General features: G+C 54.5%; 6 protein-coding genes across 10 annotated transcripts; 3 read left to right on the forward strand and 3 right to left on the reverse strand.

The window, feature by feature from the left end:
• Positions 1-22,990: 22,990 nt before the first annotated feature.
• Positions 22,991-26,882, forward strand: LOC137160053 (proline-rich transmembrane protein 1-like). Its single transcript, XM_067558505.1, has 2 exons — positions 22,991-23,782; positions 24,822-26,882. The coding sequence occupies exons 1-2, from the start codon at positions 23,435-23,437 to the stop codon at positions 24,978-24,980; spliced, it is 507 nt and encodes a 168-aa protein (XP_067414606.1). The 5' UTR covers positions 22,991-23,434; the 3' UTR covers positions 24,981-26,882.
• Positions 26,883-29,972: 3,090 nt separating this feature from the next.
• On the forward strand, positions 29,973-44,352 carry ATP4A (ATPase H+/K+ transporting subunit alpha). The gene is made up of 23 exons (XM_067558507.1): positions 29,973-29,984; positions 31,086-31,220; positions 31,528-31,587; positions 32,336-32,539; positions 32,878-32,991; positions 33,264-33,398; positions 33,826-33,943; positions 34,331-34,599; positions 35,569-35,767; positions 36,060-36,169; positions 36,620-36,754; positions 37,023-37,215; positions 37,542-37,717; positions 38,001-38,137; positions 38,471-38,621; positions 39,339-39,507; positions 39,725-39,879; positions 39,989-40,112; positions 40,684-40,829; positions 41,137-41,270; positions 41,895-41,996; positions 42,337-42,428; positions 44,324-44,352. Exons 1-23 carry the CDS (start codon positions 29,973-29,975, stop codon positions 44,350-44,352), a joined length of 3,099 nt encoding a protein of 1,032 aa, XP_067414608.1.
• A 3,095-nt stretch (positions 44,353-47,447) lies between these two features.
• TMEM147 (transmembrane protein 147) lies at positions 47,448-51,129 on the reverse strand. The gene is made up of 7 exons (XM_067558508.1): positions 50,883-51,129; positions 50,304-50,373; positions 50,047-50,112; positions 49,829-49,965; positions 49,407-49,491; positions 48,860-48,981; positions 47,448-47,758 (listed from the first exon to the last, which is right to left on the reverse strand). The coding sequence occupies exons 1-7, from the start codon at positions 50,957-50,959 to the stop codon at positions 47,638-47,640; spliced, it is 678 nt and encodes a 225-aa protein (XP_067414609.1). The 5' UTR covers positions 50,960-51,129; the 3' UTR covers positions 47,448-47,637.
• Positions 51,130-56,048: 4,919 nt separating this feature from the next.
• GAPDHS (glyceraldehyde-3-phosphate dehydrogenase, spermatogenic) lies at positions 56,049-70,446 on the reverse strand. Of its 2 annotated transcripts, none has more exons than XM_067558516.1 (11): positions 70,324-70,446; positions 63,162-63,287; positions 62,236-62,332; positions 61,418-61,524; positions 59,943-60,033; positions 59,511-59,629; positions 58,917-58,998; positions 58,627-58,778; positions 58,099-58,261; positions 57,378-57,475; positions 56,049-56,727 (listed from the first exon to the last, which is right to left on the reverse strand). In XM_067558516.1, the coding sequence occupies exons 2-11, from the start codon at positions 63,188-63,190 to the stop codon at positions 56,655-56,657; spliced, it is 1,011 nt and encodes a 336-aa protein (XP_067414617.1). In that variant the 5' UTR covers positions 63,191-63,287; positions 70,324-70,446; the 3' UTR covers positions 56,049-56,654. The 2 variants fall into 2 exon arrangements, with proteins under 2 accessions (XP_067414617.1, XP_067414616.1); XM_067558515.1 differs by lacking the exon at positions 70,324-70,446 and adding an exon at positions 65,100-65,185.
• Positions 70,447-79,524: 9,078 nt separating this feature from the next.
• LSR (lipolysis stimulated lipoprotein receptor) lies at positions 79,525-97,269 on the reverse strand. 2 transcript variants are annotated; one of them, XM_067558517.1, is made up of 10 exons: positions 96,879-97,269; positions 94,715-95,056; positions 90,329-90,448; positions 87,356-87,412; positions 84,146-84,292; positions 83,712-83,897; positions 83,122-83,181; positions 82,338-82,469; positions 81,450-82,039; positions 79,525-80,446 (listed from the first exon to the last, which is right to left on the reverse strand). In XM_067558517.1, exons 1-10 carry the CDS (start codon positions 96,946-96,948, stop codon positions 80,411-80,413), a joined length of 1,740 nt encoding a protein of 579 aa, XP_067414618.1. In that variant the 5' UTR covers positions 96,949-97,269; the 3' UTR covers positions 79,525-80,410. The 2 variants fall into 2 exon arrangements, with proteins under 2 accessions (XP_067414618.1, XP_067414619.1); XM_067558518.1 differs by lacking the exon at positions 87,356-87,412 and having other exon boundaries at positions 96,879-97,266.
• A 10,047-nt stretch (positions 97,270-107,316) lies between these two features.
• Positions 107,317-126,391, forward strand: MAG (myelin associated glycoprotein). Of its 3 annotated transcripts, none has more exons than XM_067558520.1 (11): positions 107,317-107,474; positions 112,599-112,793; positions 115,625-115,697; positions 117,323-117,691; positions 118,147-118,443; positions 118,832-119,089; positions 119,373-119,633; positions 119,988-120,275; positions 120,772-120,868; positions 121,866-121,965; positions 123,461-126,391. In XM_067558520.1, the coding sequence occupies exons 3-11, from the start codon at positions 115,652-115,654 to the stop codon at positions 123,623-123,625; spliced, it is 1,881 nt and encodes a 626-aa protein (XP_067414621.1). In that variant the 5' UTR covers positions 107,317-107,474; positions 112,599-112,793; positions 115,625-115,651; the 3' UTR covers positions 123,626-126,391. The 3 variants fall into 3 exon arrangements, with proteins under 3 accessions (XP_067414621.1, XP_067414623.1, XP_067414620.1); XM_067558522.1 differs by having other exon boundaries at positions 112,726-112,793; XM_067558519.1 differs by lacking the exon at positions 112,599-112,793.
• The last annotated feature ends 12,601 nt before the right edge of the window (positions 126,392-138,992 follow it).

Here is a 138,992-nt window from a genome sequence, read left to right on the forward strand (position 1 = left end):
CGTGACGCCTTCCTGCTGCCCTTTCTGAGTCATGCCTCTTTTCACCCATAACACCCTCCACCGCCGGTGCCTTGTATTTAACTATCCCCTCCTACAGTCACGCAGGCCAGTGCTTCTCAACGCCCAGTCTGCGGCCAGCCCTGGTCCCTGAGATCTCCCTGACACAGCTTAGGAAGGCAGCAAGCCGGTCCCTGGTATCAAAAAGGTTGAGAACCACTGAAACTCCACCAACAGAACGGCAGCTTCATTTACAGACCTTTCAACTCCTTTCCCCGATGCACACACACCACCATCTACCTCGCCTGTCTCTTCCCCTTCGTTAAACCCACAGACCACGCTCATCACCACAGCTGACAATGCTCACAGCAGGATGACACACGCTACACAACTGCGAAGGATTCGGTTTTCATCCGGCGTTTGTCAGTGTGGATTCAGCGTCCCCGACCCAGCCACCCGCCCACAAACCAACATTGCCAGCCGTGAGCCTGAAAACTGACCGATAGGCAAAGTCAGAAAAACGCTGCCACAGGAAGGACTGGAGTGTGAGTTGAGGGCGTTTGCTGGGTGTCTTTTGACATGCGAAGCTGACCCTTGTGTTTTAAGGGTGGGGAAGCTTTCACTTTGTGAACCGCAGCATCTACCGTCATAAGAACATAACAGCTGCCATCCGGGGGCAGACAATGGTCCATGTGGCCTGGTGTCCTGTCTCCAACAGTGGCCAGCACCAGGGCTTCAGGAGGAGTGTACAGAAGAGAGCAATTTTGGAGCGATCCACCCTGTCTTCTGGCTTCCTCCTGGCTTCTGGCAATCAAAGGTTTAGAGTCGCCCCCAGTACAGGGTTTCATCCCTGACTATCTTGGCTAACAGCCATCGATGGACCTATCCTCCATGAACTTATCCAGTTCTTTTTTTTAAACTCAGTTTACTTGGCAACATCCCCTGGCAAGGAGTTCCACAGGTTAATGGTGCCTTGTTGTGTGAAAAACAGCACTTCCCCTTGTTTGTATTGAACCTGCTGCCTGTTCATTTCACCGGGTGACCCTGGCTTTTTGTATCCATGGAAGGGGTAAATAATGCTTCTCTAGTCACTTTCTCCACACCCTTCATCAGTTTATAGCCCTCAATCACTTCCCCCTCTCAGCTGCCTCTTTTCTAAACTGAACAGCCCTAACCTTTTTAGTCTCTCCTCATGTGGAAACTGTTCCCTGCCCTTGATCATCTTTGTCGTCCTTTTCTGAACCTTTTCCAGGTCCCACTATCTCCTCTTTGAGATGGGGCGACCAGGACTGGAATGATATAGTGTAACTGGAATTACATAGCGATTGTCCGACCCTCCCCGATCGGCTGACCTGCTCTCTGCATCACCTCCTCCCTCGAAGGGTTAACTCCAGCCCAGTGCTGCTCCCTCACTGAGCCCCTGGTGCAAATGGGGGCTCTGGAGCAAGTGTCCCATTATGCGCACGTGCTCCCCGCTCTCTCCACCCTGTTTTATTTCCTTCTCACGGCCCATGATTCCCCCACGCCCCAGCCACCCCACCCTTCCGCCAGCTCCAGCGCAGCTGATCCAGAGAAACTGCTTGGTCATTGAACCCAGGAGTCCTGACTCCCTCCCAGCCCCCACTGCTCTAACCCACTACACCAGCGGTCCCCAAACTTTTTCCGTCATGGCCTCCCCCCTTACCCATAATGGAATGGGTCCATGTCCGCCCCCCCCGAACCGCGATCCGGAGCCATGGTTGGGAACTGGGTGCTGCCAGCCGGGGGCAGGGCCGAAGCCGGGGCCAGGGCTGGAGAGAAGCTGGGGGCAGAGCGGGGCTGGGTGTCGTTCCCTCCCTGCCCCTCGTGGGGGCTCCAGGCACTGCTGTGCCCCCCCCCAGTGTTCCTCCCACAGCTTGGAGACCAGTTCACTAGATCTCCCCTCTCCTCCCAGAGCCAGGGAGAGAACCCAGGGAGAGAGCCCCAGCTGCTGTAACCCACTAGACCCCCCTCCCCTCCCAGGGCTGGTGATACAACCCGAGTGTCCTGACTGCCAGCTCACTTTGCATTAAACCCCATACACATATTTCAGAGAGGCCGGGAGTCTGGATCTGGAGACACCCAGAGAAGGAGAATTCACTGTGGCCCTGGGGGGGGTGTCACCCGCACGGTTAAAAACCAGTGCCAGATTTCTAACTGGCATGGCCCTGCCTTGTACCCCCAGCCGCTGGCTCTGGTTTCTGCCAATCTCCACAAGTCTCGAGAACTCTTGATGACCAGGGGTTTCCTGCCCGGGAAGGTCCTTATCCACCCTGCTCAAGTGACCGCTCGCTAGGCTCTTTGAGCTCAGTCTGCCTCTCCCTGTCAGGCCCTTTCCATGGCTCTTCTCTGCCCCCCTGTGGCCGTTCAACGTCCTTTTTAAGATGTGCACCCCAGAGCTGGGCGCATCACCCCAACTTTGCTCTCACTGGTGCCTTCTACGGCGGCAAAAATAGCGTCCTCGCTTCTACTCAGGACACCCCTGCTTACGCATCCGAGGGTCGCCCGGCCCCTTTCTTGCCAGACCGTCACACCTGGGGCCGGTGTAAAGCTGCTCGGCCGTGAGTAGTGACTTGGAAGAAGATATTAAGGAGTCAGGGGGAGAGAAACGGATTGCTGCTGGGGGAGCGTTGCTTTTTGAGGCTGCATTTCATCCCAGCAGCTGAGAGAGACGCCTGTAAGCGCCGGGGGAAACGGAGGCAGAAGACAAGGGAAGCTGCCCAGATGGGGAGATCTGCAAACAGCAGCCCTTACCTGGGCCGGTGGCCGGGTGTGTTCCCACTGCTGACACTCGCCTAGGAGGTACTGGCAGATAAACGATAAAGACGCACTCATGCCATTCTGCAGCCGCAGCCTGAGCACACAGCTGGGCTCAGGGAGGAGACGGCGGCAGGAGAAACTTCCTGCTGATTAGAGATGACACACCTGCTGCTCAGAGCGGGGGAAAGTCCAGTGATAAGAAAGTTAGACCGGAAGCTGGGAGTCAGGACTCCTAGATTCTATCCCTGTCTCTAGGAGGGGAGTGGGGTCTAGTGGTTAGAGCAGCGAGCCAGGATTCCTGGGTTCTATCCCAGCTCTGGGAGGAGAGTGGAGGTTAGAGCAGAGGGGCCATTGAGCTTGGACCCCTGGGTACTAGCCTGACCTCAGGGAGTGCAGGGGGGTCTAGTGGTTAGAGCAGAGAGCCAGGACTCCTGGGTTCTATTCTTGGCTGTACCCAAAGCTTATACCACTGGAACCTTCCACTTTCTTCTCTGACCACAGCAGAGAAACTTCCACTTTCCATGGAAAACAGAAAGGCAGCTGGTGCTTGTTTATATCAACCCCTTCACCAGCGGAAACTTCCCAGCCATGGGCCAAATGGGCCTCCTGGGTCATAGTTAGAAGAACGACAACACCCGTGACTCTGAGATCCTGGTGAAGGGATGAGGCTTGTCCTGTTCTAAAGCCAGCCAGCTGGGATCTCGAAGCATCTGAGGAGTCTCCCAGCCTTGGAGAGTGGGGAGGGTCCCTATCCCCATGGCGCTGATGGGCAAAGGGGCAGAACAAAGAAAACAGACCCCAGGTATCCTGGCTCCCACCCTGCTCTAACCCACCAGACCCCACTCATCTCCTGCAGCTGGGGAGAGAACCCAGGCGTCCTGACTCCGAATCACTCTAACCACTGGATCTCACTGCCACCTCTATAGCAAATGTGTTGCCTTTAAGAGCCAGGAAGTTTCTGTCAGTTTCTTTTTCTCCTCTGAACCATCTGCCATTCACAGTGTCTGGGGCTAGTGCCACAGCCGGAGATGAATATGGTTCGTTAGCTGCCTTCTCTGGCTAGAGGGGCCTGGTGCTTGCAGAGTACAAACCCCTCCTTATTTGCTGGGCACTTTTGTTAGTGGATTTGGGGGGGCGGCTAACCCCCATACGCCCACTTCTCCAGGGGCTGCAGTGATTGAGATTCAGGAGCGGCTGCAAGACCCCTGTGGGCTGTAACGCCCGGTTTCCCAGAGCACTGGCTTGCTGCAGAGCAGGACAGAGCTGCCTTGGAAAATCGACCTTTTGGGGCTTTTCCGGTGATTTCGGGGGGTCCTACTTTCCCCCTGTGTTTCAGGGCAATCACTGCACTGGAGCAGGGCACTCTCTGAGGGCAGGGCAGAGAGGAGGGTGGCTAATTTTGGTTGGATGTATTCCTGAAGGTTGCATCACATGACATAATATTTAATTAAAGATTAATCTTTAATTCCTTTAGACCGTCTCTTACTCAGTGCCCGGGCAGCACCCAGCACACGGCGGCCTGGATCTTTAACCCGGCTAGTACCCAGTGGTGGGGAGTCCCATGGGTTAATTATTCGCTGTGCGGCACATCTATTTCCTTTGATCCGCCGTAAGCATGCGCATGCTGTGTAAACCCAGGCAGCTTTTCTGCCCCAGGTTCCAGCTCTTCAAAGCTCCGAGGCCTTGTTTACACTACTAAGGCTTGGTCTGCGCTGCCGGCGAAATACAGCGGCAGTCGACGGGAGACAGGCAAGCTACGTAGAGCTGCCCGGGGCTTCTTGCCCGCTCCGAGCTGGGAACTGGGTCCAGCCGCTCAGCTCTGCAGGGGCGGATTGGGGAGACAGAACCCTTTATTGCCGGCTCGTTCCACCTCAACGCCGTGAGTGAGCAACGAGGGGGTTACTTTACAATTCTTTTATCAATACCGGTCTGTAAATGTATACGTTTCCAGCAACTCCCCATAGACCCTGATTTGGTTACATTGACCCTATAAAACGAATATTAACAACATAATGAATAGAATTATACCCGCCCCTGTTTGTTGTTTGCAGGATTACCATACAGAGGGCAGGCACATCACCTTAAAACCTGTACATTTTACACTCACATTCTTTGAAGTAAAGGCATGCCGGGGGGAGAAGGAAGATAACGCTTTCTTCCCACCAAGGCCTTGCGCAGGAGTGGTGATAGACTCATCCCCTGAGGGACAAAGAACTAAACGAGATGAAACACAGCTGGATGTCAGGGATGTGTCCATGTGTAACGGGGGATCCACCCCAAACCCCAGAGAGAAATGTGGAGGTGGGAGCCAGGACTCCTGGGTTCTATCCCTCACGCTGGATGGGGAGGGCTGGGAGCCAGGATTCCTGAGTTCTATCCCGGCTCTGGGCGGGGAGTGGGGTCTAGGGGTTAGAGCAGAGGGGCCATTGAGTCAGGACCCCTGGGTTCTCTCCCTACCTCAGGGAGTGCAGGGTGGTCTAGTGGTTAGAGCAGGGAGTGAGGACTCCTGGGTTCTATTCTTGGCTGTAGCCAAAGCTTATACCACTGGAGCCTTCTGTGACCCTTCCGTGCCCAGGGCAGCCACCTGAAAATGCCAAGGTCAGGGCCGGCTGTAAAAAGAGAGCAGATTCTCCCAGGATTGGTGGGTGACATTGAAGTCAGACTTCCCAACCAGCCACAAACAGTGCTTCTGATTCCCCACACTGGTCATCAAGAAGTCAAAATAAAATACACACAGCCCCCTTTACTGCATTTCAGTCTCCGGCCCCCAGTCAGCCACTAGGTAAGTAAAGAGACCAGTTATTTAAACTCTCTGCTCTTTACCAAAAAGGTTCCCCCTGACCCCAAAGGGTCAGCCACAGCACCAGAGCAATGTAAGTTTGGATCTTACCCAAAATCCCACGCTGCCGGCCAATCCTTTAGTAACTAAAACTGAAGGTTTATTATACAAAGAAAGAAGCAAACAATAAGAGAAATGTTACAGGATTAAATCAATCAGACACATACAAATGATTTGAAAGTCCATAGATATCAGGTTTCTAGGAGAATTGTGGAGTTTGCAGGCTGGTACAGTCCCTCTGGTGTACATCCAGTACCCGGATGGGTCTCAGTCCTTTGTTTCACAGCTTCAGTTGCAGATGACTTGATCCAGAGGTAGGAGGTGGCTGAAGGCTGAACCCGACTGAAGACAAAATGGATCCCAGGCACCTGCCTTTTATGTCCTCTGGCCCTGGCCATGCTGCTTGTGGAATGTCACAGGAACCAAAATGGAGTCCAGAGTCACATGAGCCAGGCCTGGTGACTTGTCAGGTGTACCCCTGGCTTCTCCCCCTGGGCCCCTTGCACCTGGGAATGTCTCAATCGGCCATTAAGCAGGCCATCCCTGCAGCCATCCTGTCTCGGGCATTACCCAGACACAGCACAATTTGAAATACAGAGATAGCAACCGTATCCATAACTTCCATCACACACATAACACATAAACATCGTCATCTTACCTAGCACATTACAGCCTTTCTACCAGTCCCTGGCATGGCGTATCTCACGTGCGTTACTCTGATTTTGACATACTGATGTCAGACAATATACTAAATGTCCCCCGCCAGTCCAGCCAGCGTGACACCCCAACACGAGGCTGGTGTAGAAGGGAGTCATCAGAGCTCCTGAATATACCTCGAGGGCCCCCCTTATCCAGCCAGCACGACACCTTCCACTTTCGTTTCTGACCACAGCAGAGAAACTTCCACTTTCCATGGAAACCAGGGAGTCAGGTGGTGCCTGTTTTCATTAACCCCTTCGCCAGTGGAAACTTCCCAGTCACGGGCCAAACGGGCCGGCTGGGGAGGGCTGGGAGCCAGGACTCCTGGGTTCTATCCCAGCATGGGGAGGAAAGGGAAGTGGAGTGGCAGAGCTGGCACTACGCATAAGCAGACGAAGCAATCGCTTAGGGCCCGAGCAGATCAAAAGATTCCTGCTTAGGGCCCTCGATGGACTAGCACCGGCGCTGTCTAGTGCAGAGGTCCCCTCCCTGTGGGGCGCGCCTCCGCTGAGGAGGACATGGAGGAACATGCAGGGGGGTACAGCAGGGCTGGGCCAGCCCCCTAGGGGGAGGGGAGGGAGCACCACCCAGCCCCTCTCTGCTCCGGCCCCAGCCCCCAACCCCCGGCCTCAGCACCCAATGTCGACACCTGGCCCCCGCCTCGGCTGCCATGGCCCTGCTCCCAGACTCAACCCCCAGCCCCAACCACAGCCCCCTGATCATGGCCCAACCATAGACCCGCTCCCTACCCAGCCCCAGCTGGGCACGGACAGAGGTAAGGACGGGCGTGGGGTAAAAAGTTTGGGTACCACTGATCTAGTGGCTAGAGCAGGAGCGGGGGGAGGCGGGAGCCAGGACTCCTGGGTTCTCTGTGTGCACAGCACCGCCTAGTGGGCAAGACAAGGAACGTTCTCATTAACCCTCCCAGTCCCTGCTATTTGAGGGCTTGGTTTACTTCCTTCTGCAAAGTCTCCAGCTGTTTCAGGTCTTATTTTGCTTCCTTTCAGCTGTCTGTAATTTCTGCAGTGCCTTCGTTATTCGCTCCATCGTGGCGCAACAGGAATCCCAGCTCACAATTTTCGCTTCTTTAAAAGTGGATTCCCTGCTCACACCAACATTATTCTCTTTTGACCTGCGTGGTCACCGCTATTCAGGGTCTAGCTTATCCTGTTTATGCATGAGGAGGGCCTGTTTCCCTGAATACAGCAGGAATTAAATAGCTGGAGATAGTTTCTTTGCTTGTAATCCCAAGCCATCTTCCAGCCAGCACTGTGCCCAATAGCTCTCTCTCTCTCTCTGTCTCTCTTTCTCTCTCAGCATTTCGGAGGGCTGCATTCCCAGTGCTTGTTCCCCCAACCTGAAGCAAACCCTCACCAGCAACCGTACACCCTACAAGAAGACCAATCTAGGAACCTACCCCTGCAACAAACCTCGTTGCCAGCTCTGCCCTCACATCGACTCTAGTGACACCATCACTGGTCCTAACCACATCAATCACACCGTAAGGAGCTCATTCACCTGCACATCGACCAATGTGATATATGCCATCATGTGCCAGCAATGCCCCTCTGCCATGTACATTGGCCAAACCGGACTGTCACTACACAAAAGAATAAATGGACACAAATCAGACACAAAAAATGGTAACATCCATAAACCAGTCGGAGAACATTTCAATCTCCCAGGACACTCTGTAGCTGACTTGAAAGTTGCTGTACTTCTACAAAAAAAACTTCAAAAACAGACTTCAAAGAGAAACTGCGGAGCTGGAACTGATCTGCAAACTTGACACAATCAGACTGGGTCTGAACAGAGACTTGGAATGGTTCTCTCATTACAAGAAGTAATTGTCACTGGTCACACATTCTCACCTCCTAATCCATGGTTGTGAATAGGCCTCATCTACTCTAACTGAATGGACTTTGCTAATCCCTCCCCTCCCCATTGTTGTTCCTTACTCTTGGATGTATATATTTATACCCCCTCTCTGATTTCTATTCCTTACTTCTGACGAAGTGGGTTACAGCCCACGAAAGCTTTTGCCTGCAGAAATTAAATGTGTTAGTCTTGAAAGTGCTACAGGACTCTCGTTGTTGGTGCTTGTTCTGGATGCCTCCCTGGCTTTCTGCTGCTTGTCTCTTCAGTCCACACACACACACACACACACACACCACTCCAACAGACAATACTCAGTGAAACCCTTCTGCCCAGGTGTGCCCTAGTTCTGAGTGGAGGTTGCAATTGTTTCGGCTACCTGGTTCTATATAGGAGTTTAATTGTTCCTTATGTGGTGTCAATAATGAAAGCGGCTCTCTCCACCACCAGGTTCAGCCAAGTTTATGCCAACCCATAGGCATAGGTCTGAGGAGGGGGAGATCAGGGAGAGATCCTGGCAGCCGGGGAGGAGGGCAGTGTGGGGAAGACAGGGTGAGGGCCGAGTCTTTGCCGGCTAGGTTTATTCTGCAGCCTGTTCATCTGCTTCCTGGTAGCAACAAACAAGCTGTGACAAGCCGCGGATCTTCCTGTCCTAACTTCTTGTCCCCCAGTCCATCAGCAGGGCGCCTGGGTTCTATCTTCACCTCTGCAAGGGGAGTGGGGTGTAGTGGTTAGAGAAGGGGGGGGGGGCAGGAAGCCAGGACTCCTGGGTTCTATTTCTAGCTCTTGGCGCTAGACTGTGCCCTCCCCCAGTAGTGGACACAGGAGGGAGGGGAGCTCAGGAGGCCCATGCCATGCCAGCTGACCGGTCCTTCTGGGTCAGACTCCCTGCGCCGCTGCCTCTCCGCCCACGGTGACGGACTTGCTGCATGCCAGTGTTTTGCCAGGTGCGGGCGCAGTGCGACATTCAAGCCCACCTCCCGCCTCGGGTTTCACCAGCCCAGGCGAGGGTTGGGGGGGGGGGGGGGCAAGAGAGAGAAAAGTAAGCAAAGCAGCCACCTCTGGGGAAGTGCAGCTGGGGAACAACTACACATAACACCACATAGGGACAGATCACCTGGCACTGAGATGCAGCCACCTCTGGGGTCGGGGGAGGCAGCTGGAAGATGCCTGCCAGGGAACAGCTCCCCTTGACCTTTCAGAGGGTGGTAGCTGGAGTATGTGGTTTCCAGATACAGAGGGAGCCACCCAGAGCAAACTGGAAAGTTGCTTATTTACACTGAACAAGGAAGTATTGCAACCGGTCCAAAACCACACTGACACTCCCCTGGCAGTCAGAGCCGGCGCCCATGCCCCAGCGTGGCACTAGGGGGCGCTGTGCTGCAGGGAGTGGGGTGCAGACTGCCAAAGGAGTGAACACGAGAGTGGGGCTGAGAATTTGAAGCCAGCATGAAAAATATCTCCTCCAAAGAGGGTGTTTTCCCAGGGGGGTGAAAACAGGCCGGAGCGACCAGCCCAGATGCTTCGTTCGTATTCAGCTGAAATGGAAAAGAGGAGGCAGAGGGGTCACGTGACTACAGCGCAGCAATGGGTGCCAGGACTCCTGGGTTCTATCCCCAGCTCTGGGAGGGAAGTGGGGTGTAGTGGTTAGAGCAGGGGGGGCTGGGAGTTAGGATCCCTGGGGTCTAGCCCCAGGCCTGGGAGGGGAGCAGGGTCTAGTGGGTTAGAGCGGGGGCTGGGAATCAGGACGCCTGGGTTCTATCTCCAGCTCTGTAGCACTTGTTTGTTTAAACTCATGTGAAAATATAAAACAAACAGCCACGGCCCCAGTGACGCTGCGGGTCCCGCCCCGATGCCTGTGACCGGAGTGCACCAGGGAGTGTGAACAATTTCTGCCTGACCAGCTGGAATTCCTCGCCTGCCCAATATTTCCCACAGGCAGGGCTATATTTAGCTCGAAGCTCCCAGCGGGAAAAGCTCCAGCAATGGTCAACCTATGGGCCCATCTACTCTGGCATCCCTCCTGCACCCCTCATCGCTGATATAGAGCCACGGGTCCACCTAGCCCAGTTCCCACCCTGTTCCTACAGCTCTGGATCTGACCTAGGGGCCCATTTAGCCTGGTATCCTGCCTCCTCCCTGCTGCCGCAGATCAGACCCAAGGGCCCACCTAGCCTGGTACCCAGCCCCGCTCCCGGCTCACCCCCCTTGGCACACAATGGCCCTGGCGGTTTCCCTGGCTGCGTCTGCACATCTCCTGCGGACAAGTGACAGGGGTACAGCTGCCAGGGCTGCACGGTGTATCTCTGCCAGGGCCCATCTCCACGGCTGGACAGAGACTCACCCAGCACAAGACCTGGCCATATATGAACTGGGAGGGGAGGGATGTCCTGGCGCCTGAGATGGATGAACCTGAGACTGCAAGAAACTGGGCCGACAATCCCCAGAGCCGCTGCTTTACTCCGTGCTTAGACTCACCGCCCTGGGTAACCAGACGCCAAACGCAGTCCCCTTCGCCAGCCTTTGGCAACCCAATCCAATACAGCGAGAGGTGACTGAAACCCCATTTCACCATACGTGGGGTTCGTTCTAATCCCAAAGGATCAGAGGCCTAGCCCCAGGTCTATGTGCATCTCAGACCTTGCCCAAATACCCGGCTGTCAGCCAATCCTTAGACAACTAGCTAGAGATTGAATAATGAAAGAGAAGGGGAGAGTTATAAACAGTTAATGGATCCCACACATACAAGAGATTGCAAAGTTTGTGGCCAGGATGGAACGAACCGGGGGCTTGTCAAGTCTCTCCGGTAACTTCCTCTCAGTCCCGAACGCAAGATGCTCCTTTTAGTTGTAAATCCACAGTCCAGAGAATTAGGGCAGGAAAGAGGCGACCTGGAGGTGTCTCAGGGGTCGTTTTATATCCACTGCCATGTGCGTGGAAATGGACTGTCTCAAAGAAAGCCCACAGCCCCGGTGCCTGGAAAATCGCTGACCCAAGAAGGAGTCCAGGGCTACATCCCCTCCCATGGTTTGCTGAACCCCGGGGGGGGGGGCATTGGCCCCTCGCTGGCTGAGGCATCCTCAGGAATTGTTACCTGCGCAGGATGAGTTTCTTCAATGGCCCGTTGTGGGAGTGGAGCCTCCTTGCTAGACCAGCAACGCACAGCTGGCGAGCCCTGGTGTAAATCCGTGGCTGGGGGAGGGCTGTCCCCCAGGAACGCAAGACACGTTGAGGATGCAAGTGCAGAGGCAGTGTTCCCAATTTCCGATAGGAAGAAGATACATGGATTTCACCAGGATAATCCTACGCGATAGACAGTAACTTTCCATCGACACCTGACATGATACACTCCGTGCAGGCGTTATGGTAATTGTAGACCAGTGGTAATATGGGTGATATAAGCCGTCATCTCTGATCAGATAGACGCAGGAGGAGTGTCAAGTGAGTGGCGGGCAGAGAGTCAGGACTCCTGGGTTCTCTCCCCTGCTTTGGAAGGGGAGTGGGGTCTAGTGGTTAGACCCAGGGTAGCAGGGAGCCAGGATGCCTGGGTTCTATCCCTAACTCTCGGAGGGGAGTGAGATCTCATGATTAGAAAGGGCAACCCCACACCTTGGGCAAACTTTCCATTCCCTGCAGCCAAGATGGGAGTGTCCCCCTGATTTTTAACGTGTCACTAGGCATAGGGCTGGGGCACAGGTGGGGCAGGATGCAGGGCGGTTTCTTGAGGGAGACTTTCCCGCAGCTCACATTTGCTTCCCCAGCTACTGGGTGTGACTGCACCTGGCTGGGTTGGTTCTAGCCCAATTCGTCTTTGAAGGCTGGGGGCGGGCGCTGGGGCCGGCTCTGTCCAGTGCATAAAGGGGACTGGATCTGGGAGGAAAGAAGAAAGGAAAGGCAGAGCAGATGAGTGAAGGATCCCGGAGCGGCTCTTTCTGATGAGAGGAAGAAGGCGAAAGGCAGAAAGGAAAGCGGGACCCTTGCAGTTTGCTCAGCCGCTCACACAGGAGCGAGACAGTGGCTGAGGGAGGGAAGAACGGGAAAGGCAGCGCGGAGGAGAGCAAACGAACACCCTGACTTTGCTCAGCGGACCCCAGCGCCCTGAGCCCGTCAGAGCGAAAAAGGAAAGCGTGAAAGGCAGAGCGGAGCGGAGGGGAGAAGTCCCCACGTCAGCTGGAGAATACAGCAGGCAGCTGCCGGAGGAGCCTGAGAGCGGGAACGGCCCGAAGGCGGAGAGGAGAGGCCTGGAAATCAGGGCGCTGGGAGACACGCCTCGAGGGAACGACAGAACGGAAAAGGCTGCCAGGAGAAGTGCGGCGCCATGAGCTCCCCAGGCTACGATAAAGCCTCCGAGTCTGCCGCCCCCACTGAGCCACCCCCATACTCCAACATGCCGCCCTATGGGACACCCCCCCCACTGCTATCCCCTGGTGGGCAATTGCCCCCCCCGAGCTATGGGGCAGCTCCCGGAATGTACCCCAACCCACAGGGCTATTACCCCCCTTATAATGGGGACCCCAACCGGGGCCCGATCATCTACCCCCCCCAGCAGGTTATTCTGGTCTCCCCGACCTCCACAAACGAGCCTGACTACCTGGGCTACTCCATCTTCACCCTCCTCTGCTGCTGCCTGCCCCTGGGCATCGTGGCGCTGGTGTTTTCCATCCAGGTGAGTCTCGAGGGGGCGCTCTTCCCTGGCCGCAATGCCCCAGTGCGGCGCTACGTGGTCCTGTGCTACAGGGAGCGGGGCACAGCTCTCCCCTGGCAGTCGGTGCTGATCCCCGTGCAGCACCAGAGGGCGCTGTGCTGCAGGGTGTAGCAGGCTCTCTTGTGGCAATGAGTTCCACAGTCCACACCCAATCCTCAGTTCGCTCTTCTGGGGTCCTGTCGCTGGAGCAGGGCTGCACCATTCCCCAGGGATCAGTAGGAGGACAACAAAGCAGGCTCTCTACTGAGTGTGGAGCCAGTGCAGGGATAGGAGGTTCTGGGGGTGGGTGCCCATGTGGCAGGTGACATGGGCTGCTCCGTTCTGTGTCAGCCAGGGCATTCCTTGTCCCTTCGGTTGTTATTAGGTGCAGCGGGTAGCAATAGCCTGGATCAGCGTGTCAGGATATGTGTGTGGCGTGGAGCCATGGTCTAAGGGGAGGGCAGGGGTTGGCATCTGAGTCCCTGAGTTTGATTCTAGCCAGCCACTTTTCATCCACAGAAAGGAGCCCTTGGGAATACAGGGTGGGGGCAAGAGCTGGGGACTGTTTAGAGAGGCTTTAGATGTTTACATTGGCTTGTCTGGCATTGTGATGCATGGAGGAACACACACAGAGAGAATAAAAGAGGATGTGATAGAAGTGTTGTGTGCAGATGTTACACAACAGCCACACCCCAGTGGTGGCTGCATCTCAGCCCCGGGTGAGACATCACCATGCAGCGTCGTTGTGCAGCTCCCCAGTTGCCCCACCCCAAAGGCAGTTGCATCTCAGCATCAGGAGACTGATACCTATGCGGTGTCATAGGTGGTTGTTCCTCAGCTGCCCCACTCCGGAGGCGGCTGCATCTCAGTGCCAAACAAGCTGTCCTCATGCAGCATCACAGTCTGGTTAATTGTTCCCATCTCTCTGTCTCTCCGCAGACACGGGACGCCAATCGTGCCGGGGACATTGTCCAGGCAAAGCAGAAATCCCAACTGGCTCGGAATTTCAGCCACGCTGCCCTGGGGGTGGGCATTGTGGTGATGATCGCGTGGATCGTCATCGTGGTGACCATCAACCTCTCACTCTGGTAACGTCCACTCTCCCGGAGGGGCTGATACTTCCGCAAAGCGTCCAGATCCCCCACCAGTTCGGAGCCGATCTCTCTAGTAGGGGGCAGCAGTTTTCAATACCTCCCTGTACGCACACACAGCAGGAAGTCCACACACCACACATCCACACACACATCCGCACCACCATCTCCTCAGCCTGCCCACACGCTCACAAAACAGCCAGTCCACGTCCCCAAACACATCCGCCCCTTGCCTGCCCCCCCCCCCACCCCACGTCATGATATGCAGGGAGAGTGAGTCCCTCTGCCAGCCGTCAGGATTCACACACCCCGGCCACCCGGCTAGGCCATTGCACGCCCCCCAGATATTCCCCACGCCGGGGACATGGTCCAAAGGCAGGTGCATGGACTCTGGGAGACACTGGGACCGCACAGGGCTTCAGACAGTGTCTGAGATGATGCAGGCACTGCCGGGGGGGCAGGGGAAGAGACATAGGGGGTATGGTCACAAATGTCCTGCTGCCCTCCTCCCTTTCCGCCCTCCCAATCTGGCCGTACCCCTGCCTCTCCCCACCCCACACAACCCAGTGGGGGTCCGTTCCGGGCCATGCCATTGCCTTCTGGGAAAGATGGGACTGTCCAGCCCACTGGCTAAGATTTTCTCGTTCCCCCGTTTGTCATGTTAGAGGATAACAGCCCTACTACTGCTGCCAGCTAATGGAGTGACTCCTTTACTGTCAGCTAGAGGATAATATCCCTACTACCACCACTGGCTAATGGAGAGACTCCTTTAACACCCTAGAGGATAATAGTTTTACTACCTTAATGGAGTGACTCCTTTAGTGCTGTCTGGATGATAACAGCCCTACTACCGCTGCTGGTTAATGGATGAGGGAGCTGTGAGTAGGAAGGAAGCAGTTTTGAATGGGCTCGTCGATGTTAGCGCTAGCTGAGATCTTCCGGGGTTATGTGGTGACACAAGCCCAGTCCATAAGAACCTACTTGGGGACCAGGTATTTGATCACGGGTTTGTCAATCCAACCGACTAAGGTCTAGGAAGATCCAAAGGCTGGAAGGTGAAGCTAGACGCATCCAGGCTGGAAACCAGGGGTCCGTTTCCAACAGGGAGCGGAATTCGCCCTGCAACAACTTCCCAAAGGCTGCAGTAGATTCGCTATCACTGGCAAGCCGGGGTGTTTTTCGAAACAAGCTGCTCCAGTGCGAACGGGCGTTAATCCAGGGCAGCTTTCTGGCCATGTCATAGCGGAGGTCCTGATCGCCGTGCTCCCGTCCGACCCGCAGTTGACAAAGCTACTGACAAAGCACTGCCGAGAGCGAGGCAGGATTATTATTTGACTCTTTGGTTGAGGTGGCATCAGATCCTCCAGCACTGGGGCTTGCTGGAGGAATGAGGATGGGTTCAAAATGATCCCCTGTGGATTATCTCTGGGCACTGAGTCGTGCCTGGCACCGCTTTGCTATCGAATATTACCCAGGCGAGGCCCCATTTGGGTTGAGTTGCTGTTCTTTGATGATTCAGTAACTTGTTTCCATTCCTGAATCCCACGTGAGAAACGTTTGCTGGACTTTGGAAGCAAGATCCCTAATTTCACTGACAGCCACGCTCGACTGCCTCCAGTGTTTAGATTTAGTTTTAATCTAGTGGGTTTTGGGCGGGGGGAGGGTTGGAGCCAGGATTCCTGAATTCTATCCCCAGATCTGGGAGGAGAGTGGGGTCCAGTGGTTAGAGCAGGGGTGGGCTAGGAGCCAGGATTCCTGAATTCTGTCCCCAGATCTGGGAGGAGAGTGGGGTCCAGTGGTTAGAGCAGGGGTGGGCTAGGAGCCAGGTTTCCTGAATTCTGTCCCCAGATCTGGGAGGAGAGTGGGGTCCAGTGGTTAGAGCAGGGGTGAGCGATGAGACTTCAGACTGTTCCTACAAAGAAGTCCAGGACTCGCCCTCCCAGCTCTTACCGTCATGTTCACACTGATCTCAGTCATCTACTTCTGCTTCTCTGCCCTGGGGTCAAAGGCCATCAGTCTCAGCCCGTATATGCTCTTCTCACTGGCCTGGAGGTCAGACACCTGCAGGCTGCAATCTCTCTCCCGCTCCCCCTGGAACTTCACGCGCCCATTGAAGGCCGGGCTGGTGAAGCCCAGGCCAGGGTGTCGATGGGAGGCTTGGATGAGCTTCTGGGGTACACGAGGTATGAAATGCACAGACAGGCCCCCGTCCAAGCCATCAGAGAGCCAGGGATCTTGAGGGAAGGTTTCCACTGACACAGGATGCCTGGAAGGTGGAAGCAGCGAGTGACAGAGGTGACTATTATCACAAGGAGCAACGGTCTCAAGTTGCAGGGCGGGAGGTCTAAGTTGGACATTAGGAAAAAGTTTTTTACTAGGAGGGTGGTGAAGCATTGGAATGGGTTACCTAGGGAGGTGGTGGAATCTCCATCCTTACAGGTTTTTAAGCTGAGGCTTGACAAAGCCCTGGTTGGGATGATATAGCTGAGGTTAGTCCTGCTTTGAGCAGGGGGTTGGACTAGATGACCTCCTGAGGTCCCTTCCAACTCTAATATTCTATGATTCTATGATTCTATGACAGCGAGGGGCAGGCCAATGGGGCGCTGCCAGTACCGAGCTATGACTCAGGAGTTCGGGGTTTGTTTCCCAGCACTAAACTGCCTGTTCAACTCATGGCATAGCTCTGTGCCTCAGTTTCCCCCATCTGTGCAATGGCGAGAATGCAGAACTCCTGGCTACCAACGGCCCCTGCTCTAACCACTAGACCCCACTCCCCTCCCAGAGCTGGGTATAAACCCAGTAGTCCTGACTCCCAGCCCTGCCTGCTCTAGTCGACTAGACCCCACTCCCCTCCCCCCGCACGCTCTACCCACTACACCCCACTCCACTGTCAGAGCCAGAGACAGAACCCAGGAGTCCTGCCTGTCTTTGATACACGAGAGTGGGGGATGGGGATCTCTGTGGGTGGGGGTTTGAGGGGCCAGAAATTGCCAGACTGGAGTCTTTGAGGATAGGCCCTTTAATCTCCTTGGAAGAAGTGGGGTTTCGCAGGAGGCCCGGGGAAGAGGGAAGGATGGGGTCAGTGCAGGGGGGGCAACTCCTTCCCCTTCCCCTTCCCCGCACACACAACACCACCTAACTCGCCTTTCTCTTCCCCTTCATTAAACTCACAGACCACACTCAACACTCACCCCACAGCTGACAATATGCCCAGCAGGATGAGCCCTGCGCCCCGCTACAGACATACCTACGCAATACAGGATATTTGTTTCACTGGGGGTCGATTTCGCTGTACCCGCAGTGACGCTTTGTACCTCAAAGTAGCCCCCTGGACCGCCCCCCATTCACCCCTGTGATGTGATTCTGAGACCTTTCGTACAAAGGTTGCCTTTGGCGGTATTGTTTGAGAAGTCGTGATCTGCTGAACAATAAAATCCTGTTGAATTACGTGGCTTACCTTTGTGTCCGGAGTTAGGCAAGTTTGCTCTGGGTGTGTCACTGAAATATGTTGTGAGGCTGGGACACGCCTTTCAGTGGCAACAAAGGAGCAACTATCACTGGCCAGACAAGCGTTGATGGCCCATCCTGGGGAATCTACGCTCCTCAGACGGGGTTGGGACATAGGCAAGGGGGCTGCCTTAACCCCATGTTGCACCAAGGATCTTTGTGGTACTGGGAGAGAAAGAACGAATGAGGGTTTCTAACATCACCCCCGGGCATCTCTCCCCCTTATCTCAACATCTGGAAGATCATCTGGAAGAAATAGATTGGTCCCAGGCTGAGAAGGAAATCCAGCCTGTGTAATAAGAACTGCGAGCTGCCTGAGACATCCAGTAGGGTGAGAAACTGCTTGATTAAATCTCGCTTAGTCTGTAGAATTTAGACTGTGATTTGAATTTTATTTCTTCTGTAACCAGCTTTGATCTCTTCGCCTGTGACTTATAATCCCTTCAAATCTCTCTTTCTGGTGTTAATAAATCTCTTCGATGTTGTATCTGAAACAGAGTGCTTTTGGAATCTCAGCTCATCTTGACAAGGGCTGTTGCACGTCCACCAGCCTTCGTTAGGTGACCAACCGCTTAATGAGCTTGCACTGTCCAAGGGAGTCTTGAGCTGTGTCAGATGGTATATTTCTGCGGTGCAAAGCTGGGGCCTGGGGTGATTGGGCTGGGGCCTCTCTCTATACACTTCATGACTGGTTCAGGGAGCCTTCATTCACTTTAGCTGGGTGTGGGTCTCCACATGCTGATGGCTGAGTAATCACAACGCCTGGAGGGGTTGGCAGCTCGTCACTGGCGTAGCTTTGTGAAAAACAGCTCAGGATGGAGAGTTAAGGGGTCCTCCAGTTCCAGGTTGCACCCTGGGGATCCCGTCACACCCCCCACCCACCCACAAACCGATATTTCCATCCACGAGCATCGCAATTGACCAGTAGGCAAAGTAAGAAGAACGCTGCCCTGGGAACAGTTGCTGTTCCATCGAAGGACATTTGCTGTGTGTTTTTGACATGCGAAGCTGACTGTTGGTGTTTGAAGGGTGGGAAAGCTTTCACTTTTTGAACCGCAGCATCTACCATCAAAAGAACATAACAGCTGCCATCCGGGGGCAGACCAGTGGTCCATCTGGCCCGGTGTCCTATCTCTGAGAATGACCCGCACCAGGGCTTCAGGGGGAGTGAACAGAACACGGCATTTTGGAGCGATTCACCCCATCTTCCCTTCCCAGCTTCTGGCAGTCAGAGGTTTAGAGGCTGCAGCCCTGACCCTCTTGGTTAATAGCCATCAATGGACATTATCCAGTTCTTCTTATGAACTCAGTTATACTTCACAACGTTCCCTGGCAAGGAGTTCCACAGGTTAACGGAGCCTTGTTGTGTGAAAAAGCACTTCCTCTTGTTTGTCTTCAGCCTGCTGCCTGTCCATTTCACCAGGTGACCCCTGCTTTTGGTATCGTGCAAAGGGATAAATAACGCTTCTATAGTCACTTTCTCCACACCCTTCATCAGTTTATAGCCCTCAGTTACCTCCCCACTCAGTCGCCTCTTTTCTAAACTGAACAGCCCTAAACATTTTTAGTTTCTCCTCTTGTGGAAACTTTTCCATATTCTTGATCATCTTTGTTGCCCTTGAAAGAGCCTTTTGCAGGTCCCACTATCTCCTTTTTGAGATGGGGCGACCAGAAATGGAAGGATATAGTGGAACTGGAATTAAATAATTATTATCCAACCATCCCGTATCGTCTGACCCACCTATAATGTCCCACAATTGTGAACGTTTAAGTTGATAAAAATTAGGGGGAAATGTTTAAACTCCATAATTGTGTGCAATAGGGAACATTTAAATTGATAAAAAATAGGGGGAAATGCTTGGAAATAAACATCAATGTTATCTATCAAAATAATTTTAAAAAGAGAAATTTAATTCTGCCAAAACTGGACATACTGGGTCTCTCAAAGTACGCAGGTCCCTCTTTCCTAGGATCACGCACATGGGGAGCAGGGAGAGGGGCCCATATACCCCTCCAGAAGGGCAGAGACCCCACAGATCACAACCACAGCTCTGTTAAGCTGCTCTGACTGGTCCCTCCGCCCTCTAATGCAGCCACAGGGAATGCACTGGAGTGCATGCCGATAATTCCCAGTGGCGACTGTTAGCCTCCGGGGGAAAGATAAGGTGGTCTGCTAAAGTTAACGCCAGCTTTCTGGTTTCAGGCCACTCCTTCTAAGCGCTCTGAAATCCGCACCCTCGCTCCGATTGCCCTAGAAAGTGCCATGCTTCATGGAGGAGAGTTAGTGACCTACCTTTGGGGTCATTTGAGCTGGTTTGCTGAGATGCAGCCTCTGCCCCTCCCCAACCAACAGCTCTTCTTCAAGTTCAGAGATTCCCCCAATGCTTTTTGTGTGCATACTTGACTCCTAAAAATTCGATGAATTAATGGAAGGGGGGGAAAGGGAACTGGACATGGTGGCGGGAAGGGGGCTACATGTTACAGGGGATGGGGGACCGAGAGGGACGCACCAGCCTTTTCTCACACGCGTCAAGTTCCTGTAACCATCATGTAATAAAAGTGCCCCATTTCTGGGGCCAGATTTCTCTCTCCAGCCCTGCTAGCAACGACACGCGGCAGGAGGTTCAAAACACAGCCATTCTCGCCATTCCACTGCCACGAAGCATCCAGTGCAGGGAGTGTTTAGGAATGACAAAGCAGCCCTGTGGTCGGGCGGAGAGAACAGCGGACCGGAAACCTGCGCTACGTTCTGGACGGCTGCAGGCTACCTGGGTGACCCAGGCCACATCACTGCCCAGGTGGTATAGGGAAGGGGGTCACACTCGTGCCGTTCTCTAGCTGCAGCCCACATGCAGACCAGGGTTCAGAGAAGAAAAGAAGCCGAGAGAAACTTCCTCCTAATTAGAGACAACAAATCTTCTGTACGGAACGGGAGGAAAGTCCAGTGATAGGAAGTTCAGAGTGGGTGTCAGGACTCCTGGGTTCTATTCCTGGCCCTGTCCACAGTTTATACCACGGGGCCTTCCACTTTATTTTCTTTTCTGCCCACAGCAGAGAAACATGCTCGTTCCCTGGAAAACAGGAGCAGGGATGGTGCCCGTTCTCATTAACCCCTTCAGCACTGGAAACTCTCCAGACACAGGCCGAATGGGCTTCCTGGGTCACAGTTAGAAGGACCACGAAACCTGTGGCTGTGAGACCCTGGTAAAGGGATGAGGCTTGTCCTGTTCTAAAGCCGGCCAGCTGGGATCTCGAAGCATCTGAGGAGCCTCTCAGCCTTTGGAGAGAGAGGAGAGTCACTATCCCCATGGTGCCGTTGGGCAAAGGGGCAGAACCAAGAACAGAACCCAGGAGTCCTGACTCCCAGCCCCTCCCGCTCTAATCACTAGACCCCACTCCCTTCACACAAATAAGGATAGAACCCAGGAGGCCTGACCCCCAGTCCTTCTGCTCCAACCCACCAGACCCCACTCACCTCCTACAGCTGGGGAGAGAACCCAGGAGCCCTGACTCCGAGTCACTCTAACCACTGGATCTCACTGCCACTTAAATAGCAAATGTTTTGCCTTTCAGAGCCAGGAATCCTCTATCATAGTTTCTTTTGCTCCTCTGAGCCACCTGCCGTTCCAGGCACCTGGGGCTATTGTCACAGCCGGAGATGAATATGGTTCCTCGTTAGCTGCCTTCTCTGGCTAAACGGGCCTCCTGCTTGTAGAGTACGAAGCCCTTGGTCTTCACTGGGCACTTCTGTTAGTGGAGTTTGAGGCCAGCTCGCCCTTCTACGGCCACTTCTCCAGGGGCTGTAGCAACTGAGATTCGGGAGCAGCTGCAAGACCCATTTGGGCTGTAACGCCAGGCTTCCCAGAGCACTGGTTTGCTGCAGATTGAGACAGAGCCGCCTTAGAAAATCAACCTATTGGGGCTTTTTAGGTGATTTCAGGGGGTTCTATTTTTCCCATTTCAGGGCAACCACAGTACCAGGGCAGGGGCCGGGCTCTGGAGTGGGCTGAGACACTCTCCAAGGGCATGGCAGAGACATACAGAAGTATCAGTCATTTCAGGGCTTCGCAGTCTTGACCATTTCCGTACTGACCCACTGCAAGGGTGTCTGGCCAGCTCGTCTTTTTCAGCAGCGCTGAGGTCCTGGCGTTCATTGTCTCTCAGGTGTGCAGGCGATTAACGTAGGCAGGAAACCCCGTCACTCCCCTTACTGTCCGGGTTGTGTTTAGCTAGGGATTGTGTAATCAGTTGGCTCGTATTCTCGCGGGGATTATTTACGGTCCTTAACTGCGACTGATTAGTGAGAATAGGCCCGGAGGTTAAGGAGTCTGTAGCTGAGTCATTCCAACGCGAGGTCGGCACAGGGGCCCCGGATCCCAGCTGGGCAGCCTCCCCAGATTCCGACTCTCCACAGCTCTCAGGGGGCGGATGTTTATTATATTTTTCTGTGCATTGGCCCGTAGCTGCCGTTGGATCCATTCCTGGAAAGTGGGACGTGCTGTTCGGCTTTAACATCACACAGCCAGGAGATTGGCCGTCCCTGGACCATTAGCGCCGGCCACGGGCAGAGTCACTGGGTGACTGGGGAGCCACGAAGAACCATATGAGATGAAACCACCTGGATGCTAGCGAGGCCTGAGTACAATGAAGCCCCACCCCGAGCCCACCGAGAGAAATGTGGAGCTGGAAGCCAGGACGCCTGGGTTCTATCCCCAGCTCTGAAAGGGGAGTGGGATCTAGTGGGTTAGAGTGGGGGTGCTGGGAATCAGGATGCCTGGGTTCGAGCCCCAGGTCTGTATCAGGTGTTTCTTTAAACTTGTGTGAATGTATCTAACAAACAGCCACGCCCCTGTGACGCTGCGGGTCCCTCCCCGCCTGTGACCTTCCTGCATCAGGAAATGAGAACAATTTCTGCCTGACAGGCTGGAATTCCCCCGCCCAATATTTACAGCAGGGCAGGTTATAGCAGAGCTCCCAGAGGCAACGCTCCAGCAATGGTCAGCTTACGGGCCCATCTAGCCTGGCGTCCTGCCCCCTGGATCAGACCCACAAGGCCCATCTAGCCCCTTATCCCGATATTACTGACAATAAAACTCCTCGAAGCTGGAAACTGACTTACCGTTCGTGAGATCAAGACATACGTGAGCTGGGAGGGGAGGGGAGGGGAGGCTAGTGATGAGGTAGGGCTGGGCGCCAGCACTCCTGGGTTCTATCCTGCCCGGAGAGGGCAGTGGTGTTTAGTGGTTAGAGATTTAAAAGCCAGCCCTGGAGCGAAGTCCCTTTTCCCCGTAGCCCAGATGGGAGTGTCATCCAGACTTTGAACAGGCCAGGAGTGTGGGGGTACCTGGGGCGGTTTATTGCGACAGCCTTTCTCATGGCTCACATTTGCTCTCCACGCTCGTGGGTTGATTGCACCAGGCTGGGTTGGTTCTTGCCCAATTCCTCTTTCAGGCTGGGGGGCGGGCGCTGGGGCTGGCCCTGTCGTTAGATAAAAGGGATTGGATCTGAGAGGAAGAAGAGACTGGGAAAGGCAGAGCGGACGAGTGAAGGATCCAGAGATCCACAGGGCTTCTGATTCTCAGCGAGGAAAGGAAGGCGAAAGGCAGAAAGGAAAGCGGGACCCTTGCAGTTTGCTCAGCCGCTCACACAGGAGCGAGGCAGTGGCTGAGGGAGGGAAGAACGGGAAAGGCAGCGCGGAGGAGAGCAAACGAACACCCTGACTTTGCTCGGCAGACCCCAGCGCCCTGAGGCCGTCAGAGCGGAAAAGGCAAACGGGAAAGGCAGAGCGGAGGGGAGGGGAGAAGTCCCCACGTCGGCTGGGGAATACAGCAGGCAGCTGCCGGAGGAGCCTGAGAGCGGGAACGGCCCGAAGGCGGAGAGGAGAGGCCTGGAAATCAGGGCGCTGGGAGACACGCCTCGAGGGAACGACAGAAGGGAAAAGGCTGCCAGGAGAAGTGCGGCGCCATGAGCTCCCCAGGCTTCGATAAAGCCTCCGAGTCTGCCGCCCCCACTGAGCCACCCCCATACTCCAACATGCCGCCCTACGGCATGCCCCTCCCACTGCTATCCCCTGGCGGGAAATTGCCCCCCCCGAGCTATGTGGCAGCTCCCGGAATGCCCCCCAACCCACAGGGCTATTACCCCCCTTACAATGGGGACCCCAACCAGGGCCCGATCATCTACCCCCCCCAGCAGGTTATTCTGGTCTCCCCAAACTCCACAAACGAACCTGACTACCTGGGCTACTCCATCTTCACCCTCCTCTGCTGCTGCCTGCCCCTGGGCATCGTGGCGCTGGTGTTTTCCATCCAGGTGAGTCCCGAGGGGGCGCTCTCCCCTGGCTGCAATGCCCCAGTGCGGAGTTAGGTGGTGCTGAGCTGCAGGGAGCGGGGTGGGGGCTCTCCCCTGGCAGTCAGGGATGGCCCTGATGCCTCAGCGTGACACTAGGGGGCGCTGCACTGCAGGGAGTGGAGTGGGGGCTCTCCCCTGGCAGTCGGTGCTGATCCCCGTGCAGCACCAGAGGGCGCTGTGCTGCAGGGTGTAGCAGACTCTCTTGTGGCAATGAGTTCCACAGTCTACACCCAATCCTCAGTTCGCTCTTCTGGGGTCCTGTCGCTGGAGCAGGGTTGCACCATTCCCCAGGGATCAGTAGGAGGACAACAAAGCAGGCTCTCTACTGAGTGTGGAGCCACTGCAGGGATAGGAGGTTCTGGGGGTGGGTGCCCATGTGGCAGGTGACATGGGCTGCTCCGTTCTGTGTCAGCCAGGGCATTCCTTGTCCCTTCGGTTGTTATTAAGTGTAGCAGGTAGCAATAGCCTGGATCAGCGTGTCAGGATATGTGTGTGGCGTGGAGCCATGGTCTAAGGGGAGGGCAGGGGTTGGCATCTGAGTCCCTGAGTTTGATTCTAGCCAGCCGCTTTTCATCCACAGAAAGGAGCCCTTGGGAATACAGGGTGGGGGCAAGAGCTGGGGACTGTTTAGAGAGGCTTTAGATGTTTACATTGGCTTGTCTGGCGTTGTGATGCATGGAGGAACACACACAGAGAGAATAAGAGAGGATGTGATAGAAGTGTTGTGTGCGGATGTTACACAACAGCCACACCCCAGAGCTGGCTGCATCCCAGCCCTGGGTGAGACATCACCATGCAGCGTCGTTGTGCAGCTCCCCAGCTGCCTCACCTCAGAGGCAGTTGCATCTCAGCATCAGGAGACTGATATCTATGCGGTGTTATAGATGGTTGTTGCTCAGCTGCCCCACCCCAGAGGCGGCTGCATCTCAGTGCCAAACAAGCTGTCCTCATGCAGCATCACGGTCTGGTTAATTGTTCCCATCTCTCTGTCTCTCCGCAGACACGGGACGCCAACCATGCTGGGAACGCTGTCCAGGCAAAGCAGAAATCCCAACTGGCTCGGAATTTCAGCCACGCAGCCCTGGGGGTGGGCATTGTGGTGACGATCGTGTGGATCGCCATCATAATCACCATCAACCTCTCAGCCCTGGGGGACTGATACTTCCACACAGCTTCCAGCTCCTCCGCCAGCTCTGAACCGACACCACACACACATCCATCTCCTCTGCCTACCCACACGCTCACAAAACAGCCAGTCCACATCCCCGCCCCCACTTCTCCGAACACATCAGCCCCTTGCCTGTCCCCCCACCCCATGTCATGATATGCAGAGAGATATGATATGCCAGCCGTCAGGACTCACACATCCCAGCCCCCCAGCTAGGCCATTGCGTGCCCCCCAGATATTCCTCCATGCCAGGGGACGTGGTCCGAAGGTGGGTGCAAGGACTCTGGGAGACACTGGGACCGGACAGAGCTTCAACCCGTGTCTGAGATGATGCAGGCACTGCCGGGGGGGCAGGAGAAGAGACAGAGGGGGTATGGTCACAAATGTCCTGCTGCCCTCTCTCTCCCTGCCCCCCCAATCTGGCCCTACCCCTGCCTCTCCCCACCTCACACAACCCAGTGGGGGTCCATTCCGGGCCATGCCATTGCCTTCTGGGAAAGATGGGACTGTCCAGCCCACTGGCTAAGACTTTCTCGTGCCCCCATTTGTCATGGTAGAGGATAACAGCCCTACTACTGCTGCCAGCTAATGGAGTGACTCCTTTACTGTCAGCTAGAGGATAATGTCCCTACTACCACCACTGGCTAATGGAGAGACTCCTTTAACACCCTAGAGGATAATAGCTCCACTACCATAGCTGGCTAAAGGAGCGCTCCTTTAGTGCTGTCTGGAAGGTAACAGCCCTACTACCGCTGCTGGTTAACGGATGAGTTTGCTGTGAGCGGGGCCATCATGCTCTGACAGCGAGAGCACTCACTGCTGGGTTACCCTGGAAGTCTGGTGCCCGATCAGCATTCTATTCACCCTTGTGTTTTAACGTCCAGTGAGGCCCCAGCATGAACCCGGCTGTCTCGAGAAACCAGCCGCTGATGCCCAGCTGGGAAAGCTGCCCACCGCCGGCGGCACCCGATGAGCAGCAAAATGCCACTTGCGCACCCCTGCTGTTTCCCCAGGCGTTGCTGTGCTTCCAACGCCGCCCGCGCCTCCCAAACGACCTCTCTGGGTTCCTCCAAACCGACGGCCCCTGAAGGCCGCAAAGCACATGTGATTGGGCTGATATTGCACCCACCAGACTTCTGCTGGCTGTCCAGAAATCGCCCTCCGTCAGCTGAGAGCACTGAGGCCGCACACACTCGTGACACTAATGAGGCCCAGCACTTGTGTGAGAGGAGACTCTGCTTCCCCACGGCCTGCAAGGAAACCCCGAGTTGGTCAGAGAGGCTGAAAGATTTTGTGCTCAAGAGCATCTGGCTGTTTCACAGCCAAAAAAAAAAAAAGAAGTGGTTTTGAACGGGCTGGTCGATGTTAGTGCTAGCTGAGATCTTCTGGGGTTATGTGGTGACACAGGCCCAGTCCATAGGCGCCTACTTGGGGACCAAGTATTTGATCACGGACTCACCAATCCAGCTGACTACGGTCTAACAACATCCAAAGGCTGGAAGCTGAAACTAGACGCATCCAGGCTGGAAACCAGGGGTCCGTTTCCAACAGGGAGCGGAATTCGCCCTGCAACAATTTCTCAAAGGCCGCAGTGGATTCCCCATCACCGACAAGCTGGGGTGTTTTTTTAAACAGTCTGCTCCAGTGTGAACAGGCGTTTATTCAGGGCAGCTTTCTAGCCTTGTCAGAGCGGAGGTCCTGGATCACCGTCAGGGCCCCACTTGGGGGGGTGGGAAAGGTACACTTTACAGGGACCCTGCAACCCCCATTACCATGAGTTAAAAACAGGCTAAATTGTAGATCATGCCTGAGGATATTTCTAGAAACTTATTTCTCTGTATCTATTGTCCAGATCGTGTGAGATTTGCGTATTAAATGAGATTTACGAAAAACAACTGCAACTCATTTTCAGTGACGTGTGTGTAGCCCTATGGTTTTTTTTTGCACCCTGCCAGTGACTGTGGCAGAAGCTGAAAGACGTTTCCACAAGCTAGAACTCATCAAAAACTGCAGCTGGTCCCGTGTCTCCAGGAGCTGTGCAGACATAGCCAGGGAACCAGCCAGAGCCAGCGTGTGCCCAGGGATTTGATCCAGGAGACTGGGCTGGATGGGCCCCTGGATCTGATGTGGGGCAGTGGGGGCAGAATGCCAGGCTAGTTGGGCCTGTAGGCCAGCCATTGCCAGAGCTTTCCCAGTGGGCAGCTCTGAGTTAATATAGCCCAGTCTGCGGGAAATGTTGGGCTAGCCGGTCAGGAGAAATTGTTCTCGTTTCCTGGTGCGTTCAGGTCATAGACATGGGGCGGGACCAGCAGCGTCACGTATATATTCACATGAGTTTAATAAAATGGGTTACAAAACTGGGGATAGAACCCAGGACTTCCAGCTCTCCTGCTTTAACCACTAGACTCCACTTCCTTCCCAGAGCTGGGGAGAGAACCCTGGAGTCCTGGCACCATCTAGTTACATAATCACCAGCAGCACCCAGGATTTCTCAGGGCAGCAAACTGCAGAAGGGAGGAGGGAGCCCGAGAGCAGCACAGAAGCATTGCCAGCAGGGGGCAGCACCGCTTCCACCCCAACGCCCTGGGTTGCCAGGCCTCTGAGAACTGCCCTTGCTTGGTGCACCTGTGTTTAAAGGGACAGTGTCTTAAAATAATGACCTCAGCATGAGACTGGATTCACCCTTAGCCAGCAGAGTCGGTGCCTCTGGGCCTCATTATGGGCCAAGCAGCGACATCCATTTTTACAGGGTTCTTGTGTGTGACTGTGACGACAGATTCTGGAATGTGTGTGTGTGTGTGTGTGTGTGTGTTAGTATGTGTCAGCATGCATGTGTGTCAGTGCATGTGCGTGGCATCACACATGTAAGTGCAGTGTGTGTGCAGCCATGTGTGCGTGAATGTATGCATGTGTCGGTGCGAGTGTGTATCAGTGAGTGTGTCTGTGTGTATGTCAGTGTGAGTGTGTATGCATGTATCAGTGTGTCCGTGTGTGTCAGTGCGTGTGCGTGCCGGTCTGTGAGGCGCTTGTAGCCCCAGGCCTCCACCCGCCCCCCCCCGGCCCACGATCTCCCCGCCAGCCCGATAACCCAGCCGTGATAAGAGTCGGGGGATATCGCTGGCTCCGGCGTGTGCTGCACCCGGGACAATCACACGCAGCTGGGACAAAGCAGCCAAGGGCCCCGCAAGGTCAGAGATGGAACCTGCCAAGCCAGCGCCACCCTGGAGCCACAGGGCGGAGTCGGAACCAGTGGAGAATAATGGTCCCTGGCTCCAGGAGAGGAGTGGTGTCTAGTGGTTAGAGTGGCAGGGGAGCCAGGACTCCTGGGTTCTAGCCCAGCTCTGGGAGCGGGGGGTCTGGTGGTTAGAGCAGGGGGCAGGACTGGGCATCATGGCTCCTAGGTTGTATCCCCGCTGCCCTTGAGACAATCACTTGCCATGCCTCAGTTTCCCCCATTTGGACAGCAGGGGGCTGTTTTCTCGTCTTTTCTCTGCAAAGCGTTTCAGGACTTACAGCGGTAGGGCTCCGCCGTACCCTCATGCTCTCCCCGAAGCTGGCACAATGCCCAATCTGCCCACCTCAGCACCTGCGCCAGATCTCGCCCTGGAGGACCGTGCCCCTCGAGGCTACTGATCCAGCCCCATGCAGCCCCACCCGTCTTCACAGGTGGCAAACACAAAGGCAGTGGAACAGAAACACTCACCTTGTGCGTACGCACTGCACGAGGGAGAGAGAGAGAGACCTGTTTGTCTTTATAGCACAGGACTCGTACCAGCCCCCACTGTGCCAGGCGCTGCACAGACGCAGCAAGAGGCAGTCCCCGCCCCCGCTGGGCTCACGCTCTCTATACACGGGCAGGATTATTTCTCCTCACTTTATAGGTGGGGAAACAGAGGCACCGCGCTCCACAGTGACTTGTCAAAGGTCACACAGTGAGTCTGTGGCAACCCTGGGAAGCGAGCCCAGGTTTCCTGACTCGCCAGCCACCACCTTAACCACTAGGCCAGCTTGTCTCTGGGGGGCAGGTGCTAAGGTCAGAGACCCAGAGAAAACTGAAAAGTCACGTGCCAGCCGCCTCGGTGATGGCCGAGCCGGAGCCCCAGCCGCATAAACCAGGAGTGACCCAGTGCTACCAGTGACCCCAGCTGGGGGTCTGGCCCCATTGACTCCAATGGAGCTACCGCCGACTGACGCCAGCTGGGGGTCTGGGCCCCTGATCTCTTGTCACCTGTTCATGAGCTGAACTTGAGTGCGATTTCTGAAGTCTCCTGACTCTTATCTACCCCCAGAACTAGCTGCCTCCCCCATGCTCTCTGCTCCACGGTCAGCGTGGAAGGAGTCTTGGCTCGCAGCTTCTCCTGCTCCAACCACTGGCTCCCACTCCCCTCCTACAGCCATGGCTAGAACCCAGCAGATCTGACTCCCAGCCCCTCCCCGCACCTCCACACTAACCACTAGACCCCACTCCCCTCCCATAGCCATGGCTAGAACTCAGCAGTTCTGACTCCCAGCACCCCCCGCTCTAACCCACTGGATCCCACTTCCCACCCAGAGCCGTTGATAGAACCCAGGAGTCCGGAATCCCAGCCCTCTCCCTGCTATAACCACTAGACCCCACTCCCCTAGGAGTCCTGGCTCCCAGCCCCCATTGCTGGAGGGCTGTGGCCCTCTCTCCCAGGGTAAGGGGGGTGTCACCTTGCTGGTCCTTGCCAGCGCCAGGCGTCTCGGTTCCCTGTGGGGGTCATTCCAAGGGAATCGAGGTGTTTTGTTCTCCACCCGCCAAGGTTATCAGCCCCTGGGCTGTGACTTCGAGGCTCACGCAAAGGGGGGGGGGCCCAGCCGTCAGCGATGGGTGGGGAAGGTCCCTGGGGACAGTATAAAAGGGCTCTGTGACGGACAGAGGTGTTTGCCCGGGCTGGACTGCCTAGCCCTGCGCCAGCGTCCCCAGCGTGTCTCACCCGGCTGGGTGCCCAGAGAGCCAGGATGGGGAAAGCGGTAAGGGCCGGCTCTGATTCTCTGCAGTGGGAGGGGGGCCAGATGCCAGGGGGATGGGCCACCTTATGGCTAGCTAGCGAAATAGAGTGTGTCTATGGAGCTAAGACAGATCGATAGCTAGAGGAGGGTGTCTGGGTATGGATGGAGGGGTGAAGGGATGGAGAAGGGTGTGGATATGGGGGCTGAGGGCTGGCTAGAAGGGGTGTATAGGGATGGATGGACAGAGGGGACTTTGAAATCTCACCGTGTTAATTTCATGGCGAGCAGCTGGCTGTGTCACTATTTGACTTTCCAAGCGGAGGGCGCCAGGGGTGAAGCCGTGTTGGATCAGCGGCGCCTCCCGGAGGCCATGCATGGGACAAATGGCCCAGCTGTGACGCCCTCACACGGCTTAGCATTTCACAGCAAGAGGATCCACAGCAGAGGAATCCATGGACCCCTGGCTGGCAGTCAGGGCTGGCCCCAATGCCCTCACGTGGCACTAGGGGGCGCTGTGCTGCAGAGGGCGGGGTGGGGGCTCTCCCCTGGCCAGCAGGGCTGGGCCCCATGCCCGAGTGCAGTGCAATGGGGTGCTCTGCTATAGATCATGGTTCAACAGGGGGCACGCTGCCTTCTACACCAGCCTTTTGATGGCTTAGAGAGCTGCTGTCCATGAGCGTGCAAAGCGTGTTGCACCACTGCTCACACTTGGGCACGAGCTAAGATCTCCAGCAAACCTCGTGGGTGGAGTGCTCGAAGAGGACCCAGGGAGGTGAAGTTATCTGAATCAGTGCTATAGGGCCCCAGAGTCCTGACTCCTTCCCGCCCCACCCCAGCCCTAACCACTAGACTCCACTCCCCTGCCAGAGCTGGGGATAGAACCCAGGAGTCCTGGCTACCACTACACCCCACTCCCCTCCCAGAGCCAGGGATAGACCCCAGAGGTTGCTGAACTGAATAACTAGGCACTGAGATTCCTTATCACCTGCTGGCAGCAGTAGTAGGGCTGTTAACTTGCACAGACACCTACATGGGTCCCTGCAGCACAGCCTTCTACCTCTTGAGCTGAGGGACTGACTCCCGCAAAGACCAGCGGCAGTAGAGCTGTTCTCCTCTCCGCAGGACCAGTACGACATGTACTCGGTGGAGATGGAGAAGCAGGGCAACGGCGCCATGGATGTGAAGATCAAGAAGAAGACAACCAAGGCGGCGAAGAAGAAAGAGAAGCTGGAGAGTATGAAGAAAGAGATGGATGTGGTGAGTGGGGGCAGTGGGGCTGGTGTCAGCCGTGGGACTTGAACCTGGGCCCTGTACAAAGCTCTGTCACTCAAGCAGCTAGACCTGTTAGCTTCCGGGGGGGAGCTAAAGACAACCACAGGCAGCCCCCATCTCAGAGCCATAGGTTCAGGCTCTCAGCAGACTCAGGCAGTGTCGCTGCATCAATCACACTGGGGGCAGCTCCCCCTCTCCCAGCGACGGGCTCAGGCTCTCTGCAGACCCAGAGAGCATCAGCCAGACTCGGGGCAGCCCGTTCACCCGCTCTGGGCTCCCTTCTCTCCTCCAGGATGATCATCAGCTCTCCGTGGAAGACCTGGAGCTGAAGTACCAAACCAACGTGACCAAGGTAAGGGCCCCCGGGACGGAGGCTGGGAGGGTCTGTACTTCTCAACCCAGCCCCGGGTGCCATTTACTTCACCGCTAGATTAAGACACACCTTTTCTGGCCATGCTCCCACCCGTCGGTGGCCATGCCCCCTGCATGGTAGCCCATCCCAATCATGGGGCTTTGGGAACCACTTCTTTTTGGGTAAGGGGCTCCCTCCTTTAAACACCGCTCCATGTTTCAGACAGTCTGTGGTCTGTCCCCAGCGCTGTGAGCTTCCTCAAGGCAGTGCCCCAGCCAGGGGAGGGAAGACTACCATAAATGATGCTGTTTTCAGCTCTCTCTGAGCAATCGGCACAGGCTCTCTGCAAACTCAGGCAGGCGCCGGGCACATCTCAGAGCTTTTCTCCTCCATCGCAAGGGCTAGAACCTGGCTTAATTTTTTAAATGAAAGCTGAGCTCGTGCCGCATTCACCTGACTCCAGGAGCTGGGCCTTTGGGCCTCTGTCCACCCCTGGGTGCGGATCTTCAGAGAGGAAACTGAGGAAAGATGGAAAAACTAGGGACAGCGATGTGGGGAGAGCACAGGGGGGACAAAGGTGATTCTGGAGATCCTAGACATACTCATGACCCCACACCTATATTGAAGCCGCGCCCCCAACTAACAGACCAACTGCTACACTGTAGCTCCACCCCTACATTATAGCCACGCCCCCACAGCATAGGCATGGCCCCAGCTAACATGGGATGCCTTGTCTATCTGTATCCAGGGCATGAACAGCACGGTGGCAGCGGAGATCCTACTCCGAGATGGCCCCAATGAACTCAAACCCCCCAAGGGGACCCCCGAATACGTCAAGTTTGCCCGCCAGCTGGCCGGGGGGCTGCAGTGCCTGATGTGGGTGGCTGCTGCCATCTGCCTCATCGCCTTCGGCATCCAGTGCGGCCAAGGAGACCTGACCAGCGCGGATAACGTGAGTACCCAACGGGGGTCAGGACGCCTGGGTTCCATCCCTGGCGCTGGGAGGGGAGTGAGGTCTAGTGGTTAGAGCAGGGGGGGGCTGGGAGCCAAGACTTCTAGGCTCTCTCCCCAGCTCAGGGAGGGGAGTGGGTTGTCCCAGGCTCTCTACGACTCAGACAGGCGATGAACCCTCTCCTGCTGTTACTGGAGGGGTGTCATTCCAGCCGAGGTGCATGGCTCCTTGGTGCCTCTCACGTCAAGAAGGGCGCTAGGCCATGAGAGCCGTTAGCATTTGCAGCTTGGCCTGGGGAGGATTAATAACCTTTCTCTCCGTGCCGTCTCCCCGGGCAGCTGTACCTGGCTATTGCCCTCATCGCGGTGGTGGTCGTGACCGGCTGTTTTGGCTACTACCAGGAGTTCAAGAGCACCAACATCATTGCCAGCTTCAAGAATCTTGTACCACAGGTAAGGATGGGACGGGAACCCAGGCCACGGATACCCGGGCCACTACACTGGGGGGAGGGTCTAGTGGTTAGTGCGGGGGTGAGGGGCCGGGCGCCAGGACTTCTGGGTTCTCTCCCCCGTTCAGGGAGGGGAGTGCTTAAAGCACAGCCATACCTATGTGCATCGGTTCCCCAGCTACCCCACCCCAGAGGTGGCTGCATCTCAGCGCCGGACAAGCCATCGCTGGGCAGCTGCAGGTCTAAGGTTAACGCTGACTCTTCTCACTCTCCTAGCAAGCCACGGTGATTCGGGATGGGGACAAATTCCAGATCAACGCCAACCAGCTGGTGGTGGGCGACCTGGTGGAGATCAAGGGTGGGGACAGGGTCCCGGCCGACATCCGGATCATCACAGCACAGGGATGCAAGGTGCGAGGGGGCTGCGTTAGTTGGAGGGGGGGCAACAAACTGTATCGCACAGGGTGCACTCTGTGTGTGTGTGTGTGTGTGTGTGTGTGTGTGTTTCACTGCCCCCTGCTGGACGGGGTGCCTATCCATCTGCCCAGCTGATCACTTGGGCACCCATTGACTCTAAGATCTAGCCCCTCACCCCCACCCCACAGCCTGCCATCCATGCCAGAGCAGATCTAGGGCATCTCTGCTTCCTTGGGCAACCTCTGCACCCCCAGAGCCGCCCCATGGCTTGTGAGACCCCAGCCTTGGCCCCTCCGAGCGCTAGTGCAGACAGAGGGATCTGGGCTCTCCAAGCCAGGACAAAGCATCTCACGGGGCTGGGGGTGCTGTGCCGTGACAGGGGGTGCAGGGTGGCGCTGACCCACTGGGGTCTCTCCTGCAGGTGGATAACTCCTCTCTGACGGGGGAATCCGAGCCCCAGACCAGAAGCCCCGAATGTACTAATGAGAGCCCCCTGGAGACCCGGAACATCGCCTTCTTCTCCACCATGTGCCTGGAAGGTACCAACCGATGGGGTTCCAAGCAGGGAAGGGCCCAGTCGGCGCGTGGAGAGGAGACCCGAATGGGGGTCGCTCAAAAGGGGGCAATTTCCCCTGGCAATCAGGGCTGGCCCCAATGCCCCAGCGTGGTGCTCATGAGTGGAGGGTGGGGTGGCTCAGTGGCGGGAAGTCTCTCTAAATTCCTTCCTGTGGTTTCAATTGGATACAAGGTTCTCCTTCACTTCCTGTCCTAAATCATGGTGCAATGTTGCTGTGTGGCTGTTCCCCAGCTGCCTCACCCCAGAGGTGGCTGCATCTCAGCGCCGGGAGAGCCCTCTTCAGGGTCTTTTGTGGCCAAGGCCACGCCGGTCATCCTGCAGTCATGTCAGCTCCATCCCCCCCATCCAGGCACCGCCACCGCCATCATCGTCAACACCGGAGACCGCACCATCATCGGGCGCATCGCCAGCCTGGCCTCGGGGGTGGAGAACGAGAAGACGCCCATCGCCATCGAGATCGAGCACTTTGTGGATATCATCGCCGGCCTGGCTATCTTCTTCGGGGGCACCTTCTTCGTGGTCGCCATGGTGATCGGCTACCCCTTCCTGAAGGCCATGGTCTTCTTCATGGCCATCGTGGTGGCCTACGTGCCGGAGGGGCTGCTGGCCACCGTCACGGTGAGTCCGCCTTGCCCAGTCATCGCGGGCCGCGACTCCGATCCAGTCCCACACTCGATCCAGTCCAGGTTCTGTGCACAGATTGCGTCAGACCTCACTAAATGCCTTTCATGGTGTTTTCACATTGACGCCAATCCAGCCTCACACCGAATCCAGACCAGATTTAGTGCAGTGGTTAGACTGACTCTGATCCAGTTTTGTCCTGGATCCAGTCCAGGTTTTGTGCAGTATTTAGGCTGATTCCCATCCAATCTCAGTCATGATCCAGTCCAGATTTTCATTCTCACTCTAGATCCGGTTCAGATTTTGTTTAGACTGACTCTGATCTGGTGTAACGCTCGATTCTGTGTTATATAAAGTGCTAGGTCTTAGACTGGCTCTGATCCAGTCTTATATGGAATCCAGTCCAGATTTTATAAATAGTCCAACGAGTCCAAGATCATTTCACATTGAATCCAGTCTATGTTTCAGACAGTATGCAGGGACTCCAATCTGGTCTCATACAAGATCCAGTCCAGTTTTCACAGTGTTTTGACCAACTCCCAATCCAATTTCACACTAGATCCGGTCCAGATTTGTGCAGCATTCGATGTGGAGTTACCCTGATTCCATTCCAGGTTTCAAGGCTGTGTTTAGATGGGCTCCAATCCAGTCTCAGTCTAGATCCAATTCGAGATTTCTACAGTGCTCAGATTAGGTCAGAGCTAGTCTCGCACTGCATCTAGTAAAGATTTTGCACAATGTTTACACTAACTCTGATTTGGTTTCAAATTGAATCCAGTCCAGATTGTGTGCAGTGTTTAGACTGACTCTGATCTGGTGTCATACTAGATTCAGTCCAGATTTTCTACAGCATTCCAACGGACTGATCTGGATTCTGGTCTCACACTGGATTCACTCCAGAGATGATGTACACTGTTTATGCTGACCCTGATCTTTCTTCCTTTCCCTCCCTCGCTCCCCTGGTAGGTGTGTCTCTCCCTCACAGCCAAACGTCTGGCCCGAAAGAACTGCGTGGTGAAGAATCTAGAGGCAGTGGAAACCCTGGGCTCCACCTCTGTTATCTGCTCTGACAAAACCGGTACTCTGACCCAGAACCGCATGACCGTCTCCCACCTCTGGTTTGACAACCAGATTCACACGGCTGACACCACAGAGGACCAGTCAGGTATGGGACACCATTCAACCAGCTGAGCTGCATTTCAGTGCCATCTGTTCCCATGTGACGTTATGTGTGGCTGTTCTCCAGATGCCCCACCCCAGAGATGGCTGCATCTTGGCACCAGACAAGCCATCCCCATGCAGCATGTGTAGCTGTTTCCTAGTTGCCCATTCACAGAATTGGTTGCATCTCTGCACCAGGCAAGCCATCCCTGCCTCTCTGGTGCCTTGGAGTATTTCAGGTTGGAAGCAGGAGAGGGAATTCACCAGCTGTTATTATCAATGTCTCTCTCTTTCAGGGCAGAGCTTTGATCAGTCATCAGAGACATGGAGAGCTCTGTGCAAGATTGTGTCTCTCTGTAATCGGGCCTTCTTCAAATCAGGCCAGGATAATGTGCCGGTGCCCAAGGTATGCAGGAGAGACGAGATAAGAAATACATACAGCTTGGCCACGTATCTTTCAATGGGAAACTAAATCTGAGACACAAAGGGGGGCTCAGCAGGGGGCACTCTGCCCAGGCAGTCAGGGCTGTCCCTGAGGCCCCAGCGTGGTGCCAGGGGGTGCTGTGCTGCAGGGAGCGGGGTGAGGAAGGGGCTCACTAGGGGACACCCTCACGTTGTATTGTGGCCGGTCATTAAAAGATCTCACAGTGTTTAGCTCTTGCTACTTCAACTCAGGATAATTCCACCATGCCTCCTTCCTGAGCTTTCATTTAGCCGTAGCATTATTTTCCCTGCCATAAACTGTTCAGCAGCATGGCAATCTAGCTGTTCCCCAGCTGCCCCACCCCAGAGGTGGCTGCATCTCAGCACTGCTTGGGGAGTCCAGATTCCACCTCACCTGTTCTCCCTTCTGCAGAGGATCGTCATTGGAGATGCCTCCGAGACGGCGCTGCTGAAGTTCTCCGAGATCACAATGGGGAATGTCATGGAGTACCGGGAGCGCTACAAGAAAGCCTGCGAAATCCCCTTCAACTCCACCAACAAATTCCAGGTCAGAAGGGGGCTGCATTCTGGTGCTGGATAAGAGCCTTCTACTGCTACCAGCTAATGCAGTGACTCCCAGAGAGGGCAACTGAACCCAGCTGTCCTGACTCTGCCTTTTTCTCTAACCCCTAGCCCCCGCTCCCCTCCCACAGCTGGGGATAGAACCCAGGAGTCCTGGCTCTCAGTCCCCCCCCTCGCAACCCACTAGGCCCCACTCCCCTCCCGGAGGACAGGGATAGAACCCAGGCATCCTGACCGCCCTGCTTTCCGCACAGCTGTCTATCCATGAGCTGGAGGATCCCCGGGACCCCCGGTACCTGATGGTGATGAAGGGGGCTCCGGAGCGGATCCTGGAGCGTTGCACCACCATCATGATCAAAGGGCAGGAGCTTTCCCTGGATGAGCAGTGGAAGGAGGCGTTCCAGACGGCGTACATGGACCTGGGGGGACTGGGGGAGCGTGTGCTGGGTAAGGGGGCATGGATGGGGGGCTGAGGGAGGGCATGCTGGGTGAAGGGGCAGCATGGACTTGTGGGGTCACTACAGAGGTGTTGGGTGCCCTGGGTATGAGACACATGGGACTGAGATGGGGGGGTCTGTGTGGGGAGCCCATGGGGCCAGGACAGGAGGGACCCCACTGGTGTGGGGCACAGGGGGCTGAGTGGAGAGAATCCCTGGGCCTAAGGTGGGTGGGGGATCCCTGGTCATGGGGGGGCCATGGTACTGTGGGGGGACCCCGGTGCTCCACCCTCACAGGCCCTGCCCCACTGTCCCTCTTCCCCTCCCCCCCCCCAGGGTTCTGCCATCTGTACCTGGACCCGGTGCAGTTCCCACGCGGCTTCTCCTTCGACACGGAGGAGATGAACTTCCCCACCAGCGGGCTGTGCTTCGCCGGCCTCATCTCCATGATCGACCCGCCCCGCGCCACCGTGCCCGACGCCGTCATGAAGTGCCGCACCGCCGGCATCCGGGTACGGCGCCACTGTCTCGGGGAAGTTCACAGCTCCAGCGTTGCCCCCGCCCCGGCGGGGGCACTGCCCCGGGGATGCTCACAGCACCGGAGTCCCCTCCCCCACCCCGGCTGGGATATCGCCTCAGGGAAACTCACAGCTCCGGAGATGCCCCACGCTGCCTGGGGCACTGCCCCGCGGAAGCTCACAGCACCAGAATCCCCTCCCCCGCCCCAGCTGGGCACTGCCCCCAGGGAAGTTCACACGGCCAGCTGGAGTGCTGACGCCCTGCCCCCACCCCCAGGTTATCATGGTGACTGGAGATCACCCCATCACCGCCAAGGCGATTGCGGCCAGCGTGGGCATCATCTCGGAGGGCAGCGAGACGGTGGAGGACATCGCTGCCAGGATGCGCATCCCCGTGGAGCAGGTCAACAAGCGGTGAGATCCCCGCCCAGAGCCAGGGGAGAACCCAGGAGTCCTGGCTCTCAGCCCCTGCCCTGCTCTTACCCACTAGACCCCCGCCCCCCACTGGCCTCCCAGACCTGGGGCTAGAACCCAGGAGTCCTGGCTCCCAGCCCTCTCAGCCGCTCTTACCTGCCAACCCCACACCTCCCGGAGCTGGGGGTAGAACCCAGGAGTCCTGCAGAGTGGTTCAGCAGGGGGCGCTGTGCTGCAGGGGGCGCTGTGCGGGGTGGTTCAGTAGGGGGCGCTGTGCTGCAGGGGGCGCTGGGCGGGGTGGCTCAGCAGGGGGCGCTCTCTCTCCCCCCGCAGGGAGGCCCGGGCCTGCGTGGTGAACGGGGGGCAGCTGAAGGACATGGAGACTGAGGAGCTGGTCGAGATCCTGAAGATGCACCCGGAGATGGTCTTTGCCCGGACCTCCCCGCAGCAGAAACTCATCATCGTGGAGAGCTGCCAGAAGCTGGTGAGGCCCCAGAGAGCGAATCTGCCCCCTGCCCCTGCCCTGCGCTCGCTTTCACGTGTGTGTTTTCTTTCCTTTAGTGGCTTTCCCGTTCTTTCCAGTCCTTCTCCCTCCAGTCCTTTTCTTTTCTTTCACATTCTTTTCTTTCTTTCCTGTTCATTTCTTCCTTTCACTTGTTTCCTTTTTTTCACCTTGTTTTTTAATTATGGCTCTTTCTTTCTTTCTTTCTTTCTTTCTTTCTTTGGCTTCCACATTCTTTCTTCTTCCTTTAATTCATTTCTTTGTCAGGTTTTTACATGCATTTTTTCTTTTCGTTCGTGACTTTCTGCTTCTTTCTTTCCTTTTCTTCCCAGTTTTTTCTTTTCTTTCATGTTCTCTCTTTCGTTGGCTTCCGCATTCTTTCTTCCATATGCCCTTCCTTTCGTTATTTTCTTTGTCAGGTTTTTTACATTCATTTTTTCTTTTCTTTCGTGACTTTCCATTTCTCTTTTCTTTCTTTCTTTTCATTTTTCCATTTGTCTTTTCTTCTTTTCTGTTCATTATTTTCTTTCGCTGGCTTACACATATTTTCTTTTTCATCTTGTTTTTCCCTATGGCTTCTTTCTTTCTTTCTTTCTTTCTTTCTTTCTTTCTTTCTTTTGTCACCCTCCCCCAATGCTCTCCCTCCCTTCCGCCTTGTTCCCCACCCACCATGACCTGCCTGTCCCCCCCCACACCCAGGGTGCCATCGTGGCGGTGACGGGCGATGGGGTGAACGATTCCCCAGCTCTGAAGAAGGCTGATATCGGGGTGGCCATGGGCATCGCCGGCTCCGACGCCGCCAAGAACGCAGCCGACATGATCCTGCTGGATGACAACTTCGCCTCCATCGTCACAGGCGTGGAGCAAGGTGCCCTGGGAGCGGAGGGGCTGGTATCCCAAATGGGCCTGGCAGCCTGGGGGCCAGCAGGGGGCGCTCTGACAGCTCCGCGACCTCGAGAGGGGCTGGGAGCATCTCCCAAGCAGGGGGTGCTGTCCCCAGGGCAGGGGTGGAAGGTAGTTGGGGGAGGAGGGGGTTCAGACGTCTCCCCAGCAGGAGGCGCTCTGACGGCAGCCTCCCTACCCAGGCCGCCTGATTTTCGACAACCTGAAGAAATCCATCGCGTACACCCTGACCAAGAACATCCCGGAGCTGACCCCGTATCTGATCTACATCACGGTCAGCGTCCCCCTGCCCCTGGGCTGCATCACCATCCTCTTCATCGAGCTCTGCACCGACATCGTGAGTGCGGGGCGCTGGGCCGCAGGCGGCAGGGCGGGGGTGCTGTCCCGGATGCCTGGGTTCCCTCCGCTCAGCCCTACGAGTCTCTCTCTCTCTCTCTCCCCACTAGTTCCCCTCGGTGTCCCTGGCCTACGAGAAAGCTGAGAGCGACATCATGCACCTGAAGCCGCGAAACCCCCGACGTGACCGGCTGGTGAACGAAGCCCTGGCTGTGTACTCCTACTTCCAGATTGGTGCGTGCCCCGCAGGGCCCCTGGGTTCTAGCCCCGGCTCCAGGAGGGGAGTGATGTTTAGTGGTTAGAGCAGGGGGGGCGGGAAGGCTGGGAGTCAGGACTCCTGGACTCTAGCCCCAGCTCCGGGAGAGGAGCAGGGTCTAGTGGCTAGAGTGTGGGAGCTGGGAGCCAGAGGAGGGTGTATCTCAGCTACAGACCCTGTAGCCCTCTTTTTTCATAGCGCACCCTTTATTAACCCCTCGGGTGCTGGTGACTTCTCCACATTAATTACCCCTCCGAGGGAGTGCTGTTGCGTTAGACTGGGGGGCAAGGGGTGGCACTGACAGATGGGAGACAGGGCTGGGCCACAGGGGTGGACTAGAACTCTTGGGTGGAGCCAAACCTTTCTGGCCCCGCCTCCCCACTAGAATTCATGGGCGGAGCCAAGCACTGCTGGCTCTCTCCCCCATCCACCCTGTCCCTTGTGCTGAGCAGCCTCCCCTGGGAACCAGCAGGGGGCAGCGCCGAGTCCCCAGAGTGTAGGGGGCATCCCACCATCACGGCTTTTCCTCCCCTCACCCCTCCTGCCCAGGCGCCATCCAGTCCTTCGCTGGCTTCACGGACTACTTCACGGCCATGGCCCAGGAGGGCTGGTTCCCCCTGCTCTGTGTGGGGCTGCGGGCCCAGTGGGAAAACGACCACCTCCAGGACCTGCAGGACAGCTATGGGCAGGAGTGGGTGAGTGACGGGCCAGATTGGGGATAACAGCCCTACTGCTGCTGCTGGGGAATGGAGCGACTCCTTTAGCCCCACCTAGAGGATAACAGAGTGTGAAGGTTGTTAGCAGGGTCTGGGCTACCAGGGCTGGGGACTGGCTGTCTCAGAGACATGGGGCCTTTCCCCTCTACAGGGCGCCGGCTCCGATCCAGCCCCAGGGCTCCGGGGGACTGGCTGGCACAGGGTGGTGGGGAAAGAGACAAGGGGCCTTTCCCCACGTGGAGGGCACTGAGGGCTGGCTCTAACCGGTGCCCCTCCCTCCCCTCAGACATTTGGGCAGCGCCTGTACCAGGAATACACCTGCTACACCGTCTTCTTCATCAGCATCGAGATGTGTCAGATCTCAGATGTCCTCATCCGCAAGACTCGCCGTCTCTCCGTCTTCCAGCAGGGCTTCTTCAGGTATAGAGGGAGCCTGCAGGCCTCTGGGGAGAGAACCCAGGAGTCCGGGAGAGCCATTGTTCTGAGGCTGTTCCCCAGATGCTTCCCCTCCTCCCACAGCCAGCTGCACCTCAGCACTGGGGGGTGGAGGGGCCCCATCCACATGCAGCATTATATGTGGCTGTTCCCCAGCTGCCCCATCCCAGAATCAGCTGCAGCTCAGTGCTGGGCGAGCTGTCCCCAGGGGGTGTTATGTGTGGCTGTTCCCCCAGCTGTCCTGCCCCAGAGATGGCTGTAGTTCAGAGCCAGGTGAGCCATCTCCATGCAGCATTACATGAGGCTGTTCCCCAGCTGCCCCATCCCAGAATCAGCTCAGCTCAGCTCCAGGCGAGCTGTCCCTGGGTGGCGTTATGTGTAGCTGTTCCCCAGCTGTCTTGCCCCAGAAGTGGCTGCATCTCAGCACCAAGAAGTCATTCTCTAGCATCCTTCCAGATGTAAAACACCATAAAATGAAGGTTTAATCTCAAGTGTCCCTGTATCGTTGGCGGCTGGGTGGCCCTGCTAATTCTGCTGCACGAGTGTATTAGCCACGGGCAGCTGCTGTTCACTGGCCTCATCCAATCTCGTGGTCTTCTTCTCCGGCAGGAATAAAATCCTGGTGATCGCCATCGTGTTCCAGCTCTGTCTGGGCTGCTTCCTCTGCTACTGCCCCGGCATGCCCAACATCTTCAACTTCATGCCCATACGGTGAGAGCTGGGAGACGTCCCGCTGGTTCAGACCAGTGCAGCGCTAGGGGGCGCTGTGCTGCAGGGTGGGAGTTCTCCCCTGGGGGCACTAGGGGGCGCTGTGCTGCAGGGTGGGAGTTCTCCCCTGGGGGCACTAGGGGGCGCTGTGCTGCAGGGGGTGGAGCGGAGGCTCTCCCCTGGCAGTCGGGGCCGGCCCCAGGGTGGCCCAGAGCTGCAGATGAATCCGGGGTTGGTTCTCCAGCCTGGCTTAGCAGCTGCCAAGGGCTCAGCCATGTGGCTGAGCAGACACTGCCCTACCTCGATCTCCGTGGTTAAGGTCTCTCTCCTGGCTCCTATCCAGATTCCAGTGGTGGCTGGTGCCGTTGCCTTATGGCATCCTCATCTTCGTCTATGATGAAATCCGAAAGCTCGGGGTCCGCAGGCATCCAGGAAGTGAGTAACCGAGAGATCACACGAGCAGCTGTCACCCAGGGGTCCCACCCCAGAGGTGGCTGCATCTCAGGGCCAGGCAAACCACCCCCATGTGGCATTATGTGAGGCTGTTCCCTCGCTGCTCTGCCCCAGAGGTGGCTGCATCTCAGCTGTGGGCAAATGTGACATGCCAGCGCACAACCCAGACCAATGAGCAGCTGTGTTACCCCTGCCCGGCAACCTCGGTCTCCTCACAATCCCTTGCTGAAGTAGCTCCCGGCAAAGCACACCCGGCGTGTCTGCGTGTAACTGCAGCTTGCCAGCCGCACCCTGGCTCTCATCAGCCTGCGTTATACAACCGGGTGAACCAACACTTCTCAAGCCCTGATTCCCCCCCCAGAAATGTCTGTCCTGTACAGCCCAGCCCTCCCCTGGACACTACAAACTCTTTTAAGTTCATCATTCTTTTAAGGCAGTGGTTGAAAACTGTGGGCGGGGCCACAGACCACGTCTAAGGGTTCCGATGGGAAATCTAAGATTTCCATTTGGTGTTTTTTGGGTTTCCAAACCCCAGCTTTAAGGGAACAACGTGCCGGCTTCTTACTTCACGTAGTGATTCTGCCCCTTCCACGCACGCTCCCGGGATTAGAGAAAACCAGTGGATTCGGGAGAGAGAGAGAGCCCGATCTGAAGCGAACCCACGTTAGCCGGGCGTAAAAGTCAGAAATGGCCCTAAGGAAACCAGAGAGAGGAGGCTGCCAAATGCCTCGGCGAAAGAACAAGAGCTGATTCATGTCCAGCTTCTCCCCATCGGCTCTAGCGCCGTGACACCCAGACCTCAGTGATTCGGGAGCCAAAGTACCAATCGACGGAGCCCCTAGTAGCGTGACGGCATTGATTGATTTGCTGTGCTGTTCTCGACGGGGACTATTTCGTTTCTGTAGCTAGATAGCTCTAAAACAGATGCAGCTTGTTCTCACAGCAAATAAGTGAATGGCCTGCTCCAAGCTGCTAACTGAACTGGTTAATGGCCCAGTAAAAGCAGCCTGCCTGGCTACTCCCTTCAGCTGGTTAATCATTCAATCCAGCTGGGTTTTAATACCTTGTACTGGGCAGAGCCACAGGCACCGCATCGCCCTGCTGCATGCATTGCACGCCTGCACTGCCCGCCCCAGCTGGTTGTTGGCCAGCTCTGAGGTCAGGACCCCTCACCCACCGCGGATTTGCTCCGGGGGCAGGGAATGCAATGGGCAGGGAAGAGAGGGATGTCTTGGGAGGGCTGCCCCTTCCAGTCCCTGCTTGGAGAAGCGACAGGCCAGCTGGGGAAGGAAGGAAACTTCCCCCCCCTGCTTTGCTAAAAATGTAGATTATTTTTTTTTGCACAGGCCTCTCTCCTAAGCCCCAGGTAAAGGCCCATCAGCCTTATTTACACCCGGCTCAGGTGTCTGCTTGTCCTTTGTCTCTGAGGAACTGGTTTGGCCGCTTCCTAAAGACATCTGGAAATCTAAGGTCCCTTCAGACATGAGCTCAGCGTGTGTTTGTAACAGTCACCGCTAGGGCTGTTGGGTGCCTTCCGTATGGTGTAATTGCTCAGCAAATCATGCGGTTTTAAATGCTACCCCGCAAGGCCTTGTACAGTCTTACAATAGGGTGTAGGGTGTGAACATAGGGGTGTATTCTGCCACAGTGAGTCATCCCCTCCAGTGTTATGTGTGGCTGTTCCCCAGCTGCTCTGCCCCAGAGGTGGCTGCATCTCAGCACTGCGAGAGCCCTCCCCATGCTGCGTTATGCGTGGCTGTTTGCCAGCTGCCCCACCCCAGAGGTGGCTGCATCTCTGCCCTGGTGATGTGCTCTAACGCTGGGATCCTCCCCAGCGCCAGCAATCTCACCGCATTGTTCAATCTTCTTTTCCACAGGCTGGTGGGACAAGGAACTTTATTACTAAAGGCAAAGCTCCGGCCCACGGCTGCCGCCATCCCTCGGCCTCCAGCATCATCTGACACCTCAGACCCCTCAATGCAGCCAAAAAGTTACAGACGTCCCCCACGTGCTCCCAGTCCCTGCTTCTGCTGCCCCTAGGAACCACTGGAGAAAGCAAACTCCTGTTCCAGCCCCTGAGAGGCCAGGGACGCCGGTGATGGATGGAGAATGACCATCCACTTTGCTTCTGTTCATAGCTATTCCTTGCTGGCTCTTTTTGTGTAGCTCGCAGCAGGACGGCTGGGTTCTCTCCTGGGCTCAGGGAGCGGAGTGGGGTCTAGTGGTCAGACTGGGGGGGACTGGGAGCTAGGACTCCTGGGTTCTGTTGCCAGCTCTGGGAGGGGAGTGGGGTTGAAGGGTTAGCAGGGAGGCAGGGCTCCTGGGTTCTATGCACATCGCTCACGCTTTCCCCGTTGGTCAGGCATCGCTGGGGTTGGGGAGGCATAGATTGTGCCCGGTTCCCGCGGCATACGCAGGACAGCGGTGGCTTTCATCTGGACAATCACTGCAGCCCTACGGCGCAGGAGGCTGGACAGACACATCAGGCCATTGGCTTCCATTCCTGGCTCAGCCAGACCCGGGATGCCGGCCCTCACATGGGAATAGGAGGGGAAAATACCCCCAAGAGGCTGACAGACGGGGGGTCCTGCCTCTGTGCGTTCCTGGGGGGACTGGCCCAATGGAGTTCAGGCCCTGGCCCTATGGTCCTCCTAACTGGGCCAGGAATTTGGAGGACAAGCCCCTGGGGGTGGGGGGGGAACAGAACTGAACTGCTCCCCTCCCCCCGTATCTGCCCATCTAGCCCGGTATCCCGTCAGTAGCAACTGCCGCTCCAGGTTGGGCCCATCTAACCTGGTATCCTGCCCCCTTTTTGCTCCCCCAGATCAAACCCATGGGCCCATCTGACATAGTATCCCACCTCCACCTGCGTCAGATCCTTGGGCCCATCTCCTCCCCCACTGATCAGTGCTGGATTCTTCTGGTGAAGGAGCACAGATCCCACAATGCATCTCGCTGCCCCATGGCAGGGGCACTCATTCCATCCTGACCTCCCACTGGAGATCAGCCCCCCCCAAAAACCAGGGGCCCCTATTCACCCAGCTACTCCCACCACGACCACTCCAGCGACCCCAGGCCCAGGAATCCCAGACACCAGGGGCAGGTCAGACTGCTTCAACCGGATAAAAGTCAACCTAAACTGCCTCGCATCCACTCAAATAATAGCCCGGCTGTCTACATTTGCTGCCACCGTTTTAAAGAAAATTAAGCCACGGAGTAGGTGGAAGTAATCACCGGCTCAGCGGCTGGCACCGGTGTGCTGAAAGTCTAACCCAGTTTTCAACAGCTGCGGCCTCTTCTGCAGCTGCAGAGAGAAAGTTTTCTTTAGTTTCAGCTTTATTCAACTACTCTAAAGCAAAGAGAAGAACGTGATTGTGAGCTGAACAAGCAGGAAAGCTTATTTTTCTCTTCCACTCTACGTGCCAAATCTACTAGTGCTAAAATCTTGAAGAACTTGGGGACCAGAAAGAATTACTTCAAGCCACTAACTCCAGATAACATTTCCTTTGTCTGCTCAATCAATCTAGTTTTAAATGCAAAAACTATGTTTTGATGAACTTACTTTCCTTCTTATGTATCCAGCCCATGGAAGATCATTTTATTTAACTAATAAAACCAAATTCTAAAATACGGGTTTTATGCCTTTTTAAATGAATTCCCACTTGTAAGCGCAAACCCTATTTTGATAAGAAGTCTAAGTTAGTTTATGGAACCAGCACATTGAAGGGAATTTTGTGTAACTAATAAAAAACGATTTTAAAACGTTGGTTTTGTGCAATTTTAATTGAGTTCCAATTTGCATTCAGTTGCAGCTTGACACAAATGAGTAAAACACATCGTCAAGTAAATAAGGAATACGTCATTTGCTATTTTTAACACTCCTAAAAATTAAGCACCTGAATAAATGGCTGTTAAGTGACAGAATTGCTTAAGTATTTATAGATATAGCGATTTAAGCAATTTTACAACATAAGAGCCATTCAGTGGCTTGGTTTTTACATTTTTTGGATTGTTAGAAAACAGCAAATGACGCATTCCTCATTCAGCAAACACTTTTTTTTTTTTTGGCTTTTGCTCCTGGTTAGCAAATAGCAGCAGCAAATTTAGTGTAAAGGTTGGATTTAGTTGTGAAATCAACATGTGAGGTCTCAGAGGCAGAACTGGGTCCAATCCGGTGTGCTACGATTTAGGAAAGATGGGGATAAATTAGACAGAATCCAGGACAGAGCAACAAAAATAATCAAAGGTTTAGAAAACCTGAGCTGTGAGGGAGGGATAAAAACACCCGGATATGTTTAGTCTTCAAAGAAGATTGAGGGGGAAAGCTGAACACTGTCTTCAAAGGGGCCGTTATAAAGAGGACAGTGATCCATCAATCAATCGTTCTCCAGGGGAGGTAGGACAACCAGTAATGGACTTAATCTGCAGCAAGGGAGTTTGAGGTTGGATGTTGGGAAAAACCGTCTACCTCTGAGTGCCATGAAGCTCTGGACTCTGCATCCCAGGGAGGTCATGGGATCCCCTTCCCTGGAGGTTTTAAAGACCAGGTGGGACAAACCCCTAAGCGCTGATTTCAGCCACAGATTCCAGCGCTTGCTGATTTCAGTCGATTCTCCCCCAGCCTGTTTCCCATCTGTTCTTCCCAGGAGGGGAGTGGGATCATCCCCGTGCATCCCCCGCCATGCTGGGCTCCCACATTCCCTGGGGTTGGCTCCCTAAGCCTCAAGAGCCATCAGCATTGGGACTGTGCCCACCGAGATCTGCCTCAACCATTGCCCCCTCCATCTTCTCCCCCAATTACCCCTTCTTTGGCATTTGCCACCCCACACTGGATCCTGCCCCTCTGCTGAGCTCCCATCCTGAGAGACAGGGGGTGTGCCTCAAACCCCCCACCACACACACAGCAGGGCTCAGCCCCTCCCGTGGGGGGACGGATGGACGGACACACAGGACTCCAGCTGGGGGAGCAACAGCAACACAAACACAGCCCCACACCAGGAATACCAAAAAAAAATGTTTAAAAAAAAATAATAAATCGACAGCTGGGGTTTATTCTGACCCGTTTCCTGGTGGCTCAGACACAGATCGGATCCGGCACTGCGGCAGGCGCACAACCGAGAATTTAGCCATCCAGGGACCCCTCCTGCACCCCGGAGAAGAGCCGAGAGAATCCCAGCAGGGTGGAGGGCGATTAATTTCCATGGACCAAGGTAACGAAGAGAGCGAGGGAGCTGAGCGCCAGGAAACCGGTGATGACGGCTTTGACCAGCAGCGCTGTCCAGCTACTCAACAGGAAGACATGAAAGAAGGATCTGGAGGAAGGAGGGAGAGAGATAGGGAAGGATGCGAGTTAGAGGGAAGTAAATGGCTGGGACACCGCCCTGAGGAAGCTCACAGCACCAGAGCACCCCCGCAGCCTTGGCTGGGGCACTGTCATGGAGAAGCTCACAGCACCGAAGTGTCCACTCCACCAAATCCCATCAGCAAAAGGGAACATAGGGGAGTCCTCTGTAAATGTACAGCGCCTGACACGGTGGGATGCCGGGCCATGACTGCTGCAGCCACCACGACGGAGACCCTGAGGACTAGGAAGTTTTTGGACAGGCAGTTCACTGCCGTCTGCAGGAAATCAAAATGTTCAGGGCCAAAAAGGGGGCGGGGGAAAGGAAAGTGATTGCCCCAGGGTCCAAAGATCGGGGGGCCCCAAAACACCTGTAACTGGTGAACAGGGAGGGGGTGGGACCCTTGCAAACATGATGTCAGGGGCCTCATACATCTCTTGACGGGCCTGAAACGTTTCCCGGGAACGAGCCGATTTCGAAGCGCCAGGCAGGGCTCTGCCCCCAAGTCCCTCACGGGTTTTTGACGGCTCGTTAGTCTGCATCGTTTATTTTTACAACTTAACTGAACGGGGACATTGTATTAAATTTGTCCATTCTCCCGGCGAGCATTGCACTACTGTAATAAACACTCACAGCAGCTAAGAGAACAGGAATATTAGAGAGACTCTATGGAAAACATTAGGAATGTATAGAATATTCAATCCACCCCTGTCCAGCCTGGCCCCTAAATCCTCTCCCCCACTCTCCCCTCAAAGGCCCCAGCCCGCCTGGCCCCTCTGGGGGGAAAGGGAAGATCTAGGGGCTGGGACCTAGATCCACACCCCTAAACCCCTGGGCTCCAGCCAGCCTGGTCCCTAGATCCTCCCCCCCGACCCTAGTCAGCCCAGACCCTAGATCCTCTCCTTGGGCCCAGCTAGGTCCAGCTGGAACCTGGGCCCACTTGCCTGCACCCAGCCCAGGTCCCTGTCCCCACTCCAGCTGGGATCCTCACCTCCCAGTCTGACCAGCCCTGCCACCCTCCCCAGCCCCCCAACTGCCCTGGAGCCCCATGCCCCGCCCCCCTGTGCTCACTCCATGAAGAAGGCCTTGTAGATGCTCAGGCCCAGCAGCAGAGTGAGGGGCAGGCGGTAGCGCTTTGGCAGGTCGTAGCGGGTGAACATCCACACCAGGGCAGCCATGGCGATGTAGTGAACCTGGGGAGGAGGTGGAGAGTGGGGGGGGTGTCAGAGAGAGCAGGGCACTGCCCTGGGAAGATCGCACCACCAGTGTCCCACTCCACCACCCCCACTGCTGTGGTACTGATTGGGGGGAAATCACAACACCGATTTACCCACTCCCCGCCATCCTGTCTGGGGCACTGTCCCTGGGAAACTCACAGCGCCGGAGCGTCCCCTTCCACGGGGCTGGGGCACTGTCCCGGGGAAGCTCACAGCGCCGGAGCATCCCCTTCCACGGGGCTTGGGGCACTGTCCCGGGGAAGCTCACAGCGCCGGAGCATCCCCTTCCACGGGGCTTGGGGCACTGTCCCGGGGAAGCTCACAGCGCCGGAGCATCCCCTTCCACGGGGCTTGGGGCACTGTCCCGGGGAAGCTCACAGCAGCAGCAAAGGGGCTCTCACCAGGCTGATGTTGGAGTCGATGCTCATCTGGATATACTTCCAGTCGAATTCGATGCCGCGGGCTCCCACCCAGAGAGGGATGCACCTGGCAGACACAGAGGGAGGGTTAGAGGCTGCTCACACCAGACACATCCCTGGGGGCCCTTGCACGGCACTGGACTGGTAGGGAGGACTTGCCCGACACGGAGATGCAGCCAGCTCTGGGGTGGGGCAGCTAGGGAACGGCCGCATGGAAGATCAGCACAGGAAGGGAAGGAGAATCCCCTTGTCCCAAGGACATTTCCTAGAACTCTGGGTCAGCAACTGTTCTCTGCAGCACGGCGCCCCCTAGTGCCGCACCAGGACATGACCGGACAGCCAGGGGAGGTCTCCCATCCGACCTCTGACCCCCCCACCCCGCTTCGTGGGAATCCGGGGCCCACCTGGACATCACGAGCTCGGCTGTGGCCCATCCCATGGCTGCCACCATGATCTTGTATTCGCCCTTCCCCGCGTTCCTCGACATCACCAGGTGCAGCCCCACCAGGTCAGCCAGGTCCACGGTGGCCTTCATGAACTCCTGGGGGAGACAGAGAGTTAAACGCGGCCCCGCAGCCCCTCCCTCGCCCAGCCCTGGACTCCCCCCCCAAGTCAAACTTACCCCCACAAAATCGTAAGCGCCAGCTCCACCCTCCCAGGTGGGAAAGAAAGTGGCCAAGAACAGCATCTGGAACGAAAAGGGAGATGTCACGGCGACGGGCCCACCCGGCGTGGTACCCAGCCCCCCCCCAGAGCAGGCCAATAGCCCACGTAGACGCTCATCCTGCTTCCTGCCCATTCCCCCCCCGGAGCCAGGCAGAAGAGAACCCAGGAGGCCTGGCTCCCGGCCCCGGGGTCAGCGACAGAGGCGCCCCTCACCTTGCACAGCTGGACGAAGAGGTAGGTGGCCCCCGCTTGGACGCATCTCCAGAAAGCGTTATACTCCGACCTGCGGGGGAGGAGAGAGAGAGCGGGGGGGGGGCACCCCAATGATTCTCCCGACCCGGGACAATCCAGCCCCTCCCCACAGCGCAACCCACCGGGGCCCAAGAGCACAGGCAGGTTCACTGTGAGGGAGGGACCCGCTAGCCCAAACCTTGGGGTACCCCGGTATCCCGCCCCCTCCCTGCCCCCCAGGACCAGCCCACGGGCCCATCCAGCCCGGCGTCCCGCCCCCCTCCCTGCCCCCCAGGACCAGCCCACGGGCCCATCCAGCCCGGCGTCCCGCCCCCTCCCTGCCCCCAGGACCAGCCCACGGGCCCATCCAGCCCGGCGTCCCGCCCCCCTCCCTGCCCCCCAGGACCAACCCCACGGGCCCATCCAGCCCGGCGTCCCGCCCCCTCCCTGCCCCCCAGGACCAGCCCCACGGGCCCATCCAGCCCGGCGTCCCGCCCCTCAGGCAGGGTCCCCGCCCAGCCCCCCCGGGGTGTCTCTGCCCCCCGCCCCCCCGGCACTCACAGGCCGCTGCACTTGTAGGCGATGAGGTAGGGGAAATAGGCCAGCGCGAAGCAGTTCCCGAAGTGGAAGAGGGTCATGGCTGCGCGGGCGCCACGATCGGGGCCGGGGGCCGGATCCTGCCCGCGGAGGATGACAGGGAGGGAACCCAGGCGTCCGGGCTCCCAGCCCCCACTTCACCCTCCCCGGGATGGAACCCAGGCGTCCGGGCTCCCACCCCCCGACACTCCCTGGACCCCCCCGTCCCGTGCAGCGGGAACACGCACTGTGACCGAGCGGGTTCACGAGCGAGGCGGGCGGACGGACGGACGCCCTGCCCCAGTGCACTCTGGGAGCTGTAGTTTCCCCCGCGCTTACCCATCTATAACTTAACCGGTTAGTTGGACTACAACTCCCATGATGCAATGCGCACACAGCTGCTCTGGGAGCAAAGCAGTGTGGGAGTCAGCCGCTGATACTCACTGTGCCATCGGACTCCGCCTCCCATGAGGCTTTGCACCCAGGGTGGCGAGAGGGGCACCATGGGAGTTGTAGTTCACCTCAGTCACTTTATTACTGGACTACATTTCCCGTGATGCAGCAGGCGCGGGCAGCCGTGCACGATGGGAACTGTAGTCTTCTATCCAGACTCCCCAGATAAAAAGACTACAGATCCCCCCATGCACTGGAAGAATCTGAGAAGGGGAAAAGAAGTCAGGACCCCTGGGTTCTAGCCCCAGCTCTGGGAGGGTAGTGGGGTCTAAGGGTTAGAGCAGGGGGCTGGCAGCCAGGACCCTTTCCATCCCTGGCCCTGGAAGCAGCGTGGAACGCTGCCACATCCTGAACCTACGGTGGTTTGTGGACGCTAGATCCAGGGGACACGAGCTCAGTGGCAAATAATCCAGCCATGAATGGGTTAAACAACAATTTCCCGCCCCCTCCGAAGTAGCTAAATCTAGGGCAGCATGGCCAGATGTTCCTGCCTCCCGCCCCTCTAAGGGTGTCCCTGCCTTTGCACCTCATCCCATTGCGTAAGGGGGAGGGATTATCTCTGAGCCCTTTAGCGGGAGCTGGGATTTAAGGGTGGCAGAGGCACCATCCCTGTCCCTTGCCACCGCCCCTTAGACCCACGCCCTGGCTCTTTGCAGTTAGATCCCTCCCAGCCCAGCACGCTGACATGGCTTCCCTGCTGCAGTCAGGGCTGTCCCAGCGTGGTGCTAGGGGGGGCTGTGCTACAAAGAGCGGGGTGGGGGCTCGCCCCAGGCAGTGAGGCTACCCCAATACCCCAGCGTGGTGCTAGGAGGCGCTGTGCTGCAGGGAGCGGGGCTCTCCCCTGGCGGTCATGCTGGCCCCGATGCACCAGAGCAGCACTGGGCTCGGACCCCGAGGATCAATATCCCGTTCTGCCACCAGCTGCTCTCGTGACCTTGGGAGAGTCACTGCATCTCTTGGGGCCCTAGTTTGCCCGTCCGTACGACGGGCCCAATAATCATCCCATTCTGTGGAGACTGGGACACGTAGGGGCAGGGCCTGTCTCTGGCTGTGTCTGGCCAGCGCCTGGCCCAATGGGGCCCTGATCTCAGCTGGGCCAGGGCCTGTCTCTGGTTGTGGGTCTGGCCAGTGCACAGCACAGTAGGGCCCTTGATCTCAGCCAGGACCGGGCCCCTCTCTCGCTGTGGGTCTGAGAACAGGGCCCTGGCTGCTGCCATCTCATCTGCAGCCTCTGGCTGCTCCCAGAACCCAAATCCCCAGCACGCTGATGACCCAGCCCGGTCACCCCACTTGTCTGCTGCAGGACCATCCCTGCTGCAGACTCACAGAGGCACTATAGGGGGCGGGTATCAGACCATCCCCATCAGCTCAGAGATCTGAGGGTAGGCCCCACACCGCCATCGCTGCATGCCAACATCCCGCCTGCTGGCTGGGGGTGCTGCTGCTCCAGACGCCCCGGCTCGCTTCCCTCAGCCTCGCTTCTCGCTGACGTCAGTGCCTAGGTGGATCAGACGCAGCCCCGGGAGCCGAAGGCTCATGATGCAGGGTGACCTTGCTGAAGAAGAGGCTCGTCCTCCCTGTCATAGCCACATGGGCCACTGGGGGGCAGGCTGGGGTTGCCATTTTAATCCGCTCAGCTGTCCTAGATCTTCCAGGAAAGTAATGACACCTGGGTTCTGTCCTCAGCTCTGGGAGGAGAGTAGGGGCTAGTGGTTAGAGCAGGACAGCTGGGAGCCAGGATTCCTGGGCTCTCTCTCCTGCCCTGGGAGGGGCTAGTGGTTAAAGCAGGGGAGCTATGCTAACCCCAACCTACCTTTTGGCTCCCCGAGAAAGCTCCAGCCTTAGGGGGAAGGTCCAGGGCTTTTAGGGCTGCAGCTGCTAGCTCCTCTTCAAGGGAAAGCAGCTTACCATGTGTGTGTGTGTTGCATGTGGTCAAAGCACGTGGCAGTGGGCAAGGACCGGCTAGGAGAGAGGGTTTTTGGAGAACTAGCTTCTGCCAGTCACAGCCTCCAAAAGTCATTTGTCATCTGTACCTCAGTTTCCCTTCAGTCATGAATGGCTAATAGATCAGACACAGGAGGCTTTGACTAACCCCCCCCCCCTTCACCTCCCTCCACTGGCTCCCCTTCTCTACCCCCTCAATCACCAGCTGCTTGTCTTTTCATTCAAGGCTGTTCCTGGCTTCTTGCCTTCCCTGCCGCCCCCTCATTGAGCTGTCACCACTTCCCCCCTCCCCGCCAGCCACTTTCACCCTCTAGTTACATTTTTCAAACCAGAGCCCTACGGGGTCCCCACCCCAAAGCCACCTCATTATCGGGGTGCATTGGCCTGCCTAGATTGCTATGCTCCGTGCCTTTCATGCTGAAGCCTAGTTCAGCATTGCCATGTCTGGGCTGCAGTTGTTTCATTGGGGAACTGCCTTTTTGTCTTGTGATAAACAGTGACTGACCCCCTTTCAGCCCCAGCGTAGGAAGAACAGTCAGTTGTCCCTGGGTGGGGTGGTAAATAACAGGGGGCCCCCCCAGAGCTGTACTGGGACCTGGGCTGTTTAACATAGGGCTAGGTGAATTGGGAAAACTGGTAAGCAGGGCGGTGGTACTGTTGACAGAGAATGGTGTTACTCCAGCTGAGGAAGGGCCCAGCAGCCTAGGAAGAGTTACACGGAGATCCTGCTGCCCCAGGTAACGACTGATGAAATTCACTGAAATAAATGCAAAGTAACCAATGGAAAAACAATCCCCTCTACCTCCGCATGAGCTGTGTGTACTCCTGCAAGGGCTTGTCTTCGACCCAGAGCCCCACTACCTCCCTCTGCTCACGCTGCAGCAGCCGCCACACAGTTAGAAACCCTGGGCCCTTGTCTCCCCTGCTACTTGTGCCTGTGAAACTTGTCGCTTGGGGGGGTGTGGGGGGGAAAAAAAAAAGCTCTGAGCAATGCAAGTTTTGCTGGCAGGAGTACTTATGTCAATATAATGCAGCTACACAAGAGATCTCCCCACCTCAAAACCACCTAAACAAGCAGCAATTGCTTGGGTAGTGGGAGAGGCTCTTCTGCCTGAGTGCTAGCTACACAAGCACTTATGCTGCTGGGGGTGAAGGGGGTTCCACACCCCTGAGACAAGGCCTAAGTGCTAGTGTAGACAAGGCCTTAGGAAAGGGACAGACAGTAGGACTAAATACAACGCCACTCTGTAAAGATATGGTACACCCCCACCTTGAACACTGGGCGTAGGTCTGGCTGCCTTATCTGGAAAAAAAAATTAGAAGTAGAAAAAAGGTACAAGAGCACCCAGAGAATGATTAGGGGTAGGGAGCACCTTGCCTGTGCAGAGTGGGACTATGCAGCTTAGAAATGAGGAGGGGAGGGGAGGGGGAGATATGCGAGGTCTATAAAGTCATGAAGGGTGTGGAGAAAAAAGTGTTATTTACCCTTCACCTAACCCAAGAACTGAGGGTTATTCCCTGAAGTTAACAGGCAGCAGATACAAGACAAGCGTAAGCAGGACTTCCTTCACACCGCCAACCTGTGCAACTTGTTCCAGGGGATATTGTGAAGGCCAACACTAGAACTGAATTAAAAAAAAAGAACCTGGTAAGCTGAGGACAGGTCCATCAACTGTTCTTAGCTCTGCAACAAAACACCCTGCTGTGGGTGTCCCTAAACCCCGGGCTGCCTGCAGCCAGGACTAGACGATAAGGGATGGACCACTTTGTAATTGCCTTGTTCGGTTCATTCCCTCTGTAGCATCTGCCAGCAGCCCTTGGCAGAAGACAAGGATACAGGCTAGATGGACCGTTGGTCCGTTCTTTGGATTGTGCAATGCCTATTGCCTAGGGCTTAGAACAATGCAATTCCTCTGCCGTAGCCAAGGAAGTCAGGATATCAAGAATCTAGTCTTGCCAGTCCAGGCCTGCCTTTTTAAAAAGTGGCATTTCAGGCAGTGAGTGAGGGGGTACAGGCCAGCGACTGCCCATTTCACCCTTTGTCAGCACCGCCAGACAGAACAGCTTAGAAGCGGGGGGTGTTTTCTGGGCAAGCACTGGCAGTACAGAACATTGTCAGCCTCCTTGGAGGATAGCCGTATAAAAGCACACGCCAAGTGCCAGGGGCCCAGCTACTGCTGAGACCCCATGCGCTACTTCAGACAAGAAGGGCCCTTTGCCAGGGTAGACACAATGGAGACCTTTATGGAAAACCTGCCGCGGCCAGGCACTCGGTGCCAAGAGTTGCACTGAGGGGTAGTGTCTGGCTGGCGGTGGCTTGGGAGAAGGTGCTGAGCAATGACAAGCCCCTGAATGGCTCTATTCAGAGATCAGGTGTGGGCGAGCCCCCGACTCTGCTGTGGAGGTAGGGGGATGCCTGGAGGCTCTACAAGGCTGTCATTATGAAGCACCTGAAGGCTGCACGATTAGCAATGCTTTGATTTCTCCACCCCACCATGGCATGGGTGTCCTGCCCTAACCACCAAGATCCAGTCCAACTCCTTCCCCAGAGAGGGACACACAAGATGGCAGCTTCCATCACAGATCCCAACCCTGGTTGGTGTTACCTTGGACACCCACTGCGCACCATCGGTTGTCTATAGGTAGCGGACAAACACTCAGAGAAACAAGCAGTTGTGGATTTTAATGGGGCCACCTCCCAGCTGTGTAGTTTGCAGATCACTGGCAGTAAACAGGGTCCTGAAGTGTCTTGGAGGAGGCTAGAGGACCTACTTTGTGCTGAAGGCACTGACTGGGCCTGGCCTCAGTTTCCCCTCCTCCTTTAGGCTTAGCTCTTTGGGGCAGAGACTGCGTGTGCAGCACCTGGCACTAAAGCACTCCCCCTCCCCCCACACACACACACAGCTACCATACTACATTTGCCATCCTCATGGAGGATGCAAGGAGACTTGCTCTGAAGCCATGATCTCATTTGGCCCCAGGCTTCGGAAGCAGGTGGGAAATAAAAGATCTGGACAGTTTCACCCACATTTCCTCAACGTAAGTGGCTTTTATTTCCAACACTTATGAAATCTCAATGGACACTACTGCCACAGACCGCTACGAACCCAGGGCAGGACTCCTCCCCCAGGGGAGGCATTGGTGCAGTTTTCAGGTTAGGCTCACACAGGCCGCTGTGGAGAGCAGGATTCACACACACACGGACACGCACAAAGGTTTACGGGGATAGACGAGGCGCAGCGTTTGGAGCCGTGTGATTGGTTGAAGTGTTAAGACTGGCCACGAGATCCATCCTAGCATGTCTAGAGGGGGGGTGAGGCGGATACTTCAGGTGACCTGGATGGTGAGTGGGACGGGCGCTCAGTTCTCCTTGGTGTACATGTGACTCAGAAGGTCTGCAACACGGTTACTGTAGCCATATTCATTGTCATACCTATGGGAAGAGAAGGACCAGTTCAACTCAAATGCTAGGTCACATGGGTCAAGTGGAGAACCTTGACCATAAAGGAGACCCTCCCAATTGGAGGTGTTCCCACCTGACCTCTAGGGGGCTCCTGGTTTCCCATCCCTACTACCTCAGCCACATGCTATGCCAGTAGGCCTCTGGACTAAATCGAGGAGGTTGGAAGGTAGAGGCTACCCATGGGTAGTAGAGGACCTTGTGCTTAAGGCATTGACTGGGACTCGCGAGATCCTGGTTTGATCCTATCTTCCTGTGCAATCTCTGGCACATCACCTCTGCTCCATCTGGAGTTACAGGACCACAGCCAGTGACCTCAGTAGATGTGGAATGGGACCCTCAGACTTATCCTGTCCTTCACCCAGACGCTTCAGCTGGGTCACGGAGGCCATTTGATTTGTGCATGGCACTAGGCGAAGGTGCTCCAAGCGTCCATCATGGCTAGGACCCAAACACCTCACGCCAGGCTAGAAATGCAGTTGACGGAACAAAGTGGTTCTTGACCCACTTTGGAGCAGCCACTACACTGAGCATGCCGACTCCTCCCGCCCCAGCCTGCTAGGGGACGCTGGTTTCCAGGCCCACAGCATCCTCTGAGCACAGCATCCTCTGCCGGGCCTTACCAGGAGATGAGCTTCACAAAGTTATCATTGAGGGAGATCCCAGCTCCAGCGTCGAAGATGGAGGAATGGCTATCGCCGATGAAGTCAGAGGAGACCACCTGCAAGTGCGGGGGTGTGTGTGTCAGAACTGGCTACTGTCAGCAAGACACAGGAGAGGGGGAGGAATCCAGAGGGGCCAGCTCACTAAGAGACCTGCCTCCCTTGGCCAGTGGTCCCCACAAGAGGCCTCCATCCTAGGACTTTGTGCAGCCTAGGGTGCAGTCAGAGATTTAAGAGGGTTGCAGGCCAGAAAACTATTCGATCAGTCTGACCTCCTGGATAGCGCCGGAAACAGAAGGTCACCATTACCCATATATTCAACTCCAGGACAGACAGACTACAGCACTTCAGTCTGCAGAAGAGTTACATGTCACAGGTGGGGAACAAGAGACAGATGCCACCAATGCCTGAGGTCCCACCCACAGCAGGGAACTAAGTAGGTGAGACCTGCCCAGATGATCTGTGCCCCGTGCTCTGGAGGAAGGTGAAAAATGTAGGCCCCTGCCAATTTGATTGGTCTTTCTGATTCAGTGCCACTCCACCCAGCACAGCACTATGCTGGTGTATTGATCAGCACCAGCTCACCTGCACTTCTGGCAGCACATCACCCACCCTGCTTCCAGTCTACACCCAGAGCCCAATCTTGCTTCCAGACAGACTGCTGCTCTCATTCCCACCTCACCTCATCTTCTGTGTATCCCAGGATCCCAGCCATGGGTCCCTCAGAAGCCTTCTTCATGGCCTCTTTGATTTCAGCATAGGTTGCCGGCTTAGCAAGGCGGCAGGTTAGGTCCACGACGGAGACGTCCGAGACAGGCACACGGAACGCCATGCCCGTGAGCTTCCTGTGAGGAGGGAAGTTTGGCCAATGAGAGAACATGCTAGGATGGCACATGAACAACTTGCTGGCGCTGAAAGCCAGGTCTTGGGGTTCAGGCATCGGCCCTCCCAATGGAGACGTGGCGTTCTGGGTTTTGCTTAGCAAACACTGCTCAATTGTCTCCTTTGGAGGACAGCCGCCATGAATGGTACAAGCTTCCACAGACCTGGTTTGCCCAGCCCCATGGCCACCTCTAGAAGCCAGAATTTCTCCACCACCACCCTGGCTTCTGAGTGACATTCATCATACAGGCCAAATGGTGGCTGGGAAGTCACCTACTAGGAGGCCTAGGCCAGAAACCTCTCCTGCTCCCTGAGACATGGCCCCTACCCGTTCAGCTCCGGGATGACCTTGCCCACAGCTTTGGCAGCACCAGTGGATGCTGGGATGATGTTCTGGTGGGCACCCCTTCCGTCACGCCAGGCCTTGGCAGAGGGCCCGTCCACGGTTTTCTGAGTGGCAGTGTAGGCATGCACTGTGGTCTGAAGGTTGAGAAGAGAAGCATGGTTATAAGCTGACAGAGGCTGGATCCAGCTAGAGAGAGTCACCTGCACATGGGAGACTTCCATATCTCCTAACATGGAGACCCTCCGGGGGTTGCCAACACATGGGAACCTTACCATGAGTCCTTCCACGATGCCGAAGTTGTCATGGATCACCTTGGCCAGAGGCGCCAGGCAGTTGGTGGTGCAGGAGGCATTGCTACATGGGGAAGGAAGGAGACACACTGAGCTAGTAGACACCTGCTCCTGGAGAAGTGCCTGTAGTCTGCCTAGTTGAGTTCCCATTCCCACCACCTCCATTTCTCCTGCCTTTTCAGGAGACCAAGGGGGAGATCAAAGAAACCATCCTGATTAGGTCAGTCTTGTTCACATGTCAAGGTGGAACTCCACCTGCTCCCCTCTTGGGGGGACCATCTTCCAGCACAAGTGCTGTCCCTAGGCCTCTTGCCTCCCAACTGTGGGGCCTGAGTTGTTCTTCGTTCTTGTGCCTGAGGAGAGGACCCGAGACGCGTGTCCAAAATGGAGGCTCTCAAACATCCCTCCCACCCCAGACAGCAGCTGTGTCCTTGTCTCTTCTTGCCGCATACAAGGTAGCAGCAGGTCTGCCAGACCCAGGAGACTACACCACGCCAGCCTGGAGAGCAGCTCAGGCGGCCACCCCCTCCTGCTGTCCAACTCCCTCCCCCCATGACGTGGGGAGGCCCGTCTTACCTGACGATTGTCATGCTGGATGGGTCGTACTTGTCCTCATTGACACCCATGACGAACATGGGAGCATCGGGGGAGGGGGCGCTGACTACCACTCGCTTGGCTCCACCTTGTATATGGGCCTGCGGAAGAGTGGCTAGTCAAGGAGGCGCCTGGCTATGCAGGAGACCAGGCCAACATCTGGAGAAGTTCGGCACTAGCAAGCCTAGGCGTTGGCAGACTCCATCATACCAAAGACATGGATGAAGGCAGGCCAATGGCCTCCCAGACAGAGTCCTGCCCTGTAGTGGTTGAGCTCATTAGTCACAGCTTTGCACCCAAATCCCAATCAAGGAGGCCAATCAGGTCTGAGCCCTGTGTGCGCATCAGACATGGCCCCAGCAGCTCCTGGTGGCGCTTGTACCAATTAGCTAATGAAGACACCCAGACACTCACCGAAGCTTTGTCAATGCTGAGGAAGACTCCAGTGGACTCGACGACATACAGAGCTCCTGCATCACCCCAGGGTATCTCACTGGGCTTCATGCTGTAACAGACAGCAGACCAGGGTTACTGCTGCCGGGGCTGCCTGCTTCCAGGAGGTCAACACAGGTGTTCAAGCCCAGATGAGGATTCAGTCCATCAACATTCAATTCCTTGCAGCTTGAGGGAGTGGTGTGGGACCCTGATACACCAACCCCTCTGCACCCATTTTTTACCCCCGGCATTTTTAGGATGACCTAGAGATCAGTGATGGAGTCTCCACTCAACTGTATCTGGAGGAAGGCTGATCTTCTGGTTTTAAGGCATTGGACACAGATGTGAGATCTGGTTCAACTGCTAGCTCCACCACAGATTCCCTGTGCAGCAAGTCACTAAATCTGTGACTCAGTTTCCCCATCTATAAATCGGTAGAACTTCCCTTGGTTCACAGGGGCTGGGAAGAACAGTTGTGTGCAGCCCATTGTGTGATGTCTGCCTCCCAAGCACCCAGAGATCATGGCACAAAAGCTCTGTCATTTCCACTTAGTCATAGATTCTATCCCTTCTTTAGGTTTTGCAGGATCCTCCAAAGGTCTAGACACATAGGTCTTACTCTAGATGCTGGGCCCACATCTTCTAAGGGGAGTTTGATTCTCAGAAGGGACTTTTTCCAATCTAGTCTAGCCTGTGTAACAGGCCAGAGAATTTCACCCTCAGCTGAGACAAATCACTTGTGATTTGGTGTGAAGCCAGAAGGACATTTTCAGCTAGCCATGCTCTCAGCTCAACCTGATGGGCTTCAGAGTTGGGGAGCTGTCTCCTTTACACTACAGATTATGGTCTTGAAGGGAGGCAAGCAGGTCTATCCATGCATGAGGCAGATTAGCCAGTCATATCTTGGCTCTGCTAGACTGGTACAAGTCTCAAGTAGGTGAACACGCTATATGGGAAAGCAGCTATTTCTCTAGACCGTGCTGAAGGATGCTGTGTACAGGAATCGCTCTGTACACTGCATAAATGCTACCACCTCTGAAGTGGCACATGGCAGCTGATTTAATGCCCACACTAGAGTCTAGGACAGGAAGCTATGTACAGAGTTTACTACAGCCAGCTGAAACTGCAGGAAGGAGTTTAGCCTAACGAACAGTCAGAACACTGGAACGATGCCACCACACTGCAAAAAGGTGCAAGGACTGAATGCTCAGTGCCTGAGTTTCCCCAGCTAGCTGACAAGCAGCTCCTCCAGCAATTTCACAACCATCAGCACTGATTCCCTGTTCAAGGACCATCACTTCGTACAGCACCATGCACTTGGCTCAGACGTCTCCCTCCCAGGGTTGAGCAGACTGGTCCCACTCAGCTGGCAAGATCCCCAAGCATTATACCAGCGATGAGGCACTAGATGCTAGCCTGCATCCCATGCTATCCATTCAGCTGCCCCTACTCACCACTGGAACACCGAGATCTCACTGCCGTCCACCACCAGCTTGCCATCTTCAGCCTTCACCTCGCCACTGTAGCGCCCGTGAGTGGAGTCATACTTGAACATGTAGACCTGAGGGGGAGAACGGGTCAGCCTAGCAGCTGAGGCCTTAGTGGAGTTACACTAGCCAGCTGTGGTCATTCAGCAGGGCCAGCGGAGGAATCTGCTTCGATCAACTGGAGATGGTTAAGCTTGCGACCAGCTCTAAGAGGCGGCCAGCAGCATCCAACCTCTGGCTCTGCAGTGAAGCAGCGAGCATTAACCATCCACAGCAGAGCCAGAGGGCATTAGCACACAGGGCAGAAGATCCAAGCTCCCTGAAAGCTAAGGGCCTATGGTGCAGATTCCTTTAACACTGCAGTCAAACCCAGCAGTGACTGTAGGATGGACTCTAGACAAAGCTGGGCTTCAGAGATGCGATGGCACCTTTGTGGCCAGCAGTTCCTGTCTGTGCAACGTCAAGAGAAAAAACAAAACAATTTTCCCAGCAAGCTTCTAAATCACAGGAGCTGGCTTAGAGCAGAACACTCCTTTACAAGCAAGAATGATGTCCCAGGTGAGGCAGCTCAGAGGAAAGTTGGCCATAAGCAACCTCCAGACACTGCTCTGCCAGCCGGCCCATCCCAGCCCTATGCTGCGATCACTATCTGCCTAGGGTTCTGAGCTGTGAGATGTCCAGGGATGCAGAGACCAACCTATGGGAGCCTGAGCTTCGGGACATGCAGAGGAGCATGTCCTGCGCAGGTTAGTTTGGCCGTTGGGTTGATGGGAAGGGAAGGTTACCATGTAGTTGAGGTCAATGAAGGGGTCATTGATGGCCACCACTTTGAGTCCCTTCTCCAGGCAGGCTCGGAGGACCAGGCGCCCGATACGGCCAAATCTGGAATAGGAAAGTTAGTTGTGAAATAGGTTCCTCCTACTGTAGCCACAGTCCCATCCAGGGGGCTCTGGATGATCTGGAGTGACCACAGGAATGGTCCCTTCTGAGCTGGCTTTTGATCTTCCTTCGCCATTAAGAGCCCTCCCCATACATTCTCTCCTAGTGCAGCCAATGGCAGCTCAGTCAGTGGGGCTTCTCCATGACTGTCATCACTAGAACACTGAACCACCCCCTTAGCTTTGCATTTTAGTGGTGCCCCCCTCTTTCTGATCTGGTAGCAGCACAAGCCAGCCATCTTAACGGCCCTGGAACAAGTTCCTCCATGAACATGCCTGGACACCATTCCAGCAACTCCAGAGGAGTTAAATGCTTCAAGATGACAGCCTGGTGACCCCTGAAGGAAGCCCAGTCACCTATGACTAAAAGCAAGACCACCACCTTCTTGCTCAGTCATTCATTCAACACCACTACTGCCATGAACGAGCTGGGCTCTTTCCTGCGGTTAAGACGGCTGCCAGTAAGTTCTGCTTGTAGCGACTCCAGAGGGGCAGAGATCCAAGCGGGGGTTTCGATTGCAGAGTGTGTTCCCAGCCACCGGTGCTGCAGGGAGTCCTTGAGTGACTTGTGAAATGAGCAGTACCAAGGAGGAGTCAAGGTGGAAGCACACAAGGTTGATTTTACTATGGTTGCTGGCTATGGCCACCACTTCTTACTACACGCAGCAGAACCTTTCATTGCAACTACCCTGAACAATCCCACTGTGCTGCAGTAGCAGAGAGCTATAACTCCATCCCACTGGGCAGAATAAGGGGGAGTTTGGGGTCCTTACCCATTAATCCCAACAGTGAGCTCAGACATGACTGGTTCCACGGGTTTCTCTACTGGAGCTGCTTCCTCAACTTTCTCTGGTGCTTTCTCTGGAACAGAGAGTTTTCGGGGCTGGGAGACCTCAAGTCTGGAAGGAAAGAGGAGTCAGAGCAAAGGCTGGGATGGATGCTGGTATCCAGAATAAGCGGAAAGGCCTTTTTGCATGGAAAAAAGGCCACAGCTCTTTTAGAGCCACTGGGAACAAGGGATTTGCCCAACCCACTCCAAGGGGTCCATCCAGGCCAGTATCCCATTTCCCACCAGGGCCAGTCCTAATTTCATTAGGAAAGTGCAAGAAAGGTCCCCTTGAAAGCAGTGATGGAATAACCTGCCCATAGCAGGAAGTTCTTCCTGGCCTCCTTTACAGGTTGAGGCTTTTGCCCTGAAGTCTCAAGGTTTCTATCTCTGCCAAAATCCTATTTTAAGAAACATGGAGCATGGAACAAAACCATTTGATCAATTTGAAGTGTGCTGCCTGTCACTCAATACCCCCTTTGTCTGCATATGAGAAGGTGAAAGGCAGTGCTCATTCTCTATGTCTTCCCCATTCGTTATCGGGCACCCCCCTAAAGGGATCCAGGAGCAATCCTTTCGTTCTCCTCACCCATCTCAGGCTCCCCCTACTTCTGTTCTAGCCTTGGAGATCAGAGCTCCAGACAAGGGCACCTAACTATCAAAGCTGCTATACAAATAGTGTTTATTACAGTAGTACCCTGGGATGATCCAAAGACAGGGCCCCATTGTGCTCCGCACGGTACAGAGCACAGTCTGGCAGTGCCCTGAAGACCTTGGTTTCAATTACATTCAATATTCTCTATCCCATTCCTTAGACACCCTAACTCCATTTGTTTTCCAGGGGCTGCACAGGGTCTTGAGGCTTGTCCAGACAGGGAGGTGGTTTCAGAATAAGGTTGAGTGGGAATTTAAAGCCCCGGGGGCTATTCCAGAACAGCTCCATGGATGGACACATTACACAGCAGCTTCCTAGGGAGCCAGTCCAGAATAGCCACTGCAGAACAGCTCCCGCTCAGTTTTCCAGTGTTGATGCATCCCCAGCGAGGCACAGGACTCCAACGAAAGCGACATCGTATTCAAGATGCTTCCTCCTTCGTGTCCATCAGTCAGAGCCATCAGCCCTCCCCACTAAGGTAAGGTCACACTAGTCAGCCTGCAGACAGCTAGGGAAGCGAGCTGGATTCTATTTGGTTCGTGCACCAGAATTTTTAAGCTACGCTCCAGTGGAGGAGTGGGTTGCATTGGACAAAAGGAGAAGCTTGCTTTCCTTTGGGTACGTCTACACTGCAATCAGAGGTGTGACTGCAGCACACGCAGGTCTACCTGATCTAGTTAGATTAACAGCAGCTGCGAAGCTGACGCAGCACAGACTAGCTGCTTGAGTGCATACGCAGGATGCCAGCTCACGCTGACATGCTTTGGCTATTATTTCAGCTACCTGGATCAATGCTGTGTGCTACAGCCACACCTTTAAGTGCTGTGTAGACACACCCGAATTGGGACAGGGGCTTTAAAGTCAGTGCCTCAAGGGTTTAGATGTTACCAGAATATATCTGGTCATGTCCACCTAACAGCCCTGCAAATTTACCTTGGGAATCTGACCTCCTGTGCTCAAGGCATTTGCAAGAGATTGAAGTGCAGATTTGCTCTGTGTTTTAGAGTTTGCTATCTGAAGATTAGCCCTGAAACTCTTTGTGGGTTTGCTATTTGTCAAGACCTGCTCCTACCCAGGAGGATGAAACCTTAGCTTAAAAGAGAAGCTGCAGTCATTTGCTTATCACTACTCATCGCTATGAAGGAGAGCAAGTCCCCAGAAATATACAGTCGCACGAGGCTAAGTAAGGCCCACGTGTTCTCACTAAAAACCACTTAAATCGGAGCTTACCTGAAAACTTTGACACTAACAGACGATCCAACTGACTCCTGGCTCAACGGAGAGTTACAACGCTGCAGCATTTTGCTGGCTGCCCTAGCTACTGACTGGAAATACTGAAAACAGCGAGTTCAAGACATTTTTTAAAACTGATCTTTAACGTAATCACTAACTATACTGAGATCTATGTTGCTATAAGTCTGTGGTTCTCTTTTAGAGAAAGGACCCAGACAATGAAGTCACTGGTCCTTTCAGTTGCTTTGACATTGGTTCAGTCTGATCATGGGGATACTGGCCTTGATCCTGCCCAGCATTTGGGCTGCCCATCTGCAAAGGCTATTCATGTGCCGGTGCATGAAGCACATTCAGATGGTGTAGCCAGAGTGACCACTGGGCCTCACGTGCCAGGATTTCAGGGGAGGCCTCTATTTTCTCAATGCAAAGTCAGTCCAACAGAGCATTGCAGGTACAGAGGGAAAGGCCTTCACAACACAGGCCTAGACCCAGAACTCCAATGTGACTGCAACTGAACCTGATCAAGTCATTTTCACCTTTAGGCCATTTGAGCCCAGAATTCTCTTTAATACAGGCCTTGCAAGTCCGTCCCACCACTCCCAGTCTTCAGGCAGATTGGGGGCATCTTTGAGGGGCTTCCTGTAGACCCCACCCCAATCCAGCCATAATGGGGTAGCCACAATGAGCCTCCACATGGGCTCCTGCCTTTGGGGAGGCTGGGTTGGGGGCCCCACCCCCTGCTTGGCCCCTCCCACTCAATGCCCTCCTCCCTCCCGGTCCTCTGCCCCACTGTGTTCCCCAAGTCAATGCTTTGTCCCAGTTGAGCCAGGCTTGTCCCTGCCTGGCTCTGCTCAGCAGCCCAGCCCAGCCAACAGGAACATATTTGCCACTGGGCTGAGCAATCGGTCTGGTCCTTCGACCCATTCCCCAGTCGCAGCTCCAATCCCTCCCTAGCATCCCCCCCCCCAAGCTCCCTGCAGATCAAGATGCTTCCATGTCAATTGCGCTAAGGACAGGCTTTAGTGACCCAGAGCAATTTAAGGGGAAGCTAAAACTGATCACATGACTCCAGCAGCTAGGTGCACCATAATCAGGCCTACTGAAGTAGTAGAAATATACATAGCACACCCTGAACCCCTGACAGCACAAGTACTTTGATAGCCCCATTTACACAGCCTTTTGCATCCATCAGCTGTAAATCCTAGCACGGTAGGATGGAAGCCTTCCCACATTATCTTGCAACTGAATCAGCAGAATCGCCCATCAATCAGTTAGGAGGTCAAACGGCAAAGGTGAATCTAGCCTGAGGCCAGCTGGGAGAAAAGCACTGGCTGTTGCAGTGTAAACACACAGCACTCTTTCCTCCAGGCCCCTCTCAGAGATACAGAAGCACAGGTTAGAACATAGGGCTGGGAATCAGGGCTCCAGGTTCCAGTGGTCACTAGCTCACAGGTGTGACCTTGGGCAAGGTCACGCCACCTGTGTGCCTCAGTGTCCCTATCTGTACAAGAGCAGATGAATCCCCCATTTTAACTGGGCTCCATAATCTTAAGTCAGATCAAGAAACTAAGGCATGAATCCCTGGAACTGATGGAGTCAGGGCTTCTGGGCTGTATTCAGAGTGCCTACACAATCACTAGACACTGTCTCGGTCTTATATGCTGCCAACCCCTCTCACCCACAAAAATCAGGGAGGCTGGGGCCTGCAACACAAAGATAAGCATCCAGAAATATTGTAGGCAAGCGAGCTGAGCAACTAGCTTTTGAAACCAAGCAAGGTGAACAGCTAAACAGATGAGATCAATGCAGGCAGGCAGGTTTGGCCAGAGCCCTGATGGAGCATTAATATCCAGCCACCAAAGAGTTAAGCCACCAGCAAGTGTGCATTAAGAACTGCAGCCCTCCAATTGCAATGTTGGAGTGGGATTTATTTTAGAATTTGTCCTGTCCCCCCATCAGAATCCAGTAGGTCGTTAAAGAAAATCGAGGCAGCAGACGGCATTTCACTTGGAGCTGACAGCTGCTCCCAACACCCTGCCTGCATTTTCGGGGAAGCATCACCTCCATTCCCAGCAGAGGGACCACGGCCAGTTTTCACTCCACAGCTATGGATTCTACAACTAGGGTAGCCTAGTGGGGCTGGGCCATTAATACAGCGAAGACTTTGAACCCAAGGGCAGTGGCGTCCAAGGAAGAGAAGATGCAGAGGGCGTGCTGTTCGAGAGGCAAGAGGACGGGGTTGCTCATTTCTGCTGCGTCACTGCAAAGCTACTTTTGACACAAATAGGAGAGTCTCCGTTTTGGCACGAGCAGTGCTTCAGTTGTGCCAGGGCTTAGCTCTGGCACCTCTAGCTCAGCGAGTCAATTATGAAAGGAAAAAAATTAGTGCCCCGGTCCCTCTTTCATTGCAAATTAAGCACTGGGCATGAGAACCCCTTCCAGATCCTTACAGTCTCTTATCTATCAGACATTTATCATCACAGCAGCTAGGAATCCTGAGACTGGGACCCTATTGTGCTAGAAAGTGCCCATCACCATGGCATCTTTGCTAAACAGACCACCAAATAAATGGTACTGCACAGATGAATATGTGGGCTCCCAAAGGCGTACGTCTGCACTAGCCCAGCTAAGGTTTTAACACAGCTAACAGCAGAAGACTGAGTCATCCTGTTGCTTCAGTACTAGACAGTCTCAGACTCCCCCCAGCTATCAATTCAGGATCAACTGGCCCATCTGTAGTGACTGCGGAGGGGGGAGACGTGGCTATTTTCACCCCACTGCAGGCATTCTACCGCAGTGACATTGAGAGGTCAGGAAGCTGAATGCCAAACCCACACGAGAACACATTAGGCGCACACCACAGACACCGCAGTCTTTGCACATCCACAGATAGCCTGCATCAAACCCCAGCGACTTCACAAGCAACATTTTATGGATGTGGAGAGCTAGGGAAGTTAAGTGACCTTGGAAGAGTCAGCAGCAGAGCTGGGAAACAGAACAAGCCTCTCAACTCTGCCAGCTTTAACCACTAGACTGTGTTGCCTCAAAGACAAATGACACTCTCCTTGGTACTTGATGAAATCTAGAGATCAGAACAAGTGCAAGAATTGGTGTCTGCTTTCCCAACCCAGAGAGGATGCACAGAGTTTCACTTCTGGCAGACTTCCAGCAGCTAAAGACAGGAAGCCTGCTCAGTTTAGATCCTCATTCAGCACCACAGCAGAGAGTCACAAATATGCAAATATCACCTTTTTCTTCTAAAAGGGGAGGCGGGAGACCAGCTTGCTGGCGGTAGATGCTGTTAGAGGAGAGAATTATAGCTTTGCTAAAGAGAGGCAATTGTATATCAGGTCCCAGAGACCCAAATACCATCATATTACTAGCACTTATCAGTACATCTCAAAGCACTTTAGAGATTGCCTCAGTTTCCCCATTTGTGAAATGGGAGGGTAAAGAGGGGAAATGACTTGCCCAAGATTGCAGGACCTAGGGGACAGAGCACAGGACTCTCTCTCCACTTCTGCAACCTACTGTAGACAGATCAGCTTTTTAACCATCCGTCTGAGCAGGATTATAGACAGACACTTCTTGTAATACTCCCACCAGTGGGTGATTTTAAGATAGATGCCATACATGAATTAATAGGGAGACGCTGCCTCTTCTGCAGAGAGGAGGGGCATGTGACATCGGTAGTGGTGCAATACAGTAGGGGCTGGACAATAATATTGCAGTCTGCTCTCTGATGCAGGTGCATTTTTGCTATGGGGAGCATGCCATCTTCTGCCCTTGCAACGGCTACTCCCACAGAGGAAGGGGAACCGTATAACTTCATTGCAAGTACTACAGTTCAGAAGGAAGCGCTTTAAATCTCATCCCTCCAGGGTCAGGGGAATCCTGCCTGGTTTTTCAGCTCCCCCTGCCTGAGGCACACAAGTGGAAGGACAAGCAGGCTAGCTACAAACACTTCCCATCTCAGAGGAGGTCAGGGCATAGGAAGGAGAGACTCTACCACTAGCTGTGGAACTAGAAGCAGGGCAGATCCCCTGGAGGTGTTCTGGGCTGGGTTTTGGGGGTTCCAGTTAGGTCTATAAGAGGCTTGGGGAGACGACACCTCAAGCTGCAGCTCTGGGGTTTAGTCTATTTCAGGCTGATTCTATTTTAATTAAGCAGCACAGAGAACCGGCTTGATCTGATCAGCAGGGAGGCTCTGCCCATAGAATTATTTACTCTCTACCTCCTGTGTGCCAGGGTAGAGGGATGATGGGTGAAAATGCAGCCTGCCCATCCCCCATGGGGGCACAGACTCATTTCTTGCATGACTGCAGGGGGTGAATAGAAGGTAAATCCCCCTACCGCCCTGCCCTCTTGGGAGGGGACATGATACAGAACCTGATTGGAATGTCTCCTGATGTCGGTGTGTTTCTAGAGAGATCCATGGTGCAAGGCCACCACCAGGTCAAAGTGTGCATCATCAAATCCCCATCCCTGCCCATCGGGAGAGTCACCCCTCAGACTGCCCCAGAAAAGAGTCACATGCAGCTGCTCCCCAAGCACCTCTCTGCCCTCCCCTCCCCACTCTGGACCCCAGAGCACCCTAATCCCTCCCCTAAAAGACAGCACCTCCCCCCCGCAGCTGCCCCATACATCTCTGGGCCCCCTCCCATTTATACTCCATCCTGGATGCTTGCTGCCCTCTTATTGTTCCAGTCCCAGCCTACCCCCTGACACAACATCCCCTCCCTACAACTCCCTGCTCATATACCCCCCCCCCATCTCCCCACAGCCTCCTCCCCATCTGCAGCATCCGCCACCCACAGCTTTACAGTGCTGCGGTCCCTGCCCCACAGAAATGCAAGCTGGCCCCCACCCCCTCAAGCGCTGCCACTACTAACCCCCACCCAGCTGCTCCACAGGCTGCCCCTCACATCACCTCCAGGCTACCCCTCCCCCACATCTAACCCCCAGCCCACGCAACCACCAACCCCTCCAAATGCAGCCCTGGAGTCCCCCTGCTCACCACAGCCCCCCAAGCCAGAAGCCCCACATCAGATCCAGCCCCCTAACCCCCGGGCTAACCCCTGCTGCATCCCCCCCAGCAGCCCCCCACTTGGAGCACCCCCATTCCACCCGACTTCCCAGCCCCCCAAACAGGGCCCTAGCCCCATTAGCCCCAGCCCCCCTCCCCTCCCCTCCCCTCACGGCTGCGCCCCACACCACCTACCACCGAGCCTGCGATCTGGATGGCGTCGAACGAGAGAAGCTGCCGCTCAACGCCCGTTTATATACTCCCCTCCCCTCTCCTGCCACGCCTCCCTCACCGCCTAGCCACGCCCCGCTGTCGCCGGCGGGCGCTGCCTGTCCCCGCCCCGCCCGTCCGTGCGGCGCGCGTCTTAGTAACCACACAGCGCGCGCGAGTCAAACCGTTCGCGGTAGGGAGGGGGCGGGGTTGGAAAGAAAAGCCGGGTGGCCTCCACTGCGCAGGCGCCACGGCGCGGTCGCGAGACGCGCTGGCGGTTACCAGCCGCCGAGGCACGCGCATCCTTCAGGCTCGTCCCCTCTCACCCCACTCCCGTTTCCTTGCGCATGCGCAGCTGCTGCCCTCCGGCTGCACTTGCGGCTTGCAGAGGGAGGCGCTCGCAAGGGCTTCTGGGGATTGTAGTTTTTCTGCCTGTTCCCTGCCTGGCGTGGGCTGCATCCTGCAATGCCCCCAGGGAGAGGGGGAAGGGCAACTGCCTCCCTGGGAACTGGGCAAAGCATGGGGTGAGGGGGGGAGGGCATGGATGACAGGTGTGTGTTTGGGAATGGATGGATAGACAGGCAGACAGATAGAGGGGTGTGTCTGGGATGGACAGACAGACTGACAAACAGATGAGGGGTGTTTTTTTGGATGGATGGACAGACAGGTGAGGGGCGTGTATGGGGTGGGTGGATACACAGACAGACCTGAGGAGGGTGGATGGACAGACCGACAGACAGATGAGGGTGTGTCTGGGATGGGTGGACAGACAGACAGATGAGGGGTGTGTCTGGGGATAGACGGGGGGCGAGGAGAAGCAGAGGGACAGCTGGCCCTTGGAGTGGGGCCCTCCTGCCGGCTGGCTCCTTATTCCACGGCTGGACCCACTCGGAGGCCTCCCATCCCCCCGCGGCGTGGCGGTGGGGGGGGCGTGCGCGAGCCCGCAGCCCGCCTGACGTCAGCCCGAGAAATGAGCCAGCACAATTGAGCTGTTAATAATTCAGGCGACGGCGGGCGGGGGGGCTGCAGCTGATGCTCTCCCCCCGGCTGATGCCTTTGAAAAGGCCAGGCCTTGAGGAGAATCCCGCCGCCATGGCAACCCCCAGCCCATCGCTCACACAGCTGCAACTTCCTCCCCACCCCAGACCCCCTAAATGGAGGGGGGGGGTTAACCCTCGATGGCCCAGAGGAATTGTGGGTCTCCAAGAGGCCGGCCGGGAAGTGCATGACTCAGCACAGATCGGCCAACTCTAGCCTGGTGGTTAGGCCCGGCTAGGCCTGACTAGTCCAGAGAGACGGGCCGGGACCATGGGAGTTGGGACCCCCTGGTGCCTCCTGTTTGGGGAACCAGGGGGAATCAGAATGAAAAAAGCAAGCCCCAGGAGCCTGGACTCCAATCTGTCCCTAGCTCTGGGATGGAGAGTGGGAGGGGGTCTAGTGGTTAGAGCTGGGGGGGAGCCAGGACTCCTGGTTTCCATCTCCAGCTTTGGGAGGGGAGTGGGCAGTGGCGTACCGTGGGTCTCCGGCGCCCAGGGACCAATACTTGCATTTCCCCCCCACTCCCCTGCTCAGCAGCAGCAGCCCGTGGAGCCTGTTTCCCGCTTGCCCCCGCTGTGGGTGCGATGGGGAGTGGGAGTGACAGGGGCAGATGCCCCCAGGCTGCCGGGCGGAGGAGGGAAGGAGGGGAGCATGACGGGTGGACACAAAATACACAACAGCTCTGCCCTGGAGCCCTGCTTTTAGGTTAGCTGCCTGGCCCCTGCGCTGCCGGGGTCCCCGTGGCTCCCTTGTTGCGCCCAGCGCGGTGACAGAGAGGGGCAACGGGGTGGCTCCGAGGAGGAGGGCCCAGACAGCACCCCCCCAGCCAGTGCCTGGGGGCATGGTCCCTCTCTCCCCCCCATCACTATGCCACTGGGAGTGGGGTCTAGTGGTTAGAGCAGGGAGGGATGAGAGCCAGGACTCCTGGGTTCTCTCCCCAGCGGGGAAGGGGAGATGCTGAGAGTCAGAACTCCTGGGTTCAGCAGTAGCTGTCACCTCTGACCATGACCAGGATTTCACAATCCTTTGTGAATGTCATTAGGGATGGGGGAAGCTGCTGTCTTTTGCTGTGTGTCTGTGCAGCACCTGTCACAACGAAGCCCTGATCTTGACTGGATAATTAGAAGCCTGGTGCAACTGTTATGATCCTAAATACGTTTAACAGCTCCGAGATGAGCCCAACTGATACTTCAGGATCATCCCAGGACAAAAATAACAAGCCAATCAATGAACAGAGCAAGAGAGAGGAACCAGCATCCAAATCAATAACCCACACTAATGCAAACTCTGGCATGGACTGCAGCATGACCAGGTATCGGTCTCCCCTAGGGAAGTTACATCTCGGAGCCAATGACCTATCCCCCACCCCCCCCCACCCCACCCCACCCATACTTTGGTGTTGGATGTGTTGTCTTGGAAATGCAGGACCCTCCCCAGATCACCCCCAGAGATTGATCCCCTCCTCATCTGAGCACAGATTCACCGGAGTTCGCCTGGCTTATCTTGTTCCAGCTCTGATGCTACATGCATTTGCAGCTTCAGCTGCAGACTGGCTGGGGGGGCCCGGGGCGGTAGAGAAGAGACTAAAAATAAATCGCCAGGCCTCACTGGAGAGAGAGGGAGAGAAAGAGGGGCAGGAAAAGAGCGAGAGAGAGAGACGGAGAGACGGGAAGGAGAGCAAAGAAAGCAATGATAAAAAGAAGAAAGAAAGTTGTATTTGGTGCTAGATAGATAGATAGATAGATGGGGTGAATGAGGATGGATAGATAGGTAGATAGATAGATAGATAGATAGATGGGCTGAATGAGGATGGATAGATAGATAGATAGATAGATAGATGGGCTGAATGAGGATGGATAGATAGATAGATAGATAGATAGATAGATAGATGGGCTGAATGAGGATGGATAGATAGATAGATAGATAGATGGGCTGAATGAGGATGGATAGATAGGTAGATAGATAGATAGATGGGCTGAATGAGGATGGATAGATAGATAGATAGATAGATGGGCTGAATGAGGATGGATAGATAGATAGATAGATGGGCTGAATGAGGATGGATAGATAGATAGATAGATAGATAGATAGATGGGGTGAATGAGGATGGATAGATAGATAGATAGATAGATAGATAGATGGGGTGAATGAGGATGGATAGATAGGTAGATAGATAGATAGATGGGCTGAATGAGGATGGATAGATAGATAGATAGATAGATAGATAGATGGGCTGAATGAGGATGGATAGATAGATAGATAGATAGATAGATAGATAGATGGGCTGAATGAGGATGGATAGATAGGTAGATAGATAGATAGATGGGCTGAATGAGGATGGATAGATAGATAGATAGATAGATAGGTAGATAGATGGGCTGAATGAGGATGGATAGATAGATAGATAGATAGGTAGATAGATGGGCTGAATGAGGATACATAGATAGATAGATAGGTAGATAGATGGGCTGAATGAGGATGGATAGATAGATAGGTAGATAGATAGATGGGCTGAATGAGGATGGATAGATAGATAGGTAGATAGATAGATGGGCTGAATGAGGATGGATAGATAGATAGGTAGATAGATAGATAGATGATAATGGGCGTGTGTAGGGGGATAATTTGCTTTTGAGAATGTCGTGTGGGACTGTCCCAAAAGCCTTACTCAAATCAAGATCCATCACTTCTATTGCTTCTCCACCTCCTCTTCCTCCTCCTCTGCCCCCTGCGTACAGTAGGCCAGTTGAGTTACCCTCTGGCTGCAGAGGGCTGGTGAGCTCCAGATTAACTAGGGCAAAAGCTTTGTGTGTGTGTGTGTGTGTGTGTGTGTCCGTCCTGCTGCCTTGTCGTGGCTTGTTTGTGCAGCGACCGGTCACGCACTGATCCATGTGAGCGCACACGCCGCCACGCATCCCTCTGCTGGGCAGCCTGGGAGTTTGCAAGCTGCTTCATCGGCAGAGCAAGCTGTCCAAAGTGCTGACAAAGGCCAGGGAAAAGACGGAGCCCATCGGGGTCTCTGTCAGAGGACTGGGGGAACCAGAGACGATGGGTCATATGCTGCGTTTGGGGTCCGATCCTCCGTGCCAGTTGCCCCTCCCCAGATCTGGTGCCGCGTTGCTACATAGGGCAGGTTCTTGGGACGTCACTGATGCAAAGGCCACGAGGGACCGCTGTGATAATCTAGTCTGACTCCGGTGTCACACGGGCCAGAGGGCTGCCCTGAACGAATTCCTGTTTGAACTAGAGCAGAGCTTTTCAAAACAATCGTTGACTCCCTGCCCGCCAGGGTGGCTGTGTAGGTAGTGACTGGTGAATTGCCATCACTTCACGGTTCCAGCACGGGCTCCCCCCTCCCTTTGCGATGAGGCCTCTTGATCATGGGAGGAAAAAACTTTTCGTAGTAGTACAGCAGAGCCCTGTTTATCCGATCTCATTGGGACGGGGGCCAGATCGGATCATCAAAAATTCGGAGAATCCGGAGAATGGGGAAGTGTGAGGCTGCGGTGCTGTGTAGCAGCCATAGGAGAGATTGCCTGCTTCTGGCCCCGTGTGCGCTGGTTGTTCAGTAAATACAGAGGCCCGGATAATGGAGGGTTGGATAAACCGGAATCTACTGTAGTAGAAGTATTATATTAGGTGTATTATGGTAGCACGTACCAGGACCCCATTGTGCCAGCTAGGTGCTGCACATTATTATTTATTTCCGTGTATTATGGTAGCACCTAGGAGCCCCAGTCATGGACCCAGATCCCATTGTTCTAGGCACCGTATATTATTGTTTATTACTTGTATTACGGTAAACTTGGCACTCCAGTCATGGCCTAGGACCCTATTGTGCTAGGCACTGTATATTACTCTTTATTTAGGTGTATTATGGTAGCACTTAGGAGCTCCAGTCATAGTCCAGGACCCCACCGTGCTAGGAGCTGTACATAATTGTTTATTAGGTGTATTATGATAGCATGTAGGCACCCCAGTCATGGCCCAGGACCCCACAGTGCTAGGCGCTGTACATCATTAGTACTGTTTATTAGGTGTATTATGATAGCACCCAGGCACTCCAGTCACGCTGGCCTCTGCTGTGCCAGGTGCTGTACAGTAAGTGGGGCAGGCTGGGATCCAGTCCCGTGTTCTGTGCCAAGCATCTGTGACTCCTCTGTCTTGGCTGCAGCAAGTGGCTCGGGCCTGGATTCCAGCCCAGCTTTGCAGCCCCCAGTTCTGTATCCTCCTTGGTTCCCCGGGTGGACGGGACCGTCCTGCCCATACAGTCTGCCCCCCGGCATAGCCCAGGCCACAGACCCTGCCGCAGGCATTTGTGCCCATCACTGCGATCATTCATCACATTTATTACCGTGGTACCTAAGGGCCAGCCCAGACTGGAGCTCTATTGCACCAGGCGCTGCACAAAGGCAGAGCAGCGGGTGAGACGCAGGGTGGGGGGAAGAACTGGAACCCGCCCCCAGTGTGACAACTGAGATGGCAGCAAGCCCAGATGGCAGAAGGAGGGGTACCTGGAGGGGGCAGTCCCGCCTGCCCAGCCCTGGGCCCAGCAGGGTGTGGCCCCCGCTGGACCCCATTTCACCCCCTGCAGCAGAGCATCCTGCTTTGGCCTCTGCTGCTCCCTTGGCTAAGCCTTAGCCCAGCTGGAACGTAAATGATGCTCACACGGCTGTGCCGCGCTGTACCTCAAAGCAGAACCCCCCGTCACCCCTGCGGTGTGATGATGAGACGCTTTGTACAAAGTCTGCCTTGGGATGTATCGTTTTGTAAGTGGTGCTGATATCCTGTTGGACTGTGCGGGCTGTCACTGGATGTGAAGTATTGCGCGTGTGTTACGGAAATCTGTGGTGAGGCTGGGAACGGCCACAACCAGCCTTTCACCTACAACAAAAGAGTAGCCATCGAGAGCCAGACGTTGTTAATGGCTCATCAGCACACAATCCACTGTCCCAGAGCGTACACAATGGGGACTGCTTGACACCCCCCCCCAGCAAGGATCTTTCTAGCAGCTGCGAGAAGGACGAAAAGGGGAGACAGTGACATCAGCGCTTGACCTTTTACCCCCCATCCTAACACCTGGAAGAAAGCACGTCAGGAAGACAAAGACTTCGAACTGGGGAAGTTGGGTCCCAGCCAGGCTGGCCTGGAAGGTGCCATCTGTCAGGGGGAGACTCGGCTAGATTCAAATGCTGTTTAGTTTGTAGAACTTAGACTGTGAATTTAACCGGCCAGGCTTCTGGCCAGTACAGGACAGGACAGTTCTGGGGTGCAGAGCTGGGGAGCCGGGGGGAAGTGGCTGGAGCCTCTCTACTGATGGTTCATGAGTGGCTGGGAAATCATTCCTGTAACTTAGTTGGGCGTGTCCCTGCCTGTGGATAGCTGTGTCAGTGCATTGCCTGGCAGAGGTTTTAGCTTGACATCAACATCACAGGTTAAAAGGCAACCCAGGCTGGTGCGTTTGGAGGGCTCGGTGGTCCCACAATCCAGGCTGCACCCCGGGGACCCCACCGCATCCGCATGCAACTTTCATTGCAACATCAGACTCTAGCTGCGAATCCAGGGCTCCCACTGCAGCATGTCCAACTTCCCCTTCTTGTTTCTGCATGCCATTGCATTGCGTCTGCCCTGCAGTGCCAGCTCCCCTTTACAGCAGCAGTAGCCTCTGGCCTTCCTCTGCCCAGGAGTGGGGGACTTGCATGCTGTCGTTTTCCTTCCCTTCCAGGGAGTATAACAGCTGCAGTCGCTCAGGGCTTTTGGGAAAGGCAGGAGTTTGCCTGTCAATACCTCTGTCTAAACGAGACTGCTTACACTTTATACCCACCTTTGATTTCATGCTGGATGCTCCCTTGTCTAAGTACATTTCAAATCCTCTCCTGGACCCTACGGAGCTCTTGGTCTGGGATCTTCTGGGCTGTAGTTCCACTGGCTGATTGGAACAATTATTAAAAGTTGCAGTTCTAGGGTTTGCCCACTAGGTGGGGACATTCTAAATGCCAGGGGCTAGGAATGATCCTATTGGCCACACCAGAGCACAGAGCTGAGACTCAAGGACTCGCAGGATTCAAAAGAAGATTGAGAAGCTTATACGCATAATCCGAACATCCACAGTTACACCCCAGAGATAGGAGTAGAACCCAGGAGTCCTGCCTCCCAGCCCCACACCCTGCTCTAACCCACGAGACACCACACCCCTCCCAGAGCTGGGGATAGAATCCAGGAGTCATAGGAACACAAGCACGGCTATGCTGGGACAGCCCAATGGTCCCTCCAGCCCAGGATCCTGTCTTTGAGAGTGGCCAAGTCCAGATGCTTCAGAGGGAATGAACAGAACAGGGCAATTATTGAGTGATCCGTTCCATCGTCCACTCCCAGCATCTGGCCCTCAGAAACTTAATGACTCCCAGAGCACAGGGTTGCATCCCAGATGATCTTGGCTAATAGCCATTGATGGACCTGTCCTCCAGGAACTTATCTAGTTCTTTTTTGAATTCTGTTATACTTTTGGCCTTCACAACATCCCCTGGCAAGGAGTTCCACAGGTCATCTGTGTGTCAGATGAAGAAGTACTTCCCTTTCTTTGTTTTAAACTTGCTGCCTAGTAATTTCATTGGGTGATCCCTAGTTCTTGTATTATATGAAGGAATAAATAACATTTCCTTACTCACTTTCTCCTCCCCATTCATTTCATAGGCCTCTATCACATTCCCCTGGAGTTGTCTCTTTTCCATGCTGAACACTCCCAGTCTTTTTAATCTCCCCTCCTACGGAAGCTGTTCCATCCCCCTTGTCATTTTTTGTTGCTCTCTTCTGTGTCTTTTCCAATTCTAACGTATCTTGTTTTGAAATGGGGCGACCAGAACTGCACACAGCGTTCAAGGTGCGGGCGTGCCATGGATTTATATAGTGGCATATTTGCGATCCCTTTCCTAATGGTTCCTAACATTCTGGTAGCTTTTTTCACTGCTGCTGCACATCGAGCAGATGTTTTAAGAGAACCTTCCCCCATAACCCCACCCTCTCTTTCTCGAGTGGGAACAGCTAATTTAGACCCCATCTTTTTGTACATGTAATTATGTTTTCCCCCATGCATTACTCCAGACTGATCACCGCTGAATTTCATTTGCCATTGTGGTACCTGGGCTGGGGAGATCCCTTTGTAACTGCGCAGCCAGCTTTGGACTGAACTAGCTTAACTTTGTATTGGCCACAAACCGGGCCATGTCGCTGTTCACCCCTTTTTCCAGACCATTTGTGCCCATGAGAAGCAGCACAGGGCCCAGTGAAGAGCCCTGAGGGATGCTCTATTTACCTCTCTCCACGGTGAAAACTGACCATTTATTCTCACTCTTTGCTTCCCGTCTTCTGACCAGTTACTGGCCCATGAGACTCTTTCCCCTCACCTATCTGCAATTCCCACAGCCACCACCAGGAGGCACCAGTTGGTTATACACTCCAGCCACTGTCTCCTTTCAGCCTCTGCTTTTCTGTTTTTGCTGCTCCATCTTTCCTTTAATACTTTTTAAACAGCCGCAATCCTGGCCTCATTCGCCCCCCAGAGCCCTTGTCTTTCCAATCCCCCCCCAGTCTGGGCCCAGCTGACCCATGGTCTGATCATCCCACTTCAGAGCAGCTCCTGGCTCTCTCTATTCCGAACCGGATCAGGGCCCGGGAGGGGGGGGGGGGGGGGGAAGAAAGGAGGATTCTCTGTGCCACCTGCCCTGTCTCCTCCAGGATGCAAAAAGTGAACCCCTGGAGCCTGGAGGCATACAGCTGAGCCTCAGCACTGAGGGCACAAATCCAGCCCAGCCACGCACAGCAGGCCATAGCATGGAGGCTGAATCCAGGGGGTGAACTGTCTGACTCCACAGTAATGGGCTCAGGCTCTCCCCAGACTCAGGCAGCATCACTGCATCACTTGCACTCAGAACTGCTCCCACTCCCATCCAGTAGAGGGCAGCGCTGCACATGCCCCCTTCAGCCCACCCGGTTGCCTCAGCCTCACCCTGGAGGGACCCGAGGTGGGGTAGGCGGGGCTCAGTCTCTTGGACCCCTTCAAGCCTCAGCGCCCGGGCTGGGGGTGCCAATAGCGGAGTGATTCTGTCCACGCCCAGGGCCACCCCCACTTACTGGATCATGCTGGCTGGAGTAACAAGGGCAGGGGCTGTAGCCCCTCAGTGTAGCTGGCTCTGGCACCCTCTTGAGGGGGAAAAAGGCCCTTGTGCCCCATTCCCCAACTTCACGGAGCCAACCAGTCCACCCATGCTGGGGCCAGAGCAGAGCCAGCGCCCCCATGGGGGAAAGGCCCGTGCCCCAATCCCGTAACCCTCTCCTACACACTCACTCAAACACATTTTTAGATGATTTTTTTTATTTTCTACAACCAGAAAAATCTCAAAAACCTACCAATAAAAAAAAAAATCAGTCCAGCTTTCTGCAAAAGTATATACAGCATCTGGGATTCCACAGCTCTGCTACAAACCACGCGTCATTTTAAGACAGCTTTGAAAAAAAAAAGTCAGTCTTAAAAGCGTCACCATATTTAAAAATATGCAGGGAAATGAAATTTCATTTCTATGGCTCAGCTAGGAATTGGTATAAAAAGGAGCCAAAACAATAGGCCACTTCCCCAGCTGGTGTCAGGCGGATGTCGCTCCACTGGTCAGATTGCCCAGCTGACGTGAACCAGCCATAGCTCGGCTGAGATCAGTTGAGGATCTGGCCCAAATATTTCAACCAAATATGTTAAAATTAAAGGCTAAAATTTAGAGGCTCCTCCCCAGGACTCCAGGTTCAACCAGTAATCCCCTGCTTTTCCATGGCAGGCAGGAGGCCCTATCCCTTGCCTGACTTGAGAAATCTCAGGCTACACGTCGATCGAATGCATAATAAAAACATCAGGCAGACAAGGCCCCAACTGCTTTGCTGAACCTTGCAGTCAAGGCTGGTCCCTTCAAAGGAAGCAGACGCGACCGTCTAAGATCCACGGCTGGCGGCCCTCCTGGAAGCGATCGAGAAGGAAAGCAGGTTGCATCTAAACCACCAAGCTCTCTCTGCTGAGGTCGTGGTTCTGGAAGGGAAACAGATGCGGCAGGATCAGCAAAGGAAGGGCCCCGTCTCTTGGCTGCAGCCCAAAGAGAGGTGAAATGTCTTGGAGCGAGACAGCACGCGCCACCTGTTTAGAGGGGACTAGCGCAGGGTGTCTAAAGGGGGGACAATCCAAGGTACTAGAGTTTTAGAGACAAGGTAGGTGAGGAATTATCTCCTTCACCAACAGGTGCGCAGACAGCACCAGTCAGACTCAAAAAAAGAGAAAAGGGGCAGGAGACTGGCTTAAATATCATGGTGAGTACTTATTTTGCCATCTCATTTAAGTCTCAAAAGGGGGGGTGCGGGTGAGAGAGAATCAGCACATGACCTAAGATTTAAGGGGTTGAGGGCAAATGCCCCCCCACCTTCTTTCCTGAGCCATGAGCACAAGAAAATTGCTTCTTCTAAAGAAACCGGCAAGCAGATATTTTTAGGGATCCCAGGACTCCAGGAGCTGGTGATTGCAGGAAAAACGTTACCCCCCAACACAGCATACAATGGGAGACTTGCAAAGAAACCCTAAGAGGTGACCGCACCCATTCACGAGCCAATTCAATAACTGGCCAGCCACTAGGGCCGACTGAGGAAGTCCGAGTCAAAGGGGAACGGGACAGGCAGAGCGTCGCCTGCAGGCTGGCTCACAGGAGTTTTGGAGGCTAGCACTGTTGGTTACGTGGGCCCGTCTAGATCCACCTGCCCCTCTATCCCTCCGAGCAGAGGTTTACCCTCCGGCAGTTAAAAGCTTCCTGCCCCACATAGCCTGGCAAAGAGCCTTTTGTGAAGGAACAATGAACCTACATCACAGCGAGATGCAGCATGAGCCACAGCCATTCCTGACATGGGATTTGCAACTGCCGCCCCCTAGAAGGGAAAAGCCCAGTGTCCCACTCCCCACCCCCCGAGCCAGCCAGTGCCCCCGCTGTGGGGTGAGACGGCAGCTGGCACCCCCTAGAGGGGCAGGGCCCCACAACCCATCCACTCACCCGTCGGATCCTGCGGTCATTCTTGCCCCGGGAGGAGACCGACTCGGTCTCTGTGTAGGGGGGCGGCGGTGGGGGGAAACCGTCCTCGTTCCGGTCCTTCCTGTTCCCCGATCGCCCGCTGGACCCACTGCCCCCATCCAGGTCCTCACGGCTGTTGGCTCGGCCCTTCCTGCGCAGCGCCTCCTGCAGCAGCCGCCTGTCATAGCGGTCCCTCTCCAGCTCCCGCAGGTCATCCCTGCTGCGGCTGCGCCGCTGGCCGTAGTACTCCTCTTCCCGCCAGTCGGGGGAGCTGTCCCGGCGCCGCCTGTCCTTCCCCCTGCCCCGCCCCTCGGGCTGTGGGGACCAGTCGCGGTCCAGGTCGTCCACAGAGTGGGAGCGGGGCCGCCGGGCGTAGTGCTCCTCTTCGTAGCGCTCACCCCGCCGGGGAGGGGGGGGGAGGAGGCGCCGGGCCTCACTGCTCCGCACGCTCTCCCCCTCCCCCATGTCACTGATGGGCGACATGGGCCGGCTCCGCAGCCGCTCCAACCCCTGGCGCAGCTCCTGGCGCCGGTCGTCTTCATGGAGGGAGCTGACCTCGCTCATCACGGAGGCTGGGAGAGGAGAGGGAGAGACAGGGTTAAACTGGACTCCCTGCTTTCCCCTGGCAGTTAGGGCTGGCCCCGATGCTCCAAGACAGCACTGGGGAGTTGTGCTGCAGGAGGTGGGGTGCTGGCTCAGAAGGGGGTGCTGTGGAGCAGGGCTGGGGCACTCTGGCCTGGAGGTCAGGGCTGGTCCTGATGCCCCAGCGTGGTGCTAGGGCATGCTGTGCTGCAGGAGATTCCCTGGCATCCCCAGGGTTTCTCACTGGATGGAAGGAGAAGAGGGATCTACAGCCAGGCGGCTACTCACCTTTCTCCAGCTTGCCGTTGGCCTGGCCTGGCCGCGTGGGGTCAAAATTGGCCAGCTCCTTCTCCATGTAATAAAGGACCCGCATGGAGTCGTCCTGCTGGTTAGCCTGGATCCGGTATCCGCTCCGCACCGCTGGGGAGAAAAGGAGCCAGAAAGGGAATGAGTATAGACCCTCTCAGCGCCAACCCTGTCTGAAGGGGCAGCCGTGCCCAGTGAGATGCAGCCACCTCTGGGGCGGGGCAGCTGGGAAACAGCCACACGTAACATTGCACAACAGCAAGTGAAGGAGAATCTCCAATCCAAACACAGGCAGGTGGAATGGAACTGCCCAGAGTGGGATTTGGCCAGTGGGTGAATGGGGCACATACAGACTTTTAAGAATCAACATGCTAAGCAATCTTTAATGATACTTGGTCAGCAACTCTCACCACACAGAGCCCCCTAGCACCACACTGGGGCCAGCACTGACTGCAAGGGAGAGAGCCGTCCCTCCTCCCCCCGCCAACACTGACACGCACTCCAGAAGGCAGTCTTCAGCCAACTCCCTGCATTACAGGTCTCCCATCTTAGCACTGTCCAGGCCTGAGCCTGCTTAGCCGCATGGCTCAGCCCCTGAAGGGGCTAAAACTGTGGCTGTCCCAGCTGACGGGGAGGCTGACACTGGCGAGCAGTGCCAATGCCATCCAGCAGGGGGCAGCTGTCTCACACCGCCAACTCCTGCTGCTGTACTGTCCTGGACTGGCATCTGCCAAGTCTCCGCTTCCCCAGCCTGGCTTCTCCTTACCTGAGTTGCGACCACTATCCGTGTCCCGGAGCAGGGGCACCTGGGAACTGTTCCCACCAACTACAAGGAAATCAAGAGGGATTAGGACATCAACAGCTTCAGCCTTGCTGCTCAGTGCCACGATTTCCCCGTCTATGCGCCCCAGTCCCGCAAGTCCCAGCACTCCAGGTTTGCAGGGTGAGGGCCCATAGTTCTACCGCAGGACCAGGAAACCTGTGATTAATTTATAGTCTGGTAGCACCCATAGTGCTAGGCACTGTCCGGACACAGTGAGAGTCCCCGCCCCGCCCCAGTGGAGATCTGGGCTCCGTCGCCTTGGCCGCTGCATGGACACACAGCGAGACAGTCCCTGCCCCTCAAAAGGGGGAACCAGCTGAGCACTGTAACTAGGACTGAGCCTGCTGCTATCCATCTTCCACCCTACCCTTAGGGTAGCCGGGGATTCAGGGACCAAATCCTCAGCTGACGTCAATCGGCACTGACTCCCGTGGAGCTATGGCCGGTTGGCAGATGCCCAGCGGTGCTCACGGACTCCAGCACAGTTAGTTGTTATTGTGGCAGCATGCAATTAACACAGAGTGTAACGTTACCGGAACTGGCTCTGTCGTACTCGGCCCCATAGCCATTGTACATGGGCGACATGGGGCCCATGGGGATCATGGCAGCGGGGGGACCTAGCTTCACAGGGTGCGGGTGGGCATAGATACTGGGGGCACCGACACTTGGATCATAAACACTGGGGACGCCAGCGGTGGCAGCTTTTCCGGCGGTGTAGACTGAAAAGAGAAAGCAGGGACGTTTGAGGGATCAGAGTACACAGATCAGCACAAACAGCCCCCATTGCAGGACTCTTCCTTCTGCAAACTCCTCTCCCAGAGCTGGGGAGAGAGCCCAGGAGTCCTGTCTCCCAGCCTCTCCCCTCCCCCCCCCGCTCTAACCACTAGACACCACTCCCCTCCCAGAGCTGGGGAGAGAACCAAGGAGTCTCTTCTCCCCGCAGCATGAGACAGAGGCAAGGACTCACGAGCTTCCGGACAGCAGCACTTCTCAGGGCAGCAGGGGCACCGGATGTAGCAGCAGCAGGTGTGGGGGCAGCACTGGCACCAGCAGATACCGAAGAGGAGAAGGATGAGGAGGAATCCCAGCACCACCAGGATGACGAAGAGCCAGTCTGCCAAGAACAAGAGGTTTCTCTTGACAGAGCCGATCGCCAGCAGGATCCATCCAGCAGATCAGCGCCAGGGCCTCCCTGGCCTGGGAAAATGGAGGCATGCACCAGCAAGGCCAAGGTTTGGCCTGGGGCTTTGGTTTTGAGAAACCCTAAGAGGGGCTGATTTCCAGGAGGCCCCATGGGAAATAAAACTAGACCAGTGGGAGGCAACGTGGCCTAGTGGGAAGTGCCCAATTCTACTTCTGGCTCTGCCAGTGGGTGACTTGGACACGTCATGGCTCTGTGCCTCAGTTTCCCCATCTCTAAAATGGGGGATAATAATCCTGAACTTCTTTGTAAAGATCTGCTAGTGGAGAGTGCTCTAAAGGAGCTATGCATTATTATGAATTAGCCAGGACTCCATTGCGCCAGGTGCTGTACAGACACAGACCAAAGACGCTCCCAAAGAGTGAATTAAAAGCACCTTTAGCTATCTCTCTCCTCCCACTGGCTCATCCTCCTAGCCCCGCCTGCGATCACGATCTAAGAGTAATCTGTACTACATAAATAATTAAGTATTATCATCATAGGCATGCGCACGGGTGTGCCCAGACACACCCGAATGCCGGGGAGTATAACCTTTTATATCTGTCCCGCAGATCTTTCAGATTTGGTACGGTGGTGCTGCCGCTGAAAGACTGCGGGCGCGCGCAATTTGTCGGCGGACGGGAAGAGAAAGCAAGCTGCCGCCGAAATGGAAGGAGACGCCCTATACTGTGGCGGAAAGGAAGGCACCTGTTCTTCGGGAGTTTTCTCGGCAGCGGGTGGTACGCAGTGAGAATTCCGCCGGTGGGAAATTCAGATGTGGCCCGCCGGTGAAATTGACATCGATACCCCTGACAAAGATTCTGGGTGCACACCCTAATCAAATGTGCTGCGCTCGCTAATGATTATGATAGAGCCTGGCATGCTAGTCATGGCCCAGGATCCCTATACTAAGGGCTGTACATTTTTATTGCTATACACAAAAATCACTAGGGAAACTTTGGTACATTTCAAGACCCAGACAGGACCATTGTGCTCATCCAGTCTGCTCTGCTGCAGAGGCTGGAGAACCTACCCCAGCAATTTTTGCCTGCAGCCCAGATCTGGGGGTTGAGCTAGAGCGCCCTTAACTCTGCCCTTTCGGTAGATTTCAAGCCAGGATCTGGTAGTTGAACTGAATCGGAGCTTTTAGAGAGAAACACCTGATCTCGAAAGAAACACTCCAAGGGCTGGAGAAACTGCCCCATCCCTGAGGCAGTCGTTCCAAGAGTTAATTCCGCTCCGCAGGGAAAATCTACACCTCTTATTTCCAGTCTGGATTTATCTCAGTTCATCCCCCCAACTGTCAACTCGCTCTGCCTTTGTCTGCTGGGTTAAAGAGCTCTCTGCTTCCCAAAATCTCCTCCTCAGGGAGGTGCTGTTAGACTGGGATCAAGTCGCCTCTGAACCTTCTCTAGGAGAAACTCCACAAATTGAGCTCCTTCAGTCTCCTGCTACCAGAGCTCAGATCATCTTGGTGGCTCTTTTTGAAACCCCCGGCCCAATATATGTTCTCCCCATTTCCCAACACAGACACTCAGTGATATTGGGAGAGGTGGCACATACAAAACAGAGCCATTCAGTGCATGATTAGCCTGTGGAACTCACTGCCACAAGATGCTGTTGAGGCCAAGAGGGACTGGATGATAGGCCAACCTCGGCAAGGTCCTATGCTCAACTTGACGGCATTTTACTAACACGTCCCTCACCCTCCTGCTCAGCGTCCGGATACAGTTTGACATCTTGACACCCTGCATGACTAGTCTCCCAGACAGAATAGTTGGGTACACACCCAGTCCCTGGCAGGGGGGGAAGGGATGGTCATGGGGGGCATAGAGTCTGGCATGGGGAGGTGGAGGGAATCGCTGAACTAGCATGAGGATAAATACACTGAAGATTGTGAGATGCTCAGATATGACAGTGACGGAGGCCAGATAAGCAACTAAGATTGACTAGATCATCATGGTCTGTCTGACCCCCTCCATCAGGCCAATATCTAAGAGGGAACATCTGTGAGGGAAGTGGAGTCAAGTGGGTGGGGGGGCGAGGGTGGCTGGGAGCCGGGACTCCTGGGTTCTATGCCTGGCTCTGGGAGGGGAGTGGGGTCTGGGCTGAGAGGCAGAGTACATGCTCAACACCACTTTGCTTTCTCTTGGTGGTAGGGCACAATCTAAACACTCAAACACGAACACACCAGGAGATGCAGAGTTCAGGCTCGGGAGGAACGGTCACCTTGAGTTGGACCCCTTTGATCCTTGCGCTAAGGAGTAAAGCCAGGTCAAAAATATTCCATCAGGACAGTTTTCCATCAGAAAATGCCACGTTGATGAAATCAGGGCATTTCGCAGGAACGTACAGATTGACTAGAGTATTGTTCAGACTTGTAATATAAGTCTATGGCCCCTGACCAAATGAAATAGAAAAGCTGAAACAAAGCATTTGGTACTTTTGGCATTCTGCCCCCAATTTGGGGAGACCGGAGCCTTTCCAGATTTCACGCTTAATTCAGAATATCACCATTTCCATTCTGCAGGAAATAAGTTTTCACCAGCAATACTAAAGACTTTCACAGGGTGATCACAGCTCTGTCGCCCTTTGCTGGGCAGAATCAGAACAGGATGATGGTATTACCTAGAAATCAATAAATAATTCCATCATAATAATTAAGCATTACAAGAGAACCTGGAACTCAACGTCCCAGGACCCCTATGCTAATTGCTGTACATTTTTATTGCTCTTATGTTTATGAGGGTAGTAGCTAGGAGCCCCATTCTCAGGCCAGGACCTGATTGCGCCAGGCGCTGTACAGACACAGAACAACGATGCTTCCAAAGCGTGAATTAAAGCCCCTTTAGCTATTTCTCTTCTCCCACTGGCTCACATCCTCCTAGCCCTGTCTCCAGTCATGACCTAAGAGTAATGTGCACTACATAAAAGCTGAAGTGGTGGTATAATTCCTCCTCCCCACCCTCCATCCCCTGAATCTAGCAAGGCAAGTACCTTCCATGTGCCCTATCTGAAAGCCTGGCAAAAGCTCCGAGACCTCGGATGATTTGCCTATGGGACAGAGAGAGAGAGAGACAGTTACTAGAGATATAGGTGAATGCCATTAAGGCAAGCGATTTGAAGCTAGCTGTACTACAAAGGCGGGGACGGGGATTGTAAACAGCACGCTGGCCTAGTTGGGCATTCAAACTGGCACCCGAGTGCTTGGTGCTTTAGAGATCTCACTCGCACAGAAACAAAGATTCAGGATGTCGCTCCAGCTGGGTACCCTTGCCAGGGAGGAAAATCACCACTGATTGAGCCCTGCCACGTGGGCATTTGGTGCAAGGAATGGGGGAGAGACCAAGCTCCTCTTTTTCCCCTTAACTAGCAACAAATCCTCAAGCCAGGCTTCCAAACTTCACGGCTGCAGCATCGGACTCCCGCCATGGCAAACTCTGAAGCAGCCATCAGCGGACGCACATTTGACTTGGGCAGTCTTGTGTATTCTACAGGGATGAAGTGGAGCCAGATGCTACATACTCCAGGAGAGAACCAAAGCCACAGATCCACATGGCCCTGTTCTTCAGAATCTTGCAGCCAAAGCTGTGGTGAATTTGGATAGAAGTCCAGATGCCCCCGGTCTCCAGAACTCTCCAGCCGAATCCAAGATGGATTTGTCTGTAGATCCACTATGTGCTCCTGGACCTCCACAGCTGGAACCAGGACAGTTTGGACCCACGCACAGCATGTTCTCCAGAGCACTAGACACAATTCCATCCTCCTCCTCCTCAAAATGCCTCACCCTGAGCTCGGCTCCCGTAAGAGCCAGTCCCTTTGCCCCAACTAGTCTTGCTCTCCTGCTCCCTTCTCCCCAAGGCTCCTAGGATCTCTGTCTCTAATCTAGGCAGCACCTTCTCTCCCTTCCGAGCAGTCCACCCCCTCCTGTTGTGCCATGGTGGCTCTGGGTGGGGTGCTGGGCCGACAGCCACCCAGATGGTACCGGCATCAGAGCAGCCATCCAGCCAGGACGCCTCTTATCCCCATTTGGGGACAGTCAGGGCATTTGGGACAGTCAGGCCACTGCAAGGGGATATCTGGGTGAGGTGAAGGGAGGTTACAGAAGACAGCCCCTTTCGGGTCAGGGCTGTCCAGGCACAGCTGTCCTGAGGGAGTCCCCGAGGGTGCTGGAAAAGCATCTCCAAACATGGCAATATTTTGCCCACCACTGAGCTCTTTCGCATTGCTGCATCTCCAAGTATCACTGGCCCCATTCTACAGAAAGAGGATGATGAATTTCCCTGATGAGCTAGAACCCAGGAGTCCTGACTCCCAGCCCCTCCACCTGATCTTAGCCCACTAGACTCCACTCCCTGCCCAGACCTGGGATGGAACCCAGGAGTCCTGGCTCCCAGCCCCACAACCTTAACTGCCCTAGATCTCCAAGGAAGAGCTGTGCAGCACAGCTGCACCCACACGACTGAGTGCCAGCCTCCTCTGCTGTCCCCTTGAGGCAGGGAGCTGGGGCACCGCTCATGAAAGTGACACATTGGTGTCAGTGACAAAATCGTGGGTGTGGGGAAGCACAACAGGGGGTGGGGGGCAGAGTCATTACAGGACTAATTACTATTAGGTCATGGAGCTCCAGAGCCCTGAGGGCTGCTCTCTGAACATCAGCTGCTCCGCCTGCCTCAAAACAGTCAGGACATGAGGGGTTAAGGAGCTTAATCAGCAGCAAAAAGCTCCCGATTCCCATGATCAACAAACGGGATAAGCCAGGAATAGAACCCAGGAGTCCTAACTTCCCATCCCCCTACTTTAACCCACGCTCCACACAAAGCTAGGATAGAACCCAGCAGTCCTGGCTCCCAATCCTTCTGGCTCTAACCCATTAGACCTCACTTTCCTCCATGGGCCAGGCATAGAACCCAGGAGTCCTGGCTCCCAAACCCTTTACTCTAACCCACTAGACCTCACTTCCCCAGGGCCAGAACCCCCTGCTTTCACACACTAGATCCCATATCCCTCCCAGAACTGGGGCTCAAATCCACTGCAGAATACAGAATACCTTTCTAGCTCCAACTCAGCTGGGGCAGGGACTGGCTCTGACTGTGTGTCCATGCAGCATCCAGCACAGCTGCACTATTCTAATATTAATAGCAGTGATTGCTCTTTGGGAAGCTAGGCCAGCTACGCTGGACAGACACGTTGGTTCAAAGAGGACACTGAATGGGAAGGAGTTCACTGCAAACAGCAGAGGACAGGAGTTAATACAAAGGGACTTAGGGAGCAGGAACTAACAGGGTTTTCCAATCAGCAGTGGAGGACTGGGAGGCTGAAATCCCTGTTTGCAGAGCACCGTGCAGTGCACAGAGGAAAGGGTTCATACGGAAGATGCTGTGGGGCAGAAGCAGAAAGGCCCTGAGGATGAGGAAGGGAGGCAGGAGCTGTGTGAGCAGGACAGCAGCCCTGCGTGGGCTGCAGAAGTCACCGCTTCCCCTTTCTGGTTAACCTCTTCCTAACCCACAATGCTGCAGACACCTCTGCTTGCTGCTGCTGTTCACTGTCTCTGAAAGCGGCTGTCGAGGAAGTTGGGCACCGGGCAGAGAATGGCATGCACTAATTTACTGGGTACGTGGGGGAAGGGAAGGAGCAGCCTTGTCTAGCTCAACATCTGTCCCCGCCCCAGCTCAGAGCCATGTGCCAATCTATCTTATTGCCCCTCCCACAGATCCCTGCTACCCTGGAGCAGAGTGGTAAACCCATCTAGCCTGGTATCCTGCCTCCTCCCTGCTACCGAAGATCAGGCCCATGGGCCCATCTAGCCTGGCATCCTGCCACCTGCATGCCCCCCCATTCAGATCCATGGGCCCATGGAGCCTGGTATCCCATCTCTGATAGCACCCCCCCCCCCCCCCCACACATCCCTTTCTAAAGCCCCATTAAGGCATCCCACTCCCCACCTGCCCATGTCCCAGTCCCACTTACCCAGTACAATGAGTTCAGCGTAGGCCTCGTTGTTGCCCTGCAGGTCCTGCGAAGAGGTGACGGTGCAGTAGTACACACCGCTGTCGCCCCACGCCGTCTGGTCGATGCTGAGGTCAGCATCTGTGGGGGAGACAGATGAAGGTAAAGCTGGAGACACTGGAGCCATGGCAGGAGAATAGGGGTCACAGAGTAACATGCAGGAGGAGTCTCCAAGCAGGACAGCTAGTGCACCAACAGGCCCTTTCAGAATAGTCTAGGCAAAGGCAGGGGTGTCAAGTGGTTAGAGCACAGAGCCAGGACTCCTGGGTTCTCCCCCCAGCTCTGGCCAGAAAATGGGGCCTTGTGGTTAGAGCAGGGGGCTGGGAGCCAGGACTCCTGGGTTCTATCTCCAGCTCTGGGAGGGAGTGGGGTTAGAAAAGCGTGGGGCTGGGCATCAGGGCTTCACATTTTGATAAGATACCAGCCAACTGGAGGGTGTTTAGAGAAACAGCAACAAAAATTCCAGGGTCCTTGGGGGAGGCTCTCTGGTCTGGGCTGTGCAGGAAGGCAGATTGGATGGGTACATCGGTCTCTGCTGGCCTTGGGGGGCGGGGGGGGATCTATGAATTATCCAGGGTTTGTGGGATGGAGTTATAGGGGAAAGTTAAAAGCAGAATACTCCCCACAGGGCTCAGCGGCCACAGTCACCACCTGCGAATCTCTAACAATGGCGTTTCCACCAATTGAGGGCTTTCAAAACTGAAATGAATACTAAATCCTCAAGTGCACAAACAACCCACCACGCCCTGCTGTTGGGAACAGGCCAGAGTAGCAGGAAACCGGCTAACAGGCCCTTTTGATCTCAGAAGTTTACAATTCTTAGGCACACAAAGGACCCTTCACCCCTCTCTGCTAGAATCAAGGGGCCTTCGGCCAGTGTGTGGATGGTTCCTTACATAAGGAAATTGAAAGGCATAGCTATGCTGGAGTAATTATACTTCTAGCTGTACCTCTCTGTGTGGATACGCTGGCCAGATTGATATAGCATACTGGTATAGATTCTCCTAGCGTGGACAAGTCACTGCCCCACTCCATGCCTCGGTTTCCCCATCTGTGAAATGCGGACAAAGATACCGACCTCTGACAGAGATCTACTGATGAAAAGAGCTAGAGATTATTATACCAGCAAAACTGCGCTTTGGCTGGTGTAGCATAGTTCAGCTCCATAAGCAAAATAAGCTATGCCAGCAAACACACAGTTTTACCAGTATAATGGCATTGATGCAGGAGTTTTTGTTGGCACAGCTGTCAGAGATCACACTTCTGATGGACACAGCTACGCTATCAAAGTCTGTAGTGTCAATCTACTTCTGTTCCACTATAGCTATGCCAGTCAATCCGCACACATAGATGAGCCCTGTATTACATATACCGAGAATCCTAGATTAACAACTCCTTAGGGCAAGGATTGTCTGTTCGGTGTTTGCACAGCAGGACCCTGGTCCATGACTAGGGCGCCTGGGTGCTACAATAATTCAACTACTGGTGTTTGAGATTTTGGGCCCAGAGAGAAGACAGACACTTGCTCAGTGTCAAACAGCAGAGTTAGAAATCATACCATTCACAGCTCTTACCATCGATAGATCTCAGAGCTCTTTACAAAGGAGGTCAGTATCATTTTCCAGGTTGTACAGATCGGGGAAACAGAAGCACAGAGACAAGAGGTGACTTGGCCAAGGTCACCCAGCAACCCAATGGCAGAGCTGTGACTAGAACCCTGGTGTCCAGAGTCCGGGCCTGGCCAGCTTTGGAAAAAGATTTTCAGAAGCTGCTATCGATTTTGGGCCTGGATTTTCAGAATGTGCTAAGCGCCAGCTCCCCAAAAGAAGTCTGTTTTCTGTTAGGAGTCCCAGTGAAATCACTAGTTGCTTCAGAAAAATGTCAGGCCAATTTATAGGCAGGCTGGATGGTTTATTGGATAGAATACTACACTGGGAGGCAGAACATGTGGATTCTGGCCCTGGCTCTTGCTGCTGACTTCCTGTGACTTCAGACATGCCACTTCACCTCTCTGTGCCCAAGATCTTGTGCCCCAAATCTTGAGTTGCTTTTGACAAACTTGGTCCATGCCCATTAGAGCATCTTGTACTTTGGCTGGACATTTCCTCTCATCTGACCTCCTATATAACACAGACCAGGGACTTTGGACAATCCACCACTTCCCTGGAGAGTTTGTTCCAACAGTTAATCACTCTGGCTGTTAAATTTTCCACTTTCTTTCTAATTGTCTGGCTTTAACTTCCATACATAGGTTCTTATTCTGTCATTCTCCACTAGATTGAAGAGCCTATTAGTTCCTGGGATTTTCTCCCCATGAAAGAGCGATTAAGTCACCTGCTGATCTTCTTTTGGAGAAGCTAAACAGATCAAAACTTTTTCACTCTCTCACTGTCAGGCCTTTTCTCCAGTCCACAGATCATTTTCATGCCTCTTCTCTACACCTTCTGCAGTTTTTCCAACATCTTTTATAAAAAGCACACCCCAGAGCTGGATGCAGCATTCCTATATTGTTCTCCTTGATGGGAACAAGCTTTTTAAACTTCATAAACAAGCAGTTTCGACCCCTGCTCCAATTCTCTGAGCGATACAGAGTTCTGGGATCTGTGACATCCAACGCTCCTCACGAAATCCAACTGCGATGCCTAGCAGTCTAACTAGGACATCATTAGAGTCGTGAGCAAATTGGCTGGAGATGCAGGTCAGTGGAATGGAACCAGTTTCAATTAGACTTCCTGTCCCAAACGGTAATTAAACCTTTGCAAAGTGCTTCAAGGATGGAAAGTATTATGTAAGGGGATTAGAACTGTGATTAGCTGTAAGTAGGGTTCTGATTTAACTGTTGGGTAGTGCTGTTAGTCAGCTGCAGTGTTCCACCCCTGAGCTGGCTGCATTTTGGTAGGGGAAGTGATCCACAGTTTATAAGCACAAGACTCTAGATGAGTGTTAGAAACTGAAGATTTTTGCAGTATGAATCATGCACCAACTGGGCTAGGTTATGACAGAGCTACTGTTATCACAGAAACGCCTCCGGGTAAGACAACACAAAAAAAAAGGCATGATAATTTAGCGGAGTTTGGCTGGAGACAGTTGGAGCACAGCTCCAGTTGGTTTTAGACACATGATCGCAAGGCAGAGTTTTGCTGTGGACTTTTGACCTGCCATAATACAATGGAGTTGATTTGCTCTAGTTTCACAACTTAAAAGCAGCAGAACCTGAAAATATTTATATTGGAGTAGAGCCAACCGAGATCATGCCAGGCACTGCTGAGACACAGGCCCTGCCCCAGCTGAGATCAGGGCTCCACTGTGCTGGGTGCTGCCCAGACACACAGCAAGAGACAGTCCCTGCCCCAAAAAGCTTCCAATCAAACTAGACAAAGGCATTCTTTACTGTTCTAAACTCTCTCCTGTTTCTGTCTGCTGTTAAATATTTGTTGGGCTAAACCCAAGAAGCGGTTGCATTTCAATGTGGCGCAAGTGACATCTAAGGGCTATTAAGAAGCTGCAGCATTCCACCCCAGAGGTGGCTGCATTTCCGCAGTGGAGAACTCTCTTCCAATAGCTTAACAGCAACCCTTTCTTTTCAAAGCTCCCACTTCAGTTTCAAAGCCACTGCTGTATTAGTTCCCATCTTCTGGAAACCAACATGCCATGGACATAAACAGGAATTGTCTGGGCTTGGAGTTAAGGCACTCAGAAGATCTGGGTTCAGTTGGTGCTCTGCCACAGATGCCCCAAGTGAGCTTGGGCACATTACTATAGCTCTGTGCCTCAGTTTCCCCAGCTATAAAATGGGGATGATAATCCTCCCTCTGTATTTTTAGATGATAGCAAGAGATAAACTCTGTGGGGCAGGGACTGTGTCTGTGCAGCACCCAGAGCTACAGCCCCAATCTCAGCTGGGGCAGGGACTGCTTCCATTTCTCCTGATGTTATTGAAATACACCTAATAAGTGAGCAGTGCAACAAACCCCCTGCCCCCCCATACACAGTTATCCCCATCTCAGCTGGGGGACTGCTACGCACAATCATAATGCACCTAATAAGCAAGCACACAGCCATCCCTCTGCTCCATGCATATTATTGGTGATGGGGCACCAAGTCCCTGGGTGCTACCATAATACACCTTTAAGTGAGTTGGGGCTACCGTGAAACATCTAATAAACGACCTGCACAAAAAGCCCTCCACCTGGCACAGTGCTGTAGGTACCACTCCCGCCCCCTGTGTATTACCATAATACACCTAATAAGCCTTCCACCTGGTACAATGCCTCCCTGGTATGCTACCATAATCTACCTAATAAGCAGGCAGTTATAAAAAGCCCTCCATCCTTCCCTGGAACCTACTGTTGGTGATGGTGATCCGGCGCCCCTGATAGAAGTCCCCCAGCGTCACAGCGTTGCCCTGCTTGGTGGCCACCACCCGCACGGTGCGCGTGTTGTCCTGGCACTCCACATAGGGGTTGTAGCCAGGATTGTTCTGCTGCAGCTGGTTGGTGAGCTGGCTCTCCTGACTGCTGGGGTTGAAGGCATCGGCCAGGCGGCTCCGGCAGTAGGACTTATACTTCCAGGTGACGATGGGGGGCTGGGTGGCTGAGGTTTGGTAGTTGCACTGAAGGGTAACGGGCTGGAAGAGGATCACCACGTTGAAGGGGTTCAGCACTGTGACTTGCATCCCATTGGCAGGGCCTGGAACAGGAAATGGGTAGGGTCAACTGGGAGATCAGGTCAGATCGGCCGAGGAGGGTCACAGATGGGGTAGGGGGTTTGCGCCAGGTGAGGGAATGACAGAGCTAGAAAAGAACCCAGAAGTCCTGCCTTCTAGCCCCCCTGCTCTAACCACTAGACACCACTCCCCTCCCAGAACTGGGAACAGAACCCAGGAGTCCTGACTCCCAGCTCCCTGCTCTAACCACTTGGCCCCATTCCTGTAACTCTAGAGGTCAGATTTCCATTACAGCAATTGACTCAGAGCCATATGACCTGGCCTGACAGCTGGTTAAGCAGGACTAACTTTTTTAGCCCCTCTTTTGAGGGTAAACAGCCATTGAAGAGTCCAGTGAAAGATCTCAAATGACCTGCCAAGTTTTTGGACCACACTCTAGCCCCTAAAGAGTTAACACCTGGCTGTTTCCTTATTACTGGGCAAATCCGGAACAGAAACCACCTCAGTGTTAACTCATCACTTCCCAGGCTTGCTTGAAAGTGCTTCTGATCACCACCACTTTCACCGGCTCACGAGCCATTCTGCACAACACCCTGTCCATCATACCCGCTCCATCGCTAGTCCAATAACCCCTGGCCTCAGTGCACTCAAAATGGGAATGCCTGGTGCTTTTCAAAGTCCCCAGTTATGAACCCACAGAGCTCCATGTCTAAGAACACCTGGGATATCCTAGAGGTGAGTGGCAGAACTGAGAATAGAACCCAGGAGTCCTGGCCCCCAGGCTCCTCCTTTTCAAACCCACTAGACCCCACTCCCCTCCCACAGCTGGGGATAGAACCCAGGAGTCCCAGCTCTTGGTCACTTTATATTCAACAGGTCTCATTCCCCCCCAGTGCCGAAATGCAGCCACCTCCAACGTGATCCCCCACGACAACCATGCCACCAGGAAGGGCTATGGATAAGAGAAAGCACCTCCCCAAAGGCACAACACCCAGCAGGAGTTTCGGCAGACGTGAGCTCACCAGGACAGGGCGGCCGCCCTTCCGGGGAGAGGAGGCCATGCCTGCGTCCCCGGATTAGGGCGCGCCCAGCACCAGGAAGGGCTGTATTTAGGCGACACAGGACACCCCTGCCGTTACCTCACTTGGCGTGGGAAGCGGAAGAAGCCAGCGGGCATGAAACCCGGGGTTGTGGGAAAGTTGAGGGCTGAGGAGGAAGCTATTTTTGGACAGCTTCTTGCACTCCCTGTTTTTACCTTGGAGGGAAAAGTTAAAGGCGCCCAGCAGGCCAAGAGACAGGCTGGCGAAACAGACCCGGGTGTGTGGGAAAGGACCCCTGGGATCTCTGATCTCCCCACCCCCCATCAGGCTACAGGGGATCCCCTATCCAGCCCCTCACTGGCCCTACCCCCACCACATGGGACCCCAATCCAGCCCCATGAGCTGCCCCCAACAGCTGAAGGGGGACCCCATGCCAAACCCCCCCATGTCCACTAGTGGGGCAGGCCAGGGTCCCACACTAACCCTGCCCCATGACTGCTAGTGGGGCAGGGGGCACCAGGGGGGAGCCCAGAGACAACCCCCCCACACTCTCTCTAGTGGGGCCAGGGACACCAGGAGGGACCCACACCGACCCCTCCCCCACCCTGGGGGCACAGAAGCCCCAGCCTGAGGGAGCCACAGGTGGGCGGGGCTAATCCCCTCCAATCAGCCGTCGAATTTCTCTCTCCCCAGCCCCTGCCGCCCGGGACAGGAGACCCCGCCGCGCGCAACTGCCCCTCAGAGGAGGGTGGAGGGCAAAGAAAGGCGGGAGCGCAGCGCGCTCGGGCAGCGCCAGGGCGGTTACCTGGGACCCACGCGCCGCCTAGGAGCCACAGCAGGGTCAGCAGAGCCGGTCGGGGTCCCCGGGTCTCCATCCCCGCCTCCCCCAACCGACGCGGGGCCGGCGGGCAAGGCTGAGGAAGGGTTGATTCGGCCGCGTCGAGCTCCCCGATTGAGTCGTCTGCGTCCGCTCGTCTCCTCCTCGCTCACTCAGGTGCTGCCGCCGCTGCCGCCACCGCGCCCAACGGGCGGGACGTACCAACCCAACTCCGTGAGGGGGTGGGGAAAAGAAATACTTCCTCCAGCCCAGCAGCCCCGAGAGAGGGCTCTCAACCCTGACTCGACCGTGTCTTTGTATCAGGGGCCAGGGCTTGCCACTTCTCCTCTTTAAAGCGAGGGCGGGTTTTAACGTAAACACCCATCTCACCTGTGTCTGTGCCCCCCATTTTGAAAATGGTCCGGCTCAGGTACCCATAGGAGGGCACAGAGGGGCAAACCAATTGCACTTTGGAAAGGGAGTGACTTTATCCTCCCCGTCCCCAGTGGATTGGCTCGGGGCACACCCTAGACAAAGGTATCGGAGAAACCAAAGTAACTTTAAAAAGGGGGAAGGGTGTTGCTCAAGCACATTCCCCCTTTATGAAAATGGAGCAGTCCAGAGGCACCCCCTAAAGAAAAGGGTGGGAGAAGCCAAAATAACTTTTTAGAGGGGGTGAGTTGTTGCTCAAACAATGCAGTCTACTGTCCCCCCCATTATGAAAATGGGCTGCCCCAGGTGTAACCCCGAAAGAAGGTGGTGGAAGAAACCAAAGTCACTTTTTAAAGGAGTTGGGGGGGCGGGAAGTTGTGGCCCACAATAAATATAGCACCCCTCATATATTTGAAAAATAGATCGGCCCAGGTACAGCCGAGCAAAGTGTGCTGTGTAAGTTTCCCTGATCACCCTCCTGGCCTGGGATCAAAGCGGCATTTTCCCATTTGTCTCGGGCCGGAGGGGATCCGAGCCTAAAGACAACCCCAAAAAAGCTTTGAAGACTTTAGAAAGAAACAAAATTGGGAGTGAAAAAGTTTTAGAAACTTTTTTTGGAGGGGGAAGGGGAAATTTTCAAAACTCTCCCCCATCCATAGACGTTTCCGAAACTTTTTCCACTGCCAACAAATGGCTTTGAAAACTTTTTTTAAAGAGTGCCTGAGCCTTTCTTTCCTGCTCAGTACAAGTTTTGAAAACTTTTTTCCATCTCCTAAAGAAAGCTTCAAACACTTTTTTTGCCTCTAAAAGGAGTTTCAAAAACTTTTCCCTTTAAAAAAGTTTCTGAAACTTTATTATGAGTTTTGAAAACCCCTTTCCCTTCCAAGAAGAGTCTCCAAAGTTTTGTTTCCTTCCACAAAAATGTCCAAAACTTTTCCCCTCCAAAAAAGTTTTTAAAACTTTGTCCTCTAAAACCCCCCCCAGAAACTTCACTCCCTGCTGAATATAAGTTTCAAAAACTTTCCCACCTTCCCAAAAATTTAAAACACTTTTCCCATGAAAAAAAGTTTCTAAAACATTACACCCAGCACAATAACACTTTCCAAACCTTTTTCCCTTTCCAAAATAGTTTCAAAACTTCCCCCCTCCAAAAAGTTTCTTAAACGTTTATTATTAATTATTATTAGTTAGATTGATGTAGCACCTAGATGCCCTAGTCATGGACCAAGATCCTAATGTGCTAGGTGCTGTACAAACACAGAATGGAAAGATAGTTCCCTGCTCCCAAAGTGCTTCCAGTGTAAGTATCAGAGAAGAGACAACATGGATTCAGACTAAGAGATGGGGGAGTGCAAGGAAACAGAGACAAAATCCAACTCTCCCTCAAATATTTATCTCCCCCAGAACTTTTTACACTGAGAGGCAGAAAAGTTATAGAAACTTTTTTTGCAGGGTGGGAACATTCAGAAACTCCTTTTTCGTGGAGGAAAACTCTTCAAAACTTGTTTGTTTGAGGAAGGAAAGGTTTTTGAAAGGAGAAAAGGTTAAGTTATGAAAATCTGGGGCAAAAAGGTTTTAAAACGTTGTGGGGGAGACAATGTTTTCCAAAACGTTTGTTGAGGGCTGAAAAAGTATTTTGAGTCTTTTCTTAGGGGAAAATTTTAGAATTTAAGGATGAAAAAGTTTGGGAAACTCATTTTTGGAAGGCAGAAAAAGGTTTTGAGAATCTTTGGGAAAGTTTTTGGGAACCATTTTACTGAGGGGAATAAAGTTTTCAAAAACATAGAGAAAATCATAAGATTCCAATCCTACAAACCCACATTCATGTGCTTGAAGTGGAATTACTTCACTCCCATTGGGGAAATCACTTAAAGTTAAGCACATACTTAAGTGTTTTCCTGAATTGGTGGCTAAATTAGGAGTCACTCTTCTAAATTCACAAGAACGGTCATACTGGGATAGGCCAATGGTCCATCTGGCCCAATATCCTGTCTTCCGACAGTGGCCAATGCCAGGTGCTTCAGAGGAAATGAAGAGAACAGGCAATCATTGAGTGATCCATCCCCTATCATCCACTCCCTGCTTTTGCTAGTGATGCCAAGAGCATGTGGATGCATTTTGAATGCGTACATGTATTTGAGATCAGAACCCAGCCCTGACCTCATTGCAGTCAGGGAGTGACTCTGGATTGCCCCTGGGGAGCTGAGATCAGAACCCAGCCCTGACCACGTTGCAGCCAGAGGTGACTCCGGATCGACCCTGTGGGAGCTGAGAATCCAGCTTCTCTCCCTGGGGTTCCCCAGCGGACCCCTGCTGAACTAGGGCACTTATGACCTCACTCTCTGACTGATGACATCACAATGAGGTTAGCAAGCTGTTGCCTCCTGCTCCAGCTCCTGGGCACACCTCAGCCAGCCATGTGCCCCCAAGCAGTGGCCCTGACCTTCCTCTTTGCTTTGATCTATGCTGTGGCCAATGGAGACCCATCCCAAGGCATGTCCCTACCAGTGCCCTGCCTCCCAGGCCGCCCATGTACCCTGGCCTTGATCTCAGACAACCCTGTGACCCTGAGGTGCCCCAGTGCCCCTCACCAGGGCCCGGTCTCTTGGCAGTATCTGGATCCCTCCCAGCCCAGGGAGCGGCCAGCCACTTTCATCCGCACCGGTCACCCCTTGGCGCTCATCCCCACTCGCGCCAAGCTGTGGCGGCTGCGTTTGAAAACCCAGTTGCTTGAGGGCGACCTGCACATTCAGGATCTGAGCGTGGAGGACTCGGGGGTCTACACCTGCCGCCACGGTGACACCACGCTGGCCTACTACGAGGTGGATTCCCAGGACGCCAGACGCCTCCACGTCAGCCACGCCAGCCTGGGAGAGGCCACCCTGGCTAACACCACCGTGGATCTGGCTGGCGGGGACCGGGGGAAGCTGTTCACCGCCTGGGCATCCTGGCAGCCCTGCGACCGCTGCGGTGGCCCCGGCGAGCGGAAGCGGGTGGGGTTCTGCTACGCCCAGCTGGCCTCGCGCCCCGAGGGGCCCCTGCCATGCGGGGTGGCCAGACGAGGGTTGCCCCAGCGGGGGCCGGAGCTGCAGGTGGAGAACTGTGAGGTGCCGTGTGATGGGACCTATGTCCCCGGCCGGGATGAACCAGTCAGGGTCCCTCTCCTCGTCATCACCCGCTACCGGGCCCTGCCTCGTGCCCACGCCAGGCTGAGGTGCCCAATGGCCTCTATATACAGGTATGAGGGCCGTGCCGTGCTGGGGAGACCCAGGGGCCCATCCTGCCAGGTCTACCCACCCTCCATACATGGATCAGTCCCAGGGGCCCATCTACCCTGGTATCAGGCCCCTTCCCTGCCAATCAGAATCAAACCCATGGGACGTTCTAGCCCAGTATCCCGCTCCTTCCCTGCCACACCCAATCAGACCCATGGTATCTTGGTATCCTGCCCCCTCCCTGTCACCCCAGATCAGACCCATGGGCCCATCTTCCTCGTCACCCCAGATTAGACCAACGGACCCAGCTACCCTGGTATTTCCCCCCCTCCTCCCCAGATTAGACCAATGGGCCCATCTAGAGCAATATCCCCCGCATCTCTAAAAATCTGCCCCCTAGCCAGGAGCTCAGATCTGTTGCAGAATCCAGCCCTAACATACAGGGGTAAATGCGGGCTCCTTGGCGGGAGGGAACAGGGATAGATGGGAAGGAGCCAGAAAGGACTCAGCCCAGCTTGTTTGCACTGAACATGGGTGTTAGGAAGCAGAGCCCGATTAATCATTTACCACTGCACTGAACTTTCACCCTGGTCCAAACTCCAGCTGCTGGATCAGGAGACATTGCAGGCTGGAGCTAGGGGGTGCTGTGCTGCAGGGAGCGGGGCAGGGACATTCTCCGCTTATCATCCGTTCTGATGCCAATACCACCCTCAGCGAAGCGTAACACCAAGGCCCTGACCCTTTATGGTCTTTTAAAACCCCAGCACACTTTAATACAAGAGATACTGTCCATGAACCCAGGCGTCCTGGCTCCCACTGAGGGGATACAAATTCCATCTCTGGGGGCTTCTAACTTGTAGCTTTCACCATGCACTAAATTCATCCCAGGTCCCAACAGGAAAAGCACAACTCCTTGTCAATTAATTCCCTGGGCGCTATTTTCTGGTAGCACACAGTGTTGTCAGCTCTCACGATTTTCCTAAAGCTCTCAACTGCTGGAATCATGTTATTTCACGAGCATCTCAGCTTTCCTGTGAAAAATATTACTAGCCCTCTTGGCTCTATAGAAAATCTTAGAAATGTGACTCCCTGCATCTGCAGCACCAGACAGCAAATTAAAAGGAACGCTGATTATTTTTTTAATCTTATCAATTTTGACAGCTGATCTCACAATTTTAAAGCCATTCTCACAATTTTTTACACTGAAACAAAAAAGAAGAGTTTTTTCAGCCAGTCTCATAATTTTTTAAATGGAACAAAGAATTTTTTTACGTCAATCTCATGATTTTTTTAATCGAACACTACTTTTTTAAGGCCATCTCATGATTTTTAAGTTAGTCGCACAATTTTTCAACAGAACTCCTCATTAAAAGTGAATGCCAGGTCGCCCTCTAGTGGCTGACCCATTGGACAATAACTTACTACTGCTGCCAGCTAACCATGCTTTTCCTATAGAATAGATCAAGCAGTAGTGTCTAGGGCTGAACCATGCAGAGATAGCTCACCTTGCAGACGTCTCACTGGCCATAGGATCCCACCGTAGCAAGCCCCGGCCTGTGTTTAAGGCTCTGGTGGGGTTGGCGTTAGCTGTTTTAGGGATGGTGATTTCAGTAATTGCCCCTCTTATGGTAGTTTCATTGGGTGAATCTGACTCTGAAATTTTTGCTGCCTGTTAATTCCATAGATAAGCACAAGGGGAGGGAGAGATTCCCGCCATCCTAGTCTCCCCACCCACCAGGGCCACCAGGGCTGGATGGGAGCAGGTGCCCTATAGAGGGGAAAGGCCCTATGCCCCATTTCTGACTCCCTTGAGACAGGCAGTCCCTTATCCTGAGACTGGATTGGAGCTGGTGCCCCCCAGAAGGGAAATGCTTCACTCTCAGCCCCTCTGCTCTAACTCACTAGACCCCACTCCCCTCTCAGAGCTGGGGGGAGAACCCAGGAGTCCTGGCACCCAGTGAGCATGTGCAAGGCCCACTCCCAGTTCTGCTAACCCTCTCTCTCTGTCTGCCTCCAGCCCCCTGTACTGGCAGGAAGGCCCCACCGCCCTGACCCGGCTGGACCTTCGTCGGCGCAATGGCTCCGTTGGCCTGGACGAGGCGACCGGTGGCGGGACGCTGCTGCTCTCCTCCTGGAACGGCACCGAAGCCGGCTATTACCAGTGCTACGTGGGCGGGCAGCTGGTGGGTCGGTTCCTGGTCACTCCACCCAAGGCGCTGGTCCCCGCCCCGGAGCTGACCCGCGCTTACTCGGCCATTGAGTCCCTGGTGGTGGGGCTGTCCATCTTCCTCATCTTCCTCCTCTTCCTCAGCATCCTGCAGTCCTGCCGCAGGAAGCCGGGAGCCATCATGGCCTGAGGGGGCTGCAGCCGAGCGGGGATACATCAACATGAGGGGCTGAGGAATAAACGTATGGACCGGCAGCTTGACTAGGGTGTGCACGAGGGAGTGCGCTCCCCTGGCTATCAGGGCTAGCCCCAATGCCCCCGGAGGGCACTAGGGAGCGCTGTGCTGCAGAGAGCAGGGTGGGGGCTCTCCCCTGGCAGTCAGGGCTGGCCCCGATGCCCCCGGAGGGCACTAGGGGGCGCTGTGCTGCAGGGTGGGAGTTCTCCCCTGTGGAGCACTGGGGGGCGCTGTGCTGCAGGGGTTTGCAGGTGCCTGCCTCAGGCAGCAGAGGGCGCTGGAAAGCCGGTGCTCAGGCTCAGATGCCCCAGGCACCTCTAAAGTGCCGTCACGATGTAGGCACCCCGACTGGCCAGCGGGAGTCACTGTTCCCACAGACTTACCAACCTCTCGTTGCTCCATGGGCGGCGTGACAGCATGGGATTGCTGGCAGGCAACTCCCTGCCTCAACTCCTCCCGTAGCTCGGTTATCAGCTGCGCAGCCCACGCTGTGCCGGATCAACGCAACGGGCCCATCGACCTCGGCATCCCTCCTCCAGTCCCGCCAAGCCAGGCCAAGAGGTCCATTCAGTCCAGGCCTTGGTTAATGAGCAGAACTAGGGATAGAACCCAGGAGTCCTGGCTCCCAGCCTGCCTCCCCTGGCTCTATCCACTAGTCCCCACTCTCCCCCCAGATCTGGGGCTGCAACCCAGGAGTCCTGACTTCTCCTTCCCCCCCATCCCCATATTCTGGGGCTCTGTGCTTACAAGGGGAAAAGGAGGAGAATGGCAGCAGGTATCTGGCCGGGTCCAGCCGGCACTCTCCGAGGCGAGTTAATTACTCTCCCCGCTGCATCCCGCAGCCGGGAACAATTAGCCGATTCTCCGCTCCGAACTGTGAAGGGTCAGTGGCCGGTGATTTTGTTCCTTGCTGCCTTTGTCCGTGCGATGAATCAGTCACACTGCTCCGCGGGATCTCTGTGACTCATGGGCACTCACAAGCACAGCCTTTGTGTGTCTGTCCACTGGGACGGGACACGCCGTGACTGCCACCAACTTTCTCACCCTGCGCCAGGGGCCAGCCAACTGAGGGGTCTTCAGAGACGGCCCCTTCTCTGACGGGCTGAGTTCAGCCCTGGCTGGGCCCCAGGAACGTGTCTGCAGGGATCAAGATCGTAGCTTTGTACGGGGCACCCGCAGGGCGTGGCACCTGAAACGTTTGAGAGACGCGTGCCAGGCTCTCTTGGTCTTCAGGCCTCCGGGAAGCTCTTTGCTAGAGGTCAAATAAGCGGCGATAGATGGTTTCTGGGCCGCTGGCGCAACGGCTGCCCCGCGAGAAATGGACGAAGATCACCTCGAAATCCTTGGCGTCAGGCTTCCCGCTGGACCGGGCGCAGAGGGGGGCGGCTCTGAGGATCAGGGGAATGTAGAGCAGATTTTAGGAGAGGTGACTGACACAGATTGGCTGGCTTAGCTTAGCCCACGCAGGTTTCGAGGGCAAAAAGCAGAAAGGGGGAATGAGTGACTGAGTCGACCTCTAGAAATCAGAGGGACCTAGCTATGTCGCTGAGAGCTGTGAAAAATGTCACAGCAGTTAGATCAACCCCCCAGTGTAGACACAGCCAGGTCAACGGTGGAATTCTCATCAGCCTCCAGACAGGAGTGGAGGCAGAGAACCGAAGACGAAGTTATGGGCGGGACGATACGACGGGGTTGCCTGGATCTGGTGCTGTTCAAAGTCCTTCCAGTCCTACATCAGCACACGCGGGGCAGCCGACGCCTGCCCTGGTCACAGTTAAATTAGTTCTTTCTCTCGTGCCCATTTTAGGCCTTAAATCGCCCTGTGTTGACTAGATTTGTATTTGCCAAAGTGCGGAGCTGATGCATTCAAACGGACAAAGCCACCAGCTCTGGACGCCGAAGGTACATCTACACTGCAATGAAAGATCTGCGGGGCAGCCGTGGCAGGCCCAGGTCAGCCGCCTCACGCTGTGGGGCTGTCCAAAATGCAGTGGGGATATTCAGGCTCTTGCTAGAGCTCAGGACCTGAGCCCCACCCCCTCGTGGGGTTTCAGAGCCCAGGCTCAGCCGTCTACGCTGCAGTTTTACAGCCCCACAGCCCGAGTCAGCTGAGACGGGCTCCGAGCCGCAGGTTTTTCATAGCAGCTTGCCTTTGTTTGCCCCTCACTAGCATGCATGCTATCCCACACCCCGATCTTTGGTGCACGCTGATGGATTAGAGACGCAGGCGAGCAGAGGGCTATTCCAGGCTCTGGCATCTGCTGTGCCAGGGCATGCCGGGTCGGGCACGTGTTGCATTCGTGCAGGCAGACTGGGTGCACCTTGCTGCCCGCCCGGTCTGGCGTGAGGCAAGCCGTGCCTCAGTTTCCCCTTCAGCTCCGGGATAGATCTGGATCGGCAAGCTGGAATACAATGAGGCTGGCCATCTCTGCAGGGAAAACTTTTGACGGTCTTTTTTTGTTCTGTGTTTGTACAGCGCCTAGCGCAATGGGGCCCTGGGCCATAAATGGAGGGCTTACGTACTACCATAATACACCTAATAAATTGCACTGTTCATGTACAGCACCTAGCCCCATGGGGTTTTGGTCCATAACTGGGGCACCTACATGCTACCGTAGTACTCCTTATAAGCAGTACTAATAATGTACACCACCTAGCACAATGGATCCCCAGGCCATGAACAAGGCTGCTTGCTGCTCCTGTAATACACCTAATAACTAATAATGTACAGCTCCTAGCACAGTGGCTTTGTGATCCAGGACTGGTGCTCTCAGACATGACAATAGTGCAAATAATCGTAACAACAATGACATAATGTCCCTGCAGCCACTTTCTTCTCATGGGGCAGCTCCATCCCTGGAGCTTGACCAGGCCTCTCTGTCTGATCCCCTGCAACTCTTGTCAGGGACGACTAGTCCTTTTGATCCACCCAGGATGCCTCATAGTCCATCCACCAGCATCTTCTTCTGCCACCAATGTTCCCTTCCGGCCTTCAAGATTCAGAGCGACGCTGCTCCAGAGCCATGCAAACACGAGCTGTCAACCTCCCATCTCAAAATACCCAAAGGAAATCACCCAGCTCAAACTGCAATCAGTTCTCGGACGCCTGTTTTCTCTCTTTGCCTCCCGGTAAGTTTGGTTTTTTACTGACGGGAACATCTTTTTGTGGGTTTGTTCTATATATCGTAGCAATAGGTCTGAGTAAAACGTACAAAGGACGGCGTTCCTTCATGGAAACCTGCCTTCCAAAAGACGCTTGTCTTTGGACAGCCGGGCACCTGTTCCAAACACCCTGTGCTGTGCTGCAGATCCCCGATGTAGATCTGTCTGCGCTGCCTCACCGGGTATAATCTAACGCAGTGATTCCTTGTGACCCGGCAGGTCTGCTTCTGTCTTTCAGGTCCCTTTTGCAGAGCATTGCTTTAGTCACTCATACACCACGGGCAAAGTGACACCGAACCTGCTGCCACAGGGGTTTTTTCCTTAGCACCACAGCTAGCCCAATCAATCAATCAATCACCTTCTTTCAGCCTCCCCCCTCCCCAGCTCAGCCCTGCATACAAAACACCGGACGCGGCTCAGCTGGTTCTGATCAGTGGCACACAGCCCTGGCTGGCCCCAGAATCCCTGACTTCTAAAGGATCAGGACCCATTGCCGAGCCTCCTGGTGGTGTCGTGGGCACAGCTGGGCCGTGCAGCGTCTGAGTCTGCCCGGCAGCGTGGCAGGGTTGGCCTTTGGGCGGTGGTGATCCGCCCAGGGGGCTGGCTGGGCGCGGATCGCTCGCTGGCCTGTCACTGCCGATCCCGGGGTCAAACCCAGCCCCCGCTCGGCCCCAGGTCCCAGCAGGACAGATCTGCCCCAGGAAAAGATCCCTTGGGCCAGCCCCAGGGTGGCGATCTCAGCATGGAGACCGACGGGTGTGGACACCAGCCCAAGGAACCAGTGCCCGCGAGAGTGGAGAGGCCCCGTGTCCCATTCCCTGCCCCCTTCAGCCAGCCAGTCCCCCGGCCTGGGGCCGGATCGGAGCCGGCGCCACCTAGAGGGGAAAGGCCCCGTGCTCCCCAAGACCTGCCCTGGGGCTGGATTGGAGCTGAGGCAGGTGGCTTGGGGGCTGTGTATGAGGTGGGGCTGTATTTTTTGGGGGGGGGGTGTCTATTGGAACTGTGAGGGGTTTGGAGGGACTGGGGGGGGGAGGGGGCTTCTCCTGCCTGTCTCCTCCCTACCCCCCCAGATTCTGGCTTCAGCGCCCCCTGCCTCCCAGATCCCACCCCAATCCCCTTTTCCTTCCTCCCCCTGCCTGCCGCTCCTCCAATCCGTACATAAGCCCTGCCCCACATCTGGCCCCGATCTCCCCTACAAAGGGATCCATTGTGTTGGTGCTTGCTCTGTCACTTCCCCGTCGTGCCCATCTGGCTCTGGTGAGCCAGCCATCGAGGCTGGCAGATGCTGGTACCCAGCCCAGGGACTTAAACCCTTCCCCGATCTCGGCTGGACCCCGGAGATCGGATGCTTCGAGGCACCCCGTGGATCCCAGGTTGGTGTCTCTCTGGGGCTCCAGGGCGTCGGGGCAGCATTGGGTGCTGGTGACAGGAGAACCAGGGGTGGCCACACTCATGCTTCTGGGTTTGAATAGGACCCCACTGGCAGGGTCAGGAAGTAATTTGGCACAATTAAGGATCTTAAAGGGAGGGACTGATGCTTATCTTTTATGAGGCCGGTGGATAATGTATTGCACTGGGAACCAGGACTCCTGGGTTCTATCCCCTGCTCTGGGAGAGGAGTGGAGACTAGTGGATTAGAGCTGAGGGGGCTGAGAATCAGGACTCCTGGATTCTGTTAGCCTCAGTTTCCCTTTTGGTGTAACAGCAGTGACTTCCCAGCTAGGGGCTCTGGCGTTTCAGCCCAGCTGCCTTTAACCGAGAACTGCTCAGACACAAGGTGCTGGCCCCATGTTATTCAAATTCCTTGCTTATCTCCCTTGCAAATCAGGCTCGCAGATCTTAGGTGGCAGACACAGCAGCAGAGAGATAGGATGGCTCAGTGATCAGGGCGCAGCCTAGTATTTTGGTGACACCAGTTCAATTCTTACTGCTTCTCCAGACTCCCCACTGGGAGTTAGGCACCTGATTGCTCTGTGCCTCAATTCCCAAGCTGCCATGGCCCAGAGGTGGCTGCATCTGAATGCTTGGTGAGCCCTCCCTATTCAGTATTGTGTGTGGCTATTCCCCAGCTGCCCTGCCCAGGGCCCCCACATGGGGAGGCGAGGGGGGGGGAAGGGTACACTTTACCGGGGCCCAGAGGCCCTGGAGGGCCGGCCCAGGCTGCAACCCCCATTACCATGAGGAAAAAATTTTTCATGACTCATAAAATTGTATGAATGGGACAAGGGATTGTGGTATGTGTGTGGGAGGGGGCCCGTGTTACAAGTTTGTACTGGGCCTGAAAAAATTATGCTTGGGCCCTGGGCCTGCCCCAGAAGTGGCTGCATTTCAGTGCCAGGTGAGCCATCCCTGTTCAGTGTTATGTGTGGCTGTTTCTCAGATGCCCCCACCCAGAGGTGGCTGCATCTCAGTGCCGGGCGAGGGGTCACATTGCATCTTACAACTCAGCTGGGTGCGGACTCTGCCTTAATTAAAGATGCACCAGCAGTGACAGAACCTGAATTTTATAAACAGTGTGAGCAGTGCGTGGTTCGCCGCTGGGCTGCGAAGACTTGTGAGTTTGAGGGCAGTTCAGCCTGGTTTGTTACTGTAGGGTCTCCGCTGGGAGCGGAACCTGATTTGTTATTGTTGAGTCGAGTGTTTCCCTGTAGTAACAACATGACCCCAGGCTGGGTACATTGGTTCCCCCCCCCACACACACACACATACCCACCGTGGCAGATGGCACAGATGACTCTCATCCAGCAGGGGGGCAGCATGCAAACCCCTCTGCTGGTGCCCCTCACTCCCGCCCCACAGCCCCCCCCCCCCCGCCCTGTGACATCAGCAGACTGCACAGTCCCAGACAAACAGCTTTGTTACGGGAGGGGCGCAGAGTGGCGCTGCCAGGCTGTGCCATGCCGGGGCTGCCGCCATCTGCGGCGAGGAGCCGCGCAGAGCCTGGTGCTCGAGAATCAGCCACAGAGGGGCAAAGGGGACGGGGCGCCCAGAGAGACACATCTGCTCTGCCTGCTGCTCCCACCACTAGCCCCTACTCCCCTCCCAGCACTGGGATAGAAGCCAGGAGTCCTGGCTCCCAGTCCCCCTGCTCTAACCACTAGCCCCCATGTCCCTTCCAGAGCTGGGGTAGAACCCAGGAGTCCTGGCTCCTAGCCCTCCCCCCCCCCGACTGCTCTAACCACTAGACCCTGCTCCCCTCCCAGAGCCATCAGTCCCAGTGCTACCGCTGTGATTTTCCAAAGTTACCTGCCATGTGCCTATACTTACCAGTGGGAGTCAGGACTCCTGGGTCCAATCCCAGGCTTTGGGGTCTGGAGGTTAGTGTGGGGTGGGGGGCTGGGAGCCAGGACTCCTGGGTCAAAGCCAGGACTCCTGGGTCCAATCCCAGGCTCTGGGAAGGGAGTGGGGGCTAGGGAGACAGATGCAGCCGTGGCGGGGTAGGCAGAGGAATCATGCACATGTATCTATTGTTCTCCATGTGGTGGGGGTATCTCGTCTCACTGACTCACAGCCCGGGCTGTATCTGCCCTCACCGGCAGGGGGCACAGCCCAGGCCTTGAGACCCGGGTCCCCGAAGCCTTTCCCACAGCCGCAAGCTGGCAGCCCCGAAGCAGTGGGGGCGGGCATCACAGCTGCTGCTCAGAGATGAAATTGTTCCCACCCCAGGGTGCAGAGCAGCTGGCAGAACGTGAGGAGCTGGGGACGCCCCGAGACATGCGGACACAGACACGCACACGCAGACACAGACGCACACGCACAGACACGCACATGCACACACAGACGCACATGCACACACAGACGCACACGCAGACGCACACGCACAGACGCACACGCACAGACACGCACATGCACACACAGACACGCACACGCAGACGCACACGCACAGACGCACACGCACAGACACACACATACACACGCACACGCACATGCACACACAGACACTCACACGCAGACACGCACACAGACACGCTGGAGGCAGGGATCTGAGACACGCAAACACACGCGTTGCGCAGAGATGCTATTGATTGAAAGCGGCGCACTAGGACGAGTGCCCGCGACGGCTCTCCCAGATTCCCCCCTGGCCTGGATGCTGCACCCCAAGGTGGGGGTGAATCTGCTCCGTGTGCTTGTGAAACGAGCGTGAGTCGGAGCCGGCTTGGAAGCAGGAATTTGCCTGTGTAAAGTACAGACGCCTGCTAACGAAGCAGCAGCAGGGCTGAGATAGTGTGAAAGGGAGTTGCTTCATTAGCCAGCAGAGGTAGTAGGGCTGTTATCCTCTTGGTGGCATAAAGGAGTTGCTCCGTTAGTTGGCAGCTGCAGTAGGCTTTTATCCTCAGTGTGGCCATGTCACTGGAGGGGGCTGGGACTTGCACTTAGCTGGGGTGTTGCATTTAAACTGCCCTGCCCTGCTGGGGTCACTAGAACCCCCCTCTGGAGGGAGCCTGGCGCTTATTCCATGAGCAGCTCCCTCTGCCTTGGGGGTGGTCAGCAGGGTCACCCTGCCGATTAACCAGTGCCCAGGGTCATAGCCAAGCTGCCACAGATACCAGGGTCATCCATCCATCCATCCATCCATCTCTTCTTTTGCTTCCCCATCCATCTATCCCATCTATCTCTCTCTCTCTCTATCTATCTCCTCCCACTGGGGCATGGGGCGGGATTGTCCCCCCCTCTCCCCTCACAGTCTGTTCCCCTGGCTCTGCAATGTCCCTAGGGGCTGCTGGGTTTCCTGCAGAAGCCAGCCCAGGGATGGGTAAATCGGGCTGGTTCTGAGCCAGAGCGGGGAAGGCGCCCTGGCAATCTCCATCGCAAACGGGCACAGGCAGACCGAGTTGTTCCTTTGCTGAAGTCAGCCGCGCTGGCTGCCATCTGCTCTGTGGAGCGAAGCGTCATCATCCTTGTAATTATTAGGGGCCGTATCCTGCGGGCCCCGACTTCCCGCGTCGCCCAGCTCAACCCGGCAGAGCTCGCTGGGGTGTAACCGGGAGCAGAATTTGCCTCGATGACTCAGAGTTCAGTAGCGATTTTTGCAAAGAGCCTTGAAATTTCAATACGCCCACGTGGGAGATGCAGCCGCCTCTGGGGTGGGACAGCGGGGGAACAGCCACATAGCGACACTGCATGGGGCAGGGCTCACCCAGTGCTGGGATGCAGCTATCTCTAGGGTGGGACAGTTGGGGCACAGCCACATATAACATTGCACAGGGATCTCAGCGCCAGGTGAGCCGTCCCTGTGTGGTGTCGCTGTGTGGTTGTTCCGCAGCTGCCCCACCCCAGAAGTGGCTGCGTCTCGGTGCTGGGCGAGCCCTCCTGTCATTTCAAAGCTTTTTGCAAAGAGAAAGACTGTGAATTAAAGCCCACGACTGGCTCGAGTCCCATCAGCTGGAGAGATTCCGGGTGTGCCCAGCGTGTGCCCAGCGTGGGGGCATGACACAGGGCTCCTTTGTGCCGGGCTGTCTCCCCCCGAGGTGGGGAGGGAGAGAGCTGGGGCAGCGTAGGGGGAAAATGTGTTGCCAGCATATGGCAGGCACGCCAGGAATTCCTGCCCCTGGAACGAATCCACTGGGCGAGGGGGGTACGTGACCCCGGCCAGGGAAATTCAGGTCTTTAGTTTGTACCACCACTGACTTGCCTCTGCTAGGAGTGGAGCCCTGGAGTCCTGGCTCCTAACGTCCCCTGCTCTAACCACTAGATCCCACTCCCCACCCAGAGCCGGGGGTAGAACTCAGGCGTTCTGGCTCCCAGCTCTAACCACTAGACTCCACTCCCCTCCCAGAGGCAGGAATAGAACCCAGGAGTCCTGTGGTATCTGATTGCCTCTGTGAGGAAGATGCATTAATAAACTCCTCACAGCCGAACTATCCTTCCTCCGGCCCAGTGGGACCAGAGGGCCCGACCCGCTGGGGCCTCCCCGACCCCCATCCCAGCCCCAGGAGGCAGTGAGCTGGGCCTGGAAGAGCAGCCAGCGTGTGAAGCTGGCTCCCCACCCCCCACCACTCCCGGTGGCAGGTCCCCCCCACGCACACGCTGAGCCGGAGGAATTTGTGTGTGGGCTCCGCTCGCTCACAGCGACGCAGAGCTACCGGTGCCCCGGCTCGCCGGCTGCAGGAGGGGACGCCAGGGCCAGCCGCTGGCCCGGGATGGGACGCTGCCCAGCTGGGAGCCAGCGGTGGGATCCGTGAAGGGGAGGCCGGTGCCACGCGGTGGAAGCTCTCTGCACGGGTATCCCCTGCTGCCCCGGCCCAGTCACCAGCTAACCCGGGGATCCCCCGCCACCCCGGATCAGACCCTGGGTCAGTTAGCCTGGTATCCTCCTCCCCCACTGCCCGGGATCAGATCGGGGGTCCCTCTAAGCCGGTATCCCCCACTGCCCCCACCTGGGCCCGCTAGCCTGGTATTCCCCACTGCCAGGGGTCAGAGCGGGGTCCCTCCAGGCTGGTACCCACCCCCCACCGACCCAGATCAGAGCCGTAGGCCCTATAGCTTCTCTCTGACAGGGCGGGTCCCGGCTGTTCAGAGGTGAGCGCTGCTCTGGCCGCTGCCTTGGACCAGGGACCCTCTGTCACGCCCGGGTCTGGCCAGGTCCATCCTTGGCTCCGACCCCACCAGCCCCTTCGGTTGCAGGCGCTGGGATTTTGTCAACTTCATGCCGGAGCCGCCGAGGCGTTAGCCAGCCACGAGGACGCTGAAAGGTACAAGAGCGTGGGGCGTCCCCATGTGCCAGAGTGGGGTTGGGTGGGTTAGAGTGGGCCGAGGGGGGCTGGGCGCCAGGACTCCTGGGTTCTGTCCTTGGGCTTGGGGAGGGGAGTGGGGACTAGTGGTTCGAGTGGGGAGGGGGGCTGGGCGCCAGGACTCCTGGATTCTATCCCCGGCTCTGGGAGGAGAGGGGATTCTAGTGGTTAGAGTGGGGAGGGGGCTGGGAGCCAGGACTCCTGGGTTCTATCCCTGGCTCTAGGAGGGGAGTGGGGTCTAGTGGTCAGAACAAAGGGGCTGAGAGTTCAGACTCCTGCTGATTGATGAAGCTGGTAGCTCTGGTGACATTTTCCCTCTGGAGGCACAAAGGTCTTTGTCTCTCACATGGGGAGAAGTGGCCTGTTTATCTCCCTGCAGCCGGTGTGGGGAAGTGTGTGTGTGGGGGGGAGAGGGGGGTGGTTTGTGCTAGTCACTACTGATCAAAACAGCACAGAACCCAGGAGTCCTGGCTCCTACCCTCCAACCACTAGACCCCACTCCCCTCCCGGAGCCGGAACCCAGGCATCCTGACCCCACTCGTTCCACGCGGCCTCCTGCTAAGATCTCTCCGTTTCCGTAACAGCGCCCACGGCCCTCGCCCCGCGTCGCCTCCCTCCGGCGCTAACTCTTGGGGTGCTGGCAGGAACCATCTGCCGAGCCCACACGTGGCGTCACCTCCACCTCCAGGCTGCCCCCTCTCCTGGGGCTGCTGCTCTTGGCTTTTCTCCCTGGCTGAGTGGGGGGGGTCATGGCTTGGATGGGAGATGCCCCCCCCCCATGAGGATTGAGGGGAGGAGCATTGGGTGGGCATCGAGCCAGGCCGGGGCTTGTGGGGATCTGGAGTTGGGGCTGGTTTGGGGCTTGGGGGGCAGAGAGTGGGTATGTGGGGGGCAGAGGTGGGTTTGGGGGGCAGAGAGTGGGTATGTGGGGGCCAGAGGTTGGGGACCTGAGGGCAGGATATGAGGGTCAGGAACTTTAGGGCATGAGGGGTTCAGGGACTTTTGGGGGGGCGGATGGAGGGCCAGTGGATTTGGGGAGGGCACAGGGCAGAATGTGGAGATGGGGATGAGAAGTTCGGGAGATTCAGAGGGAGAGATGGGGGTTCAGGGGAGACGGGGTTAGAATGTTTGGGGGTGAGCAGCTAGAGGGTTAGGGGGCAGATCAGGAGAGGGGCTGCTCTGGGGAGGGGGACGATCGGGCAATTCAGGAATGAGTGGGGTGGGGGGGCGCCGTGGGGGAAGGATCCAGCAGGCCGAGCCCTCCCCCGAAGGGTTATGGGGCCATCCTGCGTGGGAACGGGGCTGCCCCCATGGGCAGGGAGCTGGGGGTTGGGGACTGGCCAGTGGGGCCTGTGTTCCCGGCCTGCTGGTGGTGATGACCCTGGTCCTGCTCCCACGGGGCCGGTGTCCCCGGGCCAGGGCCTGGCGTTCTTGCTGGGGCTGATGCAGGCGGGGGGGGGGGGGGGGGGCTGGAGCCGCATTGCCCGGCAGCCATCTTGCCTCTGGCTGCTGCTCACGGCATAGGCCTGGGTAGGGCTGGCCCCAAAGACTCCTCGCCCCATCCCCCCATGTCCTGGCTGCTACTCAGAGCTCAGGCCCAGGGACCCCTGGGAAGGGTTGGCCCCCACCACTCCCTCTAGGCCCCGTGCCAGGGGGGCAGTTCAAGGTCTGGGCCTGCAAAGCCTGGGCAGGGTGGGCCCCATCCCATGGCACTTGTGTCCGGCAGGGCGACTCCATCGCTAGCGTCCCACGCTGCCCCCAGGCTCTGCCGGCCGCTCGGAGCCCGGGACAGCCGCCAGGACTTCCGAGTCGCCTCCTCGGAAACGGCCAGTTCAGGCCTGTGCTGGCTAGTAGGGGAGCGACCGTGTCTCCAGGACACTGTCTTTGAAGTCAAGGTGGGATGGCTCGGAGCCAGGACTCCTGGGTTCTATTCCCAGGCTCTGGAAGGGGAGTGGGGTCTAGTGGTTAGAGCAGGGGGGCTCGGAGCCAGGACTCCTGGGTTCTAGTCCCAGGCTCTGCTACTAATTTGCTGCGTGTGTTTCTGCGAGGCCCCACTGCCCTCTTGTGGCCAATGCGAGAAGAGCAGCGACTGCTCTGTTTCCGGGGGGCGGGTGGGGGTAACTGTGATTTCTTGGGTTGAGGCTGCATTTCTCCCCCCTGGAGAATGTGTGAGGCAGCACCTCTCTGGCCCTAGTGTTAAATCTCCTGAGTGCCGGGGAGAGAACCCAGGAGTCCTGACTCCCAGCCTCCCTGCTCTAACCACTAGACCCATTTCCTTCCCCCTTTTGGGGGTCAATTCCCAACCTCAAAGATCCCGCCCCGCCCCTGCACTGGGGAATGATCCCCTGCCATCCACCCTGAGAATTCCTCTCCAGGGAATTTCATCCCTACTTCTGTAGGAGAAGAGATGGCATGATTGCAGGGCACTGGAGCGGGAGCCCGGACGCCTGGGTTCTATCCCTTGCTCTGCTAGTGAGAGCAGGGACTGGGAGCTTGGGTTCTATGCCCAGCACAGCCTGTCAGGGGCAGCCCAGCGGTTGCTACCAGGCATGAAAGGGCTCTAGTTTTGGAGCTCATTTGCCCTAGTCTGTCCCCGAGAGACACGCAGGCTTTCCTCCTTGTTTGTTAGAAGGCCCCTAGCTGGGCGGAAGGGATTGTGTGTGTGTGTGTGTGTGTGTCTGTGTGAGTGCGTGTGTGCGCTGCCTCCTACTGGCTCGGCTCACACTTGCGCTGGGCGTGAGATGGGAAAACATCAACCCCATTTCCGCTGACCCCCTCTTCTCTCTCTGCAGCTCCCACCGCCTCACCCCACCCTGAAGATGAAGACTGCCGCAGCTCTCCTCATCTTCTGGCTCTTCTCTGGAGGTACTGACAGGGCCCCAAAGGGGCCATCCCCCCCAGCCCCATTTCCTGTCTTTTATAGTCCCTGCTCTGCAGGGGGGGTTTGAACCGGCGGCTCAAACAGCCGGCACGGCTAGTCACAGAGCCGCAGGGCCGGCTGCGTGAGCGGAGGGGCAGTAAATGGTTCATACACCTCAATACGCGAACCGGGCACCTGCCCCCCTGCATTGCGTGACATCAGAGGGCAGGGAGGTGCCTCTCACTGGTCTCTAGCCCAGCCAGTCTGCTCAACGTCAGTGGTTCGAATCCCGCCCCGCCATCTCCCAGGAGCCAAAGGCTGGTGCGTGAGCTGAGTTTGTTGGCCCTCAGTCTGGCTCTGCCAGCGTGGGTGTTGTCCCCCTGGAGTGAGGACTGGGCGGGCCCGGGAGAACAAGCTGCCTGCTAGAGGGGGCTCCTCCAAGGCGGCAGGGGTGGGTGCAGGTGGGGGAGCTCTCCACAGTGGGGGGAAACAGAAGGGCTGCTCACCAGGGGATATCTTCCCCTCCCCCAGCAGTAAGGCTCCCACAAAAAGACCCCAGAGGCAGGATCTGGGTTCTAATGGGGTGCTGGTGGTTGGGTCAGCAGGGAAACTGAGGCACTGGAGGAGTTCCAGGGTCAGGTACGTGTTCATTCAGGTCTAACATTCCCCGAGGGAGAACAGCCCTGAACCAGCTTTCCCAGAGCCTGTGGGAAGGGGCTTTCCAAAGGGCTTGGGTTTAGGTTGCACGTGCAGGATGGGAGACCCTGCTGGGGGGAACCAACGGATGACCTGCTAGTCCCCTTGCCGGGAGGGGCTCCGTTTGTGTGACCCTGGAAGAGGCCGCAAGGGTCAGAACTGTAATTTGACGTAGGTTGAATTGTACCTGGGCTGTTTAGATACGGCACAGCCGGGTGTCTGAGAAGTAGCTAGAGGTAGTTGCAGGGAGGGATGGATGGAGGGTGAGTGGGATAAATGGCTGGCTGGAGGGTCGGGTGATGGACGGACGAACGGATGGGTAGAAGGTTGAGTGGATGGGTGGACAGTTAAATGGATAAATGGTTGGTTGCTCAGCTGGATGGGCGGGTGGATGTTTGGGTGGATGGATGGGAAAACGGACAGGTGGGTAGGTGGCTGGATTAATAAAAGATGGGGTGGATGGGCTGGTGGATGGATAAATGGTTTTGTTTGGGTGGATGGATGGAGGGATGGATGTGTGAGCGGGTGGGTGGACGGACAGAGATGACTGGACGGGTGGAGAGGGATGGGTAAATGGTAGGTAGGTGGAGGGATGGCGGGAGGGAAAGGGATGGATGGATGGAGATGGATGTTTGGGTGAGTGGACAGAGATGACGGGACGGATGGATGGCGAGGGATGGGTAAATGGCTAGGTGGAGCGATGGATGGATGGATGGGTGGAGGGGGGATGGATGGGTGGATAGAGAGGGACGGACGGACGGACGGATAACGAAGCAGGGCCTGGCAGGGTTTGGCAGCTGGGCAGAGAGGAGGCGAGTGGGGAAATCGAAGGGACAGAACCTGGCCAGTGGCAGGACAAGGTGGGGCAGGGGGGGCGGGTGTGCGGGTTCCCAGCCCCGCCGCGCAGCGCCCCTCACTCCCGTCTCCCCGCCAGGCGCCCTGGGTGGGCCGTGGAGTGCCTGGATGCCCCAGAACATTCTGGCCTTTGAGGGCACGTGCGTGGCCATCCCCTGCCGCTTCGACTACCCGGACGAGCTGCGCCCCTCGGCCGTGCACGGCATCTGGTACTTCAACAGCCCCTACCCCCGCAACTACCCGCCCGTGGTCTACAAGTCGCGCACCAGCATCGTCCACGAGAGCTTCCAGGGCCGCACCCACCTGCTGGGCGACCTCCAGGCTCGCAACTGCACCCTGCAGCTCAACCGGCTCAGCCCCGAGCTGGCGGGCAAGTACTTCTTCCGCGGGGACCTGGGCGGCTACAACCAGTACACCTACTCGGAGCACAGCAACCTGGAGATCGTCAGTGAGTGCGGGGGGCTGGGGCACAGGGTCTTTCTCCTCTAGGGGGCGCCGGCTCCCATCCGGCCTCAGGGCAGGGGACTGGCTGGCTCAGGGGGCAGGGAATGGGGCACGGGGCCTTTTCCCTTTAGGGGCTCAGCACTAATAATGATGGGCTAGCCCCCCAGTCATGCACATGGGGCTCAGGTCCCCCTATTGCTGCATCAGGACATTTGGGTCTCTTCTTATCTCTGGGAGGGGAGTGGGGTCTAGTGGTTAGAGCAGGGGTGGGGGGCTGGGAGTCAGGACTCCTGGGTTCTATCCCCGGCTCTGGGAGGGGAGTGGGGTCTAGTGGTTAGAGCAGGGGTGGGGGGCTGGGAGCCAGGACTCCTGGGTTCTATCCCCGGCTCTGGGAGGGGAGCCGGGTCCAGCGTGCCGGATCCCACGTCTTTGGCTTCACCCAGCCTCTTCCCTCGCCAGACAAGCCCGACGTCGTGCCCCCGGCCGAGGTGGTGGCAGGGCTGGAGGCGGAGCTGCGGTGCGTGGTGCCGGATAACTGCCCCGCCATGAAGCCCGTGGTGAGATGGCTGAACCACGAGGCGCTGGAGGGGCAGTTGGTCTTCGGCCAGGTGGAGGAGGAGGACGGCACCTGGAACCAGGTGTCCCTGCTTAAGTTCCGGCCCTTGCAGGAGAACGACAGGCAGGAGCTGGGCTGCCAGGTCACCTACCCCAACACCACCTTCCTCTTCGAGGCCTTCACCACCCTGGACGTCAAGTGTGAGTGGCCAGGCAGTGCTCACGCCAGCCCCACCAGCCTGCTGGCTTCTGGCCCCAGCGCTGGCAGGGGAGTGAGGTCTAGTGGTTGGAGCAGGAGGGCTGGGAGTCAGGACCCCTGGGTTCTGTCCTGGCTCGGGGAGGGGAATAGAGAGTTGCAGTGAACACTGGTAAGAGCCCAATGTTACAAGTCCCCAAGGTTAACCCTGACAATATCCTTTGGTGTTGAGTTCCACAGGTCAGATAATAGAAATATTACGCAGCAGCAGGGAGTTCCACCAGTTAACCCCACTCATCCGCAGTGGCAGGGAGTCCCGTGGGCTAAACCCCCTAGCACCCGGTAGCAGGGAGTCCCACAGGTGAACACTCAGCTCTGCCTCCCCCACCGCAGACGTCCCCCAGATCCTGCAGGTGAACTCGTCCCTGGAGGCCACGGAGGGCTCGCGGGTGGTGCTGGTGTGCGTGGTGGACAGCAATCCCATGGCTTTGCTCGCGTGGTTCAAGGACGAGGCGGTGCTGCGGGAGGAGCCGGCTGCCAACCTGACGCTGGAGCTGCACAACGTCACCCACGCGCAAGACGGGATCTACACCTGCGTGGCCGAGAACGTGTACGGGCGGGTGAACCACTCCCTGGCCCTCACCGTCATGTGTGAGTGCCACGGCCTGGGCGGTTCTCACCCTGCTCCGGGAGGGGAGTGGGGGCTAGTGGTCAGAGTGGGGGGGGGAGCCAGGACTCCTGGGTTGTATCCCCAGCTCTGGGAGGGGAGTGGGGTGTAGTCGTTAGAGCGGGGGGTGGGGGGGCTGGGAGCCAGGACTCCTGGGTTGTATCCCCAGTTCTGGGAGGGGAGTGGGGTCTAGTGGTTATATTTCTGGCTCTGTGGGTCAGTGCACCCCTGGTTCCTGGCGCTCCTCACCCTGCCTTCCCCCCACAGACGCCCCCCGGAAGCCGTCAGTGAACTCCTCTGTGGTGGCGGTGGAGGGTGAGTCCGTGACCATCCTGTGCAGCACCGAAAGCAACCCAGAGCCCATCATAACCATCTTCAAGGAGAAGCAGATCATGGCCACGGTGATCTACGAGAGCGAGCTGCTGCTGGAGATCCCCGCCGTGACCCACGAGGACGATGGGGAGTACTGGTGTGTGGCGGAGAACCAGTACGGCCAGCGCGGCTCCGCCTTCAACCTCACAGTGGAGTGTGAGTCTCCCATATCGGGTGGAAGGGCTTCAGGGCTGTTCCCCAGCTGCCCCACCCCAGAGATGGCTGCATCTCAGCCAGATCTGGGGCAGGCCGTCCCCATGCAGCATTCTGTGTGTCTGTTCCCCAACTGCCCCACCCCAGAGATGGCTGCATCTCAGCCAGCTCTAAGGCAGGCCATCCCCATGCAGCGTTATATGTGGCTGTTCCCCAGCTGCCCTGCCTCAGAGCTGGCTGCATCTCTGCACCCTGTGAGCTGTCCCCGTGCAGTGTCGTTGTGCGACTGTTCCCCAGCTGCCCTGCCCCACCGTTGCCCACATCCCCACGATGATGATGCTGTGTTTGTCCCTGCAGTCGCCCCCATAATCCTCCTGGAGTCGAAGTGCACGGCGGCTCGGGACACGGTGCAGTGCGTCTGTGCCGTGCTAGCCAACCCGGAGCCGGTGATCTCCTTTGAGCTGCCCACCCGGAACGTGACGGTCAACGAGACCGACCAGGAGTTCGTCTATTCCCAGAAGACGGGCTACACGGTCACCAGCATCCTGACGCTGCGCGGGGAGCCGGACTCACAGCTCTTCATTGTCTGCTCCGCCCGCAACCTGTACGGCACTAAGAACCAGCAGCTCCAGTTCCACCACTCCAGTGAGTATCCGCCCCGCTCTTCACAGCGCCTCCTGCTGGGAGAGGCCAGGCAGGGGTAGCCCGGAGTTCCCTCCATGCTCCCCACAGCGCCCCCTGCTGGGAGAGGCCAGGCAGGGGTAGCCCAGAGTTCCCTCCATGTGCCCCACAGCGCCTCCTGCTGGGAGAGGCTAGGCAAGGGTAGCCCGGAGTTCCCCCCATGACCCCCACAGCACCCCCTGCTGGGAGAGGCTGGGGCTGGGGTAGCTGGGAGCTCCCCCAGAGCCAGCGCTCCGCCATGCTCCCACAGCACCCCCTGCTGGGAGAGGCTGGGACTGGGTGCGTCCCCCATAGCCAGTGCTCCCACCGCCTTCCCCACAGCGCCCCCTGCTGGATGAGGCGAGGCTGGGGTAGACGGGAACTCCCTCCCCCCCCAGCCCCATGGCCAGCGCTCCCACCATGCTCCCCACAGGCTGGGATTCCCTCGTGACTAACCCGAGCCTGCGCGTGCTGCTTTCAGACAGTCTGATGTGGGCGAAGGTGGGCCCGGTGGGCGCCGTGGTGGCGTTTGCGATTCTCATCGCCGCCGTGTGTTACGTGAGTCAGACGCGGAAAAAGTAAGTCCGGAGGCCCCCGGGGCTCAGCTCTAATCACGCGGCGTCCCGGGAGCGGGGTGATGCCGGGGCAGGCAGGGGCAGGAAATCCAGGCCGGAACCAGACTGGATCGCAGATCCTCTTCTTGTCAATACAGTGCAGGACTTTACTTACAGGGAGAGAAGCCAATCTAAGCTACGATCGATTATTATTCTTAATAGAGATTTAAATCCTTCCTGGACAAACCCCCCATCCTGACTGGCGTCAGCCTAGAGGTGGATTTTCAGATCCATTCTGATTTTGAAACGAGGGATGCTCTTTACCGGGGTTGGAGTCAAATTTCTATACCTCGAAATTAAGTGTCAGCCACCTCAATTGTTTTCAATGCATATCCTTCATTCCTCTGAGAAGGGCAGTTTTGGCAGGGGAAAGATGCAATTTTTTGTACCTCCAAATAAATTAAGAGTAACAATGAACATATAGGACTATTGTTCCCTGAAAATGCAGGAGCATTTTCGTAGAAGAAGGGTGAACATTTATATCCTGATCTGTAACCAGCAATCCCTGATTAAATGGCATTTATAATTACTGACTATCGTCATCATTAATGAAGCGCCAATTAATCAGCGTTTGTTAATTAGCAGTCAGCTATTGACTGTCCAGTCCGGGGCGTTAGCCATGAATTGATCCAGATCGAAGCTGGATGGGGGGTAATTAATGATAGTCACTAATCAACGATCAGTTATTGATACATCGGGAGCACACAGCGACCGTTTCATCATTCAGATAATTATTAAATTACACAGGTAATGCAGATGCAGTTAATTGAGGGAGATGATTATTATTTACTCCAAAGTCATGGTTAAATTACACAGTTAATTGCTACAGAAGTTGATGCAGGTGGTGAACTGAGTGAGCCGATATGTAAGGTCACACGGGGGCCGTGGTGGAGCTGGGAATTGACCCCCACCGAGATGTCGGCCCGGTGACCAGGCCTCCCTGTCGTCTCTTTCTACCCAGGAAAAACAAGAACAAAAACTCCAGCTTCGTGCAGCTGGAAAACCCGCCGGTGGGGTACAGCGGAGAGTACCGGCCCCCGGGGCCCCTGGACAAAGCCGAGGTGGGGCTGATGGGATTGGCATGAGGGGATGGAGGGAGAGAGAGTGGGGTGTGTGGGGCTAAAGGGGTGTGTGGGGATGGCTGGATGAAGAGGTGTGGATGGGGAGGCAGGGATGTGTATAGATGGGTGGGTGTACGTGGGGATGGATGAATGGATGGAGGGGGGTGCAGGGGAGGGATGGGTGGGTGGATAGGTAATCTAGATAAAATTGAACCCTCCAGCATCAGTCACTATTTCATGTCCGTAAGCAGAGAGGAAAGCTAACCCCAACTGGCTGGTGCACAGGGGCACGGAATGGGACACGGGGGCCTTTTCCTTCTAGGGGGCGCTGGCTGCGATCCAGCCCCAGGGCCAGGGGCTGGCTGGCTCACGGGGGTGGGGAAAGGGTTTCTGCCAGTCCTTTGCATCCCACACTCAGTCCCGTAAGGACCCTGAAGCTGCGGCTTCGGAGGTTGCTTCCCGGAGGTGTCCCCCTTGGGACCCTTGGGGCGGCAGCAAGGGGTTGTCCCCCAGGTACCCAGTGACGGCTCTTCCTTCTCCGATAGTCCAAGGAGATCTGCCCCCTGGAGAGCCACTGCCCCGCCAGGTAAGCCTGGATTTCCCAGTCTGCGTCACCCCCACCAACGTGCGTCACACCTCGTCTCAGACCCCTCTGCACCCCACAGTCGTGCACTGGCTGGGCAGGGAATGGGACACGGGACCTGGCTCCAGTCTGGCCCCAGAGCTCGTGGGGGTGGGCAACGGGGCCTGGGGCTTTTCCCTTCTAGGGGGTGTGGGTTCTGGCTTCAGGTCAGCTGTGGGTCAGAACATGGGGGTCTTCCTGGAGTACCTGCAGCCCCTTGTGTGTGCATGGATTCCCTTGCAGTGTTGTGGTGTCTTCCCTTCCCCCCACTCATTCTGTGCTCTTGTCTAGATGTGCCATAAAATCTCAATGCCTTCCCCCCCCACACACACATGGGACAGTCCTCGCGTCCCTGCCACCCCCTGCCTGGGAGAGCTCTAGCTAGGATCCTGCGGCAATCATTTCCCCAGGTTAATGCCAAGAAGGTCCCACAGGTGAACCCCAGTAAGATCAAGTGGCGGTGAGTTTCCCAGGTAACCTTCAGTGTTATAGGACTGGCTACCCCCATGGTATCCTCCTGAAGCAAGTCCAGTACATTGAGCCCCTAGTATTTATGGCAGGGAGTCCAAGTGGTTAACCCCACTAAAACCCAGTGGCAGGGAGTTCCATGAGTTAACTCTATAATATCCAGTGGCAGGGAGCCCCACATGTTAATGCCATAATATCGAGGGGCAGGGAGTCCCGTGAGTTTACCATATAATACCCGGTGGGAGGGATCCTGTGGATCCAGGCTCAGGAAGTGCCACAGGTTAAGCCTATAATACCTAGTGGCAAGGAGTCCCACAGGTTAACCTACAATATCCAGTAGCAAGGAATCCCGCAGGTAAACACGCCCATTGTACCCAGGCTGATGCTGCTCTGCTTTCCCTGCAGTACGAGTGGCGCCCGGCCTCCAACAAACGCCTCCTGAACAAGCCCGAGGGCTCCTTGGACTTCGACGTGGACTACGCCAACATCGACTTCACCAAACTGGCCACCAAGGACAGCTACACCCTGACTGAGGAGCTGGCGGAGTATGCAGAGATCCGTGTCAAGTGAGCCCCCTCCTTTCCCCCACATGCACAGCGCAGCGACAAGCCCTCTGCCATGGAAACCACACCCGCCAGCATCAGGAGCTCATGTGCCCACCAAGTCACCGGACACAGCCCTGCCACGGAAACCCGGCCTACCATGATCAACCCCCTGCCGAGGGCAGGTCCTGCCACGCCCACAAATGGCAGGACACGCCCCCCCGCCTTGGAAACCCCGCCCACTGGAATCTGGACTTGCCACGCCCCTACCACGGCCATGCCCCCACTGCAATCAGGACCCCCAACTGAATGCAGCTGGGGCAGGGACTGTCTCTCACTGTACGTTCGTACAGCGCCTGGCGCAACAGGGCTCTGATCTCAACTGGGTCAGGGACTCTTTCTCACTGTACGTCTGTGCAGCGCTTCAGACCACAGACTTCCTGTGTGCCCTTGGGCACGTCCTAGCCTCGCTATGTGCCTCAGTTTCCCCACAATCTCTTAATTCCCCCCATGCACAGTGTCGTTCATAATTCCATGCCCGAGATAGCCCTGGTGAACCCTGTACAAAGCAGGCCTGAATCTTTCCTAAACCCATCCAGCCCTTGTTTTAATTCCCCCAACCCATCTTTCCCCGGGCCGAAGGCACAATGTCATTTTCCGCTGCGTCAGGACCAGCTACAAAGCTGTTTCGACCAGTATAGCAACTCCCAGCCAGGAAGGGGAATAAACCATTCTGGAGTGAGGCACTGTCGTACCAGTATAACTGCCTCCACAGTCCTGGTATGGCGAGGGGCTGTACTGGTATAACTGTATCAGTAGAAAGCCACATGTCTAATTGACATCGTTATTCCGGGGGAAAATCTCTGGGCAGCTCAGATGTAAATCAGGGGTTCCAAAAACCCACAGTCGTAATCTTTGTCTCCCACTGGGATAAACAGGTGCTCATATACTGGGTCCAATCCTCTGGAATTCTTAGCTCTATGATCCATCGGCACCAGCCATCCTGGGGGAAAAATTAAAAAAAAACAAACCCTGTCATTTATTTTTGTTGTCGCTTTTTTCAGATATTTGTCTGATAGAAAAAGGAAGAAATAAAAAGCCCAAACTAACAACATTCAAACTTTCTAACCAGCGCTTAATTCTGCCCAGAAATCTCTCCCTAACCTCGTTAACCCGTCCAGGCAACCGGATCTGTGCTCTATTTATTGATTAGATGTATGATTAGATTTAAAATAAAACACAGCGCTCAAGGCTCTGGTATAATAACAATACTAAAGGCCATTTTACAGAGCTCTGGCAGGGAAAGGAACAAATTCCACTGTCCCCAGCGCAGGGTGTAAAGGATCATAAAAACGTCAGGCGTCGAGGGACCTCACGAGGTCGCCAGCTGCCCACCCCGAAGCAGGCCTGGGTAAACTTAGCAGAGCCCTGTCAGGTATTTCTCTAACCTGGTTTTAAAAACCTCCAGTGATGGGGTTCCCACGACCTCCCTTGGAAGCCGATTCTGGCTTTCCCTTAGCGTTAGGAAGTTTTTCCTAATAGCTAACCTAAATCTCCCTTGCTGAAGATTAAGCATCTTGTCCTGTCTCCAGTGGACATGGAGGATAACCGATTGCTGTCCTTGTTATAATGGCCCTTAACATATCGGGAGACTGTTTTCAGGACCCCTCTCTACCTTCTCTTCTCTAGACTCAACAGGTCCAGGTTTTTTAACCTTTCCTCTCAGGTCAGGTTTTCTAAACCTCTGATCCTCTCCATTGCTTTCCTCTGGACTCCAATTTGCCCACCCCTTTCTGAAAGAGCGGCGCCCCACTGGACACGGTGCTCCAGCTTCGGCCTCCCCAGAGCAGGACGGTTACATCCTGGGTCTTATATACGACACGGCTGTTCCTACAGACCAGAATGACTCATAGACTAAGGCCGGACGGGACCAGCATGATCATCTCGGCTGACGTCCTGCACATCGCAGGCTGCAGAACTTCTCCCACCCACTCCTGTAACAGACCCAGAACCCCCGGCTGAGTTACTGGAGTCCTCAAATCATGGCTTAAAGACTTCACGTTACAGAGAATCCACCATTTATGTTAGCTTAGACCTGCAGGGGAACCATGCCCCACGCTGCAGAGGAAGGTGGAAAAAAAACCCAGGTCACTGCCCCAGGTCTGATGGTCGGGGGGGGGTTGGAAATTCCTTCCTGATGACATGAACTAGTTTAAAAAAAAAGATGAAATCAAAACAAAAAGTTTCCATTGCCCCGAAGCAAAAATTTCTCTCTCCAATTTTCATTTTGCAGGGAATTTTGTCCCGATTCCGAGCCATTCTTTTTGTCTGAAAACACAGAATTTCCCCCTCGCCCCCAACAAGAATTTAAATTTCCATCTACCCTGACTTTGTTTTATGCGCCCAGAGCCTTGTAAAAGAGCCACCGCAGAATCCAGGCCTCCATTTATTTATACTAAGTGGTGTGTACAATTTCTGTTCTCGGTTTCTATGTAAATAGGGAAGAACATAAAAAATAATTGAAGCCAGGATTAGCTCAGTAAATTTTTAGTATCATGCGTGTGTGTGTGTGTGTGTGTGTGTGCCTGTTACAGTGAAAAATGATGCCACTGGCTTAGATAGCTCTGATCCCAAGGTAGAATAAGACCAGCAAACATATCAGGAGAGCTGTATTAATTCCAAGAATATGTCGGTTTCATTGTGTATCGTTGTTCCGGGAGATGCCAACCGTTTAATGATTTTAACCCAGCAGACTTTGTATTCCGAAGGAAATAAAATGTATTTTACAAATCCACAGGGTGGGTAGCACTGGATTCGCTTGGTGGGGGTCTTCACAATGCCCCAGGGTGGCACTGGGGGGGGGGCTGAGCTGCAAGGGGCTCTCCCCGGTAGTCAGGGCTGGCTCCGATGTCCCAGTGTGAATCAAACGGAGCAAGGGTTTGAATCTGGATCTTCCACAGCGTCGGGCAGGGCCTGACCCCTCCCGGTCTGTCTCTCTTTGTGGTTTTTCATGAAAAATTTTCAAACGGTCTCAGTTTCAACCCCGCACAGAACACAAACAAACTCCCAACCCATCCCCCCAGCCCTGCACACAGGATCCACACGAGGCCGCCCCATTGATCTAGAACTCAGCACGACCCCTTCCCTGTCTCATTTCCCATCCCGGTCCCTGTGCGCCTGAGATCCTTAGACACCCCCGCCCAGCCGCCCACGGAGCAGGGGTTGCCGCTGCGCTGTTTGCTGGCCCCTCTCAATGCTGCTGATCTTCCAGCCCCCCACTGTCATGTTTGCTCGGTGATTTTGGAATTGATTATTTTTGTGCTTCTCTGCCCAAGACACCACCACCAGGCCTGGTTTTCAGCAACACCCCAGCTGCCGAAAACCAAACCTCTCGGCAGCAGCTGAAGTGCAGCCCCCAGGAAATTAAACCACCCCCAAATCCCTCACTACTGCCGAAAATCCTAGGTCAGGTTCGCTTTTCCAGACAGTCCCACGGTTAGATTGTCCCTGGGGCAGGGACAAGCTTTTTGCTCTGTGTTTGCACGGTGCCTGGGCTGCTTTTTCGTTATTGGTGCACCACAAAACACGTCATAAATAATAACATTGGGTTAGGAAATACGCCGCTGTCGTGATCTGCCTCTCACTAAGAAGAGGGGTTGTGCTTCATTTGAAAGCGAGAAGAATGCCTTGGGCTGGCAGCAACCCCTTACCCGACCCTCAGGCTGCAGAGATGCCCTAACCCCTGCCGTGAGCGGTAGATTATCTGCTTGCCCTTCCTGAAGGCCAGGGGCTACCGACGGGTGCTGCCGACCTGCCCCCATCATAAGGCCAGGGCAACTAGTGGGTTATTGGCTAATTGTCCCCGCCAATAGACAGCGACTGAATGAGGCGATGTGACCTCCCGCTGACCCAGCGGGGAAGAAACCTCCTCTGTTGCTGCACTCGGGTGGGTGAGATGGGGTGGAGGTTAAGGCTAATCTAGGCATGGCCGAATGTCTAAACAAATACTTTGCCTCCGTTTTTAATGAGGCTAATGATGAGCTTGGGGATAGGGGTAGTGTGGCTAATGGGAATGAGGATATGGAGGTAGCAATTACCACATCTGAGGTAGAAGCCAAACTTGAACAGTTTAATGGGACTAAATCGGGGGTCCGGAAAATCGCCATTCAAGGATAGTAAAAGAACTAGCACATGAAATTGCACGCCCGTTAGCAAGGATTTTTAATGAATCTGTAAACTCAGGGGCTGTTCTGTATGACAGGAGAATTGCTAACATCGTTCCTATTTGTAAGAAAGGGAAAAAACGTGATCCGGGTAACTACAGGCCTTTTCGTTTGACCTCAGTAGTATGCAAGGTCTTGGAAAAAATGTTGAAAGAGAAAGTAGTTAAGGACATCGAGATTAACGGTAATTGAGATAAAATACAACACGGCTTTACAAAAGGTAGATTGTGCCAGACCAGCCTGATCTTTTTTGAGAAGACGACAGATTTTTTTAGACAAAGGGGATGGAGTGGATCAAATTTACCTAGATTTCAGTGCGGCATTTGATACAGTTCCACATGGGGAATTATTAAAGTGAAAAAGAGGGGATTCATATGAAAATTGAAAGGTGGATAAGCAAAGATTTCCTCTCCTCTTGTGTGTTCCAGGACTAGCTGCGCCAAGAGGCTTACATTTAAGGTGCCTGGATATTTTATCTCTGCATCCCACCCTGAGATGACATACTCACTCAATATGGGGCTAGTTGAAATCCACCATTTGTATTCAGTTCTTTATTTTTATAGTCTCTGTAATCTCCCATACCATTTCACTGTCCCTATCACCATCCTGGGCAGGAGTATATCCCTACTGCTATACTGCTATTAATGAAGCATGGAGTTACGCTCCAGAGATATTCCATTTGGTTCATTTGCAAATTTTCCTTCATTGGGTGATATGCTTTCTTTCATGTATAGCGCCAGTCCCCCCCAGCAGGCCGACCTATTGTGTTCTTACAATAATTTTGTTCCCTGGTATAACTTTATCCCATTCTTTAGCCTCATTCCACCAAGTTTCAGTTTTGCCTACTACAGCAAGAAAGAGAGGTATTCTTCTAATGTTCAAAACTTTATTATTGTATACAAATATATAATCAAAAATAACAAAGATTTTTGAAACGTCTTCAAAAACAACTGTGTAAACATAGGTTATGATATAGAGTTCTGAACGTCTTTTTTCCTCTAATGACTTGAATGGTAATACGAAACTTTTCTATCTTCCATTTGCATGCCAGATGTGGTACTCCAAGAAAACTCAACCCTTTCTCTAAATACAACAATGATACAATTTAAACTTTTTGTACACATCGGAACTATGCGCACTGGTGACATTTGTACTCCTTGCGCTCATCATGTAGGTTCTCTTCATTGAGTCCGTCGGGAAGGCAGGGGATACGTGCCCACCTCTTACAAGAGTCACACTGGACCTTTGATAAGTAATAATGAGAGTATGAAATCACTGACTAGATAATGATCATTGTAATTCCTATTGACTGGGCCTACTCCATAAATAATATTTATTATACGTACAATCATGACTCAAGAGATGGCGCTCAGCGGCGGTGAAAATGAGTACTGTGCTGGAATTCTTACAAGAATCCTGATCCTTAGGTAGGTTATTGGGTGGGGTCTATGTGTCTAGATATTGGGCCATGACTTTTGTTCTTGTTTTTCAAACAACCATATTGGACTTACAGATTTGCTCCAACGTGTGTGTGTGTGTGTGTGTTTCTCAAACCAACGGTTCCTAACCTAGGGGGCAGGAGCACCTGGGGGGCACACTAAAGATTCCAGGGGGTCCATGGGGCTTCAGTAATATTGAGGTCATTTAGACATTGAGCCCTGCGCCAGCCAAAGCGGAAGAGCAGCCCCCCCGAACTCCACACCGGCCAGAGCTCAGCAGCTGCCCTGAACTCAGCTCCTGCCACCCTCTGCCCCACAGTGGCTGGGCATCTGGGCTGAGAGAAGCAGCCCCGCGCTGGTGGAGGCCTGTCCCATCCCCAGCCAACCCGCCTCCATTACCCTCAGTCCATGAGGGATGGGAAGAAGTGGGGCCACTCAGGGCGTGAGGTGGCGGCTGTGCCAGGGTAGCTTTACCTTCTTACTCAGGTAAGAGTCATCTACCATTATCAATGTTATGATGTAATTTACTGTTGTTACTGTTCTCATCCTATCTGCTTATAGGGGTTGTATGTGTTCATCGCTGGTGGTGGGGCGCTTGTTTTACCTACTGTTAACTAGTGGGCCTTACACTCGGGAAGGTTAGCAGCCACTGAAATGATTTTGTGTTTCTTACCATCATGCAATCGGTTCTGTCTGGGCAAGTGACAGAGTTGCAGTGTATGCAGTAGTCCTCCACGCTGTCTGAAAGAAAAATCAACACAATGTACGCAAAGGATGATTACGTTGCGACAAAAACTGTAGATACACATCGTGATGTACGCTGGATTGTGCATCATGTCAGTTAAGCAACAGGTTTTCAAATGTCTTTGAGGGTCCTTTAGAATAACATTTAAACTTTGCCGCCCAGAATAGTTTTCTCCAACTTTCACTGTACTTACGGCTGGTGGCTATCACGATCCCAAATTACATGTTGCTGGTCTGTCAAGAGGCAGAATTCACCCCATCCACATTGTCCAATATTTCACCACATTATTCATACAGTCTCACATTACAGAAGCATACCCCACTGAACATACCCCACTGAACTATTCAAGTAATAAACACTTCTGTGATCTAATCCCATCTTCCCGTTATCTTACCATATACTCTGGCCTCCGTAGGTATAGGTAACACAGTTATTACCTGACTCCTTCAGTAAACAAATTGCTATTTGTCTTCGAAAGCTATTCATGGCCTCTTCTGTGGTTTCCACGGTACTGATATCTTCATGCTCTAAATACGTTTCTGCAAACTATGAACGCTTTTATTTAGAAAATACATCAAAATCACACAGCGATACAAATAACAATTAAAACTTTGTGTTCAATACCCTTAGGATGAGTGGTCCACAGTTGTGCCCATCACGTTGTCTCTCGTGTTCCAATATTTTTGTTTTCCACCCTTTTGTGGATTTCCCAGTTTCTTGGTAGATGAAGGATCTGAATTGGTAGAGAGAACAGTAGCCAGCTGTGTCAATGTATCCTGCTTTTTCTTACAATTTGTCTACACGTGTAGTACTTCTTTCCTTCTGTCTTTAGTGAATGCTTCCAACTGCTTAATACTGACATAGATACATTGATTTTCACGTTATCATGTCAATATTACGATACGTATGACTTCTTTCCCTGTGTGCCATCTGGCTAACAAAACCTTCTCTATCACGCTACATGCCCACCCACCTTCCATGAAGCTATCCTGACAATATTACCCTCTAAGTTACTGTGCTTGAAAATACTTTCACAATGACACTACATGTGACCTCTGAAAATAAGTATGTGATAATCACCTCCAATTCCTCAGGAAAGCTCTCTCATATGTAGTCTCATGACATAAGGGGTCAATTATCAACAATTCTTTTCTTTCCATCAGTGCTATCTGTCAGTGTAAATACAGATACGTTTGGTCTTTGTAATATGAGTATTCAATAAATCCATCATGCTTTGTTCAAAAATTAATTCGTGATTTTCTCACTTGCACTGTGGCAGGAACACTTTTGAGGAAATCATCTATTGCATTCCCTCATGGAAAACGGTATAGACCGTATGTGTAACGTTTACATTCAGAACATCACAACCCTCTCTGCACAATACCATTTTAAAAAAATCAATCCTCTGAATTTCCTCACCTCCAGTGACGTTCAAGTTTAATATATAGCAATGGAACGTATTGCAATCACACAGTTCAACAGATCATATCCCCTGTTACAAAGCAGCGTCTGTAAGTTGCAGTGCAGCTCTTCATCTACTGCAGACTATCCCAAAGTCTAGCAAGGAAAAATATCTTACCACAATAACCCAGTGCTTTGATGCGTTGAAAGGAAGCAACACTACATCCTTCTGTACAATTCCTCTCTGTGTTCATTGCAAAAAGAAAAAGATAACTGGCTTTATAGTTAGCAATGAGGCAAATGATGCAATGTGGATTACCACGTCCTTATACGGCTACTATTACTCATTCCACAATGTAACATTACGTTTGAGGTTTCTTCAGACTGGTCTTAACTGAGTTTAACAAAATTGACTTTTCCCATGTCGGCCCCGAAACATAGCTAATATTTACCTTCTTCAGCTTCATTTCTCCTGCTCTGCCTGCTAGCATGCTAGTGGAAATGACGGATGAGATGGCTTGTACCTGTTGACACTCAAGAAGATTTATGAAATGCATTGCTCATTGCAGAACACAAACAACATACTGCAGTTCATTCATTCATTCATTCATTCATTCATACATACATGCAAGCGATCCTTCCTGTTAGAAATACTTGATGTAAAACCTGAGTAACCACTGTACTTGGCAATGCTGAACTTATAGCCATGCTTTATGTGAAACATACGGTGCCATGCCAAAGATTCGATGTGCGGTATACCCCTCTAAATACTTGTGAGTACATGTTGGACAGCAACAAGCACATTGAAAGTGTGCAAGTCGAGTTTCATGTGCGCACTTTGAGGATACTTGGACTTCAGTTGCTCTTTTCCCCATGTTCAGCAGATATTTTTAAGATCGATATTGACATTTCCATGTGCCATCTATACAAGCGTCCTACCTTTGCACTTGCTTTCTTGACCACACAAAAGAAATATGCATCGATAACCTACAAAATACGAAGAAAGGATAGGTAAAAACACAGTAACTTTTTCAGCATTCATGCAGTAAACCTACATTTTTTTCTGCTATTTAAAATTACCTCATCACCCAGCCATCCTCCTGGCTTCAGGCCATGAAATGAATTGCCAAATAAACTTATATTTCCCACTTTGGCCTCCAGTCGGCTTCCATGATGGTGGGTCTGTAATAATCGTACTGTAACAAAAAGATTGCACATACGTCATGCGTGTTTATCGTTCCCTTTGTCTCCATCCCACCAGGGTGAATGCTGCCATTATTAACTGAAAATTTTAATCATGGACCAAAGCAAGCATCTTAAAAACTAGTTTACAACTATTGCTTGTGGTTCTTACCTTTCTGAAGCCATTCTTTGTCTTCCCCAGCCTCCATAACTGCGTCATCTCCGTCACTGTCTTCGTGAATTGCAAGGGCTTGCGCTACACAATCCTCTTCTTCCGTCTTAATGACCTCCATGCTTCCCGCCATGTTGTCAGCGGTGCTGTGGCATTCATCACCGCTCATTTCACCCATGTCTTCTGGGGGACTCTTTTTTCCAATGTCCTCAACAGCAGTTTGTATTTCAATGTTTTCCTCTGATACGTTCTCTGTGACTAGTGGAGCAGGTCCTTTAAATGGTTTCAAGTGGCACATACTGTACCTCGATCCTAAAACTTTCCCAGACATGGTTTCCAGTGTCACTCTTTTACCCACTACACTGGTAAGTTTGTATGATCCACGATAGGTAGGTTGCAGCCACCCTCCCTTTCTTGTTCTCCTTCTTGCATTCAGCAACCGAACACTCTGCCCAACCTCAAATGTTGGTTTGCCGTATTTAGAAATCTGTCTTTTCCTATATTGCCTTTGTTGTTTTTCTTGTGCTTCCGAAAGATTTTTCAAAGTCAGTGCAGCATCCGCTGCCTTTCTGGATTCCAAATCTCTGATGTAGTCTTTGTAGTCTTCTTCGCTGGGTTCACTGACCTTTGGGAGCTTTTGCAAAATACGGGTGAAGGGGTTGTATTTGTAAGAGTCAGACTCACAAAGTATCATATTTAAAAGAACAGTTATGGTCATTCAATACACTTACCGTGTAATTCTTGGGGACTTGGTCTGGAAATATGGCTTCAAAGCCATACAGTAGTCGAAATGGTGACATTTTGGTACTCATGATTGGTTTGGATCGCAAAGAAAATAAAATGGCCTCAAGATATTCATCCCAATTACTCTCACTTTCATCAACACACTTCCGCAATGCTCTGTAACAAATGGTTATCGATATTTTTTGAAGGGTTGCTACAGTATTGAGCGCGACACATTATACGTAACGAAAAGGGTGCGTGGAGGATAGCTTCAGATTGCATCACTATTAGCGTTAACCGAATGCGCAGTATGGGTGTAGCAAGGCGCCATGGTCCTCCTCGGAGCTGGTGCCCGAAGAAGGGGCGCGACACACCTGCTGTGCAGTGTCACCATCCAACACTGGGAATCACAATTGCAACGCAATAGACGGACAGTGACAAGGTAGAAGCATGCTGCAGCTTGTTGCATGCTGCGTTCCGCTTGTCTTTGGCACACTTATTTTTCCACTCCCCAAAATTACCTTTTGATGGATCTGCTTGTGCTTTCAGCCACTCGGTTCGTTTGTGGATGATACGGGCTGGTGAAGCTACACTCTATTTTAAATTTTTGGCAAAACTGAAGGTTTAACTGAAAGAGAAATAGTTGAGCCGTCAAGATACATATACACCCATTAAAAGGAATGCTACTTTTCCTAATCGCCATTGCTGTTATATGCAACTGCTGTGGTTTACCAGCTGTGTTTGCAAAATTAGTTCCTGCAATCACACGTTGGGGATAATTTCTGGTGTGTATGAAGAGACCAAAACACAGAACGTTTTAACAACCGTGAATGGCTTTACCAACAGCAGTGTTTGCCCAAGAAAAGGTGGCTGTTTACATAAACTTGGCAACAGCAATCCACATTTCATAAAGATTACCCGGTCAATAAAACTCATCTTCATCATCAAGTATCTGAGACCTGAAACCATGGTTGAATAAACAATAAGAAACTGCAGAAAGATGTCTATACCGTATTATTAAATTCAGATTTGCGACGTGACAGAATCCGATGTGGGCATCCAAATCTAAGGATCATTTTGTATATGTTCTTTGTCATCTCATATGCTGACTTCTTTCGAAGTGGAAATCCTTCCACCCATCTTGTAAAATAATCTGTCGCTGTCATTATATATTGGTATCCATTCTTTGTCATAGGTAATGGCCCTATTAAATCCATCCCAACCAATTCCCAGGGCCGAGTAACCTATACGCAGGGGAACAGGTTTTAGTCATACTTCGCATTTCTGTTAATGAACGTGTTGAATAAGCCCATAGTCACTAAGCTCCCGAAACACTCTGATGTGCTTCCAACAGCCACTCGGTTTGAGAAAATGAAGACACACCAAGGAATAAAAACATGAAAAGTAGAAAACCAGAAACGAATGCAGGAATGGGATAAGAAGAAAGATACAACAAATCAACCTGCACAGAGAGGCCATGACAGTTCCGAAAGAAAACAAAGGTCATTGTGACATCTCACTATGCCACCCATAATGCATAGCACGCGTTGCACCAAAAACAAGGCCGCTTCGACCTGCGATATTGAACAGGAATCATGATCATCAATTACCTAGGACACTGTTTTTAAAAGATGTCTTACTGCTTATTAAAGGAAATGGACAAGAATGCATCTCACAGATAGGGTGCTGTCAGAAAGAATATTCGGAACTGTATGACAATGACAGGTCGGATAACAATTGTTCTGAAGAAAGGTACCACTGTGTACGTATCACAGTGAAACACTGACCTTTATTCTTTTCAGGGTGGTATCCACATTGAATTCCTTTCCCACTTTCTGGCAGTTCGGACACTGTGCAACCTAGTTTGGATGGAAGAATATGATGACAGTAACCGTCTTGTATGAGAATACTATCGCTAAGGAAGGGAGTTCGCATTTTGACATCACATGTATAAATATCATTCTTCGGCATATACAGTCACAGTTTTCATTGCAATTGTAAATTAAATTCTTCTGTATTTTGTTATATTACTTCACATACCCAATTTGCGATGTCGTTTGTCATCCCTGGCCAATAGTATCTGGAGGTCAGTGCAACTCGAGTTTTGTGAATGCCTTGATGTCCTCTGTGTGCACTACTATGATACTGTCGAAAGAGATGAAGCGCTTCTTTCATGGTGTGCACAACTACAGCCTTTCTTCCTTTTGAAGAATGAAAAAGCGTCCCCCCTGGTAATCGTAAAACATCGATCCGTTATTACTGCAGTCAATGTTGCATCGAAAGTAATCCAACTTATTTTCCAAAGTTTTGACTCATTGTAATGGATATGCATATAAAAAAGATGTGTATACACTGACAGTAGTCCTGGCATGAGTAGGGTGTTGGTGGGGAGGGATGATTACACTACATGGTGAGAATTGAGGTTGATTTCTTTTTCCAGACTTGAAATCTTTGCTCATTGAACATATCTGGATTGTTGTTGCTCTTTGCCTCACACAGTGGATCACATACATGAGAAATAAAGCATAATTATATGGGTTTGGGGAAGTATTTTGAATGTATTCTCAGGTGTCATGTAGTTCACTGTTTCTCAACCATTTAAGAAGCAAGTACCCCCTAACTTCTGAACATTTTAATAAGTCCCCAACACTCAATTCTCCACTGGCTTTTAGATTTACAGACTAATGTCAGCCATGTGTTGGAAGAAGGGCAGAGTATACGAGGCCGTGATATGACAGATGTCAGATCTAGTGTGAGTTGGGTGACAGCAGGGGTGCACAACTCAAGTATGTAGCTGGGCTAGAGGTGATGTTGGCCAAAGGTAGCATGCCAATGCTGGGGAATATGCAGCGCCACGCCAAATTCTTGGACATAGATTTGAGAGGAGGAAGGGGTGAGAGAGACACAGGGAAGGAGGACGAGAGAGAGAGAGAGAGACAGGAAAAGAGGGTAACTGGTACAATCTGGGGCTGTCATACAGCAGTGAAATTGATATGGTTCCTGTGCATGGTCTTTGAGCCAGGGAAGGGGGCTGCCGCCTGCTAGCCAACCCGGAGGTGGGTGACTGACACCCAATCTGAGCTGGGGCAGAGGAGGCTTCTGTGCCAGCTGGGACCCAAGGATGTGGGCAGGCGGCTGCTGCCCGTCTTCAAGCCGGGGCGCTGGAGCCTGTCCCTCGGCTCGGAGACGGGGTGCAGGTGCCTGCCAGCCACCTGTAAGCCCAACTCACGAGATGCAGGAAGCTGCCACTGGGCTACCACCTGGGAGTTGGGACCCGGCGGGAAGCGGGGGGCTGCTGCTCACCTCCCCCAGAAGCTGGTGCCTACCACCCGCCTCCCAGCTGGGAGCTGTGACTGTGCCGGAAGTGGGGGCTACTGCCCGCCTTCCACAGAAACTGGGGGCTGACACACGCCACCCAGCTGGGAGCTGGGACCGGGTGGGAAGCAGGCTGCTGCCATCCAGATTCCCCAGAAGTCGGCAGCCGCCACCCGCCTCCCCTTCACTCTGTTTTTCCCCGGGTACCCTCTGCCTGTGTCTCGGGGGTACGCGTACCACAGATTGAGAAACTCTGATGTAGTTGACAGATATGTTTGTTGCATCACCTACATAGGTAGTCAATTAGATTCATACCAAGTCTATGTTGAACAGTGATGGTCAGAGGTGTGCGCAGTACACGTGAAAAAATATTCCTTGCCTTTCAAAGAAAAGTTTGCAGCAAATTGACGCAGAGCAGATTGGCGTCCTTTATTCATTCCTTCAGGGTATGTGTTATTGGTCTTATATTTCAAAACCTGAGCAATTTTTTCCTCAAATGATTTTCCTGGGTGTTCAAGGAAGAAAAAAATTTCACAATGTTAACAGGTGCATAATTTTGAACATGTATCATCTAAGCATATAATAATCAGACTTCAGGCATCATGAATGACGTGTAAATTAAAAACACATAAGCAAGGTAAGGCCACATGTACGATGTTTGGACAATTCTAACAGATACATAAGGGAATCATTTTCATAAGCTCAAAGCATTCGTGTCATACCAAATATGGCTGTAGGAGCTCTGTGGAGATGATATTTCATTCTAAATGTTTAGCGCAGCTATCGGATGCTCAGTAACTACAGTCACAGCACATCAGGACAGGAAATAGAACAGCCAAGGTGTGTGAATTGCAAAAAAAAATAGAGCAAGTGTGTTTGAAAATGATATAGGATGTACTACAAAGATAAGAGACCTACATGTAAACTAGGGATGTAAAAATTCAGTTTCTGAGCAATCTGTGTAAACTGGCCATCAGAAAGTTTAGACTTGAAATTAGATGCAGATTTGTAACCATCAGAGGACTGAAGTTCTGGAATAGCTTTCCAAAGGGAGCAGTGGGGGTGAAAAAACCGAGTTGCCTTCCAAGTGTGAGTGTGATGAATTTATGGAGGGGATGGTCTGATGGGACAGCGTAGTTTGGAAATTGACTGATCTTTGACCACTGGTGGCAGATATGCCAATGGGCTAGGAAGGGATGTCAGATGGGGTGAGGTATCACCGAGAATTCTCTCTTGGGTGTCTGGCTGGTGAGTCTTGCCCACATGCTCAGGGTTTAACCAATTGCCATATTTGGGGTTGGGAAAAAAATTTCCCCCACGGCAGATTGACAAACACTGTGTGTGTTTTTAGCCTTCCTCTGTAGCATAGACACGGCTCACTGGCTGGTGGATTCTCTGCACCTTGAAGTCTTTAAACCATGATTTGAGGACTTTAATAACTCAGTCATAGGTTAGAGGTTTATTACAGTGGGCGGGTGAGGTTCTGTGGCCTGCGTTGTGCATGAGGTCAGACTAGATGATCATATTGGTGCCTTCGGATCGTCGAGTCTGTGGGTTGTAAATATGAAATGTTTAAACAGGTCAATGTTGCGATTTCCTTCCACTGTGACTTTCAGTTGGGGACAAAGGAAGGTGAGCAGAATTGAGTGGGTCTGGCTCTTGGAGGGGAGCTCACAAGGGTGCAGGGCAGCCTGTCAAGTGTTTGCTGATGTCCCGCAATGACCTGTTCTCTTTGTATGCTTTAAATCATGGCACACCTTGCATTCCAACTGCAGAAATCGTTCGCATTGGTTAAAAGCTTAAAGAAAATGGTTAAGAATGGTACAAAAAAAAACCCACATGGAGACTGTGAGTGGATGTGTTGGTGACCAGGGGGAGATAAAGAGTTACTGACTGGGGGAAATGAAGAGTTAATGAGTTGTTGACCGGGTCGCTCAGTTAATGAACAACTCAGGTAATCACAGAGGCCAGCATCCTCCCATGAGCCTGTCGTCCCCTACCCCTCATTTAAACATTAGATTACTTTGTAAATGGGGACAGTGCAGCTCACCAGCTCAACGTTCATCCTGTCACATCCCTACAGTAAACCCTCTTCTCACCTGCCATACTGACGTTGATCACAGGTAATGTTGGTTGCCTAGGACAGCTGTTTTCAAGGTAACAATTTTCTGGAATTGTAAAGAATCTGTAAAAGA

The sequence above is a fragment of the Emydura macquarii genome, unplaced genomic scaffold (genome assembly GCF_026122565.2).
Source record: "Emydura macquarii macquarii isolate MOO-44397 ecotype Brisbane River unplaced genomic scaffold, CSIRO-AGI_Emac_v2 contig_2116, whole genome shotgun sequence".
In the NCBI taxonomy this organism is placed as follows: domain Eukaryota; kingdom Metazoa; phylum Chordata; order Testudines; family Chelidae; genus Emydura; species Emydura macquarii.

Excerpts from the sequence above, each read along its gene's own strand:
- LOC137160053 (XM_067558505.1), top strand. The coding sequence starts at position 23,435 with ATGAGCTCCCCAGGCTTCGATAAAGCCTCCGAGTCTGCCGCCCCCACT. Across the intron at positions 23,783-24,821 it reads CGCTGGTGTTTTCCATCCAG|ACACGGGACGCCAACCATGC; the intron begins GTGAGTCCCGAG and ends GTCTCTCCGCAG.
- ATP4A (XM_067558507.1), top strand. Across the intron at positions 33,399-33,825 it reads TCACAGCACAGGGATGCAAG|GTGGATAACTCCTCTCTGAC; the intron begins GTGCGAGGGGGC and ends TCTCTCCTGCAG. Across the intron at positions 34,600-35,568 it reads GGCTGCTGGCCACCGTCACG|GTGTGTCTCTCCCTCACAGC; the intron begins GTGAGTCCGCCT and ends CTCCCCTGGTAG.
- TMEM147 (XM_067558508.1), bottom strand. The coding sequence starts at position 50,959 with ATGACCCTCTTCCACTTCGGGAACTGCTTCGCGCTGGCCTATTTCCCC. Across the intron at positions 50,374-50,882 it reads GCCTACAAGTGCAGCGGCCT|GTCGGAGTATAACGCTTTCT; the intron begins GTGAGTGCCGGG and ends CCTCCCCCGCAG. Across the intron at positions 50,113-50,303 it reads TCTTCGTCCAGCTGTGCAAG|ATGCTGTTCTTGGCCACTTT; the intron begins GTGAGGGGCGCC and ends TTTTCGTTCCAG.
- GAPDHS (XM_067558515.1), bottom strand. The coding sequence starts at position 65,170 with ATGCTGCAGCGTTGTAACTCTCCGTTGAGCCAGGAGTCAGTTGGATCG. Across the intron at positions 63,288-65,099 it reads GTTAGTGTCAAAGTTTTCAG|ACTTGAGGTCTCCCAGCCCC; the intron begins GTAAGCTCCGAT and ends CTTTCCTTCCAG. Across the intron at positions 58,999-59,510 it reads TCCAGCATGACAATCGTCAG|CAATGCCTCCTGCACCACCA; the intron begins GTAAGACGGGCC and ends TTCCCCATGTAG.
- LSR (XM_067558517.1), bottom strand. The coding sequence starts at position 96,948 with ATGGAGACCCGGGGACCCCGACCGGCTCTGCTGACCCTGCTGTGGCTC. Across the intron at positions 95,057-96,878 it reads AGGCGGCGCGTGGGTCCCAG|GCCCTGCCAATGGGATGCAA; the intron begins GTAACCGCCCTG and ends TTCCTGTTCCAG. Across the intron at positions 80,447-81,449 it reads ATGACCGCAGGATCCGACGG|AACCACGACCTCAGCAGAGA; the intron begins GTGAGTGGATGG and ends TTTCCCTTCCAG.
- MAG (XM_067558520.1), top strand. The coding sequence starts at position 115,652 with ATGAAGACTGCCGCAGCTCTCCTCATCTTCTGGCTCTTCTCTGGAG. Across the intron at positions 119,634-119,987 it reads CTTCAACCTCACAGTGGAGT|TCGCCCCCATAATCCTCCTG; the intron begins GTGAGTCTCCCA and ends TTGTCCCTGCAG. Across the intron at positions 120,276-120,771 it reads GCTCCAGTTCCACCACTCCA|ACAGTCTGATGTGGGCGAAG; the intron begins GTGAGTATCCGC and ends TGCTGCTTTCAG.